This window comes from Meles meles, chromosome 8 (assembly GCF_922984935.1).
Source record: "Meles meles chromosome 8, mMelMel3.1 paternal haplotype, whole genome shotgun sequence".
Taxonomy (NCBI): domain Eukaryota; kingdom Metazoa; phylum Chordata; class Mammalia; order Carnivora; family Mustelidae; genus Meles; species Meles meles.
Window position 1 is genome coordinate 99,905,113 of NC_060073.1, and position 144,179 is coordinate 100,049,291.

At 38.7% G+C, this 144,179-nt stretch overlaps 5 protein-coding genes and 5 pseudogenes across 5 annotated transcripts; 4 read left to right on the forward strand and 6 right to left on the reverse strand.

The window, feature by feature from the left end:
• Window positions 1-1,947: 1,947 nt before the first annotated feature.
• LOC123948969 (olfactory receptor 145-like) lies at window positions 1,948-8,263 on the forward strand. The gene is made up of 2 exons (XM_046016200.1): window positions 1,948-1,962; window positions 7,328-8,263. Exons 1-2 carry the CDS (start codon window positions 1,948-1,950, stop codon window positions 8,261-8,263), a joined length of 951 nt encoding a protein of 316 aa, XP_045872156.1.
• Window positions 8,264-9,499: 1,236 nt separating this feature from the next.
• On the reverse strand, window positions 9,500-15,046 carry LOC123948827 (annotated as a pseudogene).
• Window positions 15,047-16,601: 1,555 nt separating this feature from the next.
• LOC123949721 lies at window positions 16,602-17,427 on the forward strand (annotated as a pseudogene).
• A 941-nt stretch (window positions 17,428-18,368) lies between these two features.
• Window positions 18,369-19,308, reverse strand: LOC123949349 (annotated as a pseudogene).
• Window positions 19,309-30,942: 11,634 nt separating this feature from the next.
• LOC123948828 lies at window positions 30,943-31,876 on the reverse strand (annotated as a pseudogene).
• A 14,513-nt stretch (window positions 31,877-46,389) lies between these two features.
• Window positions 46,390-47,321, forward strand: LOC123949057 (olfactory receptor 8B3-like). The gene is given in 2 exon segments (XM_046016354.1): window positions 46,390-46,798; window positions 46,801-47,321. Coding segments are annotated over 2 exon segments (930 nt in total).
• Window positions 47,322-54,335: 7,014 nt separating this feature from the next.
• Window positions 54,336-55,249, forward strand: LOC123948829 (annotated as a pseudogene).
• A 25,068-nt stretch (window positions 55,250-80,317) lies between these two features.
• Window positions 80,318-81,259, reverse strand: LOC123949010 (olfactory receptor 8B3-like). Its single transcript, XM_046016280.1, has one exon. It carries the CDS (start codon window positions 81,248-81,250, stop codon window positions 80,318-80,320), a length of 933 nt encoding a protein of 310 aa, XP_045872236.1. The 5' UTR covers window positions 81,251-81,259.
• Window positions 81,260-103,802: 22,543 nt separating this feature from the next.
• Window positions 103,803-104,736, reverse strand: LOC123949241 (olfactory receptor 145-like). The gene is given in 2 exon segments (XM_046016607.1): window positions 103,803-104,453; window positions 104,455-104,736. Coding segments are annotated over 2 exon segments (933 nt in total).
• A 26,637-nt stretch (window positions 104,737-131,373) lies between these two features.
• LOC123949021 (olfactory receptor 145-like) lies at window positions 131,374-132,306 on the reverse strand. Its single transcript, XM_046016294.1, has one exon. The coding sequence runs from the start codon at window positions 132,304-132,306 to the stop codon at window positions 131,374-131,376; it is 933 nt and encodes a 310-aa protein (XP_045872250.1).
• Window positions 132,307-144,179: the final 11,873 nt, after the last annotated feature.

Below are 144,179 nucleotides of genomic sequence, written 5' to 3' on the forward strand. Positions count from 1 at the left end.
CATTTGAGAAGCCTCAAAATTCAAATGAAATCTGCTTCAATTTCAGAAAAAAACTTTCAGAAATGATAATTTTTTTACTGCAGAAAGAATAAGCTTTTGAACTTAATTCCATTTTCTCACATTATTTGGGGGAAAATTCATTAAAATGGTTGCAAAGTTATAAAAACAGTTTATAAATGTAAGATTTACAAAGTTTTCAAAAAAAGCAACTCAGCTGACAGCTTTCTGGTTAGTGATTTAAGAATCAAGTCAGGTGTGTTATACATACAACATAGAATATCCCCTATGGTTTTTGCTTTTTTGTGTTATGTGAATGGCCATAAAAGAAGTTAGGAGAGGAAGTATGAATCTATTGAAATTGTCCCAGCTAGGAGTCAAGCAGGGAAATCATGGGATTGGTCTGTACCTGTCCTAGGACAGACTATCTCTGAATCAGTGTGAAAGCTTGGACTTTCTGGTCAATAATAATAATACAAAAAAATGATCCTCCTACTTAAGGACCAGAAGCAAAGCTGATTACATTCTGAACTTGTTTCATGTAAACTTTCTTTCTTTCTTTTTAAGATTTTTATTTATTTATTTATTTGACAGACAGAGATCACAAGTAGGCAAAGAGGCAGGCAGAGAGGGGGTGGAGGGAAGCAGGCTCCCCGCTGAGCAGAGAGCCAGATACAGGGTTCCATCCCAGGACTCTACTACCTGAGCCAAAGGCAGAGGTTTTAATCCACTGAGCTACCCAGGCGCCCTCATGTAAACTTTCTATAATTGAGCTGCTGGTGTTGCTGGTGTTGCTCAGATCAGGCTTGGAATGGGCATGATCAAGTTCACTGAGGTTCAAGTGTCATGAATAGCAGAAGAATAAGGGGTTCTGAGTTCCATGTCCTTTTAATTGCTGAACCCCTAAATTTATTGAACCTCCTTATCCACTCCTCCTGACACTGCCTCCTTCAACACGCACACACACACAATCTTTAAGTCTTTTATTTTATGAGATTACTGCCCAACTTTGATTGTATGATATGGAACCCACTCTTGAGAAGAGGAGCTGACCAGGATGTACTCACTGAATTGAGGAAAGGAAGTGGTTATTGTTGTAATCATTTGCTTGTTCAATGTAACACACATACATGTGCACAGACATATGTGTACACACACACACACACAGACACACAGCATTTTGTACCTCTGAGTACCTAGCAATGTGCGGCATTGGGGTATATGTCTCAAATATAAATAGGGCACAGTAAGAGAATGATGTAAATGTAGGTTTTCATAATACAACAGAGTAGATAGATTATAATTTCAATTCTATATGATCAAAATTACTTCTGAAATTGATTTTGTGAATTGATATCCATGTTGGGAGACACCCATGGTATTTTTCTCTGAGTCTGGCATAAGTTGGTTTTTCTTTGTGCACTGGGGCATGTCATTGTGTTATCAGCTGACCACCAGGTGAAGAAGTGGGTTTATCTGCAGAGCTCAATTGTATAAAATATGTACCTTTAAACATGAAAATCACACCCAGTGTGAAGTTTTACTTTCTGCAGGGAAGACTCTCATCTTCTTCAGTGAGTACAATGGCTGGGGGCATCAAAAAGACTGGGGAGCCTCTGTCTCTGACATAAAATTAAATGAGCCCATTCAAATATTAATATCGAGATGTGCAGGTGTTACAATTGCTCTTAATGTGTTTTAGTTTTTCTGCTCTGTCACCTCTGTCAGTTCTTATATTTTAAAGGAAAATCAAGTGAGATAAAGAGTAGAGAGAAGCTTAGTTTCATTTCCTTGTTGATGAAACTGATGCTCAGATGTTTTCATGATTTCAGATTACAACTTGTAACTGTTGGAGCTGAGACTAGGACTTGGTGTTTTGATTCTACATATACCAGCTTACTATTTTTATTATTATTGCTAATGTACTATATTTAAAAATATCCGTGAAACATGAAAATGGTTTCCGTGAATAAAAAGTCTCAGAACACAAATGAAAGCAACATGTTAATCTAAGCAAATTGTGGAGAGAGTGTCTTTCCCACTTTATATTTGGAAGCTCTGTTGCCTAATTTAGAATGTGTGAGTATATTCTTATTTTATATTGGCCTCCACAATATGTGGAAACACATCAGGGTAGACTATAATGATCATTTCCCCGTTCTCTTCATCCTTCTTCTGGCTGGACATGGAGCAATATGGGGGCCCACTTAAGAGATGAAGCTGTGAACAAAAGCTGGGGCATGATTTTGTCAGTATCGTGGTGGAGAATGGGTGGACTAGGGACACACAGAAGGCTCTGGGACCTGGAATACTCTGTTTATAGTTCTGTTAGTTCATTGTAAGCTGTTCAGTTTATGATAATGGTTTAAATGTATATTTTGTAGACTTTGATGTATTATGTATGCTAACTCCCATGATAAATTATGGCTGAAAAACTTGGATTCTACCTGGATTTAAATTAAATATTAAAGTAATCAATAGGCCAAGACTCAGAAGAAAGGCTCAGGTGAAGGAAACAGCCTTCCAAGTACAGAATGGAATGGCTCACACAGAAGAAACCGGAACTAGAGTAGTGTGGAGTAATGTAAACCAGTCTGGGGCAGAGACAGTGCTTTTACCACACTCAGTGAAGACCTTCCACCAGGTTCTGCAGGAGGAGCCAAGTCCATAGAGAACCCCATTGTATAGGTCTGTTATAGGTTGTATGTCATTATGTTTAGGTTAACGGGAAGAGGAGATGGTTCTCCTACATATTATGTAATTTCATTTTCTTAACCCCTTCTATATTCTTGATAAAATCTTGAAGAACTTCTTTACGCATAATTTTGACAATGGTGTGAAAATCATACTTTGAGAATATAGAAAAGATGGACAATTTAGCCAAAGCGAAAGTACTGTTTCAATCGCCAGTTAGTATAGATCCAGTTAGATCCAGATACCAAACGCATAATTCAAGTTGAGAGGTGAGTCAGCAGTCAGTAAATTTTTGTTGAGTCCAGAACACTGGGCTAGAGGGTTTTATATATCACCTGCCTACGTAAGCACTGTTCCTGGAAATTGGTGTAGACCTGAGTCTGAAGGTGGAAGTCAGGTTGGCTCAGTTAAGTAAACTGGAGAGTGGATAAGTGGTTGACTGTGTGCGTGTGTGTGTGTGTGTGTACTCATTATGCAATCATTCTGGGTTTTATCTTTGTATAAATTGGTCACAGTGTTGGGAAGTTGACATGATTTGGAAATTTTTCAGCCTTTTTTTTTGCGTAGTTTTTCTGGTTCTTTCTAACTCTCTTCTCCTACTGGGGTTGCCGAAAGGCAGATATTGATTCACTTGGTAGTATCCAGTAAGTCTTTCAGGATTTCTTCAGTATTTTTTATTCCTTTTCATTTCACCCTTCTGTCAGAATAATTTCCAGTGATTTTTTTTTACATTTTATAAATATACAAAATTTTTATTTAATAAGTATACATCAGTTAAGCTTGAGGAAAACAAGCATTTTAGAAGATTGTATAAGATAATGTATCAGGGTTACTTAAAACATGCTTCGTGTAAGTCATCACTGAACCATAGCTGTGGCACTTTCTGTCTTTATTTTCATCATCCAGAACATCAAGAAAGGTATCATCAAACTATTTTCACCTATACACCTGGTATTCCTAGATTTATCATGAGTATAGTTCCCAAATTAGCTGTGTACTATTTCCATCTGAATTTCACAAAGTATCCAGATTTTTAAACTTTATTTTTTCAGTGTTCCAAGACTCATTGTTTATGCATCACACCCAGTGCTCCATGCAATACGTGCCCTCCTTAATACCCACCACCAGGCTCATACAACCCCCAACCCCCTCCCCTCCAAAACCCTCAGTTTCTTTCTCAGAGTCCACAGTCTCTCATTGTTCCTCTGCTCCCCCAACTTTCCCCAGCTCCCTTCTCCTCTCCTTGTCCCAGTGTCCTCCGTGTTATTCCTTATGCTCCACAAGTGAGTGAAACCATATGATAATTGACTGTCTCTGCTTGACTTACTTCACTCAGCATAATCTCTTCCAGTCCCATCCATGTTGATACAAAAGTTGGGTATTCATCCTTTCTGATGGAGGCATAATATTCCATTGCATATGGACCATATCTTCTTTCTACAGAGATGTTTAATCAAATTCACGATCCTGTCTTTTCTTCAGTCTCTTTTGCTCTTGAGCTCCTCTGCTAAATTTTTTAGTTCAGATATTGTGTTTCTCAGCTCCATGATTTCTGTTTATTACTTTTACGTTTTCTGTCTCTGTGTTGAAATTTTCTCTTGGTTTTTATATTGTTCTGACTCCAGTCAGCATCTTAGGACAGTCATTTAAATTCTCTGTCAGGTAAATCACATATTTTCATTTCATTAGTGTCAGTTTGTGGAGATTGCCCTTATTCCTTTATGGAAAGTATTTCAACTTGTCTTCACTTTCATTGCTTCTCTACACTGGTGTCTGCACATTAGGCAAAACACCAATCTGTCCTGACATTCATGGACTGGCCTTGGACTAGAGAAGGTACTACCAAGAAGCCTGGCCAGAGACTTTGGAGGCCTCTCAATTTTCTGCAGTCTAACCCTCTTTCTTTATTATTAGTTGCAGTGCCCCCAACTTCTACCCATGCCCCCCCTCCGACCCTGTCTTCATCCATTGTGTGCTGGATTGTGTCTGTGTTCTAAAACAAATAGGATTGAAGCCAATTCCTCAGACAACTCACAGATAAGTTGTATTGCTTGCTAGATGCATAGTGCACATTTTTTTTCTCACCAGAGAGAAGCTGCAAAATAGAGCTTTTCAATCACTTCCTCTATTCTGAGCTAGGGGAAGGAGCTCTGGTGGCTTCTAGCCCACACCACCGTCTCTTTTGTCTCTCTCCCCAGGCAGCTGACATATGCTGTGTCCTATAGGACACAGACTATCTACTTTCTGACACAGACTATCTAGAAGCCAGTCTTCTAGGCACATGTTTTAAAAGTTGGGGCATTGGACAGTTGGTGCAATTCTTTCCCTCCCCAGGGAGAAGCCAGGAACTGGCTTCAAATTGTTCCAATTTGAAGGTGCTGTGCAAGTATAACTGTTAAAAAAAAGGATATCTAGAATTTCCCTAAAATGTTAGAGAATGTGTCTAGATTTGTTGTTTAACTGGGAGCAGGACTATTTAACCACTGTCTGGATTTCTTAGAACGGGAATATGTGTATGTGAAACATTTTTGAATCAGGGTGTCCATGGAGAGTAAGAAGTTCTGGAGCTTCCTCTTCTGCCATGTTGCTGACCTGGAAATGGGAATTTATTTTTGGCTCCTCTCAAGGATGTCTGATCCCTCCAGTGGAGTGTAACCTTGAGTAAAATTGTGAGCTCCACTCCATCTCCCCAGATGAACCATGAGAGACTATGGACTCTGAAAAACAACTAGAGGGTTATGAAGGGGTGGCGGGGGGGTGGGGGGGTTGGGAGGTTGAGGGACCAGGTGGTGGGTAATGAGGAGGGCACGTACTGCATGGAGCACTGGGTGTGATGCCAAAACAATGAACACTGTTATGCTGTAAATAAACAAATAAAAAAAATTAAAAAAAAAAAAGGAGAGAGACAAAGACATTTCTAGGGATGCTGAGATCCCCTGTTATTAATTGATTCTTAAAATTATGATGATGATTTAATCTTAAAGCTCTCATCTCTGATTTTATGAATGTACACAGAAGCAATTCAAATAAAAGTCTATTAAAATGTTAAAAAAAAAAATTGTGAGCTCCAAAGGAACTAGAGACACATTGTGGTCCTCTGTGAAAATACAATCCCCTCAAGACCGTATTACCCCAGAAACCATTCCCTGTGGAAGAGACTGAGCAAGCTTCTGCCCTGTTTATAACTGAGGACATTATATCATTGCCCTCACCTTAAGTCTTCTGTGATGTACCAAGTGCAAAATGATCATAATAAAGGCTGTTTATTTTGGTCTGCTGCTTAAGAGAACTCATAGTCTGAAATTTTTGTCTGTGGTTCAGAAGGATTTACAGGGCTCATCTGAAATTAAGTGTGGGTTGTGTCCTCATAGAATCGAAGGGAGCAAAGCCACAGATATTAAATCTGCCCTTTCAGGAGCACAGGGGTAATACCGGAAAGGAAGGACCAAGGTATTCTTGCCTAAGGAGGGTGAGTTCCTGAATTCCATTTATACTCATGTCTTTCGTTTTATTTTTTAAAAGATTTTATTTATTTATTTGAGAGAAGCAGTGTGTGAGAGAGCAGGAGCAGAGGGAGAGGGAGAAGCAGACTCCTTGCTGAGCAGGGTGCTGGATGTGGGCCTTCATCCCAGAACCCTGGAATCATGACCTGAGCTGAAGGCAGACGCTCAACTCACTAAGCCACCCAGGTGCCCCTATTCATGTCTTTCTTTTATGACAGAAGTTTAGGGATCAAAGGTGCCAATTTCTTTCCAGTTCTTTGCAGTCCTCAGACTCACATGAAATTGGTAGAAAGACCTGTTTAGGGGAGGGTGATGGAGCAAGGAAGATTTCGAAACATTATTAGGTTTCAAGGAGGCAATTTATTGGTCAGTTCCATTGATGGAACACTCACTCTTCTACATTCATTGTTTTTACTCTGTACATGGGGCAGGAACTTGAACTCTCCTAGACTCTGGTACTTTACTTTTGGATTAGAACAATGTTCTTCATTCCCACCACATGAAGTCTAATCCCCTCAAAAGCCAGTGCCCATTTGGTGGGGTTGCTGCCTCAATTTTACTGGATAGAGGAGGGGTCATGTCGTCAAAGAAGTGAAATTAGAGAAGGCAATTCCCTTCTGGTCCAATCTTCTCCCTAATCTTTGGTTTTGACAGCAGTCCTGTTGGCATATGGAAGCATTGGCCTTCATTTTGTAGGCCAAGTTTTTGTCTTTTTTTTTTAAGATTTTATTTATTTATTTGACACAGATAGAGAGTGATCACAAGTAGAGAGGCAGGCAAAGAGAGAGGGAGAAGCAGACTCCTCGCCGAGCAGAGAGCCCAATGTGGGCCTTGATCCCAGGACCCTGAGATCATGACCTGAGTCACAGGCAGAGGCTCAATCCGCTGGGCCAACCAGGCACCCCTGTAGGTCAAGTTTTAATGCTCTTTGTTTTATAGCTCATAGAGCATCTAATAAGGAAATGTCCATGTCACTAGATTTGTGATGATGACAAAGCAGATTCTGTGGGTCCAGTTTGGGGTAGTCTCAAAATTCCCAGTACAAACCCAACTCCTGTGAGAGGAGATATGGTGGGAAATGTTGAATTGTTCTCTGTGTAACTTTTTTCTCTTGTGTTCACAGATCCCCTTAGAGAATGCCTCCTGAAAATGCTTCCTTTGTGACTGAATTCATTCTGATGGGGCTAACAGACTTACCAGATCTCCAGCTCCCTCTGTTCTGCCTGTTTCTACTCATGTATGTGGTCACTGTGTTGGGAAATTTGGGCTTGGTAACTCTAATTCTGCTGAATTCACACCTGCACACCCCCATGTACTTTTTCCTCTTCAATTTGTCCTTCATAGACCTCTGTTATTCTTCTGTGTTTACACCCAAAATGCTGACAAACTTCACATCAAAGAAGAATATTATCTCCTACAGGGGATGCATGACCCAGCTTTACTTTTTCTGTTTTTTTGCTATTTCTGAATGTTATGTGCTGACATCAATGGCCTATGATCGCTATGTGGCCATCTGCAACCCACTCTTATATAATGTTGCCATGTCCCCCAAAGTGTGTTCCATCCTTATGCTTGGTTCATATTTGATGGCGTTTTTGGGTGCCATGGCTAACACAGGATGTGTGCTGAGACTGACCTTCTGCGATGCAGCCATTATTAACCATTATTTGTGTGACATGCTCCCTTTGTTCCAGCTCTCCTGCACCAGCACTTATATCAGTGAGCTGGTGGTTTTCATTGTGGTGGGCATAGATATCATTGTGCCCAGTGTCATCATCTTTGTCTCTTATGGTTTTATCCTGTCCAGCATCCTGCGCATCAGCTCCACTGAGGGCAGGTCCAAAGCCTTCAGCACCTGCAGTTCCCATATATTTGCTGTTTCTCTCTATTTTGGATCTGGCTCATTTGTGTATCTTAAACCATCTTCTGTTGGGTCGATGGGTGAGGGAAAAATTTCTTCTGTCTTTTATACCAATGTGGTTCCCTTGATGAACCCCTTCATTTATAGCTTGAGGAACAAAGACGTTAAACTTGCTCTGAGAAAAACCCGAAGTGGGAGAACGTTTTGATCAGAATCACTGTCCATGGGTACAGTTATAGGACTGGTATAATTGATTTCTTTTGTCAGAATAGTTTAGTGGGAGTGTTCATATCCTGTATCTTTGTTACCACCATGAAGGAGATTTGATTTTTCTGTAAGCTTGTTTCCAATATTTTTTGGTGGGTATAGTGACAAGGTAGGGCTCCCCAATTCCATCCTGTATTTCAGAGATTCTGGGATGGAAATGTGTCACGTTGTAGAAATTTGGAGTGTGTTAGGGCGTGTACTCCCCACCAGCTGAGATCCACTTTCTTCTTTTTCTGTCTAGGGCTATTGGTCCAGGAGACTCTTACTCCTTGAGAGCCATTTAGCCCATAAATTTCACCAATATCTTGCTGTAGCCAAATTCATTGCCACACTAGAATATGAACTTGACTACGTGGTCATTGAGGACAACCCCAGCCCCAGTGTCAAAGGTGAAAGATTGGGTGTCATTTTTTAAAAAATTTTTTTAAAGATTTTATTTATTTATTTGACAGAGATCACAAGCAGGCAGAGAGAGGAAGGGAAGCAGCTCCCTGCTGAGCAGAGAGCCCGATGCGGGGCTCGATCCCAGGACCCTGGGATCATGACCTGAGCCGAAGGCATAGGCTTTAACCCACTGAGCCACCCAGGTGCCCCAGATTGGGTGTCCTTTTTAAAGTTGAAGGATGAATACCGATTATTTGTAGCAACATGGACAGGACTGGAAGAGATTATGCGGAATGAAATAAGTCAAGCAGTGAGAGTCAATTATATGGTTTCGCTATTTGTGGAATAACACAGAGTACATGGGGAGATGGAAAGGATAAAGGAGTTGGGGGAAATTGGAAGGGGGGACGAACCATAAGAGACTGTGGACTTAGAGGAACTAACTGAGGGTTTTGGAGGGGGGCAGGGTGGGAGGTTGGGTGATCCTGGCGGTCCTATGCATGGAGAACTGGGTGTGGTGCATAAACAATGAATTCTGGAACACTGAAAAGAAATTTAAAAAATAAATTAAAAAAATAAAATTAAAAAAATAAATTAAAAATATAAAATTCTAGGAGACTACATGATCCTCAGTGAAGCCCAGAATTCTCTTGAGGGGGTGCTCTGATGCCTGCTTCACTGCCTTCTTGATGTTATAATACTAGGCAGCTTTGTCCAGGCAGCAGCTCAGATCCATGACTGACTTTTTGTGGAAGGGGACATGGAAACCATGCCAGTGAGCTTCCTATTCAGCTCAGGGATGACCCTGCCTCAACCTTGGTGGCATCCCTATAGAAGCAGGAATGATGTTCTGACAATCCCCTCAGCCATCACGCCACAGTTTCCCATCCGGGATGGCATGGTCTTCTTGGTGGCAGTTATGGCATGGACTATGGTCATGAGGCCCTCCATGATGTCAAAATTGTCATGAATGACCTTGGCCAGAGAAGCCAAGCAGCTGGTTCTGCAGGAGGTATTGCTGACAATCTTGAGAAAGTTTTCATACTTCTTATGGTTCACACTCATCCCAAACTTCAGGGCATCTGTAGAATGGCAGAGATGCTGATCTTCTTGGCCCCAGCTTCAAGTACGGCACTTCTGCATTGGACTCCACAGCATACTCAGCAGAAGCATCTCCCTGTTTGATGTTGGTAGGATCTCGGTCCTGGAAGAGGGAGGTTTGCTTTGCATTGATGACAAGTTACCTGTTCTTTGCCTTGACTGTGCCTTTGAGTTTGCCATGGATGGAATCATACTGGAACATGTAGGTCATGTAGTTGATGTCAATGAATTTGTCCTTGACGGCAACAGCATTCACTTTGTTACCGTTAAAAACAGTCCTGGTGACCAGGTGCCCAATACCACTAAATATACTTACGCCAACCTTTACTGTCTTGTCTTTGGGATTGCGCTGTCACTGCACCAGGAGATGTGGCTGTGTGTTAGACAGGGAGGAGCAGAGAGCCCAGTTTGTTTCCAATTTTTATTTTTTTAAATTTAATTTTATTTATCCATTTGAGAGAGAGCGATAGTGAGAGAAAGCATGAGAGGGGAGAAGGGCAGAGGGAGAAGTAGGCTCCCCATGGATCTGGGAGCCTGATGTGGGACTTGATCCCTGGAATCCAGGATCATGACCTGAGCTGAAGGCAGTTGCTTAACTAACTGAGCCACTCAGGTGCTCCTGTTTCCAATTGCTTGATAGAAGATCTTCCTTCCTCATCATTTTCACAATGTCTTCTCCTTTTTACCTCTTTAACTACTTACAAATAACATTAATGAATAAATTTATCTTTGTTTTTTACATTGTCATGGAATTTGTGGTTTTTTTCCTCTTGGAAAGGATAAACAGTTCTGTAAATGATCATGTAAAGTAACAGCTGGGTGACCTTGTACCTATGGGGGGGAGTTTCTTCCACTGTGCTATTGTAATTGGGAATCAGATAATGTGTACTTCTGCCTATACACTTCCCTGGCCTATAAATTGTCTCCTTGAAATGTCATTGTTTCACAGATACAGCAGATTCCAGAACATCCATAAAATATAATCCACTTTCCAGCTAAATGCTACATGTTAAGTGCCTCTTGACAGAGGTTTCATATTTACCATCGGACACACAAGTGATCCTCAATATATATTTATTGCATAGACTTAACACTGAAGCTGAGAAAAGTAAATGAATTATGTCATATTGCTTATTAAGGAAACATCTAGATAAAGTGTAACCTCCTGATTTTAAGTCTACTGCTCTTACAAATATACTTTTCGTGTACTTCATTTTATCATTTTTATTTTTAGCTTATTTCAATAATCCTAAAATATAAGAACATTTTTTATTTTGAAAGTTGACTGTGCTTTATTGGCTTACACATGACTATCCCTCAGGGTAATGATTGCTTAAGAAAGTAGTGTGATAGTTCTTTTCCTTGTCCAAGAGAAGTCCTGTTAGGCTAGGCTAGTTGAGAGATGATTGACTGAAACGGGGAGCTTTTTGCAAATTAACTAAAAAATATTTTAGAATGTTTTCAAGTACTAGTAATTCAGAGACGAGGGCATGGGAAAGAAAGGTACCCAGCAACAAACATTAGGCCAAGACCCAAAAACCACATGGACAACAAACAAGAAATCTCTCTGTAGGAAAAGACTATGAGGTTTAAAACTACCTTTCATTTGACTTTGTCTTCTGCTGTTCAGAGTACTGCAGTTCTGTCCCCCATCGTGTCCATACAGCTGTGATAAAACTTACAATGCATGAGGATCCTACATTAATAGTGTTTTAGAGAATGAAGGCCAAAAGGACATCTTGATCTCCACATTTATACGGAACCAGACGACAGGAGATTAAATAGTGTTTGGTATTCAAAATTCAAGTCAAGATGAAGGGATTTAGAAAGCAAATGATGGAGAAAAGACATCTCTTTTTGTGACTCTTCCTTTCTAGAAGGCTCTAGAAATATTATGGGGACCACAGGATTTCTCTGGATAGGATAAAAGCACAAGTCATATGATGTTTAAACCAGGTGATGGGTATTAAGGAGGGCCCGTGTTGTGATGAGCACTGGGTGTTATATGCAAATAATGAACCATTGAACACTGTATCAAAATCTAATGATGTACTATATGGTGGTTACATGAATACAATAAAAAAATAAACAGATAAAGTAGCAGGGCTGGAGGATCTGGAAACAGCTAAATCACTCCTGTTTTTTGACTTCTGTGTGCAACTCCTCCATGATTTTAAGTTACAAAAACCCTAAATAGCAGCTGGGAGGGCAATGACAACTTGAAAGAAACATTTGGTGGATAAGCTAAATTGTGACAGTTTCCTTTCTTCAGTAGGATGTTGGATTATTTTTCTTTTGACAAAATACAAATAGATGACTACTCTAAAAGTCCTTAATCCTAATTATATTCCTGAAACCAGTATACGCTATTTGTTAACTAACTAGAATATAAATAAAAACTTGAAACAAAGAAAAAAATTTAATCCTTAAGTTATGATTTAAATATTTTTTTATTTTTATTTTTTAATTTTCTTTTATTTTTTCAGTGTTCCAAGATTCATTAAATATTTCTAAGATGGCTTTAATAATACTTAATATTTTACCACTTTTCTGATTTCCATTCAAGAAGTAACTGTTGTGAAATTTAGCATAACTTGTTTATTGTCTTGTTTATGTTTTAGATGTTCAACTTATTATTTGTTTAATTTTATTATTATTATTATTATTTTTTCATTTTATTTATTTTTTTCACGTAACAGTATTCATTGTTTTTGCACAACACCCAGTGCTCCATGCAAAACGTGCCCTCCCTATTACCCACCACCTGTTCCCCCAACCTCCCACCCCTGACCCTTCAAAACTCTCAGGTTGTAAACAATTATTATTATTTTTTAAGATTTTATTTATTTATTTGACAGAGAGAGATCAAAAGTAAGCAGAGGCAGTCAGAGAGAGAGAAGGAAGCACTCTCCCCGCCAAGCAGAGAGCCCGATGTGGGGCTTGATCCTACGACACTGAGATCATGACCTGAGTCGAAGGCAGAGGCTCAACCCACTGAGCCACCCAGGCTCCCCATTATTTATTATTTATTTTAAAATTTAATTTTTAATTGAAGTATAGTTGACATACAATATTCTATTAGTTTTGCATGTACAACATAGTGATCTGACATTTATATGCACAACGAAATGCTCACCATGAAAAATGTAGTTACGATCTGTCATCACAGAGTTACTGACTTACTGTTTTTAAATGACCTGTCACACCACATCCCCTGACCTTCATATCAACATGTGTGATTTTCATTTGACAAGTTATGTTTATACAAAATAGTTGATTTTTGTTGTAATTTTTAATTTTGTTTTTCTTTAGTTAGTGTCTGTTTATTTTTTAACTTAATTTTATCTTTTCAGTGTTCCAAGATTCATTGTTTATACACCATGCCCAGTGGTCCATGTAATACGTGCCCTCCTTAATAATAACTCACAGGCTGTTTTCTTTTCTTCTTCTTCTTTTTTTCAAGATTTTATTTATTTATTTGACAGACAGAGATCATAAGTAGACAGAGAGGCAGGCAGAGAGAGAGGAAGGGAAGCAGGCTCCCTGCTGAGGACCCTGAGATCATGACCTGAGCCCAGGGCAGAGGCTTTAACCTACTGATCCACCCAGGTGCTCCCCTCAACCCAGGCTCTGTTTTGATGAAATTGTATTCCGTATTGAAAAAGGTGTGTCAATATGTAAATAATGTCTGTGCTACTCAGGAACCCTTATAGACATTTCAAAGGTGCATCCAGTTTGTTATTTATTTTATCACTACTTAGAGTACCTAAAAGTATATGTTAACCCTGGTCACTAATCCTTCATTTGAGAAGCCTCAAAATTCAAATACAATCTGCTTTAGTTTCAGAATTCAGAAATGATATTTCTTTTTATTGCAGAAAGAATAAGCTTCTGATTTAATTCCATTTTTTCACATTATTTGGGGAAAAGTTCACTAAAATGGTTACAAAAGTTATAAAAACAGTTAATAAAGGTAAGATTTACACAGTTTTCATAAAAGCAACTCAGCTGACAGCTTTCTGGTTACTAAAGTTATCTTAGAAATATTTAAATTATCAGTTGATTAAGGATTAGGGGTTTTTCTGTTTGTTTCAAGTTTTTATTTAAATTCTAGTTAGTGAACATAGAGTGTAATATTGGTTTCAGGTACAGATTTTAGGATTAAAAGTTTTTAAAGTAGTCAGTCATCTTTTTGTGTTTTGTCAAAAGAAAAGTAATCTAACATCCTATTCCAGAAAAGAAATAGTTACAATTTGAGTACACGTGCCCCTTCGGATCACTATGTTTGTATCTTTAGGGTAAATACCCAGTAGTGCAATTGCTGGGTCATAGGGTAGTTCTATTTTCAACATTTTGAGGAACCTCCATGCTGTTTTCCAGAGTGGTTGCACCAGCTTGCATTCCCACCAACAGTGGAGGAGGGTTCCCCTTTCTCCACATCCTCGCCAGCATCTGTCATTTCCTGACTTGTTAATTTTAGCCATTCTGACTGGTGTGAGGTGATATCTCATTGTGGTTTTGATTTGTATTTCCCTGATGCCGAGTGACATGGAGCACTTTTTCATGTGTCTGTTGGCCATCTGGATGTCTTCTTTACAGAAATGTCTGTTCATTCTTTCACCAAATGTTTCTCTCAAATTGTCATTAGTTCTCCCAGCCACAATTTCAGGGGTTTTGTAACTTAACATCCATATGAGAGTAGCACATCGAAACGAAAAAACAGGAGAGATTTAGCTGTTTCCCAGGTATTCCAGCCCTGTTAGTTTACCAACTTCAATATCAAATGACTTGTGCTTTTATCCTACTCAGAGAAATCCTGTGATCTCCACACTATATCAAGAGCCTTCCAGAAAAGATCACAGAAAGGACTGCCTTTTTCCTACCATCTGCTTTCTAAATTCCTTCATCCTGACTTGAGTTTTGAATGCCACGAACCATTTAATCTCCTGAAATTACTGTCCTTTCTGCTCTTGGTTCCTCATAAATGTCGCCCCAAAACACTATTAATGCAGGATCACTGTGCATTTTAAGTTTTATCACAGCTGTATGGACAGTGTATGTGTGTGGGAGGGGGTGAGGGGAGGCGGAATTACTGTACTCTGAAGAGGAGGAGACAAAGTCAGATGAAAGGTGGTTTTGAACCTCATTGTCCTTTCTTACAGACAGATTTCTTGTCGATTGTCCATGCGGTTTTTGGATCTTGGCATGATGTTTGTTGCTGGATTCCTTTCTCTCCCATGCCCTCGTCTCTGAATTACTAGTACTTGCAAACATTCTAGAATAAGTTTTTAAAATTAATTTCCAGGAAGAGCTCTCTGTTGCACTAATCCTCTCTCAACCATCCTAGCCTAATAGGACTTCTCTTTCACAAGAAAAAGAACTTTCAAACTATTTCCCTAACACAACCATTACCCTGAGGGATATTCATGTATAAGCCAACAAAGCACAGTCGGTGCTCAAAATAAAAAAGTTTTCTCCTATTTCAGGATTAGTGAAATAAACACAATAAAATGAAGGAAATAAAAAGTATATTTGAAAGAGCAGTAGACTGAAACCAGGAGGCTAACTGGTTATCTAGGTTTTTTTCCTTCATAAGCTATTTTGATTTAGTTCATTAACTTTTCTCAGTTTCTGTATCATGTCTATGCAATAAATAAATACTGATGCTCTATTATGTGTCCTATGGAAAAATATGATATCTCTGCCAAAAGGTGCTTAAAGTATAGTGTTTATAGCTAGAAAGCAGATTATATTTCATAGATATTATGGAACCTGCTGTATCTGTGAAACACTGGCATTTCAAGGAGACACATTACAGGCAAGTGGAAGGTGTAGACAGGAGTACAGATAATGTGACTCATGATCCCAGTGTCACAGTAGAGTCATCAGGTTAGAAACCCCCCAGTGGTACAATATCACCCTCCCGTTACTTCATGTGATCATTCATAGAAATGTTTATATATTTCCAGAAGAAATAAAATGAAATCCATAATGACAATGTAAAAAACAAATACATTTATTAGCTAATATTATTCTTAAACAGCTAAAGTGGTAAAGAGGAGAAGACATGGTGAAAATGATAGGAAGAAAAAATCTGTGTGTATAAAGTATATGTACATATATATATATATATATATACACACACATATATATATGAAAATTTACTGTATATATTCCATTGCTGTATGAATTATAATTATTATGTTAATATTATATGTATAAAGTAGAATATCATTCAGTCTTCAAAAAGAAGGAAATTCTGCTATTTGTGACAATATGATAAGCCTGGAGGACATTTTCCTAAGTAAAATAAACCAGATATGGAAAGACAGATAATATATGATCTCACTTTTATATAGAACCTGAAAAAAAAAAACCAGATCAAAACACAGAAGAAGAAGGAGGAAGAGGAGGAGAAGGAGAATTTATAGTTTCAGAAAGTAGAATGATGGTTGCTAGGGATTTGGGGGAGGAGTTCCTGGGGAGTTATGATTTAATGGATCTAGAGTTTTAGTTTTGCAAGATGAAAAGTATTTTGGAGATAGATGATGATGACCATGGTGATGACTGCACAACAATATGAATGTATTTAATACCACTGAACTGTAAATTTGAAAATGGTTAAGATACTAAATATTATGTGTATTTTATCCCAATAAAAAATGGAATAAAAAGAAAAAATTTCAAAAAGAAAAAAATTGCAAAAAATTGCAAAAAATAGGGCTCTCTGCTCCTCTGTGTCTGACACACAGCCTCATCTTCTGGTGCAGTGCCAGCTGCATCCCAAAGACAAGATGGTGAAAGTTGAAGTAAGTGGGTTTGGACATATGGGCACCTAGTCACTGGGGATGCTTTTACTTCTGGAAATGTGGATGCTGCTGCAATCATTGATCCCTTCACTGATCTCAGCTACATAGTCAACATGTTCCAGTTTGACTCCACCCATGGCAAATAACTGGTAAAGTCATGGCTGACAAAGGGAAACTTGTCATCAGTGGAAAGCCCATTTCCCTCTTCCAGAAGCAAGATCCTGCCTACATCAAATGGGGTGATGCTGGTGCTAAGTATGATGTAGAGCCCACTGGGGTCTTCGCCACCATGGAGAACACTGGGGCTTACTTGAAGGTGGGATCAAGAGGGTCATTACCTCTGCCCTTCCCCTGAAGCTTTCATATTTCTGATGGGAGTGAAACATGAGAAGTATAAAAACTCACTCAAGATTGTCAGCAATGCCTCCTGCATCACCACATGTTTGGCCTCTCTAGCCCAGGTTATCCATGATAACTTTGGCATCATGGAGGGACCCATCACCACAGTCCATGACATCATTGTCACCCACAAGAAAGCCCCTCCAGGAAGCTGACGCCTCAGGGGCTACTGAGAACATTATCCTTGCTTCTGCCAGTGTGTCAAGGCTGTAGGCAAGAGCATCCTTGGGCTGAATGTTAAGCTCACTGGCATGGCCTTCTATGTCTCCACCTCCAATGTGTCTGTCATGGATCTGAACTGCTAACTGGAAAATCTGCCTTATACAAAGACATCAAGGAGTTGAGGAAGCAGGCATCAGAAGGCCTCCTCAAGGGCAATCTGGATGCCACTGAAGACCAGGTTGTCTCCTAGTACTTTTTTTTTTCTTTTTAATTTTTATTTATTTTTTTAAATTTCTTTTCAGTGTTCCAGAATTCATTGTTTATGCACCACACCCAGTGCTCCATGCAATACGTGCCCTCCATAATACTCACCACCAGGCTCACCCAACCTCCCACCCCCCACCCCCCAAAACCCTCAGATTAACTTTCAGTGTCCACAGTCTCTCACAGTTTGTCTACTCCTCCAATTTCCCCCAACTCACTACTCCTCTCCATCTCCCCATGTTTTCTTAGGCTCCACAAATAAGCAAAACCTTATGATAATTGACTCTCTCTGCTTGACTTATCTCACTCAGCATAATCTCCTCCAGTCCCATACATATTGATACAAAACTTGGGTATTCATCCTTTCTGATGGAGGCATAATATTCCATAGTATATATGGACTATATCTTCCTTATTATCTCCTAGTACTTTAACAGTGATGCTCTTAGACCGTCCATGTTGAGAATAGCATTATCCTCAATGACCTTTGTGTGAAGATCATTTCCTTATATGAGAATGAATTTGGCTATAGAACCCAGTTGGTGGGGCATATAGTCCCCTGGCTTCCAAGAGTAAAAGCCCTCTTGAACACCAGCACCAGTGAGAACAAGAGGAAGAGAGAGGCCCTCAGCTATTGGGGAGTCCCTGCTCTAACTCATCACCCAAAACAATGAGAATCTCCCAACCTCTACATAGTTCCCTTCTCAGAACCCTGAAGCAGGGAGTGGAGTTTGGGAGCCCGACCCGTGATGTACCAACAGAGTATACTGTACCCAGCCAAAAAAATGGAAATAATTTAACAGGTGACTCAAATTTCCTTCACCATGATAACAAAGGCATAGATATGATCAATACCACCTAAACTATTTTGATGAAAGGAACAGAATATACCAGTCCTATAACTACATACAAACACATTAATCCTGATCAAATCACTCTCCTACTCTGGATTTTTCTCAGAGCAAGTTTAATGTCTTTGTTTCTCAAGCTGTAAATGAAGGGGTTCATCATGGGAACCATACTGACATAAAAGACAGAGGAGATTTTTTCCCCTCATCCATAGCCCCAGCAGAAGATGGCTGAAGATACATAAATGCACCTGATCCAAAGAAGAGAGAAACAGCAATTATGGGGGAGCTGCACGTGCTGAAGGCTTTGGACCTGCCCTCAGTGGAGCTGATGTGCAGGATGCTGGACAGGATGAAACCATAAGACACAAAGATGCTGACACTGGGCACAATGATATTGATGCCCACCACAATGAAAACCACCAGCTCATTCATGTAGGTGCTGGTGCAGGAGAGCTGGAGCAGAGGGAAGATATCACACAAATAATGGTTGATGGTGTTTGCATCACAGAAGGTCAGTCTCAGCATGCATCCTGTGTGAGCCATGGCATCCAAAAATGCCTTCAAGTATGAACTAAGAATAAGGTTGGAACACAAGATATAGGACATGGCAACATTACATAAGACTGGGTTACAGATGGCCACATAGCGATCATAGGCCATTGATGTCAGCACATAATTCGGAAAAAACAACAACAACAACAACAACAAAACCAGAAAAAGTAAAGATGGGCCAGGCAACCCCCATAGGAGATAATATTCTTTTTTGATGTGAAGTTAATCAGCATTTTGGGTGTAAACACAGAAGAATAACAGAGGTCTATGAAGGACAAATTGAAGAAGAAAAAGTACATGGGGGTGTGCAGGTGTGAATTCAGCTCGATTAGAATTATGAAGCCCAAATTTCCCAACACAGTGACCACATACATGACGAGAAACAGGCAGAGCAGGGGAAGCTGAAGATCTGATAAACCCAAAACAATGAATTCATTTACAAAAGAGGAGTTTGTAGGACTCATTCTTCTCCAAGGGTGATCTGTGAGCACAGGAAAACAGGATTAAATTAGAGAAAAGCCAGCTCTTCCCCACAATATTTTGCCCGACAAAAGGGGATATACACTGGGAGTATCTGAATCTGAGACTAACCAAATCCGGACTCAGAAAATCTGCCTTTACCTCTAAAATGACTGTGAGAAACACTAATTCCCCTTTATCAGAGGTTTATAAGCTAAACAGAGCAGAGTACCACAATTTAGCCTCTAGAGGGGGAAGTCCAGTGCTGCCACAGGCAAACAGGACTGTGGTTATGAAGGGGCGGCAGGGGGGTGGGGGTGGGTGGGAGGTTTGGAACCAGGTGGTGGGTAATAGGGAGAGCACTTACTGCATGGAGCACTGGGTGTGATGCCAAAACAATGAACACTGTTATGCTGTAAATAAACAAATAAAAAAAAAAAAAAAAACAAGGAAGAAGGGAGAAGAAGGGTGGACCAGAGCACAACTGTCCTGCTCTGGACTCACCATTTTTTCCTTCACTTCAACCGACTATCAAGTAAAATTCGATGCAAAGATCCTCTAGCCTGGTGTAGTCCTCTAAGGCACATTAGACTTAGTGTTGGAGGAATTAAGGACACTGTTTCTAATTCAAAACTAAGGGACCAGAGTCTAGGACAGATTACATTACTGCCCCATGTCACAGAATAGAAGTCATAAATCCAGAAGAGTGAGAGTTCCATCCACGGAGAGGGAACTTACTGACAGAGATATTGTACCCCTGCACCCCTGAACTCTCTTAACATCCCCTGATTTCCCCTTGATCAAATTCCTCCTCACTTGAATCTCAGAACTGCAAAAAACTAAAAAGAACATTACATAATATTGATCTCTGGATTTCCATCTCACAACAAGAGGGACATTCATAAATGAAATTCAAGAACTCATCCTCGTTAGGTCACAATATCTCAATACTTCCTGATCATTGTCTTTACCTCTGATGTCCTGGAAGGGCAATTTCAGGTTCTGAGGCTTTGGTCCCTTTGTTCTAAAAGGATGTTACATACACTTAATTTCAGGTATGCCCCAGACACCTTTCCAAAATACAAGTCATACTTTCTGATTATGTCTTTTTAGTTCTCTCAAGAAGCAGAGGAAAATAGTCTTTATCTCATTTGCCACTTGATAAAACACAGATGACTGAATGTGAGTTTAATGATACAATGCACCTGCTTATAAACAGAGTAGAAGCCTGCTCAGTCTCTTCCCCTTGGGATTATATTCTTTGTGGAGAAGCAAAATCAGAGGATTGTATTTACATTCTAGACCACACATCTGTCTTTAGTTCCTTAGGGACTCCAAATTTATTCAAGGTTTTTCATCACTCTAGGGAATGTCCATCTCCCAAGATGGAGCCAAAAATGAACTCCCATGTCCATGTCATTTTCATCTCTGAAGGGCAGTCTATTATACTGTTTATTTCTCTCTTTCTTCCCATATCCTAAATGGAAAATTTTCTGCCAGGGTTCTGCCTCCAGGATTCTTTATTTCTTTATCTGAAATTTGTCCAGAGAGAGAACATCTCATATCAATTGTCTCTTTCCTGGGATATCTCCAGTTTGCAATATCATATATTCCTTCTAAGGTTTTTACTTCTTTTTTTTTTAAGATTTTAGTTATTATTTGAGAGAGAGAAAGTGCACATGATCAGAAGGAGTGGCAGAGGGAGAAACAGCCTCCCCACTGAGCAAGGAGCACAAGAGAGGGCTCAATCCCAGGACCCTGAGGTCATGACTTGAGACAAAGTTGGACACTTAAGTGACTGATTCATTAGGCATCCCTACAGTTTTTACTTCTAAACATCTATTGGAAATTTGTACCTGACTATTCTGCTGGGACTTCTGTAACATTTCAGTAAGTGATGTCATCTATTCCTTTTCATCACACACACACACACACACACACACACACACACACACACACAAAATAAATGGGGCTCTGCAGTTAGTCAGTATGTGTACAAATCCTACCTCTAGTCTTACTAATAATATGATGGACAAATTACTTAATCTTCTTCCTTTGTGTCTTTGTAAAATGGCATGTTAAAAAAAACAAAAACGAAAGTTTTCATTAAGTTGTTATGATGATTAAGAGATAAAGCATAAGGAAAATGGCTAGAACAGTGCCTGTGCCACAGTAAATAGTCAATACCAGCTGTTCTTATATAGCTCCTCATAAATTCCAAGAGATCCTCCATCATCACACTCATCAGACATTTTTCCCTTTAATTCCTGTGCTCACCAGTAAATAATAACTCACCAGTAAATAATAAAAATGATTAACATCATTTTTGTCTTATTTGTTAACTACAGCACAGCATACCTAGTAAGAACTCAAATATTTCTAAAAATGATGTCCTCTGGTTGCAATCCCTCAGTATATTTCCACGTATTCTATGCTAAGCAATAGAGTTAGAACCACAATGACCTCCATTCCTGTCCCTCAGCCACCACACAAATTCAGGCAGTTTTTAGGTTTTAACTTAACTCTACTACTGAACTGTAGTGGCTCCTAAGGATTTTCTAGCATGTTCACATACACCCTCTTATTTAAGCATTTACATTACTGCTATAATGAGCTTTGAGAGCACAGATCTGCCATTCCCTACTTCAAGAACTTTCAGTCATTCTCTATCTAACTTGGGCAATTGAAAGTTTGTCATAAAACTATATCTTTTTTTTTTCATTTTTTAAATTTTTTTATTAACATATAATGTATTATTTGCCCCAGGGGTACAGGTCTGTGAGTCATCAGCCTTACACACTTCACAGCACTCACCATAGCACATACCCATCCCAGCGTCCATAACCCCACCACCCTCTTCCTACCCCTGCACCCCCCAGCAACACTCAGTTTGTTTCGTAAGATTGAGAGTCTCTTATGGTTTGTCTCCCTCTCTATCCCATCTTGTTTCAATTTTTCCCTCCCTACCCCCCACAGTCCCCCACCCAGCCTCTCAAATTCCTCATATCAGGGAGATCATATAATTATCTTTCTCTGATTGACTTATTTCACTCAGCATAATACCCTCTAGTTCCATCCACTTCATTGCAAATGGCAAGATTATGTTTCTTTTGATAGCTATATGGTATTCCTTTGTATATGTATACCGCATCTTCTTTTTTTTTTAATATCTTAAAACTGTGATTCAGCCTCAGTAAAACTAAAGAAGAAATTGAATAGAAGTTATTTTTTTCTTTCTACTCCATCCTTATAGGGTATAATTTAAAAATAATAATTTCATATATTTAAGATACATGACTTAGTTTTGTAAGTGTAAAGATTGTGAAACAATTGCCGTGATCAAATGAATCAAAATATCTATCACCTTATATAGTTATTTTTCTTTGTTTTTATACTGAGAACATTTAACAACCCTCTTAGCAAATTTGAAAGTATGAAATAAAGTTAACTATATTATACTCTAGTGACATGGGTGTACACTGGATCTCCAGAACTTACTCATCTTGAATAAAGGGAACCTTATACACCTTGACCAGCTCTGTAGAAGAACACCTTCCTTTTTCTCTACAAATTCACCAGTGCGTACCTATTGTGTGTGTTTTTTTTTAAAGATTTTATTTATTTATTTGGCAGAGAGAGATCACAAGTAGACAGAGAGGCAGGCAGAGAGAGAGAGAGGGAAGCAGGCTCGCTGCTGAGCAGAGAGCCCGAAGCGGAACTCGATCCCAGGACCCTGAGATCATGATCTGAGCCGAAGGCAGCGGCTTAACCCACTGAGCCACCCAGGCGCCCCTACCTACTGTCTTTTTGATAATTGCCATTTTTACAGACATGGCAAGACGATATATCATTGCGGTTTGCATTTGCATTTCCCTAATAATCAGTGATATTGAGCATCTTTACACACACGTGTTGAGCACTTCCATGTTTTCTTTGAGAAATGTGTATTCAGGTCCTTTGCCTGTTTTTAATAGAGTTATTTGTTTTGTAATGTTGTTACTACTGAGCTTCAAGTGCTCCTTACATATTTTGGAAATAAACTTTTATCAGATATATGGCTTACCAACATTTCTGCCAATTCTGTAGGTTGCTTTTTCACCTTGCTGATTGTTCCTTTCCTCAAGAGAAACTTAAAAAAAAATTTATTTCTTTATTTGAGACACAGAGAGAGAGAGAGAGAGCGCACAGAAGTACAGTGATAGGGCTCAATCCCAGGATCCTGACATCATGACCTGAGCGTAAGGCAGATGCTTAACTGACTGAACACCTAACCACCCTTACAGAAGATTTTATCTGATTTTATCCCACTTACGTATCTTTGGTGCTTGTTGCCTTTGTTTTTGGTGTCATAGCCAAGACAATCCTCCATTTTATGTAAAAACATATCTGGGTTTCTCATGTTTCCATTGGCCTTTTTGTCTCACTTTATGACAACACCACACTCTCTTGGTTACTCTACCTTTCTAGTAAGTTTTGTAACCAGGAAGTATGAATGAGTCTTCCTGCTTTACTCTTCTTCAAGATTGTTTTGGCTGTTCTCGGTCCCTTGAGTCTCCATATCAATTTTAGGACTATTTTTTGTATCCCACAATAAAAGAAGTCATTGGAATTTTGATTTGGATTCTGTTGAATATGTAGATCACTTTGGATAGCATTAACATCTTAATGATAGTAAATCTTCCAATCCATGAACATAAAGCATGTTTCCCTTTATTTATGCCTTTTGTGTTTTTTATCAGCAATATTTTTTCATTTTCATTTTAAAGCCTTTATCTTCTTGGTTAAGTATTTCATTCTATTCAATGCTGCTATAAATGGAACTGCTTTCTTAGTTCCCTTTAAGGACTGTTCATTGTTAGTGTATATAAAGACTACTAATTTCTGTATCTTGACTTTGTATCCTGTTACTATCCTAAGTTCCTTTGTGGTTTCAATTTGTGTGTGTGTGTGTGTGTGTGTGTGTGTGTGTGTGTGTAGGCTTTAGAATGCTCTACATACATGATCCTAGCATTTTCTCCTTAGTTTTTCTATTCTCTAATTTATCTCTGCTTTAGTCTTTATTTCCTTTCTCCTGCTGGTTTTGTGTTAGCTTTCTGCTTATTTTCCTACTTCTTTAAGTTGTAAAATAACTAAGGTCATTAATTTAAGATGTTTCTTGCTTTTTAATGTAAGCTTGCATAGATACAAATTTCTCCCTGGCCCCTGCTTTTGCAATATCCCATGCGTTTTGTTAAGTTTTGGCTTTGTTTTCAATCATATTAAATAGCCTCCAAATTCCCTTGTGTTTTCTTCTGATTCATTGGTTTCCTTAAGACAGCATTGTTCAATAACCACAAATTTGTGTATTATTCCGTTTTCCATCTGTTATTGATTTCCAACTTTATCCCATTGTGGTACGAGGCAATACCTTCTATGGTATTTCTCTTTTCAAATCTGGGGAGGTCCAATTTGTAGCTTAACATAGGGTCTATTTTGGAAAATATCTCATGTGCATTTGGGAAATTCTGCTTTTGTTAGGTGGATGTTTTATACATCTGGTAAATCTATTTAGTTAATTATGTAATTCAAATCTTATACTTCTTTCCTTATCTTATGTCTGGCTGTTCCAATATTGCGAATGGGAGATATGGTAGTAGGAGGTAAGAGGCAGCATGATAGGAGGACCCTATGCTGGTCTCATCCCTGAGCACACCTAGATAACTATCAAATCATTCTGAATACTCACAGAATTGACCTGGATACTGACAGGACAAACTTCACAACTAGAGGGGGACAAGAGCCCACACAGAGGAAGGTAGGAAGTGTGGAGAATTGGGTTAGGGGAAAAACTGATCATGGGTGCTGTGCAGGGGAGGAAGAACTGGGGGCAGAAAAAATCAACGAAGAGTGGAGTACCCAGGTGAAATATACAAAGAGAACACTTCCCCCACAGCCATTGGCTGGGAAAACAAGAGTGGGGCTCAAAACTGGAGATGAAAAGTTGGCAGGCTTGGCCAGAATAGAGTCCTGAGTACTGCCATACTATTGGAGAGAAAGCAGGCAAGCAACCCAGAAGCAGATAGTGGGATCTGGGGATCCCCTAAGGCAGTGGGAGAGACTGTTCCCCCTTCTTGGAGCACATCTGTGAGAGCCAGTGTTCACAGAGATGCCTCTCTGGTGACAAAAGAGCCAGTGGGCACCACCTCCCTCCCCTGCCCCTTGGCATAGACACAGAATTGTGTGCTGAGGACAGCTAACCTGAACACTTGTCACCTAGCATTTTGCTCCGAATCCCATGGCCCTGCATTCGGGCACGACTGCTTTTTCTGGTCAAAGATATACCAACCCAGCATGGTGAGACCCTCCCCCAGAAGACCAGCACAGATCCCTGCCCTGACCACATCCCTAAACCCTAGAGTTTTAAAAGTCAGCATGACTTGAGTGGAATAGAGCTCAAAGTGTGCTGTGTTGCTCCTGGCAGGCAAACAGCCCAGAGGCAGACATGGTGAAAATGGCGATGTCAAAATCACCCGTGAGGCACTGGGGAGGTTATTTACTTTTCTGAAAGTGCTTCCCTGAATGCAGCAAGCATGGAGACATCTCTGGGGACAAAGGAGCTGGCTGGTGCCATTTCCTCTCCCTGTTCCTGGGATAAACCAGCTTCAGCAAGTAGCACAACACTAACACTAGCTGCCTCACCTGCTTACACCAAGCCCCAGCCCCCTGTGCTCTCTGTTACTCCTTTTCTCCAAGTATGCCTGAGAACCAGAACAGTGGGCTCCTCCCCCAGAAGACTACCACAAACCCCCTACACACACCAAGTCTATTGACCATTGAATTTGCAAACCTTCAGCTCTCTTTTAACAAGCAGACCAGAGCACACCTAGTTAAAACTTGCCACCCTCTGGCCAAGGTCCAAACACTCCCCACTACAGGCAAGGAGAAACTCAACAGACGACTGACCTTAGAGAAAAACCAACCAACACAGAGCAGCAGAGTGCACACAACACACATCAGAGACACTTCTTGAAGTGCCAGGCCCTGCACGGTATACCATGTCTTCTTCATAAACCCACTACTCTCAGGACCATGAAATGCAACGGGCTTTGTTATCACACAGAAGAAGACAGAGACCTAGACAAAATGTCATGGTGTAGGAATGCATCCAGAAAGAACAAATAAAGGTCATGTCCAGAGATCAAATCAAAACAGATATAACTAATACACCTGATCCAGAATTTAAAACAACAATCAGGAGGACATGAGCTGGACTTCAGAAAAGCATAGAGGACACCAAGGAGTTCCTTATTCCAGAGATAAAAGATCTAAAAACGTGTCAGGCTGAAATGAAATTACAATAACAGAGATTCAAAACCGACTGGATGCAATAACCACAAGGTGGATGAAAGAGGAACCAATAAGTTATACAAAAGATAAAATTATGGAAAAAAATGATGCAGAAAAGAAGAGGGAAAGAAAAATTTGGATCACAAATGGAGACTTAGGGAACCCAATGAATCCATACAGTGTAATAACATTCATTTCAGAGGAATGACAGAAGAAGAAGACATGGTAAAGGGGGCAGAATGTTTATTTGAGGAAATTAGAGCTAAAAACATCCCGAATCTGGGGAAGGAAACAAACATCTAAATCCAGGAGGCACAGACAAATCTCATGAAAATCAACAAAAGCACAGAAACACCATGAGATTTCATAAAATTTGCAAAATATAGAGATAAAAATTCCTAAAGGTAGCAAGACCTAGAAGTCTCTACGTTACAAGGAGAACTGAATCAATAATAAAAAATCTCCCCATAAGCGAAAGTCCAGGACACAGGAAAATTCTACCAAATATTTAAAGAATACATACATATTCTTCACAAACTATTCCAGAAAGCACAAATGCAAGGAAAACTTACAAACTCATTCTATGAGGCCAGCACTACCTTGATTCCAAAACCACTAAAATGAGAAGTTTAGGCCAATATTCCTGATGAACATGGATGCAAAAATTCTCAACAACACATTAGCAAATAGAATCCAGTGGTACATGAAAAGAATCATCACCACAATCAAGTGGGATATGTTTCTGGTCTTCAGGAGTAATTCTGTATTTGCACATCAGTGAACATGATACAACACATTAATAAAAGAAAGGATAAAAACCATACAATCATCTCAAAAGTTGTAGAAAATGCGTTTGACAAAGTATAACATGCATCCATGATCAAAACCCTCAAGAAAGTAGGGATTAAGGGCTCATACCCCAATATCATAAAGGCCATATATGAAAAACCATAGATAATATCATCATCAAAGGGAACCTCAGCAATCAGAGAGCAATAAATAAATAAATAAATAAATAAATAAAATGCATCCATATCTGCAAGGGAGAAGTCAAACGTTCACTATTTGCAGATGGCTTTGAACTCTACATAGAAAACCCGACGAATCCACACACATAAAAAATTGCTAGAACTGATACAGGAATTCAGTTAAGTGACAGGATACTAACATCAATGTAGAAAAAATCTGTTGCATTTTTATTCATAAGTATTGAAGTAGCATAAAGAGAAATCAAGGAATCAATTTCATTTAGAGTTGCACTATAAGCCATAAGATACTTAGGAAAAATTTAAATGAAGAGGTAAAATATCTGTACTCAAAACCATAAAACACTTGTAATAAATTAAAGATGACCTAAGGAAATGGAAAGAGAGCTTGCACTCCCACCATCTTATGGTCAAGGTGGGGAGGGTTAAGGGGATGGGGTAGCCAGGTGACGGGTATTAAAGAGAGCACATGTTGTGATAAGCACTGGGTGTTATATGCAATGGATGAATCGTTGAACTCTACATCAAAAACCAATGATGTACTATTGAACATGATCATTAAAAAAAAAAAAAGAAATGTAAAGACATTCCATGCTCATGGATTGGAAGAAAAAATATGTTAAAACATCTGTAATACCCAAAGCAATCTACAAGCTGAATGCAATCATTCTCAAACTATGACCAGCATTTTACACAGAGCTAGAACAAACAATCCTAAAGTCTGTGTGGAACCAAAAAACATACAAATTAGCCAAATCAATCTTGAAAAAGAAAAACAAAGCTGGAGGCATCACAATTCCATACTTCAAGTTATATTACAAAGTTGTAATCATCAAGACGATATGGTGTGACACAAAAAACAGCCCATAGCTCAATGGCATAAAACAGAAAACCCAAAAATGGACCCACAATCATATGGTCAACTAATGACTGACAAAGCAGGAAAGAATATCTATGGAAAAAAAGACAGTCTCTTCAAAAATTGGTGTTGGGGGGCGCCTGGGTGGCTCAGAGGGTTAAAGCCTCTGCCTTCGGTTCAGGTCATGATCCCAGGGTCCTGGGATCGAGCCCCGCATCGGGCTCTCTCCTTGGTTGGGAGCCTGCTTCCTCCTCTCTCTCTCTGCCTGCCTCTCTGCCTACTTGTGATCTCTCTCTGTCGAATAAATAGATAAAATCTTAAAAAAAATTGGTGTTGGGAAAACTGGAGAGCTACATGCAAAAGAATGAAACAGGATCACTTGCTTATACAATACACACACACACACACACACACACACACAAAATTCCAAACAGAAGAAAGATCTAAATGAGACAGAAAACCAGCAAAATCCTAGAGGAGAAGTCAAGTAGTAATCTCATTGACATCAGCTGTAGCAACTTCTTACTAGATACGTCTCCTATTAGGAACTAATTAAGATAAAGAGCATCTGTACAGTGAAGGAAACAATCAAAAAAACTAAAAGGAAACTTTCATAATGGGAGAAGATATTCTCAAATAACATAACTGTTAGGGCTAGTATCCAAATTATATAAAGAACTTATCAACTCAAACCCATAAAACAAACTCAGGAAGAAAAAATGGGCAAAAGACATGAAAGGACATTTTTCTAAAGAAGACATACAGATGGACAGTAGACACATGAAAGATGTTAATATCACTGATCATCAGGGAAGCACAAATCAAAACTACAAAGAGATATTACCCCACATCTGTCAGAATGGATAAAATCAATCGTACAGGAAACAGCAGATATTGGCCAGGGTCAAGAGAAAAAGATACACTCTTAAACTGTTGGTGGGAATGCAAACTTGTGCAGCCATTCTGGAAAACAGTATGGAAGTTCCTCAAGAAGTTAGAAAAGACTATGTACGATCCAGCAATTGCACTACTAGGTATTTACCCAAAGCATATAAAAATACTGACTCAGAGGGATGCATACACCTCAATGTTTATAGCAACATTATCAATAGAGAAAAATTATAGAAAGAGCCCAAAGTCCATTGACTGTTAAATGGATAAAGCTGTGATTATCTATAATGGAATATTACTCTGCCATAAAAAGAATGAAATCTTGCTATTTACAATGAACTGGATGGAGATAGAGATTATTATGTTAAGTGAAAAAAGTCAGTCAAAGAAGGACAAATAATATATGATTTCATTCATATGTGGAATTTAAACAAGAAAAAAACCCAAAGGAATATAGGGGTGGGGAGAGAGAGCCAAACCATAAAACAGATTCTTGACTACACAGAACAAACCGAAGATTGCTGGAGGAGAGGTGGGCAGGTGATGGGTAAATGAGTACTGGAGATTAAGGAGGGAACTGGTTGCAATGACCACTGATATTGTATGAAAATGATAAATCAGGAAATTCTACACCTGACATTATATTACACCATATGGTCACTAACTGAAATTTAAATAAAAACTTGAAAGTGAGAAAAAACAAGAGGAGAGCAAAATAGACTACAAACAGTAGCAGACATGAATCAGAAGGTGAAGAATTTAGTCTAAATTTTTCTTTACAAGGCTGTGTAATATTAGGCAAATTTAACTATACAGAGCTCATTCTCCCATCCATACAATAAAAATAGTTTTATGATCAGTTATGTGTTGGTTTGACTGTACAAAGGTAAAAAACAAAAGTCTGAAAAAAGATTCTTGGTATATGATAGCTACAAATGAAAAAAGGATTAACCCTGATTGTCATTATGGAATCTTCAACCTCTGGCATTTAAAGGAGATATATTCTTCCTAATTACAGGATGGAAAAATGGGATTACAAACAGAGGATATGATACATATTCTACTACCAAGTGGCAGATAAGAACACCCCCAATAATACAATATAACCCTTTTGTTACCTAATTCAATACTTGAAACACAATTCATCATATTGCAGAAGTGGGGAGAAACTTGAAAATGAGGGAAAAATAGGCAACATGTTTCTTACGTAATGCTATTATTAAACAGAAGAAAAAGTGAAGATTTTGTGGTGTTGGTAAATTGGATTTGAACAACCTTTATCATATTAGGAAAAACTGCTAAGAAGATTGCCACTAAAAGTATTTAATCACAGAGAATCTCCCTTTGTGTAACAAACTACACAGATAGACACAGTTTCTGATCAAAATGTTCTCCTGCTGGGGCGCCTGGGTGGCTCAGTGGGTTAAAGCCTCTGCCTTAGGCTCAGGTCATGATCCCAGGGTCCTGGGATCGAGCCCCACATCGGGCTCTCTACTCCGCGGGGAGCCTGCTTCCTCCTCTCTCTCTTCTTGCCTCTCTGCCTAGTTGTGATTTCTCTCTGTCAAATTAATAAAATATTAAAAAAAAACCAATGTTCTCCTACTTACAGCTTTTCTCACAGCAAGTTTAATGTCCTGTTTCTTGAGCTGTAAACGAAGGGGTTCATCATGGGAACCAAACTGACATAAAAGACAGAGGAAATTTTTCCCTCATCCATAGACCAGCAGAAGATGGTGGAAGACACATAAACACACCTTATCCAAAGAAGAAAGAAACAGCAATTATGTGGGAGTTGCATGTGCTGAAGGCTTTGGACCTGCCCCCACTGGCGCTGATGCGCAGGATGCTGAAGAGTATGAAACCATAAGAGACAAACATGGTGACACTGGGCACAATCACACTGATGCTCAACACAATGAAAACCACCAGCTCATTCACATAGGTGCTGGTGCAGGAGAGCTGGAGCAGAGGGACGATACACACAAATGATGGTTGATGATATTTGCATCACAGAAGTCCAGTCTCAGCATGCATCCTGTGAGCCGTGGCATCCAAAAATGCCTTCAAGTATGAACCAAGCATAAGGATGGAACACACTTTGGGGGACATAGCAACATTATACAAAAGTGTGTTCCAGGTCGCCACATAGATCATAGGCCATTGATGTCAGCGCATAAGATTCAGAGGCACCAAAAAACCCAGAAAGGTAAAGGTGGGTCATGCATCCCATGTAGGAGATAATATCCTTCTTCGATGTGAAGTTCATCAGCATTTTGGGTGCAAACAAGGAAGAATAACAGAGGTCTGTGAAGGACAAATTGAAGAGGAAAAAGTACATGGGTTGTGGAGGTGTGAGTTCAGCACAATTAGAGTTATCAAGCACAAATTTCCCAACACAGTGACTATGTAGGTAACCAGAAACAGACAGAACAGGGGGACCTGGAGATCTGGTAGGTATGTTAGCCCCACAAGAATGAATTCAGTCACAAAGGAAGCATTTTCAGGAGGCATTCTTCTCCAAGGGAATTTGTGAACACAGGAGGAAAAGTTACACAGAAAACAACTCAATATTTCCTACCATATCTCCTCTCACAGAAATTGGGTTCACACTGGGAATATATGAAACTAGCCCACATTGGACCATAAAAATGCTTAACTATTAGCATAAATCAAAGGAGCCCTATTCCTAACCAGTAACATGGAGGCAGCAACCCCACTAAGCCAGTTTTGGCCTCTAATGGGAATTAGACTTGGTGTGGTGGGAATGAAGAACATTGTTCTAACCCCAAAATTTAAGACCAGAGTCTAGGAGAATTTGAGTTCCTGCCCCATGTCACAGAGTAAAAACTATAAATAGAAAGAATGAGAGTTCCATCCATAGAATTGATCAATTTTCTGAATCTTAAAATTCTATTGAATTCTCTTGCATTCTATTGAAATTCTATTGCATCTTGAAATCTAATGCCTCTGAACCTTCCCTCACCATGACCCTCCCTTCAAACAGTTCCTTCTATCCATTTCACATGAGTCTGAGGACTGCAAAACTGGAAAGAGAGTGGCATATCTTAGGTCCCTGGACTTTCATCACAAAAAGAAGACATGACTATAAATGGAATTCAGAAAATCATCCCCCTTCAGCAAGAATACTTTAGTGCTTCCTTATCAGTATTACCCCTGTGGTCCTGAAAGGACAGATTTAGTCTCCTTAGTTTTGCTCCCTTTGATTTGAGGAGGATATAACCCAAATGTAATTTCTGATAAGTCCCGAAAATCCTTCTGAACCACAGATAATAGTTTCTGACTATGAGTCCTCTCAAGCAGTAGACAAAAATAAACAGCGCTTATTTCTATCACTTTGGCCACTTGTTAAACACAGAAGACTTAAGGTGAGGGCAAAGATATAATGTCCTCAGTTGTAAACAGGATAGAAGCTTGCTCCATCTCTTATGCACGGAATGGTTTCTGATGTAATATGTAATAGGGCTTGAGGGGATTGTATTTACACAGCGGACCACAATGTGTATCTATTTCTTTAGGGACTCAAAATTTTACTCAAGGTTTCCCTCCACTGTAAGGATTAGGTATCTCCCGAAGAGGCACCAAAAATAAATTCTTATTTCCCTTTCAGCAACATGGCAGAAGAGGAAGATCTAGACCCTGTGACCCACATTAGCAGTGATTCTGAAATGTTTCCTATACAGATTTCCTTTGTAAAAATCCAGACACTAGTTAAGGTAATCCTGCTCCCAGTTAAAGCATGCATGTAGTCATATTGGAACTGCCAAGGATATCCTAGACGTCTTGTTGTTGTAACACTTTTCCTTTCCCAGCACCTTCAAATTGGGATGCCCCCCTCCCCAGTTTCTAGCTTCTCCTGGGGAGGAAAGAAGTACACCATGTGTCCAATGTCCCAACTTTTAGTAGGTGTGCCATGTCAGAAAACAGAGAGATAATAAGACACAGCATACTCCAGCTGTCCAGAGAGACAGACAAAAAAGATGGTGGTTTAGGCTGGAAGTCACCAGAGTTCCTCACCCAGGCTCAGGATAGAGTAAGCCATTGAAAACCCTTTTTCTACAGCTTCATTAAGGTGAGGGGAAAATGTGCACCACACATATAATAACATAACTTATCTGTGAGTTCCCTGAGGAACTGGCTCAGTCTCACTTGTTTAGAAAACAGATGCAACTCCAAATACAATGAATGCCTGGGTGTGGTGGGGGGCAACTAAGAACATTCTTGAGTCCAAGACAAGACCATGAATACTAGGACAGAGGACTGATTTGTCAAATGTGAAGACACCAATTCAGAGAGTCAGTGAAAATGGAGACAAGTTGAAATTCTTTTCAAAAAGGAACAAGAGAAATTTCCACAAACAGACACTAATGAATTGGAAGTATGTGATTTACCAGACTGAGAATTCAAAATAACTGCCATAAAGATGCTCACTGGAGTCAGAAACAATAAAAAAAAACATAGAAAAATTTCAGCACAGTGTTAGAAAACTTAAAAGACTATTAAACAGTGCACATGAGTGGCTCAGTTGGTTAAGTGTCTGCTTTCAGCTCAGATTGTGATGTCAAGGTCCTGAGATCCACCCTGCATCTGGCTCCCCACTCAGCAGAGAGTCTGATTCTCCCTCTGCTTCTCCCCACCATTTGTGTTCTCTTTCTCTTTCAAATAAATAAATAAACAGATTCTTTAAAAAAGTCTTAAATAGAAATCATGAGGCTGAGGAAAACAACAGCTGAAATGAAAACATTCAGCATGGGTTCAAGAGCAAATGAGATCAAACAAACAAAGGGATCCCTGAATTTGATTAAAGGTCACTAAAAGTATCCAGTCAGAAGGGCAAAATAATGAAGACAGTCTGAGGAACTTATTGAAAACGACCAAGGCGATCAATATATGCATTTAAGAAACCCCACTAGGAGACAGAAAAAGCCAGAAAGCATATTCAAACAAACAAACAAACAAAAAAGGCTGAAAAATTCACAAATCATGGCAACTTCCCAATACTGTGACCTATTTAAAGGAAGAAAGAACCCACAAAAAAACCGAAATGTGTGTGTGTGTAATTTTATATATATAGTCAACTACTTATCCACTCTCAATTTTTCTTAACTGATCCAAACGCACTTCTCCCTTCAGACCCCATTCCTATAATAATTTCCAGGAATTATTCTTATTTAGGCAGGTGAGATATAAAAGGCTCTAACCCTATATCCTGGAACTCAACAAAAATTTCCTGATGAATCATCTCAAAACTTAAGTAGGACTGTGATATCTGGTTCTGATTCAATCATTATGTTCCATGATACCTCTGGTGATTGAAGCAGTCTTTTCCCTATGCCTAAATATATCCATTTTTCAATATTCCCAAATTAATATGATCAAACAATTGTCAAAGTAATGCCTAAAGAAGTTCTTTAAGAAAAGATTTTATCAAACAACAACAAAAACGAAAATTATATTGCAAATGACATATCAGATAAAGGGCTAGTATCCAAAATCTATAAAGAGCTTAGCAAACTCAACACCAGAAGAACAAATAATCCAATCAAGAAATGGGCAGAGGGGCGCCTGGGTGCCTCAGTGGGTTAAGCCACTGCCTTCAGCTCAGGTCATGATCTCGGTGTCCTGGGATCGAGTCCCACATCAGGCTCTCTGCTCAGCAGGGAGCCTGCTTCCCTCTCTCTCTCTGTGCCTGCCTCTCTGTCTACCAGTGATCTCTCTGTGTTAAATAAATAAATAAATAATCTTAAAAAAAAAGAAATGGGCAGAGGACATGAACAGACATTTCTGCAAAGAAGACATACAGATGGCCAACAGACATATGAAAAAATGCACCACATCTCTTGGCATCAGGGAAATACAAATCAAAACCACAATGAGATACCACCTCACACCAGACAGAATGGTTAAAATTAATGAGTCAGGAAATGACAGATGCTGGCGAGGAGGCGGAGAAAGGGGAACCCTCCTACACTGTTGGTGGGAATGCAAGCTGGTGCAACCACTCTGGAAAACAGCATGGAGGTTCCTCAAAAAGTTGAAAATAGAGCTACCCTATGACCCAGCAATTGCACGACTGGGTATTTACCCTAAAGATACAAACGTAGTGATCCGAAGGAGCACGTGCACCCGAATGTTTATAGCAGCAATGTCCACAATAGCCAAATGATGGAAAGAACCTAGATGTCCATCAACAGATGAATGGATAAAGAAGAAGTGGTATATATATGCAGTGGAATACTATGCAGCCATCAAAAGAAATGAAATCTTGCCATTTGTGATGATGTGGATGGAACTAGAGGGTATTGCGCTTAGCGATATAAGTCAATTGGAGAATGACAACTATCATATGATAACCCTGATATGAGGAAGTGGAGATGCAAGTGGGGGGTTTGGGGGGTAGGAAAAGAATAAATGAAACAAGATGGGATTTGGAGGGAGACAAACCATAAGTGACTCTTAATCTCACAAAACATACGGAGGATTGCTAGGGGGAGGGGTGTCAGGACAGGGTGGTGTGGTTATGGACATTGGAGAGGGTATGTGCTATGGTGAGTGCTGTGAAGTGTGTGAACCTGGCAATTCACAGACCTGTACCCCTGGGGATTAAAATACATTATATGTTTATAAAAATTTTTTAAAACTTAATAAAAAAAGAGAAAAGAAAAATATAAAAGCAGCAAGACAAAAATAAGTCCCTAGTTACAAGGGAGGTCAAATAGGATTAGCAGCAGATCTGCCAAGAGAAACTTGGTAAGACAGAAAAAAGTGGCATGATACTATTCAATGTGCTCAAAGGGAAAATTCATAGGCAAGAAGATGTTATCCAGCAAGGCTGTCATTTATAATAGAAGGAGAGATAAAGAGTTTCCCAAACACACAAAAACTAAATGAGTTCACAACCACTAAACTAGCCCTGCAAGAAATAGTAAAGGAGACTCTTCAGTAAATACAGACCAAAAGTGACAAAGACAAAAAGGGAACAGAGAAAATATCCAGAAACAATGACAAACCAAGTAATAAAATGGCACTAAATTCATATCAACAATTACTCAGAATGTAAATGGACTGAATGCTCCAATCAAAACACATAGGGTATCAGAATGGATAAAATACAAGACACATCTATATGTTGCCGACAAGAGACTAATTTTACACCTAAAGACACCTGCAGATTGAAAGTGAGGGAATGGAGAAATATTTACCATGCAAATGGGTATCAAAAGTAAGCCAGAGAAGCAATACGTTTATCAGACAAACTAGATTTTAAACCAAAGACTATAACATAAGATGAAGATGGGTATGATACAATAATTAGGAGGACTATCCAACAAGAAGATCTAACAACTGTAAATATGTATACCCCCCCATGAGAGCACCAAAATATATCAAACAATTAATAACAAACATAAGGGAACTCATTGAAAATAGTAGGTGACTTTAATATCCCATTTATATCAGTAGACACATCATCTAAGCAGAAAATCAACAAGGAAACAGTTGCTTTCAATGACACACTAGACCAGATGGACTTAACCGATATATTCAGAACATTTCACTCTAAAGGATCAGAATATACATTCCTTTCAAGTGCGTATGGGTCATTCTCCAGAATAGATCACATACAGGTCACAAATCAGGCCTCAACAAGTACACTTAGATTGAGATCATACCATGCATTTTTTTTACCATGCATATTTTCTAATCACAACACTGTAAACCTTGAAATCATTCATAAGAAAAAATTTGGAAAAAAAAATTTGGGAAGACCACAAATATATAGAGATTAAACAACATGCTACAAAATAATGAATGAATCAACCATTAAATTAAAGAAGAAATTAAAATAAAAAGCATGAAACAATGAAAATGAAAACATAGTGGTCTGAAACCTTTGGGATTCAGCAAAAGAAGTCAGAAGAGGGAAATCTATAGCAATATAAACCTACCTTAAGAAGCAAGAAAAATCTAAATAAACAACATAACCTTACACTTAAAGGATCTAGAAAAAGAGCAACAAGTTCAGCCTAAATAAAGAAGAAGAAGGGAAATAATAAAGATTAGATAGAAATAAATGATATAGAAACTACAAAATAATACAACAAATCAAGAAAAGCAGGAAGTCATTGTTGAAATCAACAAAATTGATAAACGCCTACCCAAACTTATCAAAAAAGAAAAGAGAATGGGGCCAAATAAATAGAATCACAAATGAGAGAGGAGAAATAACAGCCAACACCACAGAAATACAAAGAGGTATAAGAGAACAATATGAAAACTATATGCCAACAAACTGGATAACCTGGAATAAAAGGATAAAGTCTTAAACACATATAAAATAACAACTCTGAAACAGAAAGAAATAGAGAACATGAACAGACAAATAACCAGCAAAGAAATTGAATCTGTAATCAAATACCTCCCAAGAAACAAAGTCAAGGGGCAGATAGTCTCACAGGGGAATACTACCAAATATTTAAAGAATATCTATCATTTACATCGACATGGATGGAATTGAAGGGTATTATGTTAAGTGAAATAAGTCAACCAGAGAAACACAATTATCACATGGTTTCACTCATATGTGGAACTTACAGAATAGCGCAGAGGACCATAAGGGAAGGGAGGGAACTGTATTCGAAGAAATCACAGAGGGAGACAAATCATATGAGACTTCTGACTCCAGGAAATAAACCAACGGTTCTGGAAAGGGGATAGGGAAAATGGGTGATGGGCATTAAAGAGAGCATGTGTTGTGATGAGCACTGGGTGCTGTACTCAACTGATGAATCATTGAACATTATATTAAAAACTAATCCTGTACCATAACTTGCTTGATTGAACTGAAAGAGGAAAGGAAAAAGAAGAAAGAAAGAGAAGAGTTAATACCTGTTTTCCTCAAGCTATTCCACAAATAAAAATGGAAGAAAAACTTCTAAATTTATTCTACGAGATCAGCATTACCCTGATACCAAAATCACAAAGACCCCACTAAAATAAAGAACTACAGGCCTATATTCTTGATGAACACAGATGAAAAAATCTCAGTTAAATACCAGCAAATTGAATCCAACACTACATTAAAAGAATCATTCACCATAATAAAGTGTGATTTACTCCTGGGATGCAAGGTGGCTGCATATTCACAAATCAATCAATGGGATATACCACACTAATAAATTAAAGGATGAAAACCATATGATCCTATCATTATAGGCAGAAAAAGCATTTCACAGAGTACAACATCCATTCATGATAAAATCCTCAACCAATCAGCGGTAGAGGAAACATTCCTCAACATAGTAAAAGCCATATATGAAAACCCACAGGTAATATCATCCTCAACTATATCCTCAGTTGTAGGGGCGGGCCAGGCCAGCTAGAGGAGATGGCCAATCTTTGGGGCATGCATAAATTTACTGAGGTGAGTTGCAATTCCACTGGCCACTTGTGTGTGTGCCAGGATCAACCACCTCTATAAAGGCTGGTCTGTGAGGCTGCAAAGGGGGGGGGATAGTAGCAGGAGGAGTTAGGGTAGCCGGTAGTAGGAGCCATTGGGAGCCCTTAGGGTAGTGGAAGTGAGGGGTTGTGGAGAGTGACAGCGCCGTTTTCATCATCAGGAGCGGCATTGCTGGGAGCCTTGGCGCCCCAAGCAGCGATGCTATCACTAGGCGCCCCGGGGAGCAGCCTCCTCAGGAGCAGCCACACCCCAGGCGCGGCCTCATCTGCAGCAGCCTCGTCTGGGGGAGCGGCCCCCACCGGAGCGGCCTCATCACCAGCGGCCTCATCGCCAGTGGCCACGTCCTGGGGAGCAGCCTCATCTACAGCAGCCTCGCTGGCCTGGAGCAGCAGCGCCACCACGAGTGGCCTCTCCGCCCGCGCTGCGGCGCTGTCACTAGACAGTTGGGAGTGGCCTCGTCAGGAGCAGCCTTGCACCCGGGAGCAGCTTGTGGTACAGTGAGGATGAGGCAGGGAGCCTCCAGGAGGGACCCCAGGGCAAGGAGGCAGTGGCCCCCAGCAAGACTCAGGCACCTACCGGTCAGTTTGATTTCTAATGCATGGGACTCAGGCACCTACTGGTCAGTTTGATTTCTAATGCACAGGGCTTGGGCACCTACCGGTCAGATTTGTTTCTGTTGCATGGCGCAAAATAAAGCTTTGCTTGATTTTCGCTTTGTGTCAGTCTCGTTCCTTTGATCACGGACCCTAACATAGTCAGTAACAAGGGAGCAATGGCCACTCTCATCATTAATATTTAACATAATACCGGAAGTGATAGCCTCAGTAATTGGACAACAAAGGAAATAAAAAGCATCCAAATTTGCAAGGAAGAAGGTAAACACTATTTGCACATGACATGACACTATATAGAAAGCCCAAGAGACTCCACTAGCAAATTGCAAGAAGGGATAGAAAATTCAAGTAAAGTTGCAGGATACAAAATCAATGTAGAGAAATCTATTACATTTCTATACACCAATAATGAAGCAACAGAAACAGAAATCAAGGAACTGATCCCACTTACAATAGCACCAAACACTATAAGATACCTACGAATAAACCTAACCAAAGAGGTAAAAGAAAACTATAGAACACTTATGAAAGAAATTCAAAACAACATAAAGAAATGGAAAGACAGGGACGCCTGGGTGGCTCAGTTGGTTAAGCGGCTGCCTTCAGCTCAGGTCATGATCCCAGCATCCTGGGATCGAGTCCCACATCAGGCTCCTTGCTCTGCAGGGAGCCTGCTTCTCCCCCTGCCTCTGCCTGCCACTCTGTCTGCCTGTGCTCCCTCACTCTCTCTTCCCCTTTCTCTCTGACAAATAAATGAATAATATCTTTTTAAAATCTTGGGAGCAAATCTCTCTGCCTCTAGTACATGAACGTTGTTTCCATTCGTGAGATTGGGAAAATTTTCATAGACAACTTCTTCCACTATATCTTCTAGACTTCTTTCTTTTTCCTCCTCTTCAGGGATTCCAATAATTCTGACGTTGGAACGTTTCATGGCATTTTATTTCCCTGATTCTGTTTTCGTGGCTTCTGAGCTGTTTGTTCCAGGCTTCCTCCTGATCCTTTCTCTCTATCTGTTTGTCCTCCAGATCACTAATTCTATCTTCTGTCTCAGTTACCCTACCTTTTAGAGAATTTAGATTAGATTGGAACTCATTGAGAGCATTTTGAACCTCATCCCTGGTGGCTTTCAGTTTTGCCCTAACATTGTGAACATCATCCCTGGTGGCTTTCAGTTCTGCCCTAATCAGTTCTGTTTGGTCATCCATGGCTTTCTCCAACCTAGCTATTGCCTGGATAATTGTTAGTCTGAATTCCTTTTCTGACATATTTTCTACGTCGATAGCCATTAGCTCTGTTGCAGAAGGTCCATTCTCTGTACTTTTCTTCTGTTGGGTATTCCTCCTCCTAGTCATTTTGGTAAGAGATGACTAAACAGATGCAGCTGGACTTATCGATTGTGGTGCAGTCAATGTGCACCCTGGAACGCTTCTGTGCAATCAGGGTTCCCCACCCAAATGAGAGAAAACAGAAAAGAAAAAGAAATAGAGAAGAAGAAAGAAAAAAAAGGGGGGGGAAAGAAAAAAGGAAAAAAAAACGAGAGAGAGAGAGAATTGAAAAGAAGGGAAGATAAAAAAGTGCTATCGTGAGTGCTGTGAAGTGTGTAAACCTGGCGATTCACAGACCTGTACCCCTTGGGATAAAAATACATTATATGTTTATTAAAAAAAAAAATTTGGAAGGGGAGGCGAACCATAAGAGACTATGGACTCTGAAAAACAACCTGAGGGTTTTGAAGGGTCAGGGGTGGGAGGTTGGGGGAACAGGTGGTGGGTAATGGGGAGGGCACGTTTTGCATGGAGCACTGGGTGTTGTGCAAAAAGAATGAATACTGTTACGCTGAAAAAATAAATAAAATGGAAAAAAAAAAGAAAAAAAAAAAAAAAAAAGAGAAGGCTCACCCCAAATGGGCCCCAAGGTAAGATTTGTGAAGTATATAAACAAAAACAGACAAACAAAAAGACTGATAAAAGTATATGACAAGAGAAAAAAATATATATATAAGCAAAAAAAGGGAAGAACCTCATCAGAAAGAACCCCAAGTATAAGATTTATATATTATCAGGACAATCACAAATTCACAGAAACACTGGCAGAAGGAACAATTGGGAGAGTGGTTATAAATTCTCAGTATGGGTGAGGAAGGTTATTTTGATTCTTCCTGAAGGTATCTTGATGTTTTTTTTAAGGGACTCAACTTTCCTAAGTTACAGGGGGATTAGAAACTGGTTTGCCTATAGGGGTAGCATTGATTGTGGAAAGGGGATTACCTTGAAGTTTAACTCTATATGTATAGTGGAAAATAAAAATTAAAAAAGAATAAACTAGACTAAACTAAGTTAAAATTAAAAAAAGAATTTAAAAAATAGAAAAGCAAAAGAAAAACACGGGTGTATGTATCCAAAAGTTCAGGTTAGAATGTTATTAAAGAATTTTATGTACTGGACATCTCAGTGTGATGGTAAATAGGTTAAAAAATTATCTGTATGTATTAAAAAAAGAAGAACCAGAATATTGGTAAAGAGTTAAAAATAAAATTTGTATTTATGAAGTAGTGGTGGTTGTTCTCTTGTAGTCTTTTTTTTTTTCTTCCTTCCTGGTTGGTTTTCTGGGGGAGGGGCCTGCCACGTGGGTTTTCAGACAATGATGTTCCCTGAGTTAGGTCCTCCCGCTCCCCTCAAGGGGGTGGGCTCTGAGGAAACTGTTTTTTTTCAGCCTTTTGTTCTCTGGGGGTTTTTATGTTCTTTCATCTGTTTTCTCTCGCCTTGACAGCTTGTGATGGTTTTTGGAGTTTTAGAGGAGAGCAAATTGCACCCCGACCTCCCTCGCAGAGAGAAGCCTCAGAATGTTCTGCAGAGCTGCTGGCAGAGTCAATTCTGAATCAAGGTCCCTGGGGATGCAGGAGCTCCTCGTTGTACCCAATACCAGGGCACAGGCGGCTGTCTAGGCAGCTCCAGACTGCCAGAGAGGTTCCAAGCAGAGATTTCACACTGAGATTTTCCCCCTGTCCTGGGCTGGGAATGTCTGGTTTTTCCCGATGCCAGAGCTCCAGGCTAGCACCTTTGAGCACCTCTCCCAAGGGAGGGTGTGGGACGTGCTTCTTTCAGGATTGCTGTCTGGCCAGGCTCCCAGCCCCTCACAGGAGCCTGACCCCACTTGTTCTCGGGCGCGCTGGCAGCTCTGGTGCACTGGCCGCTCAGGGACGGAGACCTGATTTCTCCGCCGCACTCTCTGGCTCAGCACCAGGGGAGGCTGTCCTGGGTCCGGGGACTTAGGTCCCTGTCCCTAACCGCCCAGATTCCCACTATTCCTCCCCCCACCCGCCCCGCGATCCTTTGCTCTTTGTTTTTTGAGTGCTTTCAACCAGACTCCAAGTTACTGCTGGTCCCCAGATGCAGAGCACTCTCGTGTTGGGGTGTTACTTTCCAATCGGTCACCTCTGGTGGCTCCCTCCCCCTTTTGTTTATCTTCCGATATCAGTCTGATGCTCCCAGTCAGCTTTACCTGCCACTGGCTTCTTCTGCTCCTGTAGAGATCCAGACATGTGTAATTCTGATCTCAGGCTGATTTCATGGGTGGTCGGAGTTCTTTGGTAGGTAATCAGCTCACTTTAGGGTACAGGTCAAAATGGTGCCTCCTCCTACTTCCCCGCCATCTTGACTCCCCCTTATAGCTACTTTTAATACTTTTATCTTTTAACTTTCATATCAAAATTAAAAGAAATTTACCCACCACTTTTATAATGCAACATTCTGTACTGTTATATGTGTTTACCTTTATGAATTTATTTTAGACTTTCTTAAGGTAACATGATATTATTTAGTGTCCTTTCTTTTCAACAGTTCTTATGAGGCAGGGATAGTGGCGATGAACTTCTCCAGCTTTTTTTTTCATGTGAGAAAAAAATGTTCTCTCTTCTCCTTTTGGTATTTATAGTATTCTTAGTGGACCCCCCTTTTTTTTGTTGTTCAGTATCTTGAATAGATCATCCCACTCTCTTCTGATCTGCAAGATTTCTGTTGAAATCCATTAAATTCTGCTGAAAAATCCAGTGATGTTCTTATAGGGGTTTCATTGTATGGGATAAATTGCATGTTTCTTGCTCCTTGAAAGTTCCCTTTGTCTTTACTTTGCTTTCCAGTAATTTGATCATAATGTGTCTTTGTGTGGATTTCTTTGAAGTTTTTTTTTTTTTTTCTTTTGCGGGGGTGGGGGTGGGGATTGTTTTTGCTTCCTGATCTGAATGTTCATTTCCTTCTACAGATTTGGGGATTTTTAAGCCATTTTTCCTTTGAGAAATCTTTCAGGTCATTTCCCATCTCTTCTTTGGGGATCCCTATAATGTATACATTGGTCCACCTGACATTGTCCAATAATTCTCTTATTTTCTTTACTATTTTTCATTCTTCCTTTTGCTACTTTGATGAGTAATTTCAAATGAAGTTTTAAAAAATTCTATGGTCCTTTCTTTGGAGTCATCTACTCTGCTGTTTAAACACTCTGGTAATTTTTCCAGTTTGGTTATTCTGTTCTTCAGCCACATGCCTTCTGCTTGGTATTCTTTAGAGGTTTCTGTCTCTTGTTTGATATTCTCAATTTTTTCTATGCATTATTCTCTGACTGCAGTGAACCTTATTATAACAGCTATTTTGAATTCTATGTCAGGTAAATGATATATTTCCTTTCATTAGGGACAGTTTGTGGAGATTTATATTGTCCATTTGGGGAAATATTGAGACTCCCTGGGCTGTGTCTGGACATTAGACAAAATGTCTACCTGTCCTAATCTTCATGGACTAGACTTGCACTAGAGAAGACCCACAAGTAAACCTGGCAGATGGTGGGAGCCTCTTAATTTTCTTGTCATTCCATCCGACTTTCCTTTATCCTTTTTGCTTCATTTCTTCTGGAGTATGTCAGGTTCCATCAGCACCCTAAAACAAAACAAGCAATACTGAAGCCAATTCCTCAGGCAGCTCTGTAATAAGTTGGGTCATTAGATACATGATTGGAGGAGAAGAGTTTTCTACTGATAGCTGTGTGCTGAGTCAGTGGGATGTGTGTGTGGTGGGCAGGTAACTATTATGATTTCCAACCCAAACTGCACTCTCTGTTCTCTCTCACCTTGTGCGGCTAAACTATGCCACGTTCCATGTCCCCTCACCTTTCTGAGACATACAGTCTTATGGGTAGCTTCTAAACAAGAGGCTTTGGATGTATGGTACACCTCTTTCCTTTTCCAGGGAGTAGCTAGGAACTGGGGGATTTGTGTCCCAATCACATGTGCTATGCCAACATAGGTACTATGACAAGAGGCTATCTTGAATTTTCCTAAGAGCTTCCACATGTCTGGTTTCATGCATGCACGGGTGCCCCAACATCTTAGCCAGTTTCTAGATTTCTTATAAGGGGAATCAGTATACAAATTGTTTTTGAATTAGTGTGTCATGTAGAAAAATAGAGATTAATGCTTCCGCTTCCACTGTTTTGCAGAGTGGGAAATGGGTCTTGGCTATTCCTTGAGGTGAGGTATGATGCCTCCAGGGAAGGGAAAAGTTGATCAAATTGTTGACTCCCTAAGGAACTGAAGACAGATTATGGTCCAGGGTGTTTACAGAATCCCCACAGTTTCTGATTACACTTAGAAATTTCCCTTGGGGAAGACATGGAGCAAGATTCTGCCTTGTTTACAACCAAGTACATTATATAATCACACTCACATTAAATCTTCTGTAACTTACAAGAGGCAAAAATGATAATAGTAAAGACTGATTTTGTCTACTGTTTGAGGGAACTCAAAGTCCTAATCAGAAATTAGATTACAATTAGAACTCTACAGTTCTAAAAGATTTTCTAGCCTGTATCAGCAATTAAGTGTTGGCTGCATTTTCTTTGAGTTAAAGGAACCAAATCTCACAGTCTGAAATTGCCCTTCCATGACAATGGGAGTAATAACAATGATAAGGAAGCACCAAAGTTTTCTGGCTTAGGTTGGGTGAACTTGTAAATTTCATTGTTATTCATGTGCTCCTTTTTAGCGATGGAAGTCTGAGGATCAAAGGTATGTCACTTTCCCCAGTTTTGCAGTCCTGAGTCTGAAGTGAAATTGAGAAAAATCTGTCAGGAGCCAGGAGTGTTTAGAGATATTTTAGGCAATGGTCAAAGAATGCATTCTGTTGGTCATTAAGTTCCTCTCGTGGGAAAACTCTTGCTACTCCAGATTTGTGACTTTGATTCTGTGACATGGAACAATAACTTCCTGTAGACTGGTCCCTTAGTTTTGGATTTGAAACAATCTACTTGGGACGCCTGGGTGGCTCAGTGGGCTAAAGCCTCTGCCTTCGGCTCAGGTCATGATTCCAGGGTCCTGGGATGGAGCCCCACATCGGGCTCTCTGCTCAGCAGGAAGCCTGCTTTCTCCTCTCTCTCTCTGCTTGCCTCTCTGCCTACTTGTGATCTGTCTGTCAAATAAATAAATAAAATCTTAAAAAAAAAAAAGAAACAATCTACTTGGTTTCCACCACACCAAGTCCAATCTGCATTAGAAGCCAGCTCCAGGTCTCAGCTTGTAGTTTTATTGCTGAAGAGAGGGCTCAAATGAATGAAAATGATTGAGGAGAGAAAAATAGTTCTGTCCTGGTGCAAACTTCTGCCTTATTTATTTATTTTTTCCCCAACAGTTGTTTACATTTGGCAGTATTTCCCTTTACTCTGTAGGCTGTTTTGAAGTTCTTTGTTACTTCACTTACAGAGTCCAATAAGGGGAAGTCTGAGTCACTCAATATTATGATAATGGAAAAGAAGTTTGTGCATCCAGATTGGGCTAATGTTTTATCTTCCCTGTGCATACACCACACCTGGGAGAAAAGATATGGTGGAAAAATCTGGGTTTTTCTAACTTTATCCTTCTATGCTCACAGATCCCCTAGAGAAGAATGGCTCCTGAAAATGCTTCCTTTGTGACTGAATTCATTCTGGCAGGGCTCAGAGACCTTCCAGATCTCCAGCTCCCCCTCTTCTGTCTGTTTCTAGTCATGTACGTGGTCACTGTGTTGGGAAATTTGGGCTTGATAATTCTAATAGGGCTCAGTTCTCACCTGCACACCCCCATGTACTTTTTCCTCTTCAATTTGTCCTTCATAGACCTCTGTTATTCTTCTGTGTTTACACCCAAAATGCTGATTAACTTCACATCAAAGAAGAATATTATCTCCTACAGGGGATGCATGACCCAGCTTTACTTTTTCAGTTTTTTTGTTGTTTCTGAATGTTATGTGCTGACATCAATGGCCTATGATCGCTTTGTGGCCATCTGTAACCCACTCTTATATAATATTGCCATGTCCCTAAAGTATGTTCCATCCTTATGCTTGGTTCATATTTGATGGCATTTTCGGGTGCCATGGCTCACACAGGATGCATGCTGAGACTGACCTTCTGTGATGCAAACACCATCAACCATTATTTGTGTGACATTCTCCCTCTGCTCCAGCTCTCCTGCACCAGCACCTATGTGAATGAGCTGGAGGTTTTCATTGTGGTGGGCATCAATGTGATTGTGCCCAGTGTCACCATTTTTGTCTCTTATGGTTTCATCCTGTCCAGCATCGTGCGCATGAGCTCCACTGAGGGCAGGTCCAAAGCCTTTAGCACATGTAGCTACCACATAATTGCTATTTCTCTCTTCTTTGGCTCCTGTGACTTTATGTATCTTAAACCATCTTCTGCTGGGTTTATGGATGAGAGGAAAATTTCTTCTATCTTTTACACTAACACAGTTCCCTTGATGAACCCCTTCATTTACAGCTTGAGAAAGAAAGATATTAAACTTGCCCTTAGGAAAATTCTGAGTAGGAGACAGTTTTAATAGGAAAGAATGTCTCTCAGCTGTAGCGAGGTTTTTTGTTTGTTCGATTGATTTTTGGTTTTTGGTTTTGGTTTTTTTTTTTTTTTTCAGCAGGGAAATTTTATGTGTTTCAAGAAAATATTTTCAGGGGTAGCCTTCTTTTGCCTATTTTTTTCTGAACATGGTCAAAGATATTTTAGTCTCCTCTCTGTAATTTACTGTCTTTTTTCTTTTCATCATTTGCACGATACCTTTACTTTTTTCCTGTTTATCAACAGGAATGTATTATCTGAGTTTAAAATTTTTTTCATTTTGAACTTCTTTTTCCAATGGAAAAAGAAGTTTAAAATTTTTTTCATTTTGAACTTCTTTTTCCACTGGAAAAAGATGAATAGTCTCTAAATTATTGAACTGAGCAACAACAGAGTTGACACTGTAGCATTGGGCTTGTTCTTATCTGACACTTGCTCTTAGAAGCACAAATCAGATAGTGTGATAGTATGTGTCTACTCCTGTTTCTTTGCTCTGATTGGCAAGAATATATCTGTTTGTTTTCTTTTTTAATTTATTTACTTTACAAGGAGCACGGAAGAGAGAGAGGAGAGAATTCCAAGCAGACTCTGTGCTGAGCATGGAGACCAATCTCATGACTCAGATGAGGACCCTGAGATCACAATCTGAGCCAAAACCAAGATTCGACACTTAATCACCTGCGCCACCTAGGTGCCCCAAGAATATATCATTTTTTAAGTGGTAGAAATAGAAGTTTTAGTAAAGACTATTATTTTTAATCTATTTTGCATCTGCAATCATTTTGTAGGAGGCTTCTTTTGGCAAAGAGTTGGTTTTATTTTTAGACAGTCAAAGTAGCTCATAGCCGATTCACAAAACGTATTTACTTTATGGATGGGAAAGTGAAGATCAGAATAGTTAATGATTCACCCAAAGTCACACAGCTGCACAAAGGTCTAGAGTATCCTCTTAGTCTTCTGGTTTCATGTCTATAGCTCTTTATGATATGCTTTGCTTCTACTTTATTATTTTGTTTCAATAAACAAGGACTATGTGAAAACATTTCTAGTTTGAAGATTGTTTCTACATTGTTCCAGGATGACGGGTGAATTTCCCTCATGCTGGGTATTACATTTTTTTGTTTGTTTGTTTAGGGAAACAAAAATGTTGTTCCTTCTTTTTTAGTACTGAGATACGGAGAGTTATTTATTATTTCTTCATTTATTTATATTTTTTATTTAAACTCAATTAGCCAACATATAGTACATCATTAGTTTCAAATGTAGTGTTCAATAATTTATCACTTGCATGCTATACCCGGTCCTCATACAATCACATGCCTTCCTTAATGATTCATGAGATTAAAAGGAGTTTTCTCCTTATTCAGAATATATGACTTTATTCAAACAGATAAGCAGTAGTAAACATTTAGCAGCTATACAATGAAAAAATTGAAAACATGGCTTTTGTATTTGGTTTTACTTAAACACCACTAAATTTAACTATATTCGTTTTTTTTTGTTAATAAACCGAGTTTCCATATTTAGGTCATTGCTTCATTTCACTCTTTTCCTCTACTTAATTTTGACTTAGACCTGTTGTCAAAACATTAGTTGAGAACTCTAAGGCTTGATCTGTGTCTACATTTAGAATTCTTTTTTTTTAAATTAATTTCCTGAGGTAGAATAGGCTACAAATACTTCATCAAAGTGAATGGAAAATTGAACAGGGAATGAAAAGAAAATTAATAGTGAAGTGCCAGCCTCCCTTAGTAGGAAATGAAGAAGGTGATGTGTTGTGTTCCTCCAGGAACCCAACCGGTTTTATGACCATAAATTTACTCTCATTTTAAAATAAAAATGTTTAAATAGTTCTTAAGTAGATACTTCAAATAGAATATTTTAGAGTTAGTCAAATTAAACTTGCATTTTAAGAGATTTCCTCATAGTAGCCACATCCCAGCTACCTGGCATGTAAGAAGGAGCAATCCAAAGAGGAGAAAACTCCTATGTGAAGGAATGTGTTAAATATTGAGAATGCAGGAGCACCTGGGTGGCTCAGTGGGTTGAACCTCTGTCTTTGGCTTGGGTTCCGGTTTCAGGGTCCTGATATCGAGTCTCACATCTGGCTCTCTGCTTGGCAAGGAGCCTGCCTCCTCCACCCTCCTCTGCCTGCCTCTCTGCCTACTTGTGATCTCTCTATCAAATAAATAAATAAAATCTTTCAAGAAAATATTGAGAATGCAAAGGTAAATTGGACATGGGTCCTAAGTCATTGAGAAGATGATGTTTAAGGTGAGTATTTAGAAAAAATCTTTTTAGTCTCTGGCAGAGACAGAGCGCATACAGGAGTACTAGTGCGGGAGGGGGAAGGGCAGAAGGAATATATTATACAATATATTGGGAAGATTCTAAATAAGAGATGGAAAACTAAGAAGACACTTCAAGGAAACCTACAATTAAAATTTCAAAAGGTATAATCTTAATTTTGATCCATCAGATACTTAGTGCCTGGCAATCTGTTCCATCTCTCTTTTAGGAGTTGCCATGAAAAAGTAGTTACACACAAACACACACACATAGACACACACACATATGATAGCATGAGTTCTTGTTTTCTGCTTGGAGACACTATTTTATGCAGTTTGAAACATGCAGTGTCTGATGCTTTTTTACTAATAGGACCCTCGCATGTTACAGAATGATGTTCCTCCTCTCTTCACCACATATATATAAGTAGGGTATGTGTAAATATATACTTATATGAGTTTACTTATCGGCACACAAACACAACTATACACAAATACATTTACAACATGATTTGACTACCTTGAGTCAATTGGGTTGATTTAAAGCTTAAAACAGTGAATTTACTTTTAAAAGAACAATTATATTCTATATTTAAACTGAAAAATACAATCCTAGCCCCTGGGTGGCTCAGTGGGTTAAAGCCTCTGCCTCCGGCTCGGGTAATGATCCTGGGGTCCTGGGACGGAGCCCAACATCGGGCTCTCTGCTCAGCAGGGAGCCTGCTTCTTCCTCTCTCTCTGCCTGCCTCTCTGCCAACTTGTGATCTCTATCTGTTAAATGAATAAATAAAATCTTAAAAACAAACAAACAAACAAGCACAATCCCTGTTCTAAATACCTTTTACAAACTCTTCATAGATGGCAGATTGTGTGGATGCTCTATCCAATAGGTATTACTCCTCCAAATATTCTTTTTTTTTTAAGATTTATTTTATTTTATTTTATTTTTCATTTTTTTTTCCATTTTATTTATTTTTTCAGCGTAACAGTATTCATTCTTTTTGCACAACACCCAGTGCTCCATGCAAAACGTGCCCTCCCCATTACCCACCACCTGTTCCCCCAACCTCCCACCCCTGACCCTTCAAAACCCTCTTATATTTTATTTTATTTATTTGACAGAGAGAGAGATCACAAGTAGGCAGAGAGGCAGGCAGAGAGAGGAGGAATCAGGCTACCTGCAGAGCAGAGAGCCCGACGCGGGGCTCGATCTCAGGACCCTGAGATCATGACCTGAGCCGAAGGCAGCGGCTTAATCCACTGAGCCACCCAGGCGCCCCTCCTCCAAATATTCTTAATGACAGAAACTTCCTTTTCTTTGATAGAGGCTGAAAATGGGAGATTCTCATTTTTGTCAGTTTTCCTTGCAGCTGTGTGGGCCATGTGGCACAGCCATGTGACTGCAAAGCCATTAAGGACATAGTCTATTGGCATCTGGAGATGATTTATTTCATACTACAAGGAGATATGTGAAAAAATTCTTTTGCCTTGTTCCTTGCTTTCTTCTTTAGATATATTGGTGTTTAGATGTCATTCCTGGAGCTATAATGACTGTTCCGTGACCATGAGGTACCAAGCCTGAGAAGGAAGGCCAACAAATGAGGATGGGGAAATGGAAGAGACTGAATTCTTGATGAGAATGATTAGTTGCTGAACCAAACCTAGGATAATCTAGTTTTAAGCTAGGTAAGAGAAACAAGCTCCTGTTTAAAACGGGTTTTTAATTGAGCGTTTTGTAACTTGAAGCTAGAAACTTTCTAACTAGTAACACAGGTTGAAGGTTCCCTTCCCAGGATATTAAATAAAAAATATGTTACTTAAATAAATGACCATTGTCATGAAATTCTTATTCCCTTTTGGAAAACACTGAGGAGAGAAACTGTAATTTATCATGAGGAGATAGTAAGTTTGTGCAGATTTAAACTTAAATTTTAAGTATTATCTTTGGTTCCCATGGACTATAATCTTTGTTCACTATACCCTATGGTCTTAGAAATAAAAACATTCTCCAATATTTTTTCTTTTATTTGTGAAAATGCCAGAAGTTTGTATAACACTTAATGTGTGTACAATACGTTATCAAAATAGTTCTTTCAAGTCTTCCTACTAAGTAGAACTCTGACGCAATTTCTTCTTTAATTTTATCCAAGAATTAATCATAATTTTGAGACTTACACTTTTATTACAAAATATGGATTGCCAAATGGGTAATGGAAAACCACTGAAAGTTCTTAAACTGAGGAGGGACAGAGTTTTGCTTTCAAAGATTATTCTAGCAGCAGTGCACATGGCTGAATAAGAGGGACTATGTGGGAAAGTGCTAGAGTTTAGCAGTACAGTTCAGTTAAACTCAAAGAGCCTGTGTGGTGGCTGAGGGACAAGGACAGAAATCACTATGGTCATAGGCATTGTTTCTTGGAAGGTGAGGAATGTGGAATATTTTCTGAAGATTTGCATCCAAATAACAACAAGATTTTCAGAAATATTTATTGAAATTCTTCTATATGCTCTGCACTGATCTTAACCACAGGAGAAAATTACTAAGCACGACAGAGGAGATGATTGTCCTTATAGAACTTACAGTTTATAGGAGAACATAGGAATTAAGGGAGAAAAAAAGTCTGATGAGTATTATGATGTATTCATAAGGGTATAAATAATGACCACTGACATTTATTGACTCTCATTATATGCCAGGCAGTGTTCTAATGATATTATTAAAGAGAGAGAGAGATAAAGAGAGAGAAAGAGACAAATCAAGAAACAGACTTTTAACTATAGAGAACAAACTGATGGTTCCTAGAGGGGAGGTGGGTGGAAAGATGGGTGCATTAGGTGATAGGGATGAAGGAGTGCACCTGGCATGTTGAACACCAGGTGTTGTATGGAAGTGTTGAATCCTTATATTGTAAACCTGAAACTAATATTACACTGTAGTTTAACTAAGTGGAATTTAAATAAAAACTTTAAAAACATAAGACAAAGATTTAATTAACAGAACAAACCAATGAAAGAGATGCTATTTTTATCATCCTTATTATACAAAAATGAACCAGAGACACAGAAGTTAACTAAGTTGTCCAAGGTATTATTGGGAGTGACCATGGAAGTAGGAAGATGGGCTCATACACATAACCTCCACCTCCATTGCACCTAATCTTTTCTATGATGAAAAGAAATTGATAACCCCAGTTACTGAAGTGTTGCATAAAATGCTAATAAGCCTGTCAGGTAGAAATTTCCAGTAGGTGATTAAAAGTATAAACGTGAGAAGGAACATACAGAACTGCAAATTATTTTAGAGATATTCCAGGAGAGAGAACAACTGAGTTATTGCAATCTTTAAAAAATTGAGACTAAGAAATAAGGAGTCCTTATTTCTTAGAGGCAGAACCCTTACAGAAAAAAAGCCCATTTAGGATACGTGAACAAAGAAGGAATGAAACAACACTGTAGGTTTCCATTCAGAGATGAAGGCAAGGGGAAGAAGGGACTTTACTTTGAATCTAGGGATGTATAATCCCTAGAGTGAAATGAAGATGAGTGAACTAGACATGTCATGGCCCAGGGTACACAATCTCTTTATTTGTTTACACATAAAATCTGTTCCCTGAGGGAAAGGCTGAGCAAGCTTCTACCCTGTTTATAACCAAGTGCATTATATCCTTAAACGCATTTTAAATCTATGTCCAATCAAGTAGTAAATGTGGTAATAACAAAGACTTAATTTTTCTCTGCTTCTCAAGAGGACTCAAAGTCATAATCAGAAAGTACGATCAGAAGGATTTCAAGGTTATATCTGAATTTCAGTCAGGCTGAATCCTCTTAGAATCAAAGCCTCTGAGCCCAAAATTGCCTTTCCAGGACAGGGGTAAAGGTAAATTACCCCAGGAGAGGGATAAATAGCAAGGATAAGAGAACTCTGAGGCTTTCTGACCTAAGGAGGCTGAGTGAGTATCTGAATTCCATTTATAATAATACATTCTTGCTTCTGAGATGGAAGTTCAGAGGTCTGAGCTATGCCACTTTCTTTCCCATTTTGTGCGGTATTGACATTCAAGTGAAGCTGGCAAGAGAATGTGTTTGGGGAGAAAAGAAAATGTTCAGAGATTAGGTGCACAGGAGAGGCAGTATCTCCATCAGTAAGCTCCCTCTCTCTGGATGGAATTCTCACTCTTTTGGATTTATGGCTTTTACTCTGCGACATGGGGCAGTAACTCAACCCCTAGACCCTGGTCCCTCATTTAGGTAACAAAGGGTATTCTTAATTCTCACTCCATCAAGCCTAATCTGCATTGGAGGCTAGCATGGGGTTACTAAGGATTCTACCTCTAATTTTCCTGGTAAGGAGAGGGTCAAGTGAATGAAGAAATGGTGAGAAGGGTGATTCTGTTCTGGTCCCAGCTTCTCCCTTCTCCCTTGATTTTTTCAGGAGTCATGTTTCCAGAGACCAATTTCAATGAACTTGCCTCTCCAGGCTAAATTTGTGATGTGCTTTGATAAATTTAGCTCATAAGGACTTTAATAAAGGGAGAATTAATTAGTGTGCCTCAGGGTCATGATAGTGGTAAAGACAGATTCTATGTGTCTAGGTTGGGTGAGTCTCAGGCACTTCCAGTGTGTATACTCTCCTTAGTACAAGATCGTGCAAGGACAGCTGAGTTGTGTCCTTATGTAACCCTATTTTTCTGTGCTCACAGATCCCCTTAGAGAGAATGGCTTGTGGAAAAGCTTCCTTGGCGGGGCTCATAGAACTTCCCGATCTCCAGCTCCCCCTCTTCTGTCTGTTTCTAGTCATGTACATGGTCACTATGTTGGGAAATTTGGGCTTGATAATTCTAATAGGGCTCAGTTCACACTTGCACACCCCCATGTACTTTTTCCTCTTCAATTTGTCCTTCATAGACCTCTGTTATTCTTCTGTGTTTACACCCAAAATGCTGATTAACTTCACATCAAAGAAGAATATTATCTCCTACAGGGGATGCATGATCCAGCTTTACTTTTTCAGTTTTTTTGTTGTTTCTGAATGTTATGTGCTGACATCAATGGCCTATGATCGCTATGTGGCCATCTGTGACCCACTCTTATATAGTATTGCCATGTCCCTAAAGTATGCTCCATCCTTATGCTTGGTTCATATTTGATGGCATTTTCGGGTGCCATGGCTCACACAGGATGCATGCTGAGACTGACCTTCTGTGATGCAAACACCATCAACCATTATTTTTGTGACATCCTCCCTCTGCTGCAGCTCTCGTGTACAAACACCTATGTGAATGAGCTGGTTGTCTTGATTGTGGCAGGCATCAATGTGATTGTGCCCAGTGTCACAATCTTTGTCTCTTATGGTTTCATCCTGTCCAGCATCCTGCGCATGAGCTCCACTGAGGGCAGGTCCAAAGCCTTCAGCACGTGAAGCCCCCACATAATCGCTGTTTCTCTCTTCTTTGGATCTGGTGCATTTATGTATCTTAAACCATCATCTGCTTGGTCTATGGATGAGGGGAAAATCTCCTCTGTCTTTTATACCAATGTGGTTCCCTTGATGAACCCTTTCATTTACAGCTTGAGAAACAAAGACATTAAATGTGCTGTGAGAAAAACTTTCAGTAAGAGACAGTTTTGATCAACAGTGTCTGTCTCTGTAGTTTGTTACACATGGGGGGGATTCTGTGTTCTTAAATAAAATACTTTTAGTGGCAGTCTTCTTAGTAATTTTTCCTGATATGTTAAAGGCCATTTGAGTCTCACAATTTATTTTATTTTTTTAAATATTTAATTTGTGTATTTGACAGGCAGAGATCACAAGTAGGCAGAAAGGCAGGCAGAGAGAGGAGGGGAAGCAGGTTCCCTGCTGAGCAGAGAGCCCAATGTGGGGCTCGATCCCAGGACTCTGGGATCATGACCTGAGCTGAAGGCAGAGGTTTAACCCACTGAGCCAGGCACCCTCACAATTTATTTTAATTCTCTATATAATAGGTCTTTTTGTTTTCCTCACTAATAGCAGAATATCTTCACCTTTTTGTTCTCTTTATTTTTTATTGTGTTATGTTAGCCACCATACAGTACATCATCAGTGTTTGATAATGCATTCCAAGAGTCATTGTTTGCGTATAACACCCAGTGCTCCTTGCAATACATGCCCTCTTTAATGCCCACAACAAGGCTGCTCCATCCCCCAACCCCCCTCCCCTCTAAAACTCTCAGTTTGTTTCTCAGAGTCCATAGTCTCTCATGGTTCATCTCCCCCTTGGATTCCCCCCCCACACACACACTATTCATTTCCTTCTCCTAATTTAATAGTAGCATTACATAATAAACATGTTGTTTCCTTTTTCCCATTTTCATTTTGAAATTATTTTTTCCACTACAACATGATGAATGATCATCATTTTGGCAGAGTTTTCTCTTTTACCTTTGTACACTCAAACCAACACGTCACTGATCATTAAAAAATATTTTTATTGTATGGCCGGGTAAGTAAAACTCAGAGTAGTTAGATTTACCTAAAGTCACACAGCTTTATAAAGAGTTTGGTCTAAATTCTTAGCCTTCTGATATCACATCAACTACTGTTTGTAGTCTGTTTTGCTCTAATTTATTTATTTATGTATTTTTAGTTTCAAGTTTTTATGTAGATTCCTGGTAATTAACATGCAGTGTCATATTAGTTTCAGGTGTAGAATTTCATGATTTATCGCAGACATCCAACACCCAGTGCTCATCGCAGCCAGTTCCCTCCTTAATCTCCATCTCTCAGTTAACCTATCCGCCTGCCCACCTCCCCTCCAGCATCCTGTTTGTTGTCTTTAGTCAAGAATCTGTTTTATTTATTCTTCTCCTCCGATTGACTTATTTCACTAAGCATGATACGCTCTAGTTCCATCCATAAATGACTCTTAATCTCACAAAACAAACTGGGGGTTGCTGGGGGGAGGTGGGATTGGGAGAGGGGGAGCGGGCTATGGACATTGGGGAGGGGAGGCGAACCATAAGAGACTATGGACTCTGAAAAAGAACCTGAGGGTTTTGAAGGGTCAGGGGTGGGAGGTTGGGGGAACAGGTGGTGGGTAATGGGGAGGGCACGTTTTGCATGGAGCACTGGGTGTTGTGCAAAAAGAATGAATACTGTTACGCTGAAAAAATAAATAAAATGGGAAAAAAAATGTTGATAAGATTGAATGAAAAAAAAAAAGAATCTGTTTTATATTGCATGGAGCACTTGGTGTAGTGCATAAACAATGAATCTTGGAACACTGAAAAAATAAAATACATAAATTTGAGAATTTAAAAAAAAGAATCTGTTTTATGGTTTGCCTCTCTTTTTGCCTCCCACATTCGTTTGTTTTGTTTTTTAAATTCCATATATGTGTGAAATCATATGCTATTTGTCTTTCTCTGACTGACTTATGTCACTTAGCATAGTACTCTCTAGCTCTGTGCACATCTTTGCTAATGGGATGATTTCATTCTTTTTTATAGCTAACATTCCTATATATGTATACATGTGTATATGTATAGAGATATATATACTACATCTTCTTTTATCATTTCATCATTCAGTGGATATCTTGGCTCTTTCCATAATTTGGCTGTTGTTGATAATGCTTCTGTAAACATCGATATGCATGTATACCTTGAATCAGTATTTTTGTGTCCTAGGTAAATATCTAGTAGTGCAATTGCTGGATAATGGGTTAGTTCTACTTTTATCCTTTTGGGGAACCTCCATACTGTTTTCCACAGCAGCTGCACCAGTTTGCATTCTCACCAACAGTGTCAGAGGGTTTTTCTCTATCCTCATCCTCACCAACATCCGGTGTTTCCTGTGTTGTTGATTTTGTCCATTCTGACAGGTGTGAGGTGATAGCTCATTGTAGTTTGGATTTGTATTTCCCTAATGATGAGTGATGTTGAGCATCTTTTCCTGTGTCTGTTAGTCATCTGTATGTCTTCTTTGGAAAAATGGATGCTGTTTAACTGAACTTTATAGAACACCAGTCACGTTATTTAATTGGCTAATGAAACCCAATTGTGACAAGTTCTTTTCTGGTATAGGATGTTGGATTATTTTTATTTTGAGGAAACACAAACAGATGACTACTTCATAAATCCTTAGTCCTTAATCAGGTGGTAATTTAAATATTTCTAAGATAACTTTAATAATATTTATTATTTTACCTGTTTTCTAATTTCCACTCAAGATTTAGGTATTGTTCAATTTAGCATAACTGGTGTGTTGGCTTGTTTTTGCTTTAGATGTTTGGTATCCCTAAAACCCTGACTATGGTTTATTTATTCATTTTTTAAAAATAATTATTTAAATTGAAGTGTAGTTGACATACAATATTCTGTTAGCTTCATGCATAAACGTAGTGATCTGACATTTACATACATTCTCAAATCCTTACCATGAAGTGTAGTTGTTGTCTGTCACTATACAGTCACTGACTTATGGTTTTAAATGATAGACATTAAGGAAGGCTTGTGATCTGATGAGCACTGGGTATTATATGCAACTAGTGAATCACTGAACACTACATCAAAACTAATGATGTTTGCTACCTGAACTCAGTTGAGTTGTTGGCTGAATATGTTGGCTAACTGAACTCAGTTTAAAAAAATGACCTCTGACACCACATGCCCTAATCTCTGTATCGACATGCTTTCTTTTCATTTAACAAGTTCCATTTATATAAATAGTTGGTTTTGGTGGTAGTTTTTGTTTGTTTCCTTTTACTTACTCTCTCTTTTGATGAAATTGTTTTGCCTATTGAAACACGTGTGTCAATATTTAAATGTTTTATATTGATATTCAGGAACTGTTACAGACAGTACAAAGATGCATCCATTTTGTTCATATTTTATCACTATTTGAGGTACCTAAAAGTATATGTTAACACTGGTCACTAACCTTCATTTAAGAAGCCTCAAAATTCAAATGCAATCTGCTTCAATTTCAGAAAGACTTTCAGAAATGGCAATTTTTTATTTTAGAAAGGATAAACTACCTTTTGAACTAAATTCCACTTTTCAACTTATTTGGGGGGAAGTTCATTAAAATTGTTATAAAAGTGATAAACACAGTTTATTAAAGTTAAGATTTGCAAAGATTTTGTAAAAGCAACTTAGGTGACAGCTTTCTGATTAGTAGTTTAAACACTATGCACGTATAGGGACTTTTTTTTAAAAAAGCCAGAGAACCAAGTCAGGTGGGTCACACACACAACATAGAATATCCCTTATGGTTTTTGCTTTTTTGAGTTATGTGAATGGCCATAAAAGAAGGTATGAGAGGGAGTATGAGTCTATTGAAATTTTCACAGCTAGGAATCAAGCAGGGAAGTCATGGGATTTATCTATACCTATGTTCTAGGACAGAACAGTCTCTGAATCAGTGTGAAGGCTTGGCTTTCTTAGGAATAACAAAAGATGATCCTCCTACTTTAGAACTGGAAGCAAAGTTCATTACATTCTGAATTTGTTTCATGTAAACTTTCTATACATGAGCTGCTGGTGTTGCTCAGACCAGGCTTAGAGTAGCCATGATCAGGTTCACTGTGGTTCAGGTGTCATGAAAAGCAGAAGTACAGGGACTTTTGAGTTCCATGTCCTTTTAATTGCTGAATCCCTAAATTTATTGAACCTCATTCTCTACGCCTCCTGACACTGCCTCCTTAAACACACATACACACGCACACACACACACACACACACACACACACCTACACACAATGTTCTAGTTATATTTTATGAGACATTGATTGTATGATATGGAACCCACTTTCAGGTAGATGGTTCCTGGTTCCAGCTCCTGAGAGGAAGAGGGCTGAGCAGGAAGTACTTGCTGAATCTAGGAAAAGGAAATAGTTATAGCTTTTAACATTTGCTTGGAAACACACATAGACACATGCAAGCACATATATACTGAACACACACATGCACATTCACTTGCAGACACACACACACACACACACACACACACACACACAGTGTTTTGTACCTCTGAGTACCTAGCAACGTGTGGCACTGGGGTGTATGTCACAAATATAAATAAGGCATAGAAAGAGAAAGATATCAAACTGATCTTAATGCAAGAGAGTAGATAGATTCTAAAATCAGTCTTGTGATCAAAATTTCTTCTTAAAATTGATTTTGTTGAACTGATGTCCATGCTGGAAGACAGATATGGTATTTTCCCCTGAGTCTGGCATACCTGGCTTTTGTCTCATGCACTGGGACATTCCACTGTCTTATTAGCTGACCAGCAGGTGAAATAGTTGGTTTATCTGCAGGGCTTATTGTCCAAAACATGAACATTTAAACATGAAAATCATACTCAGTGTGAAGTTTTACTTTCAGAGGAAGAGACTCTCAGCTTCTTCACTGAGTAGGATGGCTGGTGGTATCAAAGGAAGGGGCTGTTGAAAATCTCTGACATGAAGTTAAACTAACCCATTCAAATATTAATATACTATACTTTTAAATAACTGTTAATCATGAAAATGGTTTCAGTGACTAAAAAGTCAGAATACAAATAAAAGCAACATGCTAAACTAAGCAAAATGGTGAGGAAAGTATCTTTCCCACTACATTTGGAAGCTCTATTGTCTAATTTAGAATGTGTGACTATATTCATATTTTATATGGTCTTCACAATATATGAAAACACATAAGGATAGACTATAATAATCATTTCCATGCTCTTTTCATCCTTCTTCTAGCTGGACATGGAACACCATGAGGGCCCGCTTAAGTGACGAAGCTGTGAACAAAAGCTGGGGCATAATTGTGTCAGTATCGTGGTACAGAATGGGAGGACTAGGAGCACGGAGAGGGCCCTGGGACACAGAATAATCTGTTCTTAGGTCTGCGTGGTCATTGTAAGCTCTTCAGTTATAATAATGGTTGAAGTGTATACTTTGTAGACTTCTATATATGTAGTGTATGCTAACTTTCACAATAAACCAAGGATTTATTTACTTGGATCCTGCCTGGATTTAAATGAAATATTAATGAAATAAAAAAGCCAAGACTCAGAATAAAGGCTCAGGTAAAGGGAACAGTCTTCCAGGTACTGAATGTCTCACACAGAAGAAGAAAGCAGAAGTAATGTATGGAGTAATCTGAACCGGTTTGGGGCTGAAATAGAGCTTTTATTACTCAATGCAGAATTTCCACCAGTGTCTGTGTGAGGAGCACGTTTATAGTGAACACTATTGTGTAAGTCTGTAGTAGGTTATAAGTCGTATATTTAGGTTAATATAAAGAGGAGATAGTTCTCATAACATATTAGATAATTTCATTTTCTTAACCCTTTTAGATTCTTGTTAAAGTCTTTTTTTTTCTTTCCACATTTGCGTTTAAGTTCCAGTTAGTTAAAATACAGTGTAATATTAGTTTCAGGTATAGGATTTAATAATTTATCACTTACGGGTGCTTGGGTGGCTCAGTGGGCTAAGGCCTCTACCTTCTGCTCAAGTCATGGTCTAAGAGTTCTGGGATCGAGCGCCGCATCGGGCTCTCTGCTCAGTGTGGAGCCTGCTTCCTCTCATCTCTCTCTCTGCCTGCTTCTCTGCCTACTTGTGATCTGTCTGTCAAATAAATAAATAAAATCTTAAAAAATAATTTATCACTTACATACAACACCCGATATTTATCACAGCATGTGCCCTCCTTAATCCCCATCACCTTTTTAATCCATCCCCCGCTCACTTCCCCATCGGTTTGTCCTGTAGTCAGAATCTCTCCTGCTTTGCCTCTTTTCTCCCCCTTATCTTCATTTATTTCATCTCTTATATTCCACACATGAGTGAAATCTTCTCTGACAGACTTATTTTACTTCACGTAATAGATTCTAGTTCCATCAATGCCATTGCAAATAGCAAGATTTCATTCTTTTATAAGTTCTTTTTTTATTCCATTGTATAAATACATCTTTATCCATTATCAGTCAATGGACACTTGGGCTTTTTCCATAATTTGTCTATTCTTAATAATGTTGCTGTAAACATTGGGGTGTATGTATCCCTCTCATCCAGTCTTTTTGTAGACATTGGGTAAATACCTTGTGCAATTGCTGGATGCTAGTTCTATTTTTGTTCTATTTTAACTTTCTGAGGCACTTCCATACTGTTTTCCAGAGTGGCTGCACCGGTTTGCATTCCCACAAACAGTGTAAGAGTTCCCCTTTCTCATGTTCGCCAACAGGTCGTTTCCTTTGTTGTAATTGTGACTTGTCTGAGGTGATATCTCGTAGTTTTGATTTGTATTTCCCTGATGATGAGTGATGTTCAGCATCTTTTCATGTGTGTTTTGGCCATTGCTTTTTTTTTTTTTTTGGAGAAATGTCTTTTCACGTCTTCTGTCAATTTTTTTTAACTGCATTATTTGTTTTTTGGGTGTTAAGTTTTATAAGTTTATATATTCCGAATACTATCCTTTTATCAGACATGTCATTTTCAAATATCTTCTCCCATTCTGAAGGTTGCCTTTTAGTTTTTTTTTATTGTTTCCTTCACTGTGCAGAAGTGTTTTATTTTGATGAAGTCCCAATAGTTTATTTTTTGCTTTTGTTATCTTGCCTCAGAGACATATCTACTGAGCGCTTGTTATAACCAATGTTGAAGAGGTTACTCTCTGTGTTCTCCTCTAGGATTTTTTTGGTTTCTTATCACACATTTAGATCTTTTATCCAATTTGAATATATTTTTGTGTATGGTGTAAGCAAGTGGTCCCGTTTCATTCTACTGCATGTCACTGTCCAGTTTTCCCAGCACCATTTGTTGAAGAGACTGTTTTCTTTCCATTGGATATTCTACTTGCTTTGTCAAAGATTAGTTGACCATATAGTTGAGGGTCCATTTCTGGGTTTTCCACTGGGTTCCACTGATCTGTGTGCTTGTTTTTGTGCCTGTACATACTATCTTGATCACTACAGCTTTGTAATGCAACTTGAAGTCCAGAATTGTGATGCTTCTAGCTTTGGTTTTCTTTTTCAAAATTGCTTGGGTTATTCTGCATGTTTTGTGGTTCCATACAGATTTTGGGTTTGTTTGTTCTAATCTGTGAAAACTGTTGGAACTGTGAAAACTGTTTGGAATTTTGATAGAGATTCTATTAGTTGTATTAGTTGTATAGATTGTACAGATTGATTTGTGTAGTATAGACATTTTAACAATATTTGTTCTTCCAATACAGCAGCATGAATGTCTTTCCATTTCTTTTTGTTTTTATAGATTCTTGAAAGTCCTCATGACACCTTATAGTTAAAATGAGGAATTATGTTTCAAGACAGACCCCCCTAAAAGCATCTAGGACAAAGAAGCTCCTTAAATACAGAGGAAAGCCCATTAGAATAACATCAGACCTTTCCACAGAGACCTGGCAAGCCAGGAAGGGCTGGCAAAATATATTCAGAGTACTAAATGAGAAGAACATGCAATCAAGAATACTCTATCCAGCAAGACTGACATTTAAAATGGATGGAGAGATAAAGAGTTTCCAGGACCGGCAATTCTTAAAAGACTATGCAACCACCAAGCCGACACTGCAGGAAATATTAAGGGGTGTCCTATAAAAGAGAAAAAAATCCTAAGAATATCATTGAACAGAAATATAAAAACAATCTACAGACAGAAAGACTTCAAAGGTAACACGATGTCAATAAAAACCTATCTCTCAACAATCACTCTCAATGCAAATGGCCTAAATGCGCCCATAAAATGACACAGGGTTGCAGATTGGATAAAACGACAGGATCCATCCATATGTTGTCTACAAGAGACCCATTTTGAACCTAAGGATACCCCCAGACTGAAAGTGAAGGGATGGAGAAGCATCTTTCATGCCAATGGGCCTCAAAAGAAGGCCGGGGTAGCGATTCTCATACCAGATAAATTAGATTTTAAACTAAAGACTGTAGTCAGAGATACAGAAGGACACTACATCATTCTTAAAGGGACTATCCACCAAGAAGATGCAACAATTGTGAATATCTATGCCCCCAATATGGGAGCACCCAATTACATAAGAAAACTATTAATCAAGATAAAGAGTCATATTGATATGAATACAATAATAGTAAGAGATCTTACTACACCTCTCTCAGAAATAGACAGATCATTGAAGCAGGAAATTAATAAAGAAATAAGAGCATTGAATGAAACATTGGACCAGATGGACCTCATAGGCATATACAGAACATTCCACCCTAAAACAACAGAATACTCATTCTTCTGAAGTGCACATGTAACCTTCTCCAGAATAGACCACATACTGGGTCACAAAGTAGGACTCAACCGATACCAAAAGACTGACATTATTCCCTGCATATTCTCAGATCACAATGCTTTGAAACTGGAACTCAATCACAAGAAAAAGTTCAGAAGGAACTCAAACACCTGGAAGCTAAAGACCACCTTGCTTAAGAATGCTTGGATCAACCAGGAGATCAAAGATGAACTTAAACAATTCATGGAAACCAATGAGAATGAAGACACTTCAGTCCAAAACCTATGGGATACAGCAAAGGCGGTTCTAAGGGGGAAATACATAGCCATCCAAGCCTCCCTCAAAAAAATTGATAAATCCAGTATCTTTTACACCAGCTGTCTCTACACCTTAAAGAACTGGAGAATCAACAACAAATCAAACCAACTCCACATGCAAGAAGGGAAATAATTAAGATTAGAGCAGAGATCAATGAGGTAGAAACCAGAGATACAGTAGAACGTATGAATGAAACTAGAAGCTGGTTCTTTGAAAGAATCAATAAGCTCGATAAACCATTGGCCACACTAATCCAAAAGAAAAGAGGGAAAGCCCAAATTAATAAAATTATGAATGAAAAGGGAGAGATCACAATGAACACCAAGTAAATAGAAACAATCATCAGAAGTTATTACCAACAGTTTTATGCCAATAAGCTAAGCAACCTAGATGAAATGGATGCATTCCTGGAAAACTACAAACTCCCAAAATTGAACCAGGAAGAAATTGACAACCTGAATAGACTGACATCTAGTAACGAGATTGAAGCAGTGATCAAAAACCTCCCCAAAAACAAGAGCCCAGGACCTGACGGATTCGCTGGGGAATTCTATCAAACTTTCAAAGAAGAAATAACCCCAATTCTCCTGAAGCTGTTCCAAAAAATTGAGGCAGAAGAACAACTTCCAGACTCCTTTTATGAAGCCAGCATTACCCTGATCCCCAAACCAGGCAAAGACCACACCAAAAAGGAGAATTTCAGACCAATATCACTGATGAATATGGATGCAAAGATTCTTAACAAGATCCTAGCAAACAGGATCCAGCAGCACATTACAAAGATTATCCACCATGACCAGGTGGGATTCATCCCTGGGTTGCAAGGTTGGTTCAACATTCACAAATCAATCAATGTGATTGGACAAATCAATAAGAGAAGAGAGAAGAACCACATGGTCCTCTCAATTGATGCAGAAAAAGCATTTGACAAAATCCAGCATCTGTTCCTGATGAAAACGCTTCAAAGTATAGGGATAGAGGGAACATTCCTGAACTTCATAAAATCTATGTATGAAAGACCCACAGCAAATATCATCCTCAATGGGAAAAAGCTTGCAGCCTTCCCGTTGAGATCAGGAACACGACAAGGATGCCCACTCTTACCACTCTTCTTCAACATAGTATTAAAAGTCCTAGCAACAGCAATCAGACAACAAAGAGAAATAAAAGGTATCCAAAATGGCAAGGAAGAAGTCAAACTCTCTCTCTTCGCAGATGACATGATTCTTTATATGGAAAACCCAAAACACTCCACCCCCAAACTACTAGATCTCATACAGCAATTCAGTAACGTGGCAGGATACAAAGTCAATGTACAGAAATCAGTGACTTTCTTATACACTAACAATGAAAATACAGAAAGGCAAATTAGAGAATCGATTCCATTTACTATGGCACCAAGAACCATAAGATACCTGGGAATAAACCTAATCAAAGAGGTAAAGGACTGTACTTGAGGAACTACAGAACACTCATGAAAGAAACTGAAGATGACACAAAAAGATGGAAGACCGTTCCATGCTCTTGGATTGGAAGAATAAACATTGTTAAAATGTCTATACTGCCTAGAGCAATCTATACTTTTAATGCCATTCCGATCAAAATTCCACCGGTCTTTTTCAATGAGTTGGAGCAAATAATCCCAAAATTTGTATGGAATCAGAAGAGACCCCGAATTGCTAAGGAAATGTTGAAAAACAAAACTGGTGGCATCACGCTACCCGATTTCAAGCTTTACTACAAAGCTGTGATCACCAAGACAGCGTGGTACTGGCATAAAAACAGACACATAGACCAGTGGAACAGAGTGGAGAGTCCAGAGTTGGACCCACAACTTTATGGTCAAATAATCTTCGACAAAACAGGTAAAAATATTCAATGGAAAAAAGACAGTCTCTTCAATAATTGGTGCTGGGAAAACTGGACAGCGATATGTAGAAGAATGAAACTCGACCATTCTCTTACACCGTACACAAAGATAAACTCGAAATGGATAAAAGACCTCAACGTGAGACTGGAATATATCAGAATCCTAGAGAACATAGGCAGTAACCTCTTCGATATCAGCCACAGCAACTTCTTTCAAGATATGTCTCCAAAGGCCAAGGAAACAAAAGCAAAAATAAACTTTGGGGACTTCATCAAGATCAAAAGCTTCTGCACAGCAAAGGAAACAGTCAACAAAACAAAAAGGCAACCCACGGAATGTGAGAAGATATTTGCAAATGACAGTACAGACAAAAGGTTGATATCCAGGATCTATATAGAACTTCTCAAACTGAACACACACAAAACAGATAATCATATCAAAAAAATGGGCAGAAGACATGAACAGACACTTCTCCAATGAAGACATACAAATGGCTATCAGACACATGAAAAAATGTTCATCATCACTAGCCATCTGGGAGATTCAAATTAAATCCACATTGAGATACCACCTGACACCAGTCAGAATGGCCAAAATTAGCAAGACAGGAAACAACGTGTGTTGGAGAGGATGTGGAGAAAGGGGAACCCTCTTACACTGTTGGTGGGAATGCAAGTTGGTGCAGCACTTTGGAGAACAGTGTGGAGATTCCTCAAGAAATTAAGAATAGAGCTTCCCTATGACCCTGCAAATGCACTGCTGGGTATTTACCCCAAAGATACAGATGTAGTGAAAGAAGTGCCATCTGTACCCCAATGTTTATTGTAGCAATGGCCACGGTCGCCAAACTCTGGAAAGAACCAAGATGCCCTTCAACAGATGAATGGATAAGGAAGATGTGGTACATATACACAATGAAGTATTATGCCTCTATCAGAAAGGATGAATACCCAACTTTTGTAGCAACATGGACGGGACTGGAAGAGATTATGCTGAGCGAAATAAGTCAAGCAGAGAGAATCAAGTATCATATGATCTCACTTATTTGTGGAGTATAACAAAGAACACGGTGGACATGGGGAGATGGAGAGGAGAGGGAGTTCAGGGAAAGTGGAAGGGGAGATGAACCATGAGAGACTATGGACTCTGAAAAACAACCAGAGGGTTTTGAAGGACAGGGGCGGGGGGCGGGTGGGAGATTGAGGAACCAGGTGGTGGGTAATAGGGAGGGCACATACTGTATGGAGCACTGGGTGTGGTGCCAAAACAATGAACACTGTTATGCTGAAAATAAAAACAAACAAACAAACAAACAAAAAAAACCAAAAGTGACAAAGACAAAAAGGGAACAGAGAAAATATCCAGAAACAATGACAAACCAAGTAATAAAATGGCACTAAATTCATATCAACAATTACTCAGAATGTAAATGGACTGAATGCTCCAATCAAAACACATAGGGTATCAGAATGGATAAAATACAAGACAGATCTATATGTTGCCTACAAGAGACTAATTTTAGACCTAAAGATACTGCAGATTGAAAGTGAGAGAATGGAGAAATATTTACCATGCAAATGGGTATCAAAAGTAAGTAAGAGAAGCAATACTTTTATCAGACAAACTAGATTTTAAACCAAAGACTGTAACAAGAGATGAAGATGTGTACAATATAATAAATAGGACTGTCCAACAAGAAGATCTAACTATTGTAAATATGTATACCCCCCACATGGGAGCACCAAAATATATCAATTAATAACAAACACAAAGGAACTCATTGAAAATAGTAGGTGACTTTAACATCCAACTCACATCAATAGACACATCATCTAAGCAGAAAATCAGCAAGGAACAAATTGCTTTCAATGACACACTAGACCAGTTGTACTTAACCGATATATTCAGAACACTTCATCCTAAATGATCAGAATATACATTCCTTTCAAGGGCATATGGGTCATTCTCCAGAATAGATCACATACAGGTCACAAATCAGGCCTCAACAACTACAGAAAGATTGACATCATACCATGCATATTTTTTTTTAACCATGCATATTTTCTAATCACAACACGGTAAACCTTGAAATCAACCATAAGAAAAAATTTGGGAAGACAACAAATATATAGAGATTAAACAACATGCTTCAAAATAATGAATGTATCAACCATTAAATTAAAGAAGAAATTAAAATAAAAAACACAAAACAATTAAAATGAAAACATAGTGGTCTGAAACCTTTGGGATTCAGCAAAAGAAGTCAGAAGAGGGAAATCTATAGCAATACAGGCCTACCTTAAGAAGCAAGAAAAATCTAAATAAACAACATAAATGTACACTTAAAGGAGCTAGAAAAAGAGCAAGAAGGGAAGCCTAAATCAAGAAAAAGGGAAATAATAAAGATTAGATAGAAATAAATGATATAGAAACTAACATATAATAGAAAAAATTAAGGAAATCAGGAAGACATTGTTGAAATCAACAAAATTGATAAATGCCTACCCAAACTTATCAAAAAAGAAAAGAGAAAAGACCCTAATAAATAGTATCACAAATGAGAGGAGAAATAACAGCTAACACCGCAGATATACAAACAATTATAAGAGAACTTTATGAAAACTATATGCCAACAAGGATAACCTGGAATAAAGGGATAAATTCTTACACACATACAAAATAACAACTCTGAAACAGAAAGAAATAGAGAACATGAACAGACAAATAACCAGCAAAGAAATTGAATCTTTAATCAAATACCTCCCAACAAACAAAGTCCAGGGGCAGATAGCCTCAAAAGGGAATACTACCAAATATTTAAAAAATATCTATCATTTACATCAACATGGATGGAATTGAAGGGTATTATGCTAAGTGAAATAAGTCAACCAGAGAAACACAATTAACACATGGTTTCATTCATTTGTGGAACATATGGAAAATAGTGCAGAGGACCATAGGGGAAGGGAGAGAACTGTATGGGAAGAAATCAGAGAGGGAGACAAATCATATGAGACTTCTGACTCCAGGAAACAAACCAACGGTTCTGGAAAGGGGATAGGGAAAATGGGTGATGGGCATTAAAGAGAGCCTGTGTTGTGATGAGCACTGGGTGTTGTACTCAACTGATGAATTATTGAACATTATATAAAAAACTAATCATGCACTATAACTAGGTTGATTGAACTGAAAAAAGAAAGATAAAAGAAGAAAGAAAGAAAGGAAGGAAGAAAGAAAGAAAATAAAGAAGAGTTAATACCTATTTTCCTCAAGCTATTCCACAAATAAAAATGGAAGAAAAACTTCTAAATTTATTCTGTGAGGTCTGCATTACCCTGATACCAAAACCAAAGACTACACTAAAATAAAAACTACAGACCAATATTCCTGATGAACACAGATGAAAAAAACTCAATTAAATACTAGCAAATTGAATCCAGCACTACATTAAAAGAATCGTCACTATAATAAAGTGTACTCCTGGGACACAAGGTGGATCAATATTCACAAATCAATCAATGGGACATACCACATTAATAAATTAAAGGAAAAAACCATAAGATCCTCTCAATATAGGCAGAAAAAGCATTTCACAGAGTAAAACATCTATTCATGATAAGAACCCTCAACCAATTAGTGGTAGAGGAAACATTCCTCAACATAGTGAAAGCCATATATGAAAACCCACAGGTAATATCATCCTCAGTGTGGGGAAAACAGAGTTTTTCCTTATAGTCAGGAACAAGACAGCAATGGCCACTCTCACCATTAATATTTAACATAATACTGGAAGTGCTAGCCTCAGTAATTGGACAATAAAGGAAATAAAAGGCATCCAAATTTGCAAAGAAGAAGTCAAAAATTCACTATTCGCACACGACATGACACTCTTCCATATAAAGACTCCACCAGCAAATTTCAAGAATGGATAGAAAATTTAGGTGAAGTTACAGGATACAAAATCCATGTAGAGAAATCTATTACATTTCTATATATCAATAATGAACCAACAGAAACAGAAATCAAGGAATTGTACCCACTTACAATAGCACCAAACACTATAAGATACCTAGGAATAAACCTAACCAAAGAGGTAAAAGAAAACTATAGAACACTTATGAAAGAAATTCAAAACAACATAAAGAAATGGAAAGACATTCCATGCTGCTGTATTTGAAAAACAAATATTATTAAAATGTCTATACCACCCAATCTATACAATCAATCTATACAATCTGTACAACTAATAAAATCTCTATCAAGATTCCAACAACAGTTTTCACAGATTAGAAAAAACAAACCTAAAATCTCTATGGAACCACAAAACATGCTGAATAGCCAAAGCAATTTTGAAAAAGGAAGCCAAAGCTACAAGCAGCACAATTCTGGACTTCAAGTTGCATTATAAAGCTGTAGTGATCAAGACAGTATGGTACAGGTACAAAAACAGGCACATAGATCAATGGAACCCAATAGAAAACCCAGAAATGGACCCTCAACTTTATGTTCAACTAATCTTTGACAAAACAAGTAGAATATCCAATGGAAAGAAGACAGTCTCTTCAACAAATGGTGTTGGGAAAACTGGACAGTGACATGCAGTAGAATGAAACTGGACCACTTACTTACACCATACACAAAAATATATTCAAACTGGATAAAAGGTCTAAATGTGTGATAGAAACCAACAAAATCCTAGAGGAGAACACAGGCAGTAACCTCTTTGACATTGGTTATAACAAGCTCTCAGTAGATATGTCTCCTGAGGCAAGAAAACAAAGGCAAAAAATAAACTCTTGGGACTTCATCAAAATAAAACACTTCTGCACAGTGAAGGAAACAATAAAAAAACTAAAAGGCCACCTTCAGAACAGGAGAAAGTATTTGAATATGACATATCTGATAAAAGGTTAGTATCCAGAATATATAAAGATCTTATAAAATTTAACACACAAAAAACAAAATAATGCAGTTTTAAAAAAACTACAGAAGACATGAATAGACATTTCTTCAAAAAAATGCAATGGCTAAAACACACATGAAAAAATGCTGAACATCGCTCATCATCAGGAATATACAAATAAAAATTACAGAAAAACACAGGAAATGACATACTGGCGAGGATGAGAAAGGGGAACTCTTACACTGTTTGTGGGAATGCAAACTGGTGCAGCCACTCTAGAAAACAGTACAGAAGTGTCTCAGAAAGTTAAAATAGAACAAAATAGAACGTAGGATCCAACAATTGCATAAGGTATTTACCCAATGCCTACAAAAAGACTGGATGAGAGGGATACACACACTCCAATTTTTACAGCAACATTATTAAGAATAGGCAAATTATGGAAAGAGCCCAAATGTCCATTGACTGATAATGGATAAAGATGTATTTATATAGTACTAGAAATCTTAGCCTCAGCAATCAGACAACGAAAAGAAATTAAAGGCATCCAAATTGGCAAAGAAGAAGTCAAATTATCACTCTTTGCAGATGATATGATACTATATGTGCAAAACCCAAAAGGCTCCACTCCAAAATTGCTAGAACTTGTACAGGAATTCAGTAAAGTGTCAGGATATAAAATCAATGCACCAAAATCAGTTGCATTTCTTTACACCAACAACGAGACAGAAGTAAGAGAAATTAAAGAGTCAATCCAATTTACAACTGCACCCAAAACCGTAAGATACGTAGAAATCAACCTAACCAAAGAGGCAAAGAATCTGTACTCAGAAAACTATAAAGTACTCATGAAAGAAATTGAGGAAGACACAAAGAAATGGAAAAATGTTCCCTGCTCCTGGATTGGAAGAATAAATATTGTGAAAATGTCTCTGCTACCTAAAGCAATCTACACGTTTAATGCAATCCCTATCAAAATCCCATCCATTTTTTTCAAAGAAATGGAACAAATCCTCCTAAAATTTATATAGAACTGGAAAAGACCTCGAATAGCCAAAGGAATATTGAAAAAGAAAGCCAAAGTTGGTGGCATCACAATTCCAGACTTCAAGCTCTATTACAAAGCTGTCATCATCAAGACAGTATGGTACTGGCACAAAAACAGACACATAGATCAATGGAACAGAATAGAGAGCCCAGAAATAGACCCTCAACTCTATGGTCAACTACTATTCGACAAATGGTGTTGGGAATATTGGACAGCCACATGCATAAAAACGAAATTGGACCATTTCCTTACAACACACATGAAAATAGACTCAAAATGGATAATGGACCTCAAGGTGAGACAGGAATTCATCAAAATCCTTGAGGAGAACACAGGCAGCAACCTCTTCGACCTCAGCCACAGCAAATTCTTCCTAGGAACATCACCAAAGGCACGGAAAGCAAGGGCAAAAATGAACTATTAGGATTTCATCAAGATCAGAAGTTTTTGCACAGCAAAGGAAACAGTTAACAAAACCAAAAGACAACTGACAGAATGGGAGAAGGTATTTGCAAATGACATATCAAATAAAGGGTTAGTATCCAAAATCTATAAAGAGCTTAGCAAACACAACACCCAAAGAACAAACAATCCAATCAAGAAATGGGCAGAGGACATGAACAGACATTTCTGCAAAGAAGACATCCAGATGGCCAACAGACACATGAAAAAGTGCTCCACATCACTCCGCACCAGGGAAATACAAATCAAAACCACAATGAGATACCACCTCACACCAGTCAGAATGGCTAAAATTAACAAGTCAGGAAATGACAGATGCTGGCGAGGAGGTGGAGAAAGGGGAACCCTCCTACATTGTTGGTGGGAAGGCAAGCTGTTGCAACCACTCTGGAAAACAGCATGGAGGTTCCTCAAAAAGTTGAAAATAGAGCTACCCTATGACCCAGCAATTGCACTACTGGGTATTTACCCTAAAGATACAAACGTAGTGATCCGAAGGGGCACGTGTACCTGAATGTTTATAGCAACAATGTCTACAATAGCCAAACTATGGAAAGAACTTAGATGTCCATCAACAGATGAATGGATAAAGAAGAAGTGGTATATATATAATGGAATACTATGCAGCCATCAAAAGAAATGAAATCTTGCCATTTACAACGATGTGTATGGAACTATAGGGTATTATGCTTAGCGAAATAAGTAGTCGGAGAAAGACAACTATCATATGATCTCCCTAATATGAAGAAGTGGAGATGCAATGTGGGGCCTTGGGGGTATGAAAAGAATAAATGAAACAAGATGGGATTAGGAGGAAGACAAACCTTAAGTGACTCTTAATCTCACAAAACAAACTGAGGGTTGCGGGGGGTGGCGGGGGAGGGAGGGAGGAAGAGGGTGGGGTTATGGACATTGGGGAGGGTATGTGTTATGGTGAGTGCTATGAAGTGTGTAAACCTAGCGATTCACAGACCTGTACCCCTGGGAATAAAAATACATCATATGTTTATTAAAAAAATAAAAATTTTTAATAAAAAGATGTATTTATACAATGGACTATTAGCAGACTTAAAAAGAATGAAATCTTGCCATTTGCAATGGCATCGATGGAACTAGAAACTATTATGCTAAGTGAAATAAGTTAGTCAGAGAAAAACAAATACGATATGATTTCACTCATGTGTGGAATGTAAGAAATGAAATAAATGAAGGTAAGGGGGAGAAAAAAAAGAGAGGCAAAGCAGGAGAGAGTCTGACTAGAGGACAAAGCGAGGGGGAAGTGAGCGGGGATGGATTAAAAAGGTGATGGAGAGTAAGGAGGGCACATGCTGTGATAAATATCAGGTGTTGTATGTAAGTGATAAATTTTTTTAAGATTTTATTTACTTATTTGACAGGCAGATCACAAGTAGGCAGAGAGGCAGGCAGAGAGAGAGATAGGAGGAAGCAGCTCCCCACTGAGCAAGAGAGTCTGATGCGGGGCTCCATCCCAGGACCCTGGTACCATGACCTGAGCGGAAGGCAGAGGCTTAACCCACTGAGCAACACATGTGCCACATAAGTGATACATCATTAAATTCTATACCTGAAACTAATGTAATGTAATGTAAATGGGGAGAGGAAAAAAAAAGACTTTGTCAAGAATCTAAAAGGGTTAAGAAAATGAAGTTATCTAATATGTTATGAGAACTATCTCCTCTTTACATTAACCTGAATATACAACTTATAACCGACTACAACTTATACAATGAGGTTCACTGTAAATGTGCTCCTCCAATAGACACTGGTGGAAGTTCTGCATTGAATAGTAAAAGCTCTATCCCAGCCCCAAACTGGTTCAGATTACTCCATACATCACTTCTGCTGGCTTCTTCTGTGTGAGCCATTCTGCACCTGGAAGGCTGTTGCTTTTATCTGAGCCTTTATTCTGAGTCTTGGCTTTTTGATTACATTACTATTTAATTTAACTCCAGGTAGTATCCAAGTAAATAAATCCTTAGTTTATTGTGAAAGTTAGCATACACTACATATATAGAAGTCTACAAAGCATACACTTCAACCATTATTATAACTGAAGAGCTTACAATGACCACGCAGACCTAAGAACAGATTAATCTGTGTCCCAGAGCCCTCTGTGTGCCCCAAGTCCTCCCATCCTCTACCATGATACTGACACAATCAGGCTCCAGCTTTTGTTCTGAGCTTCGTCACTTAAGTGGGCCCTCATGGTGTTCCATGTCCAGCCAGAAGAAGGATGAAGAGAATGTGGAAATGATTATTATAGTCTATCATGTGTTTCCATGATTGTGGAAGGCCAGTGTAAAATAAGAATATACTCAAACATTCTAAATTAGACAATAGAGCTTCCAAATGTAAAGTGGGAAAGATACTTTCCTCACAATTTTGCTTAGTTTAGCATGTTGCTTTTTTTTTTTTTTGCCACGTTTCATTTTACTTATTTTTTCAGCGTAACAGTATTCATTCTTTTTGCACAACACCCAGTGCTCCATGCAAAACGTGCCCTCCCCATGACCCACCACCTGTTCCCCCAACCTCCCACCCCTGACCCTTCAAAACCCTCAGGTTGTTTTTCAGAGTCCATAGTCTCTTATGGTTCGCCTCCCCTTCCAAATTTTTTTTTTTTTAATAAACATATAATGTATTTTTATCCCCAGGGGTACAGGTCTGTGAATCGCCAGGTTTACACACTTCACAGCACTCATGATAGCACTTGCCCTCCCCAATGTCCATAGCCCCCTCCCCCTCTCCCAATCCCACCTCCCCCCAGCAACCCTCAGTTTGTTTTGTGAGATTAAGAGTCATTTATGGTTTGTCTCCCTCCCAATCCCATCTTGTTTCATTTATTCTTCTCCTATCCCCCTACCCCCCCCATGTTGCTTCTCCATGTCCTCATATCAGGGAGATCATATGATAGTTGTCTTTCTCCGATTGACTTATTTCACTAAGCATGATACGCTCTAGTTCCATCCACGTCGTCGCAAATGGCATGATTTCATTTCTTTTGATGGCTGCATAGTATTCCATTGTGTATATATACCATATCTTCTTTATCCATTCATCTGTTGATGGACATCTAGGTTCTTTCCATAGTTTGGCTATTGTAGACATTGCTGCTATAAACATTCGGGTACACGTGCCCCTTCGGATCACTACGTTTGTATCTTTAGGGTAAATACCCAGTAGTGCAATTGCTGGGTCATAGGGTAGTTCTATTTTCAACATTTTGAGGAACCTCCATGCTGTTTTCCAGAGTGGTTGCACCAGCTTGCATTCCCACCAACAGTGGAGGAGGGTTCCCCTTTCTCCACATAGCATGTTGCTTTTATTTGTATTCTGACTTTTTAGTCACTGAAGCCATTTTCATGATGTGCAAATATTTAGAAGTATAGTATATTAATATTTGAATGGGTTAGTTTAACTTCATGTCAGAGATTTTCAACAGCCCCTTCCTTTGATACCACCAGCCATCCTACTCAGTAAAGAAGATGAGAGTCTCTCCCTCAGAAAATAAAACTTCACACTGAGCATGATTTTCATGTTTAAGTGTACATGTTTTGGACAACTAAGCCCTGCAGATAAACCAACTATTTCACCTGCTGGTCAGCTTATAAGACAGTGGAATGTTCCAGTGCATGAGACAAAAGCCAGGTATGCCAGACTCAGGGGAAAATACCATATCTGTCTTCCAGCATGGACATCAGTTCAACAAAATCAATTTTAAGAAGAAATTTTGATCACATAAGACTGATTTTACAATCTATCTACTCTGTTGAATTAAGAAGATCTGCATTGATATCTTTCCCTTCCTATGCCTTATTTATATTTGTGACATATACCCCAATGCCACACGTTGCTAGGTACTCAGAGATACAAAACACTATGTGAGTGTGTGTGTGTGTGCACGCACGCACGCCTGGAAGTGAATGTACATGTGTGTGTCTCAGTATATATGTGCATGCATATGTGTATGTGTGTTTCCAAGCAAATGTTAAAAGCGATAACTAGTTCCTTTTCCTAGATTCAGCAAGTACTTCCTGCTCAGCCCCCTTCCTCTCAGGAGCTGGAACCAGGAACCATCTACCTGAAAGTGGGTTCCATATCATACAATCAATGTCTCATATAATATAACTAGAACCTTGTGTGTAGGTGTTTGTGTGTGTGTGTGTGTGTGTGTGTGTGTTTAAGGAGGCAGTGTCAGGAGGAGTAGAGAATGAGGTTCAATAAATTTAGGGGTTCAGCAATTAAAAGGACATGGAACTCAAAAGTCCCTGTACTTCTGCTTTTCATGACACCTGAACCACAGTGAACCTGATCATGCCTATTCCAAGCCTGGTCTGAGCAATATCAGCAGCTCATGTATAGAAAGTTTACATGAAACAAATTCAGAATGTAATCAACTTTGCTTCCAGTTCTGAAGTAGGAGGATCATTTTTTGTTATTGCTCAGAAAGTCCAAACTTTCACACTAATTCAGAGACCGCCCTGTCCTAGGAAATAGGTATAGACAAATCTCATGACTTCCTTGCTTGACTCCTATCTGAGACAATTTCACTAGACTCATACTTCCTCTCATACCTTATTTATGGCCATTCACATAATTCAAAAAAGCAAAAACCATAAGGGATATTCTATGTTGTGTGTGTGACCCACCTGACCTTGTTCTCTACCTTTTTTCAAAAAAAGTCCCTATATGTGCATAGTGTTTAAACTACTAATCAGAAAGCTTTCACCTAAGTTGCTTTTACAAAATCATTGCAAATCTTAACTTTAATAAACTGTGTTTATTACTTTTATAACAATTTTAATGAACTTCCCCCCAAATAAGTTGAAAAGTGGAATTTAGTTCAAAAGGTAGTTTATCCTTTCTGAAATAAAAAATTGTCATTTCTGGAAGTCTTTTTCTGAAATTGAAGCAGATTGCATTTGAATTTTGAGGCTTCTTTAAAGAAGATTAGTGACCAGTGTTAACATGTACTTTTAGGTGCCTCAAATAGTGATAAAATATGAACAAAATGGATTCATCTTTGTACTGTCTGTAACAGTTCCTGAATATCAATATAGATCATTTACATATTGACACACATGTTTCAATAGGCAAAACAATTTCATCAAAAGAGAGAGTAAGTAAAAGGAAACAAACAAATAAAAACTACAACCAAAACCAACTATTTATATAAATGAAATTATATAAATGAAAATATATAAATGAAAATAAAGCATGTAGATATAGAGATTAGGGGATGTGGTGTCAGAGGTTATTTTTTTTTAACTGAGTTCAGTTAGCCAACATATAGTACATCATTAGTTTTTGATGTAGTGTTCAGTGATTCACTAATTGCATATAATACCCAGTGCTCATCAGATCACAAGCCTTCCTTAATGTCTATCATTTAAAACCATAAGTCAGGGGCACCAGAGTGGCTCTGTGGGTTGAGCCGCTGCCTTCGGCTCTGGTCATGATCTCAGGGTCCTGGGATCGAGCCCTGCATCATGTTCTCTGCTCAGCAAGAAGACTGCTTCCTCCTCTCTCTCTCTGCCTGCCTCTCTGCCTACTTGTGATCTCTCTCTGTGTGTCAAATAAATAAATAAAATCTTTAAAAAAACCCATAAGTCAGTAATTGTATGGTGACAGATGGCAACTACACATTATGGTAAAGATTTGATAATGTATATGAATGTCAGATCACTATGTTTCATGCATGAAGCTAACAGAATATTGTGTATCAACTATACTTCAATTTAAAAAATTATTTTTAAAAAATGAATAAATAAACCATAGTCAAGGTTTTAGGGATACCAAACATCTAAAGCAAAAACAAGCCAACACACCAGTTATGCTAAATTGAACAATACCTAAGTCTCGAGTGGAAATTAGAAAACAGGTAAAATAATAAATATTATTAAAGTTATCTTAGAAATATTTAAATTACCACCTGATTAAGGACTAAGGATTTATGAAGCAGTCATCTGTTTGTGTTTCCTCAAAATAAAAACAATCCAACATCCTATACCAGAAAAGAACTTGTCACAATTGGGTTTCATTAGCCAATTAAATAACTTGACTGGTGTTCTATAAAGTTCAGTTAAACAGCATCCATTTTTCCAAAGAAGACATACAGATGACTAACAGACACAGGAAAAGATGCTCAACATTACTCACCATCAGGGAAACACAAATCAAAACTACAATGAGCATCACCTCACACCTGTCAGAATGGACAAAATCAACAACACAGGAAACAACACATGTTGGTGAGGATGAGGATAGAAGAAAACCCTCTGACACTGTTGGTGAGAATGCAAATTGTGGAAACAGTTAGCCAACATATTCAGCCAACAACTGAACTGTGGAAAACAGTATGGAGGTTCCCCAAAAGGATAAAAGTAGAACAACCCATTATCCAGCAATTGCACTACTAGATATTTACCTAGGACACAAAAATATTGATTCAAATTATACATGCACACTGATGTTTACAGCAGGATTATCAACAACAGCCAAATTATGGAAAGAGCCAAGATATCCACTGAATGATGAAATGATAAAAGAAGATGTAGTATATATATCTCTATACATATACACATGTATACATATAATGGAATGTTAGCTATAAAAAAGAATGAGATCATCCCATTAGCAACGATGTGCACAGAGCTAGAGAGTACTATGCTAAGTGACATAAGTCAGTCAGAGAAAGACAAATAGCATATGATTTCACACATATATGGAATTTAAAAAACAAAACAAATGAATGTGGGAGGCAAAAAGAGAGGCAAACCATAAAACAGATTCTTTTTTTTAATTCTAAAATTTATGTATTTTATTTTTTCAGTGTTCCAAGATTCATTGTTTATGCACTACACCCAGTGCTCCATGCAATGTAAAACAGATTCTTGACAAAAGACAACAAACAGGATGCTGGAGGGGAGGTGGGCAGGTGGATAGGTTAACTGAGAGATGGAGATTAAGGAGGGAACTGGCTGTGATGAGCACTGGGTGTTGGATGTGTGCAATAAATCATGAAATTCTACACCTGAAACTAATATGACACTGCATGTTTACTACCAGGAATTTACATAAAAATTGAAACTAAAAATAAATAAATAAATTAGAGCAAAACAGACTACAAACAGCAGTAGAAATGATATCAGAAGGGTAAGAATTTAGACTAAACTCTTTATAAAGTTGTGTGACTTTAGGTAAATCTAACTACTCTGAGTTTCACTTACCCAGCCATACAATAAAAGTATTTTTTTTAATGATCAGTTATATGATCAAAGGTAAAAGAGAAGCCTGACAAAATGATGACCATTCTTCAGGTTGTAGAGGAAAAAATAATTTCAAAATGAAAATGGGAAAAAGGAAACAACGTATATATTACTTAATATTAAAATTAGGAGAAGGAAATGAAAAGTGTGTGGGGGCAGACAAAAGGGGAGATGAACCATGAAAGACTATGGACTCTGAGAAACAAACTGAGGGTTTTAGAGGGGAGGGCGGTTGGGGAATGGGGGAGCCTGGTTGTGGGCAGTAAAGAGAGCACATATTGCAAGGAGCACTGGGTATTATATGCAAACAATGAATCTTGGAATGCTACATCAAGAACTGATGATGTACTGTTTGGTGGCTAACATAACACAATAAAAAAATAAACAGAACAAAAAGGTGGAGAAGATATTCTGCTATTGGTGAGGAAAACAAAAAGACCTATTATATAAAGAATAAAAATAAATTGTGAGACTCAAATATCAAAAAACTAAGAAGACTGCCACTAAAGTATTTTATTTAAGCACACAGAATCCCCCCGTGTGTAACAAACTACAAAGAGAGACACTGTTGATCAAAACTGTCTCTTACTGAAAGTTTTTCTCACAGCACATTTAATGTCTTTGTTTCTCAAGCTGTAAATGAAAGGGTTCATCAAGGGAACCACATTGGTATAAAAGACAGAGGAGATTTTTCCCTCATCCATAGACCCAGCAGAAGATGGTTGAAGATACATAAACGCACCTGATCCAAAGAAGAGAGAAACAGCAATTATGTGGGAGCTGCACGTGCTGAAGGCTTTGGACCTGCCCTCAGTGGAGCTGATGCGCAGAATGCTGGATAGGATGAAACCATAAGAGACAAAGATGGTGACACTGGGCACAATGGTATTGATACCCTCTAAAATGAAAACCACCAGCTCATTCACATAGGTGCTAGTGCATGAGAGCTGGAGCAGAGGGAAGATATCACACAAATAATGGTTGATGGTGTTTGCATCACAGAAGGTCAGTCTCAGCATGCATCCTGTGTGAGCCGTTGCATCCAAAAATGCCATCAAATATGAACCAAGCATAAGAATAGAACACACTTTGGGGGACATGGCAACATTATATAAGAGTGGGTTACAAATGGCCATATAGCGATCATAAGCCATTGATGTCAGCACATAAGCTTCTGAAATAGCAAAAAAACATAAAAAGTAAAGCTGTGTCATGCATCCCCTGTAGGAGATAATATTCTTCTTCGATGTGAAGTTAATCAGCATTTTGGGTGTAAACACAGAAGAATAACAGAGGTCTATGAAGGACAAATTGAAGAGGAAAAAGTACATGGGGGTGTGCAGATGTGAATTCAGCTTGATTAGGGTCACCAAACCCAAATTTCCCAACACAGTGACCATGTAAGTGACTAGAAACAGGCAGAACAGAGGGAGCTGGAGCTCTGGTAGGTCTGTTAGCCCCACAAGAATGAATTCAGTCACAAAAGAAGCATTTCCAGAAGCCATTCTTCTCAAAGGGATCTGTGACCACAGGAGAAAACTGTTACAAAGAAAATAATTCAACATTTCCCACTATATCTCCTCTCACAGGAATTGGGTTTGTACTGGAAATGTCTGAGACTAGCCCAACCTGGACCCACAGAATTTGCTTTGTCATCATCATGAATCTAGTGACATGGACATTCCTTTATTAGAGCCTTGATAAGCTGAATAAGCAAAGACATTCAAAACTTGGCCTACACTATGAAGGTCAGTGCTTCCATATGCCAACAAGAGTGCTGTGAAAATCAAAGGCAAAGGGAAAAGATTGGACCAGGAGAGAATCACCTTCTCTCATGTCACTTCCTTGACCATGTATGTGATCCCTTCCCAAAGCAGTAAAATGGAGGCAGCAACCCCACTAACCCGGTGCTGGCCTTGAATGGGGTTTGGATTTGGTGCGGTGGGAATGAAGAATTTTGTTTCTTATTTTGAACTAAAGATTCAGAGTCTAGAAGAGTTTAAATTCCTGCCCCACAATATAAAGTAAAACCGTCAATGAAACTGACCAGTAAATTGCATCCTTGAAACCTAATAATGTCTCTGAACCTTCCCTGCACCACCACCCTCCCCTAAACAGGTCCTTCTACCAATTTCATCTGAGTCTGAGGACTACAAAAACTGGAAAGAAATCTTGAAAAACTACATCAAAAATTAATGATGTACTGTATGGTGACTAACATAACATAAATAAAGGAAAAAACAAACAAACAAATAGAAATTGGCATATCTTAGATCCCTGGGCTTCCATCACAAAAGGAAGACATGAATATAAATGAAATTCAGAAACTCACCTCCTTAGGCAAAAACACTTTGGTCCTTCCTTACCAGTATTATCCCTGTGGTCCTAAAAGGGCAGATTTAGTCTCTGTGGCTTTTCTTCCTTTGACTCTATGAGGACACAGTCCATGCTTATTTTAGAAATCCTTCTGAACCACAGACAACAATTTCTGATTATGAGTCCTCTTAAGTGGTAGGCAAAAATAAATAGCCTTTATTGTTATCATTTTTGCCACGTGGTAAATCAGAGAAGACTTAAGGTGAGGGTAATGATATAATGTCCTCAGTTATAAACAGGACAGAAGTTTGTCAGCCTCTTCCACAGGGAATGGTTTCTGGGGTAATAGGGTATTGAGGGGATGTATTTACACAAAGGACCAAAATGTCTCTCTAATTCTTTAGGGACTCAAAATTTTATTCAAGGTTTCCTTCCACTGTAGGGAATAACATCTCCCAAAGAGGAGCCAAAAATAAATTCCCAATTCCAGGTAGGTAACATGGTTACCTTCATGAACACAGTGATTCAGAAATGTTTCAGATACATATTCCCTTTATAAGAAATCCAGGTAATAGCTAAGGTAGTCCTCTTCCCTGTAAAAGAATGTATCTATCACATTGGAACTTTTAGGGAAATCATCTTCTTGCAACACTTTCCCTGCACAGCACCTCCAAATTGGGATAAAACCCTCCAGTTCCTCCAGAGGAGTCAAGATGGCAGAGAAGTGGCAGGCTGAGACTACATCAGGTAGCAGGAGATCAGCTTATCTAAACTTAGATAGCTTATCTAAACATTGCAAACACCTACAAATCCAATGGGAGATCCAAGAGAAGAAGAATAGCAATTCTAGAAACAGAAAATCAACCACTTTCTGAAAAGTAGGACTGGTGGAGAAGTGAATCTAAAACGATGGGAAGATAGACCGCGGGGGAAGGGCCGGCTCCCGGCAAGCAGCGGAGCAATGGAGCACAAAATCAGGACTTTTAAAAATATGTTTGACTGAGGGACATTGCTCCAGAGGCTAAACTGGGGTGAAGCCCACGTGGGGTCAGCGTGGCCCCAGGTCCTGCAGGGTCACAGAAGGATCGGGGATGTCGGAGTGTTGCAGAGCTCTCAGGTATTAGAACAGAGAAGCCAGCTACAGAGACAGAGCCGAGGACTGAACTGTCAGCTGAGGGTTACCTTGAACTGGTCGCGGGCTGGGTGAGCTCAGAGCGAGGCTAGAGGCTGGGGATAGGGGAGTGATTGGGTGCTGTCCTCTGGGGGCACACTGAGGAGTGGGGCCCCGGGCTCTCGGCTCCTCTGAGCCGGAGACTGGGAGGCCACCATTTTCATTCCCGTCCTCCGGAACTCTACGGAAAGCGTTCAGGGAACAGAAACTCCCAAAAGCGACCTGAGCGGATTACTTAGTCCAGCCCCCGGTAAGGGCAGAGCAATTCTGCCTCGGGCAAAAACACTTGAGAGTCACTACAACAGGCCCCTTCCCCAGAAGATCAACAAAATATCCAGCCAGGACGAAGTTCATCTATCTAGGAAAGCAGGTTCAATTCCTAAGAGAGCAGCGGAATTCCAGAGGAGGAGAAAGCAAACCACGGAACTCATGGCTTTCTCCCCATGATTCTTTAGTCTTGCGGTTAATTCAATTTTTTTTTCTTTTTTCAATTTTTTTTCTTTCTTTTTTCTTCTTCTGCTAAATTTTTTAAAACTTTTACCCTTTTCTTTTTTACTGTTTTTTGACTAGTTTATCTAAATATATATATTTTTTCTTCCTTTTTTATATTTTTTCTTTATTTGTTTTATTTTTTAAATTTTATTCTTTTTTTTTCTGAACCTCTTTTTTTCCCCTTTCTCCCCCCCCTCACAATTTGAGGTCTCTCCTGATTTGGTTACAGCGCATTTTTCTGGGGTCTTTGTCACCCTTTTAGTATTTTTTTAAAATTTTATTTATTTTTTTATTTATTTGTGTATTTACAGCATAACAGTGTTCATTGTTTTGGCATCACACACAGTGCTCCATGCAGTACGTGCCCTCCCTATTACCCACCACCTGGTTCCTCAACCTCCCACCCCCCGGCCCCTTCAAAACCCTCTGGTTGTTTTTCAGAGTCCATAGTCTCTCATGGTTCATCTCCACTTCCACTTTCCCTGAACTCCCTCTCCTCTCCATCTCCCCATGTCCTCCATGTTATTTGTTATGCTCCACAAATAAGTGAGACCATATGATACTTGACTCTCTCTGCTTGACTTATTTCGCTCAGCATAATCTCTTCCAGTCCCGTCCATGTTGCTACAAAAGTTGGGTATTCATCCTTTCTGATGGAGGCATAATACTCCATTGTGTATATGTACCACATCTTCCTTATCCATTCATCTGTTGGTTCTTTCCACAGTTTGGCGACCATAGCCATTGCTGCAATAAACATTGGGGTACAGATGGCTGTTCTTTTCACTACATCTGTATCTTTGGGGTAAATACCCAGCAGTGCATTTGCAGGGTCATAGGGAAGCTCTATTCTTAATTTCTTGAGGAATCTCCACACTGTTCTCCAAAGTGGCTGCACCAACTTGCATTCCCACCAACAGTGTAAGAGGGTTCCCCTTTCTCCACATCCTCTCCAACACACGTTGTTTCCTGTCTTGCTAATTTTGGCCATTCTAACTGGTGTCAGGTGGTATCTCAATGTGGTTTTAATTTGAATCTCCCTGATGGCTAGTGATGATGAACATTTTTTCATGTGTCTGATGGCCATTTGTATGTCTTCATTGGAGAAGTGTCTGTTCATATCTTCTGCCCATTTTTTTGATATGATTATCTGTTTTGTGTGTGTTGAGTTTGAGAAGTTCTTTATAGATCCTGGATATCAACCTTTTGTCTGTACTGTCATTTGCAAATATCTTCTCCCATTCCGTGGGTTGCCTTTTTGTTTTGTTGACTGTTTCCTTTTGCTGTGCAGAAGCTTTTGATCTTGATGAAGTCCCCAAAGTTCATTTTTGCTTTTGTTTCCTTGGCCTTTGGAGACATATCTTGAAAGAAGTTGCTGTGGCTGATATCGAAGAGGTTACTGCCTATGTTCTTTAGGATTCTGATGGATTCCTGTCTCACGTTGAGGTCTTTTATCCATTTCGAGTTTATCTTTGTGTACGGTGTAAGAGAATGGTCGAGTTTCATTCTTCTACATATCGCTGTCCAGTTTTCCCAGCACCAATTATTGAAGAGACTGTCTTTTTTCCATTGAATATTTTTTCCTGTTTTGTCGAAGATTATTTGACCATAGAGTTGAAGGTCCATATCTGGGCTCTCCACTCTGTTCCACTGGTCTATGTGTCTGTTTTTATGCCAGTACCACGCTGTCTTGGTGATCACAGCTTTGTAGTAAAGCTTAAAATCGGGGTAACATGATGCCGCCAGTTTTGTTTTCAACATTTTCTTAGCAATTCGGGGTCTCTTCTGATTCCATACAAATTTTAGGATTATTTGCTCCAACTCATTGAAAAAGACCGGTGGAATTTTGATCGGAATGGCATTAAAAGTATAGATTGCTCTAGGCAGTATAGACAATTTAACAATGTTTATTCTTCCAATCCAAGAGCATGGAACGGTCTTCCATCTTTTTGTGTCATCTTCAGTTTCTTTCATGAGTGTTCTGTAGTTCCTCAAGTACAGTCCTTTACCTCTTTGATTAGGTTTATTCCCAGGTATCTTATGGTTCTTGGTGCCATAGTAAATGGAATCGATTCTCTAATTTGCCTTTCTGTATTTTCATTGTTAGTGTATAAGAAAGTCACTGATTTCTGTACATTGACTTTGTATCCTGCCAAGTTACTGAATTGCTGTATGAGTTCTAGTAGTTTGGGGGTGGAGTCTTTGGGGTTTTCCATATAAAGAATCATGTCATCTGCGAAGAGAGAGAGTTTGACTTCTTCCTTGCCAATTTGGATACCTTTTATTTCTCTTTGTTGTCTGATTGCCGTTGCTAGGACTTCTAATACTATGTTGAAGAAGAGTGGTAAGAGTGGGCATCCTTGTCGTGTTCCTGATCTCAACGGGAAGGCTGCAAGCTTTTTCCCATTGAGGATGATATTTGCTGTGGGTCTTTCATAGATAGATTTTATGAAGTTCAGGAATGTTCCCTCTATCCCTATACTTTGAAGCGTTTTCATCAGGAACAGATGCTGGATTTTGTCAAATGCTTTTTCTGCATCAATTGAGAGGACCATGTGGTTCTTCTCTCTTCTCTTATTGATTTGTCCAATCACATTGATTGATTTGCGAATGTTGAACCAACCTTGCAACCCAGGGATGAATCCCACATGGTCATGGTGGATAATCTTTGTAATGTGCTGCTGGATCCTGTTTGCTAGGATCTTGTTAAGAATCTTTGCATCCATATTCATCAGTGATATTGGTCTGAAATTCTCCTTTTTGGTGTGGTCTTTGCCTAGTTTGGGGATCAGGGTAATGCTGGCTTCATAAAAGGAGTCTGGAAGTTGTCCTTCTGCTTCAATTTTTTGGAACAGCTTCAGGAGAATTGGGGTTATTTCTTCTTTGAAAGTTTGATAGAATTCCCCAGCAAATCCGTCAGGTCCTGGGCTCTTGTTTTTGGGGAGGTTTTTGATCACTGCTTCAATCTCGTTACTAGATATCGGTCTATTCAGGTTGTCAATTTCTTCCTGGTTCAATTTTGGGAGTTTGTAGTTTTCCAGGAATGCATCCATTTCATCTAGGTTGCTTAGCTTATTGGCATAAAACTGTTGGTAATAACTTCTGATGATTGTTTCTATTTACTTGGTGTTCATTGTGATCTCTCCCTTTTCATTCATAATTTTATTAATTTGGGCTTTCCCTCTTTTCTTTTGGATTAGTGTGGCCAATGGTTTATCGAGCTTATTGATTCTTTCAAAGAACCAGCTTCTAGTTTCATTCATACGTTCTACTGTATCTCTGGTTTCTACCTCATTGATCTCTGCTCTAATCTTGATTATTTCCCTTCTTGCATGTGGAGTTGGTTTGATTTGTTGTTGATTCTCCAGTTCTTTAAGGTGTAGAGACAGCTGGTGTAAAAGATACTGGATTTATCAATTTTTTTGAGGGAGGCTTGGATGGCTATGTATTTCCCCCTTAGAACCGCCTTTGCTGTATCCCATAGGTTTTGGACTGAAGTCTTCATTCTCATTCATTTGGAATGAAGTCTTCATTCTCATTGGTTTCCATGAATTGTTTAAGTTCATCTTTGATCTCCTGGTTGATCCAAGCATTCTTAAGCAAGGTGGTCTTTAGCTTCCAGGTGTTTGAGTTCCTTCTGAACTTTTTCTTGTGATTGAGTTCCAGTTTCAAAGCATTGTGATCTGAGAATATGCAGGGAATAATGTCAGTCTTTTGGTATCGGTTGAGTCCTGCTTTGTGACCCAGTATGTGGTCTATTCTGGAGAAGGTTCCATGTGCACTTGAGAAGAATGAGTATTCTGTTGTTTTAGGGTGGAATGTTCTGTATATGCCTATGAGGTCCATCTGGTCCAATGTTTCATTCAATGCTCTTATTTCTTTATTAATTTCCTGCTTCAATGATCTGTCTATTTCTGAGAGAGGTGTAGTAAGATCTCTTACTATTATTGTATTCATATCAATATGACTCTTTATCTTGATTAATAGTTTTCTTATGTAATTGGGTGCTCCCATATTGGGGGCATAGATATTCACAATTGTTGCATCTTCTTGGCGGATAGTCCCTTTAAGAATGATGTAGTGTCCTTCTGTATCTCTGACTACAGTCTTTAGTTTAAAATCTAATTTATCTGGTATGAGAATCACTACCCCGGCCTTCTTTTGAGGCCCATTGGCATGAAAGATGCTTCTCCATCCCTTCACTTTCAGTCTGGGGGTATCCTTAGGTTCAAAATGGGTCTCTTGTAGACAACATATGGATGGGTCCTGTCGTTTTATCCAATCTGCAACCCTGTGTCATTTTATGGGCGCATTTAGGCCATTTGCATTGAGAGTGATTGTTGAGAGATAGGTTTTTATTGACATCGTGTTACCTTTGAAGTCTTTCTGTCTGTAGATTGTTTTTATATTTCTGTTCAATGATATTCTTAGGATTTTTTTCTCTTTTATAGGACACCCCTTAATATTTCCTGCAGTGTCGGCTTGGTGGTTGCATAGTCTTTTAAGAATTGCCGGTCCTGGAAACTCTTTATCTCTCCATCCATTTTAAATGTCAGTCTTGCTGGATAGAGTATTCTTGATTGCATGTTCTTCTCATTTAGTACTCTGAATATATTTTGCCAGCCCTTCCTGGCTTGCCAGGTCTCTGTGGAAAGGTCTGACGTTATTCTAATGGGCTTTCCTCTGTATTTAAGGAGCTTCTTTGTCCTAGATGCTTTTAGGGGGGTCTGTCTTGAAACATAATTCCTCATTTTAACTATAAGGTGTCATGAGGACTTTCAAGAATCTAAAATCTTGGGAGCAAATCTCTCTGCCTCTAGTACATGAACGTTGTTTCCATTCGTGAGATTGGGAAAATTTTCATAGACAACTTCTTCCACTATATCTTCTAGACTTCTTTCTTTCTCCTCCTCTTCAGGGATTCCAATAATTCTGACGTTGGAACGTTTCATGGCATCGTTTATTTCCCTGATTCTGTTTTCGTGGCTTCTGAGCTGTTTGTTCCAGGCTTCCTCCTGATCCTTTCTCTCTATCTGTTTGTCCTCCAGATCACTAATTCTATCTTCTGTCTCAGTTACCCTAGCTTTTAGAGAATTTAGATTAGATTGGAACTCATTGAGAGCATTTTGAACCTCATCCCTGTTGGCTTTCAGTTCTGCCCTAACATTGTGAACATCATCCCTGGTGGCTTTCAGTTCTGCCCTAATCAGTTTTGTTTGGTCATCCATGGCTTTCTCCAACCTAGCTATTGCCTGGATAATTGTTAGTCTGAATTCCTTTTCTGACATATTGTCTACATCGATAACCATTAGCTCTGTTGCAGAAGGTCCATCCTCTGTATTTTTCTTTGGTTGGGTATTCCTCCTCCTAGTCATTTTGGTAAGAGATGACTGAACAGATGCAGCTGGACGTATCGATTGTGGTGCAGTCAATGTGCATCCTGGAACGCTTCTGTGCAATCAGGATTCCCCACCCAAATGATAGAAAAAAAGAAAAGAAAAAGAAATAGAGAAGAAGAAAGAAAAAAAAAAGGGGAAAGAAAAAAGGGAAAAAAAAGAGAAAGAGAGAGAGATAGCAAAAAAAGGGAAGATAAGAGAGATGGTTCAGCCCAAATGGGCCCCAAGGTAAGATTTGTGAAGTATACAAACAAAAACAGACAAACAAAAAGACTGATGAAAATATACGACAAAAGAAAAAAACATATATATATAAGCAAAAAAAAAAAAAAAAGGGGGGGGAAGAAACTCATCAGAAAGAACCCCAAAGATAAGATTTATATATTATCAGGACAAACACAAATTCACAGAAACACTGACAGAAGGAAAAATTGGGAGAGTGGTTATAAATACTCAGTGTGGGCGAGGAAGGTTATTTTGATTCTTCCTGAAGGTATCTTGATGTTTTTCTTAAGGGACTCAACTTTCCTAAGTTACAGGGGGATTAGAAACTGGTTTGCCTATAGGGGTAGCATTGATTGTGGAAAGGGGATTCCCTTGAAGTTTAACTCTATATGTATAGTGGAAAATAAAAATTAAAAAAGAATAAACTAGACTAAACTAAGTTAAAATTAAAAAAAGAATTTAAAAAATAGAAAAGCAAAAGAAAAACACGGGTGTATGTATCCAAAAGTTCAGGTTAGAATGTTATTAAAGAATTTTATGTACTGGACATCTCAGTGTGATGGTAAATAGGTTAAAAAATTATCTGTATGTATTAAAAAAAGAAGAACCAGAATATTGGTAAAGAGTTAAAAATAAAATTTGTATTTATGAAGTAGTGGTGGTTGTTCTCTTGTAGTCTTTTTTTTCTTTTCTTTTTTTTTTTCTTCCTTCCTGGTTGTTTTTCTGGGGGAGGGGCCTGCCACGTGAGTTTTTAGACAATGATGATCCCTGAGTTAGGTCCTCCTGCTCCCCTCAAGGGGGTGGGCTCTGAGGAAACTGTTTTTTTCAGGCTTTTGTTCTCTGGGGGTTTTTATGTTCTTTCATCTGTTTTCTCTCGCCTTGACAGCTTGTGATGTTTTTTGGAGTTTTAGAGGAGAGCAAACTGCACCCAGACCTCCATCTCAGAGAGAAGCCTCAGAATGTTCTGCAAGATCTGCTGGCAGAGTTGGTTCTGAGTCACTGTCCCTGGGGATGCAGGAGCTCCTCGTTGTACCCAAAACCAGGGCAGCAGTGGCTGTCTAGGCAGCTCCAGACCGCCAGAGAGGTTCCAAGCAGAGTTCGCACACTGAGATTTTCCCGCTGTGCCGGGCTAGGAATTTCTGGTTTTTCCGGATGCCAGAGCTCCAGGCTAGCGCCTATGAGCACCTCTCCCAAGGGAGGGTGTGGGACGCGCTTGTTTCAGGATTGCCGTCTGGCCAGGTTCCCAGCCCCTCACGGGAGCCAGACCTCACTTGTTCTTGGGCTCGCCGACGGGTCAGGTGCACTGGCGGCTCAGGGATGGAGACCTGATTTCTCCTCTGAACTCTCTCTGGCTCAGCACCAGGGGAGGCTGTCCTGGGTCCGGGGACTCAGGTCCCGGACCCTAACCGCCCAGGTTCCCACTATTTCCCCACGCAAACCTTTGCTCTTTGTTTTTTGAGTGCTTTCAACCAGACTCCAAATTAATGCTGGTCCCCAGACACAGGGCACTCTCATATTGGGGTATTACTTTCCAATCGGTCACCTCTGGTGGCTCCCTCCCCCTTTTGTTTATCTTCCGATATCAGTCTGATGCTCCCAGTCAGCTTTACCTGCCACTGGCATCTTCTGCTCCTGTAGAGATCCAGAGCTTGTGTAATTCTGATCTCAGGCTGATTTCATGGGTGGTTGGAGTTCTTTGGTAGGTAATCAGCTCACTTTAGGGTACAGGTTGAAACGGTGCCTCCTCCTACTTCCTTGCCATCTTGACTCCCCACCACAGTTTTAGTATTTTATTTGATCCTTCATATCCTCTTATCTGGACAAAATGACAACGCGGTAAAAATCACCACAAACAAAAGAACAAGAGGCAGTTCCGAAGGCTAGGGACTTAATCAACACAGACATTGGTAATATATCAGATCAAGAGTTCAGAATGACGATTCTGAAGGTTCTAGCCGGGCTCAAAAAAGGCATGGAAGATATTAGGGAAACCTTCTCTGGAGATATAAATGCCCTTTCTGGAGAAATTAAAGAACTAAAATCGAACCAAGTAGAAATCAAAAAAGCTATTAATGAGGTGCAATCAAAAATGGAGGCTCTCACCGCTAGGATCAATGAGGCAGAAGAAAGAATTAGTGATATAGAAGACCAAATGACAGAGAATAAAGAAGCCGAGCAAAAGAGGGACAAACAGCTATTGGACCACGAAGGGAGAATTCGAGAGATAAGTGACACCTTAAGACAAAACAACATTAGAATAATTGGGATTCCAGAAGAAGAAGAAAGAGAGAGGGTAGCAGAAGGTCTATTGGAGAGAATTATTGGAGAGAATTTCCCTAATATGGCAAAGGGAACAAGCATCAAAATCCAGGAGATGCAGAGAACCCCCTTCAAAGTCAACAAGAATAGGTCCACAACCCATCACCTAATAGTAAAATTTACAAGTCTTACAGACAAAGAGAAAATCCTGAACGCAGCCCGGGAAAAGAAGTCTATAACATACAATGGTAAAAATATTAGATTGGCAGCAGACTTATCCACAGAGACCTGACAGGCCAGAAAGAACTGACATGATATATTCAGAGCACTCAATGAGAAAAACAGGCAGCCAAGAATACTCTATCCAGCTAGGCTATCATTGAAAATAGAAGGAGAGATAAAAAGCTTCCAGGACAAACAAAAACTGAAAGAATTTGCAAACACCAAACCAGCTCTACAGGAAATATTGAAAGGGGTCCTCTAAGCAAAGAGAGAGGCTAAAAGTAGTAGATTAGAAAGGCACAGAGACAATATACAGTAACAGTCACCTTACAGGCAATAGAATGGCACTAAATTCATATCTCTCAATAGTTACCCTGAATGTGAATGGACTAAATGCTCCACTCAAAAGACACAGGGTATCAGAATGGATAAAAAAACAAAACCCATCAATATGTTGCCTACAAGAAACTCATTTTAGACGCGAAGACACCTGCAGATTTAAAGTGAGGGGGTGAAAAACAATTTACCATGCTAAAGGGCATCGGAAGAAAGCTAGGATGGCAATCCTTCTATCAGATCAATTAGATTTTAAGCGAAAGAGTATAATAAGAGATGAGGAAGGACACTATATCCTGCTCAAAGGGTCTGTCCAACAAGAAGATCTAACCATTTTAAATATCTATGCCCCTAATGTGGGAGCAGCCAACTATATCAACCAATTAATAACAAAATCAAAGAAACACATCAATAATAATACAATAATACTCGGAGACTTTAACACTCCCCTCACTTAAATGGACAGATCATCCAAGCAAAAGATCAACAAGGAAATAAAGGCCTTAAATGACACACTGGACCAGATGGACCTCACAGATATATTCAGAACATTTCATCCCAAAGCAACAGAATACACAGTCTTCTCTAGTGCACATGGAACCTTCTCCAGAATAGATCACATCCTGGGTCACAAATCAGGTCTCAACCGGTATCAAAAGATTATGATCATTCCCTGCATATTTTCAGACCATAATGCTCTGAAGCTAGAACTCAGTCACAAGAGGAAAGCTGGAAAGAACCCAAATACATGGAGACTAAACAGCATCCTTCTAAAGAATGAATGGGTCAACCAGGAAATTAAAGAAGAATTGAAAAAAATCATGAAAACAAATGATAATGAAAACACAACGGTTCAGAATCTGTGGGACACAGCAAAGGCAGTCCTGAGAGGAAAATATATAGCGGTACAAGCCTTTCTCAATAAACAAGAAAGGTCTCAAGTACACAACCTAACCCTACACCTAAAGGATCTGGAGAAAGAACAAGAAAGAAACCCTAAACCCAGCAGGAGAAGAGAAAACATAAAGATCAGAGCAGAAATCAATGAAATAGAAACAAACAAAAAAAAAAACAAACAAACAAAAAACAAAAACAAAAACAAAAACAAAAACAAACAATAGAAAAAAATCAATGAAACTAGGAGCTGGTTCTTTGAAAGAATCAATAAGATTGATAAGTCCCTGGCCAGACTTATCCAAAAGAAAAGAGAAAGGACCCAAATAAATAAAATCATGAATGAAAGAGGAGAGATCACAACTAACACCAAAGAAATACAGACAATTATAAGAACATACTATGAGCAAATCTATGCCAACAAATTTGACAATCAGGAAGAAATTGATGCATTCCTGGAGACATATAAACTACCACAACTGAACCAGGAAGAAATAGAAAACCTGAGAAGACCCATAACCAGTAAGGAGATTGAAACAGTCATCAAAAATCTCCAAGCAAACAAAAGCCCAGGGCCAGATGGCTTCCCAGGGGAATTCTACCCAACATTTAAAGAAGAACTAATTCCTATTCTCCTGAAACTGTTCTAAAAAATAGAAATGGAAGGAAAACTTCCAAACTCATTTTATGAGGCCAGCATCACCTTGATCCCAAAACCAGACAAGGATCCCACCAAAAAAGAAAACTACAGACCAATATCCTTGATGAACCCAGATGCAAAAATTCTCACCAAAATACTAGCCAATAGGATTCAACAGTACATTAAAAGGATTATTCACCACGACCAAGTGGGATTTATTCCAGGGCTGCAGGGTTGGTTCAACATCCGCAAATCAATCAATGTGATAGAACACATTAATAAAGGAAAGAACAAGAACCATATGATACTCTCAATAGATGCTGAAAAAGCATTTGACAAAGTACAGCATCCCTTCCTGATCAAAACTCTTCAAAGTGTAGGGATAGAGGGCACATACCTAAATATTATCAAAGCCATCTATGAAAAACCCACCGCAAATATCATTCTCAATGGAGAAAAACTGAAAACTTTTCCGCTAAGGTCAGCAACACGGCAGGGATGTCCACTATCCCCACTGCTATTCAACATAGTACTAGAAGTTCTAGCCTCAGCAATCAGACAACAGAAAGAAATTAAGGGGATCAAAATTGGCAAAGAAGAAGTCAAACTATCACTCTTCGCAGATGATATGATAGTATATGTGGAAAACCCAAAAGACTCCACTCCAAAACTGCTAGAACTTGTACAGGAATTCAGTAAAGTGTCGGGATATAAAATCAATGTGCAGAAATCAGTTGCATTTCTGTACACCAACAGCAAGACAGAAGAAAGAGAAATTAAGGAATCAATCCTTACAATTGCACCCAAAAGTATAAGATACCTAGGAATAAACCTAACCAAAGTGGCTAAGAATCTATATGCAGAAAACTATAAAGTACTCATGAAAGAAATTGAGGAAGACACAAAGAAATGGAAAAATGTTCCATGCTCCTGGATTGGAAGAATAAATATTATGAAAATGTCTATGCTACCTAAAGCAATCTACACATTTAATGCAATCCCTATCAAAATACCATCCATTTTTCTCAAAGAACTGGAACAAATAATCCTAAAGTTTATATGGAACCAGAAAAGACCTCGAATAGCCAAAGGAATATTGAAAAAGAAAGTCAAAGTTGGTGGCATCACAATTCCGGACTTCAAGCTCTATTACAAAGCTGTCATCATCAAGACAGCATGGTACTTGCACAAAAACAGAGACATAGATCAGTGGAACAGAATAGAGAGCCCAGAAATAGACCCTCAACTCTATGGTCAACTAATCTTCGACAAAGCAGGAAAGGATGTCCAATGGAAAAAAGACAGCCTCTTCAATAAATGGTGCTGGGAAAATTGGACAGCCACATGCAGAAAAATGAAATTGAACCATTTCCTTACACCACACATGAAAATAGACTCCAAATGGATGAAGGACCTCAATGTGAGAAAGGAATCCATCAAAATCGTTGAGGAGAATGCAGGCAGCAACCTCTTCGACCTCAGCCACAGCAACATCTTCCTAGGAACATCGCCAAAGGCAAGGGAAGCAAGGGCAAAAAGGAACTATTGGGATTTCATCAAGATCAAAAGCTTTTGCACAGCAAAGGAAACAGTTAACAAAACCAAAAGACAACTGACAGAATGGGAGAAGATATTTGCAAACGACACATCAGACAAAGGGCTAGTATCCAAAATCTATAAGGAACTTAGCAAACTCAACACCCAAAGAACAAACAATCCAATCAAGAAATGGGCAGAGGACATGAACAGACATTTCTGCAAAGAAGACATCCAGATGGCCAACAGACACTTGAAAAAGTGCTCCACGTCACTCGGCATCAGGGAAATACAAATCAAAACTACAATGAGATATCACCTCACACCAGTCACAATGGCTAAAATTAACAAGTCAGGAAATGACAGATGCTGGCGAGGATGTGGAGAAAGGGAAACCCTCCTCCACTGTTGGTGGGAATGCAAGCTGGTGCAACCACTTTGGAAAACAGCATGGGGGTTCCTCAAAATGTTGAAAATAGAACTACCCTATGACCCAGCAACTGCACTACTGGGTATTTACCCTAAAGATACAAACATAGTTATCCGAAGGGGCACGGGTACCCGAATGTTTATAGCAGCAATGTCTACAATAGTCAAACTATGGAAAGAACCTAGATGTCCATCAACAGATGAATAGATAAAGAAGAGGTGGTATATATACACAATGGAATACTATGCAGCCATCAAAAGAAATGAAATCTTGCCATTTGCGACGACGTGGTTCGAAATAGAGGGTATCATGCTTAGTGAAATAAGTCAATCGGAGAAAGACAACTATCATGTGATCTCCCTGATATGAGGACATGGAGATGCAACATCGGGGGTTAGGGGGATAGGAAAAGAATAAATGAAACAAGATGGGATTGAAAGGGAGACAAACCATAAATGACTCTTAATCTCACAAAACAAACTGGGGGTTGCTGGGGGGAGGTGGGGTTGGGAGAGCGGGAGAGGGTTATGGTCATTGGGGAGGTTATGTGCTATCGTGAGTGCTGTGAAGTTTGTAAACCTGGCGATTCAGAGACCTGTAGCCCTGGGGATAAAAATACATTATATGTTTATTAAAAAAAAATTGGAAGGATAGGTGAACCATAAGAGACTATGGGCTCTGATAAACAACCTGAGGGTTTGAAGGGGCGGGTGTGGGAGGTTGGGGGAACCAGGTGGTGGATAATGGGGGGGCACGTATTGCATGGAGCACTGGGTGTTTTGCAAAAACAATGAATACTGTTACACTTAAAAATATAAATAAATTAGAATCTTAAAAAAAAAAAAGCCTCCAGTTTCTGGTTTCTTCATGGGGAGGGAAAGAATTGCACCATATGTCCAATGTCCCAACTTTTATTAGGTGTGTCCAGAAGACTGGCTTCTAGATAGTCTGTGTTAGAAAGCAAATACTGCATGTACAGGACCCAACATGCTTTACTGGCCCATGGAAAAAGACAAAAATGTTGGTGGTATAGACTGGAAGTCACCAGAGCTCCTTCCCCTGTCTCAGCATAGAGCAAGTAATTTAAAAGCCCTTCCTTACAGCCTCTCTCTGCTGAGGGAAATCTGTGCATTATGTGTGCAATAATATAACTTATCTGTGAGCTATCTGAGTAATTGCTTCAGTCTTGCTTGTTTCAGAACCCAGACGGAACCAGGCACAATGGATGCATGGAGGTGTGGGGGAGAGGGAGAAGGGGTATAACTAAGAACAAACAAAGGGGTTTAAACGACACAAAGTTGAGAGGCCTCCAAAGGCTCTAACCAGACTTATTGGTGGTACCTTCTCCAATCTAAGGCCATTCCATGAATGTTGGGATAGATGGTGTTTTGTCTAGTGTACAGACCCCAATGTAGAGAGTCAATGAAAATGAAGGCAAGTTGAAATATTTCCCAAAAAGGAATAAGAGAAATCTCCACAAACTGGTTCTAATATGTGATTTATCTGTCAGAGAATTCAAAATAACTGGTCATAAAGATGTTCACTGGAGACAGAGAGCAATACAAAAACCAAGAGAAAATTTCAACATAGAGCCAGAAATCTTAAAAGTATTAAACAGAAATCATGGTGCTCAAGTATACAATATCTGAACTAAAAAAAAAAAAAAAAAAAATCCCAGCACAGGGATTCAAGAGCAAATGATATCAATAGAAGAAAGGATCATTGAATTTAATTAAAGGTCGCTGAAAATTATTCAGTCAGCAGGGCCAAATGAAAAAAAGAAAAGGAATTAAAAATAGTGGAGAAAGCCTGAGGGACTTATTGGATGCTACCAAGTGGATCAATATATGCATTTCAGAAAAAAATATATGCATTTCAGAAACCCTAGTAGGAGAGTGAAAAAGAACCAGAAAGCATAATTGGGGGTGGGGGATGGGGGTGGAAGCTGAAAAAATTCCCAAATCATAGAAACTTCCCAATACTGTGACCTATTTATAGAGGTAAAACCCAGAAGAATTGCATAATGCATATATCTAAGATATATATGTATCAAGGATCAACTTCTTATCCACTCCCCAGTTTACTTAACTGAGCTAACCTGACATCTACCTTTAGATTCAGGTATATACTATGTTCATGTTTATCTAGGCAGATGATATGTACGATGCTCTAAATCTATATTCAGGGACTCAACACAAATTTACTGACTGCTGAATCATCTCAAAACTTGAATTATGATTGTGATATCTGGCTCTGAATCAACCATTAAACTTTATAATACCTCTGGTGAGTGAAGCAGTCTTGTCTCTATGCCTAAATATATCCATTTTTCAATATTACCAAATTATTATCATCATACTGTTGTCAAAAAATAATGCCTAAAGAAGTTCTTTAAAACAAGACTTTATTGGCATGCCTGGGGTGGCACAGAGGGTTAAGCCTCTGCCTTCAGCTCAGGTCCTGGTCTCAGAGTCCTGGGATCAAGCTCTGCATCAGGCTTTTTGCTCAGCAGAAATTCTGCTTCCCTCCCCCGCCTCTGCCTGCCTCTCTGCCTACTTGTGATCTCTCTCTGTCAGATAAATAAATAAAATCTTAAAGACTTTATCAAAAAAATTCAGAATGCAGCAACACAAAAGAAGCCCCTAACTCACAAGGAACACACATAAGGATAACTGCGGATCTCTCAAGAGAAACTTCGAAAGCCAGAAGGGAGTGGCATGATATATTCTCCACACTGAATGGGAAAAATTGCAGGCAAGAAGAGTCTATACAGGAATGCTATCATTCAGAATAGAAGGAGAGTAAAGAGTTTCCCAGACAAACAAAATCTAAAGGAGTTCATGACCACTAAACCAGGACTGCAAGAAATATTACAGGGGACTCTGACTGGGAATGAAAGACCAAAAGTGACAAAGACTAGAAAGGAACTGAGAAAATCTCCAGAAATTATGACAAACAAGTAATAAAATAGCACTAAATTCATATCTATCAATAATAACTCTGAAAGTAAATGGACTAAATGCTCTAATCAAAGCACATAATAAGGTGTCATAAATAATTAAAAAATTGAGAACCATCTGTATGCTGCCTCATTGTAGAGACTCATTTTAGACCTAAGACACCTGCAGATTGAAAGTGAAGGAATGGAGAAATATTTGCCAGGCAAAGGGAGATCAAAAGAAAGCGAGAGGGTGTGCCTGGGTGGCTCAGTGGCTTGAGGCCTCTGCCTTCTGCTCAGATTGTGGTCCTGGGGTCCTGGGATTGAGCCCCATGTCAGGCTCTCTGTTTGGCAGGGAGCCTGCTTCCCCCTCTCTCTCTGCCTGCCTCTCTGCCTACTTGTGATCTCTGTTTGTCAGATAAATAAATAAAATCTTAAAAAAAAGCCAGAGAACAATACTTTTATCAGCAAACTAGATTTTAAACAAAAAGATTGTAACATGAGAAAAGGGCACTATACAATAATCAAGGACTCTATCAAACAATGATCTTACAGTTCTAAAGATTTATGCCCCAACATTGGAGCACTCAAATATATCAATCAATTGATAACAAACATAAGGAAACTCAATGATAGTAATAAATAATAGTAGGGAACTGTAACACTCCACTTACAGTTAAGTAAGTGGACAGATCACTAAGCAGAAAATCAATAAGAAAATAATAGCTTTGAAAAACACTCTGGACCAATGGACTTAACTGATACATTCAGAATATTTCACCCTAACACAGAATACAAATTCTTTACAAGTGCACATGGGACTTTCTCCAGAGTAGATCACACACTAGGTCACAAATCAGGTGCCCACAAGTAGAAATAGGCTGAGATCACACCACGCATATTTTCTGACCACAGTTATATGAAACATGAAATCAACCACAAAAAAAAAAAATTTGGAAAGGCCACAAATACATGGAGGTTAAAAAATATGCTTCTGAACAATGAATGGGTCAACCTGAAAATAAAAAATGTATCAAAAAAATATGGAAACAAATGAAAATGAAAACATGACAGTCTAAAACCTTTGAGATGCAGCAAAAGTGGTCATAAAAAGGAATTATATAGCAATACAGGCCTACATCAAGAAGCAAGAAAAATCTTAAAAAAACAACCAAACCTTATACCTAAAGAAGCTAGAAAAAGAAGAACAAGTGAAGACAAAAGCTAGCAGAAGAAGAGATATAATAAAGATTAGATAGAAATAAATGATATAGAAACTACAAATATAAAAAACTAATGATGTATTATACACTGGCTAATTGAATTTAAGTAATAAATAAATAAATAATTTGTGGGGGAAAAGAAACTGCAAAACAATAGAACAAATCAATGAAACCAAGAGCTAGTTTTTTGAAAATATTAACAAAATTGTAAAACCCCTAGCCAGATTTGTCTAAAAGAAAAGAAAAAAGAACCAAGTAAGTAAAATCCTAAAAGATAAAGAAAAAATAACAAATAACACTACAGAAATATAAACTGTTATAAGAGAACATTATGAAAAATTATATGCCAATAACTTGAACAAACTACAAGAAAGGAATATATTCCTAGAAAGGTATAAACTACCCAAACTGAGACAGGAAAAATAGAAAACTTGAATAGACTGACAGCAAGCAAAGAAATTCAGTCAATAATCAAAAATTTCCAGAAAAGCAAAAGTCCAGAGGAATTCTGCCAAACATTTAAAGAAGAGTTAATACCTATGCTTCTCAAACTATTCCAAAATATGGACATGGACGGAAAATTTCTAAATTCATTCTATGAGGCCAGCATTACCCTGATAGAAATAAAGAGAGACAAAGTCTCCACTAAAAAAGAGAACTACAGACCAATATCCCTGATGAACATGGATGCAAAAATTCTCAACAAAATACTATCAGATTGAATCCAGCAGTACATGAAAAAAATCATTACCACAATCAAGTGGGATGTATTCCTGGGCTGCAGGGGTAGTTTAATATTTGAAAAATCAATGAATATGACACAGCACATTGATAAAAGAAAGGATAAAAACCATACGATTATCTCTATAGTTGCAGAAAATGCATTTGACATGCATCCATGATCAAAACCCTCAAGGAAGCAGGCTTAGAGGAAACATACCCCAATATCAGAAAGGCCATCTATGAAAAACCCACAATTAATATCATCCTCAAAGGGAGTCTCAGCAATCAGACAACAAAAAGAAATAAAAGGCATCCAAATCTACATGGAAGAAGTCAAACTTTCGCTATTTGCAGATGACATAGGACTCTACATAAAAAATCCGAAGACTCTACTAAAAAATTCCTAGAACTGATACAGGAACTCAGTTAAAGTAACAGGAAACAAAAATCAATGTAGAAAAATCTGTTGCATTTTTATACACCAATAATGAAGCAGCATAAAGAGAAACCAAGGGATCAATCCCATTTACAATTGTCCCATAAACCTCAAGATGACTATGAAAAATCCAGCCAAAAGGGTAAAATATCTGCACTCTGAAAACTATAAAACACTGAAAAAAGAAGTTAAAGATGACCTAAAGAAATGGAAAGGCATTTCATGCTCATGGGTTGGAAGAACAAATATGTTAAAATGTCTAAAATACCCAAAGAAATCTACCCATTAATTGCAATACCTTTCAAATTACCACCAGCAATTTACACAGAGTTAGAACATACAATCCTAAAAATCTGTATGGAACCAAAAAAAAAAAAATCCTGATTAGCCAAACCAATCTTAAAAAAGAAGAGCAAAGCCGGATGCATCACAATTCCATTCTTCAAGTTATATTACAAAGTTATAATGATCAAGATAGTATGGCACCAAAACAGACACATAGACCAATAGAATAAATAGAAAACCCAAAAATGGACTCACGACCATATAGTCATCTAAACACTAACAAATTAGAAAAGACTATCCATGGGAAAAAAGAAAATCTCTTCAACAAATGATATTGGGAAAACTGGAGAGCTACATGCAAAAGAATGAAACAGGACCACCTGCTTACATAATATACAAAAATAAATTCAAAATGGATGAAAGATCTAAATGAGAAACATAAACCCATCAAAATCCTAGAGGAGAACACACAGGTAGTAACCTTTTTGACATCAGCTGTAGCAACTTCTTACTAGATATGTCTCCTGAGGCAAGGGAAAGAAAAGCAAAAATGAACTTTTGGAACTTCATCAAGATAGAATGCTTCTGCACAGAGAAAGAAAAAATCCACAAAACTAAAAGCAACCTTCATAATGGGAGATGATATTTTCAAGTAACATAACTGATAGGGTTAATACACAAAATGTATAAAGAACTTACCAAAGTTAAACACATAAAACATAACCCAATTTAAAAAATGGGCAGAAGACATGAAAAGATATTTTTCTGAAGAAGGCATACAGATGGCCAATAGACACATGAAAAGATGTTAATATCACTCATCATCAGGGAAACACAAAACAAAACTACAATGAGCTATCACCCCACATCTGTCAGAATGGATAAAATCAGTCACACAGGAAACAGCAGATGTTGGCCAGGATGAGAAGGAAAAAGAACACTCTTAAACTCTTGGTGGGAATGCAATCTTGTGCAGCCACTCTGGAAAACAGTATGGCTGTTCCTCAAAAGGCTAAAAAAAGACTATGTATAATCCAACAATTGCACTAGTAGGTATTTACCCAAAGGATACAAAAATACTGATTCAAAGGGATACAGACACCCCAATGTTTATAGCATCATTAACAATATAGAAAAATTATGGAAATATATGATATATATTTGATATATGGATAAAGATGTGATAGAGATGTAGAATGGAATATTACTCAGACATTAAAAAAGAATGAAATCTTGGCATTTGCCTTGACCTGGATGGAGATAGAGATTATTATGCTAAGAAAATAAGCCTATCAGTCAAAGGGGATAAGCATGATGCAATTTCTGTTATATGTAGAATTTTTAAAAAAGAATATGGGGGAGGAGGCAAACCATTAAACAAATTCTTGACTTCAAAGAACGAACTGAAGGTTGCTGGAGAAGACGTGGGCATGTAATGGGTAAATGAGCATTGGGGATTAAGGAGGGAATTGGATGTGATGAGCACTGGGTGTTTTATGTAAGGGATAAATCATGAAATTCTATACCAGAAATTAATATTATACTGTATGTTAACTAACTGTAATTTAAATAAAAAACTTGAAACTAAAAAAGAGTAGTAGACCTAGTCCTAAGGCGAGCTCAGGGAGGACAGAAACCTCCCATGGAGTAGAAGGGCAAAAGCTCGCTTGATCTTGATTTTCAGTATGAATACAGACCATGAAAGCGGGGCCTCACAATCCTTCTGACCTTTTGGGTTTTAAGCAGGAGGTGTCAGAAAAGTTACCACAGGGATAACTGGCTTGTGGCGTTTTATAATTTTTTATAAAAAAAAAAAAAGAAGAGTAGTAGACCTAAATCAGAAGGCTAACAATTTAGTCTTAATATTTTCATTACAAAGCTGTGTGACATTAGGTAAATCTATTTACACTGAGCTTCACTTTCCCATGCATATAATAAAAATATTTTTATGAAAAATTATGTGTTGGTTAGACTGTACAAAAGTAAAACAGAGAATTCTGCAAAGACTCTTGGTACATGATATCGAAAAATGAAAAATGGATTAATCTTGATTGTCATTATGGAAACTTCAACTTCTGGCATTTAAAGAAGATACATTCCTCCAAACTGGAAGATAGAAAAATGAGAATATGAACAGAGCAGATGATATATATCCTAATACCAATTGGAGATGAGAACATGACCAGAAATACAATGTCACCCTTCTATTACCTAATTCAATACTGTAAAAAGCATTCATCATGTTCCGGGGGTGGGGGGGGGGGACATGTTGAACATCAAAATGGGGAGAAAAAGAAACAATATATTTCTTACTCAATGCTATTACTAAACAGAACAAAAAAGTGGAGAAGATATTGTGGTATTGGTGAGGAAAAGAAGAAGACCTAATGTATAAAGACTAAAAATAAATTGTGAGACTCAAACATCCTTTACCTCATTAAAAAAAATGCTGAGAAAATTTCCACTAAGAATATTTTATTTAAACACACAGAATCCCCATATGTCACAGATTATGCAGACAGATGCTGTTTCTGATCAAAAAACTCTCCTACTTACAGCTTTTCTCACAGCAAGTTTAATGTCCTTGTTTCTCAAGCTATAAATGAAGGGGTTCACCATTGGAACTGCAATGGTATAAAAGACAGAGGAGATTTTCCCCTCATCCATAGACCCAGCAGAAGATGGTTGAAGATACATAAATGCACCTGATCCAAAAAAGAAAGAAACAGCAATTATGTGGGAACTGCATGTGCTGAAGGCTTTGGACCTGCCCTCAGTGGAGCTGATGTGCAGAATGCTGGACAGGATGAAACCATAGGAGACAAAGATGGTGACACTGGGCACAATCACACTGATGCTCAATGAAATGAAAACCACCAGCTCATTCACATAGGTGCTGGTGCAGGAGAGCTGGAGCAGAGGGAGGATGTCACACAAATAATGGTTGATGGTGTTTGCATCACAGAAGGTCAGCCTCAGCATGCATCCAGTGTGAGCCATCGCATCCAAAAATGCCTTCAAGTATGAACCAAGCATAAGGATGGAACACCCTCTGGGGGACATGGCAACATTATATAAGAGTGGGTTACAAATGGCCACATAACGATCATAGGCCATTGATGTCTGAGCATAAGCTTCAGAGGCACCAAAAAAACAGAAAAGGTAAAGCTGGGTCATGCATTCCCCTGTAGGAGATAATATTCTTCTTCGATGTGAAGTTAATCAGCATTTTGGGTGTAAACACAGAAGAATAACAGAGGTCTATGAAGGACAAATTGAAGAGGAAAAAGTACGTGGGGGTGTGCAGGTGTGCATTCATCTTGATTAGAGTCACCAAACCCAAATTTCCCAACACAGTGACCATGTAGGTGACTAGAAACAGGCAGAACAGGGGGAGCTGGAGATCTGGTAAGTCTGTTAGCTCCATCAGGATAAATTCAGTCACAAAGGAAGCATTTACAGGAGTCATTCTTCTCCAAGGAAATCTGTAAACACAGGAGGAAAAAGTAACACAGAACAATTCGACATTTCCCACCATATCTCCCCTCACAGGATTTGGGTTTGTACTGGAAATGTCTGAGACTAGCACACCAGGGACCCACAGAAAATGATTAACTATTAGCATAAATCTAGTTAGTTGGGACATTCCCTCATTAGAAACTTAATAAGCTGTAAAAGCAAAGAGCTATAAAACTTGGCCTACAGTATGAAGGCCAGTACTTCCATACACCAACAGGACTGCTATGAAAAACAAAAGTTAAGGGAGAAGATTGGATGAGGAGAGAATCACCTTCTCTCATTTCATTTCTTTGACCATGTGACCCCTCCCCTAACCAGTAAAATTGGAGGCAGCAACCCCACCAATCGTGGTGTGGTGGGAATGTAGAATGTTTCTTATCCAAAAATAAAGGACCAGAGTCTAGGAGAGTTTAAGTTCCTTCCCCATGTCACAAAGTAAAAAGTATAAATGTACAAGAGTGAGAGTTCTGCCCATGAACTGACAAATAAATTGCATCCTTGGAACATAATAATCTCTGAACCATCCCTGCACGACCACCCTCCCCTCAATCCCTTCTATCCTCCCTTCTATCAATTTCACATGAGTCTGAGGACTGCAAAAACTGGAAAGAGATTGGCATATCTTAGATCCCTGGACTTCCATCACAAAAGGAAGACATGAATATAACTGGAATTCAGAAATTCAACCTCCTTAGGCAAGAACACCTTGGTCCTTCCTTACCAGTATTACCTCTGTGGTCCTGAAAGGGCAGATTTAGTCTCTGTGACTTTTTTCCCTTTGATTCTATGAGGACACAACCCACACTTAATTTCTGATGAGCCCTGGAAATCCTCCTGAATCTAAGATAATAATTTCTGATTATGAGTCTTTTTAAGGAGCAGACAAAAATAAACAGCCTTTATTATTATCATTTTGGCCCTTGGTATATCACAGAAGACTTAAGGTGAGAGCAATGATATAATGTCCTCAGTTATAAACAGGGCAGAAGCTTGCTCAGTCTCTTCCACAGGGGATGGTTTCCAGGGCAATGGGGTCTTGAGGGGTTGTATTTTCACAAAGAACCACAATGGGTCTCTAATTCCTTATGGACTCAAAATTTTACTCAAGGTTTCCCTCCACTGTAGGGATTAGACATCTCTTAAAGAGGTGCCAAAAATAAATTCTCATTTCCCATTCAGTAATATGGCAGAAGAGGACACTCTAGACCCTGCAACCCTCCATGAACACAGTGGTTCAGAAATATTTCCTGTACAGATTCCCTTTGCAAGAAATCTGGATACCAGTTAGGGTAGTCCTGTTCCCAGTTAAAGCATGAATCTAGTAATATTGGATCTGCCAGGAAAATTCTAGATATCCTGTTGTTGTAACACTTTTCCCTGCACAGTACCTCCAAATTCAGACAAACCCCTTCAGTTTCTGGCATCTCCTGGGGAGGAAAAGAAGTACATCTTGTATCCAATGCACCAGTGTTTATTACGTGTGTCCAGAAGACTGAATTCTAGATAGTCTGTGTCAGAAAGCAGAGGAGATACAAGACACAGCAGACTTCAGCTGCCCATGGAAAGAGACAAAAAAAGATGGTGGTTTGGGCTGGAAGTCACCAGAGTTCCTTCCCCTACCTCAGTATAGAGCCAGAAAATGAAAACCATTTCTTACAGCTTCTCCCTGGTGAGAATAAAATGTGCGCTCTGTGGACGCATGAGTGGCTCAGTCGGTTAAGCTGCTGCCTTCAGCTCAGGTCATGATCCCAGGTTCCTCGGATCGAGTCCTGCATCAGGCTCCTTACTTAGCAGGGAAGCCTGGTTCTCTCTCTGCTTCTGCCTGCCACTCTGCCTGCTTGTGCTCTCCCTCTCTCTCTGACAAATAAATAAATTTTTTTAAATATGCACTATGTGTCTAGTAACACAACTTATCTCTGAGCTCCCTGAGGAAATGACTTCAGTGTCACTTGTTTTCGAACACAGACCCAACACAGCATAGTATGGATGCAAGAGGCATAGAAATGCAGGGCGTCCTGCAACTAAGAACAAAGAAAGATGTTGTTAGTACCTTCTCCAGTCCAAGGCCAGTACATGAATGTTAGGATAGATGGGTATTACGTCTAATGTGCAGACACCAATGTATAGAGTCAGTGAAAACGAGGACAGGTTGAAATACATTCAAAAGGCAGTAAGAGAAATCTCTAAACTGACACTAATGAAATGAAAACATCTGATTTACCTGACAGGGAATTAAAATAACTGTCCCAAGATGCTCACTGGAGTCAAAAAACAATACACAAACCAAAGAAAATTTCAACGCAGAGACAGAAAACTTAAAACTATTAAACAGGGTACATGGGTTGTTCAGTGGGTTATGAATCTGCCTTCAGCTCAGGTCCTGATCTCAGGGTCCTGGAATCCAATCCCCTGTCAGGCACCCTGCTAAGCAGGGAATATGATTCTCCCTCTATTCCTCCCCACCATTTGTGTCCTATCTCTTGTTCTCTCTCTCTCATAAATAAATAAATAAATAAATAAATAAATAAATAAATAAAATTCTTTTTTACAAAACATTAAATATAAATAATGGAGCTGAAGAATACAATATCTGAACTGAAAAATTCACTATGGATATAAAAGCAAATGAGATCAAACAAAAGAAAGGATCGCTGAATTTGATTAAAGGTCAATGTAAATTATTCATTCGGAAGGGCAAAATAAAAAATGAACAATAAATAGTGAAGAAAGCCTGAGGGACTTATTGGATGCTACCAAGTGGATCAATATATGCATTTCAGAAACCCTAGGAGAGTAATAAAGAACCAGAAAACATATTCAAAGAAAATGAAGACAGAAAAATTCCCAAATCATGGCAACTTCCCAATAATGTGACCTCTTTATAGAAAGATAAAACTTACTAATGATATTGAACATTTTTTCATGCGTCTGTTAGCCATTTGTCTCTCTTCCTTGGAGAAGTGTCTGTTCATGTTTTCTGCCCATTTTTAGACTTGATTATTTATTTTGCATGTGTTGAGTTTGGGAAGTTATTTACAGATCTTGGATACAAGCCCTTTACCAATAATTCATTTCCAAATATCTTCTCCCATTCTGTGGGATGTGCCTTAGTTTTGTTGACTGTTCCCTTTGCTGTGCAGAAGCTTTTTTTTTTTAAATACTGTTTTATTAGATTTATTCATACTTAAATTCCTGTCTCACATTACTTACGGGCTGGGCTTTCCATCCTTTCATTCCTCCCCACCCCCACATTCTTGGCCTCCACGTGCTGCATACAGTTTTTTTTTTAATTTATTTTTTCAGCATAACAGTATTCATTGTTTTTGCACAACACCCAGTGCTCCATGCAAAATGTGCCCTCCCTATTACCCACCACCTGTTCCCCCAACCTCCCACCCCTGACCCTTCAAAACCCTCAGGTTGTTTTTCAGAGTCTATAGTCTCTTATGGTTCGCCTCCCCTTCCAATTTTTTTTTTTATAAACATATAAAGTATTTTTATCCCCAGGGGCAAAGGTCTGTGAATCGCCAGGTTTACACACTTCACAGCACTCACAATAGCACATACCCTCCCCAATGTAAATAACCCCCTCCCCCTCTCCCAACCCCACCTCCCCCCAGCAACCCCCAGTTTCTTTTGTGAGATTAAGAGTCATTTATGGTTTGTCTCCCTCCCAATCCCATCTTGTTTCATTAATTCTTCTCCTATCCCGCTAACCACCCATGTTGCTTCTCCATGTCCTCATATCAGGGAGATTATATGATAGTTGTCTTTCTCCGATTGACTTATTTCACTAAGCATGATACGCTCTAGTTCCATCCACGTCGTCGCAAATGGCAAGATTTCATTTCTTTTGATGGCTGCATAGTATTCCATTGTGTATATATACCACCTCTTCTTTATCCATTCATCTGTTGATGGACATCTAGGTTCTTTCCATAGTTTGACTATTGTAGACATTGCTGCTATAAACATTCGGGTACATGTGCCCCTTCGGATCACTATGTTTGTATCTTTAGGGTAAATACCCAGTAGTGCAGTTGCTGGGTCATAGGGTAGTTCTATTTTCAACATTTTGAGGAACCTCCATGCTGTTTTCCAGAGTGGTTGCACCAGCTTGCATTCCCACCAACAGTGGAGGAGGGTTCCCCTTTCTCCACATCCTCGCCAGCATCTGTCATTTCCTGACTTGTTAACTTTAGCCATTTTGACTGGTGTGAGGTGATATCTCATTGTGGTTTTGATTTGTATTTCCCTGATGCCGAGTGACGTGGAGCACTTTTTCATGTGTCTGCTAGCCATCTGGATGTCTTCTTTGCAGAACTGTCTGTTCATGTCCTCTGCCCATTTCTTAAATGGATTGTTTGTTCTTTGGGTGTTGAGTTTGCTAAGTTCCTTATAGATTTTGGATACTAGCCCTTTGTCTGATGTGTCATTTGCAAATATCTTCTCCCATTCTGTCAGTTGTCTTTTGGTTTTGTTAACTGTTTCCTTTGCTGTGCAAAAGCTTTTGATCTTGATGAAATCCCAATAGTTCCTTTTTGCCCTTGCTTCCCTTGCCTTTGGCGATGTTCCTAGGAAGATGTTGCTGTGGCTGAGGTCAAAGAGGTTGCTGCCTGCATTCTCCTCAACGATTTTGATGGATTCCTTTCTCACATTGAGGTCCTTCATCCATTTTGAGTCTATTTTCATGTGTGGTGTAAGGAAATGGTCCAATTTCATTTTTCTGCATGTGGCTGTCCAATTTTCCCAGCACCATTTATTGAAGAGGCTGTCTTTTTTCCATTGGACATCCTTTCCTGCTTTGTCGAAGATTAGTTGACCATAGAGTTGAGGGGCTATTTCTGGGCTCTCTATTCTGTTCCACTGATCTATGTGTCTGTTTTTGTGCCAGTACCATGCTGTCTTGATGATGACAGCTTTGTAAAGAGCTTGAAGTCCGGAATTGTGATGCTACCAACTTTGACTTTCTTTTTCAATATTCCTTTGGCTATTCGAGGTCTTTTCTGGTTCCATATAAACTTTAGGATTATTTGTTCCATTTCTTTGAAAAAAATGGATGGTATTTTGATAGGGATTGCATTAATGTGTAGATTGCTTTAGGTAGCATAGACATTTTCACAATATTTATTCTTCCAATCCAGGAGCATGGAACATTTTTCCATTTCTTTGTGTCTTCCTCAATTTCTTTCATGAGTACTTTATAATTTTCTGCGTATAGATTCCTAGCCTCTTTGGTTAGGTTTATTCCTAGGTATCTTATCGTTTTGGGTGCAGTTTTAAATAGGATTGACTCCTTAATTTCTCTGTCCTCTGTCTTGTTGTTGGTGTAAAGAAATGCAACTGATTTCTGTGCATTGATTTTATATCCTGACACTTTACTGAATTCCTGTACAAGTTCTAGCAGTTTTGGAGTGGAGTCTTTTGGGTTTTCCGCATATAGTATCATATCATCTGCGAAGAGTGATAGTTTGACTTCTTCTTTGCCAATTTGGATGCCTTTAATTTCTTTTTGTTGTCTGATTGCTGAGGCTAGGACTTCTAGTACTATGTTGAATAGCAGTGATGATAATGGACATCCCTGCTGTATTCCTGACCTTAGCGGAAAAGTTTTCAGTTTTTCTCCATTGAGAATGATATTTGCAGTGGGTTTTTCATAGATGGCTTTGATAATATTTAGGTATGTGCCCTCTATCCCTACACTTTGAACAGTTTTGATCAGGAAGGGATGCTGTACTTTGTCAAATGCTATTTCAGCATCTATTGAGAGTATCATATGGTTCTTGTTCTTTCTTTTATTAATGTGTTCTATCACATTGATTGATTTGTGGATGTTGAACCAACACTGCAGCCCTGGAATAAATCCCACTTGATCGTGGTGAATAATCCTTTTAATGTACTGTTGAATCCTATTGGCTATTATTTTGGCGAGAATTTTTGCATCTGGGTTCATCAAGGATATTGGTCTGTAGTTCTCTTTTTTGGTGGGATCCTTGTCTGGTTTTGGGATCAAGGTGATGCTGGCCTCATAAAATGAGTTTGGAAGTTTTCCTTCCATTTCTATTTTTTGGAACAGTTTCAGGAGAATAGGAATTAGTTCTTCTTTAAATGTTGGGTAGAATTCCCCTGGAAGCCGTCTGGCCCTGGGCTTTTGTTTGTTTAGAGATTTTTGATGACTGTTTAATCTGCTTACTGGTTATAGGCCTGTTCAGATTTTCTATTTCTTCCTGGTTCAGTTGTGGTAGTTTATATGTCTCTAGGAATGCATCCATTTCTTCCAGATTGTCAAATTTGTTGGCGTAGAGTTGCTCATAGTATGTTCTTATAATTGTCTGTATGTCTTTGGTGTTAGTTGTGATCTCTCCTCTTTCATTCATGATTTTATTGATTTGGGTCCTTTCTCTTTTCTTTTGGATAAGTCTGGCCAGGGTTTTATCAATCTTATTGATTCTTTCAAAGAACCAGCTCCTAGTTTCATTGATTTTTTTCTATTTTTTTTTTTTTTTTTTGGTTTCTATTTCATTGATTTCTGCTCTGATCTTTATGATTTCTCTTCTCCTGCTGGGTTTAGGGTTTCTTTCTTGTTCTTTCTCCAGCTCCTTTACGTGTAGGGTTAGGTTGTGTACTTGAGACCTTTCTTGTTTCTTGAGAAAGGCTTGTACCACTATATATTTTCCTCTCAGGACTGCCTTTGCTGTGTCCCACAGATTTTGAACCGTTGTGTTTTCATTATCATTTGTTTCCATGATTTTTTTCAATTCTTCTTTAATTTCCTGGTTGACCCATTCATTCTTTAGAAGGATGCTGTTTAGTCTCCATGTATTTGGGTTCTTTCCAGCTTTCCTCTTGTGACTGAGTTCTAGCTTCAGAGCATTATGGTCTGAAAATATGCAGGGAATGATCCTAATCTTTTGATACCGGTTGAGACCTGATTTGTGACCCAGGATGTGATCTATTCTGGAGAAGGTTCCATGTGCACTAGAGAAGACTGTGTATTCTGTTGCTTTGGGATGAAATGTTCTGAATATATCTGTGAGGTCCACCTGGTCCAGTGTGTCATTTAAGGCCTTTATTTCCTTGTTGATCTTTTGCTTGGATGATCTGTCCATTCAGTGAGGGGAGTGTTAAAGTCCCCTACTATTATTGTATTATTATTGATGTGTTTCTTTGATTTTGTTATTAATTGGTTGATATAGTTGGCTGCTCCCACGTTAGGGGCATAGATATTTAAAATTGTTAGATCTTCTTGTTGGACAGATCCTTTGAGTAGGATATAGTGTCCTTCCTCATCTCTTATTATAGTCTTTGTCTTAAAATCTAATTGATCTGATAGAGGGATAGCCACCCCAGGTTTCTTCCGATGCCCATTAGCATGGTAAATTATTTTCCACCCCCTCACTTTAAATCTGGAGGTATCTTCGCGTCTAAAATGAGTTTCCTGTAGGCAACATACTGATGGGTTTTGTTTCTTTATCCATTCTGATACCCTGTGTCTTTTGATTGGGGCATTTAGCCCATTAACATTCAGGGTAACTATTGAGAGATATGAATTTAGTGCCATTATTAGCCTGTAAGATAACTGTTACTGTATATTGTCTCTGTACCTTTCTGATCTACTACTCTTAGGCTCTCTCTTTGCTTAGAGGACCCTTTCAATATTTCCTGTAGAGCTGGTTTGGTGTTTGCAAATTTTTTCAGTTTTTGTTTGTCCTGGAAGCTTTTTATCTCTCCTTCTATTTTCAATGATAGCCTCGCTTGATAGACTATTCTTGGCTGCATGTTTTTCTCGTTTAGTGCTCTGAATATATCATGCCAGCTCTTTCTGGCCTGCCTGGTCTCTGTGGATAAGTCTGCCACCAATCTAATATTTTTACCATTGTATGTTATAGACTTCTTTTCCCAGGCTGCTTTCAGGATTTTCTCTTTGTCACTAAGACTTGTAAATTTTACTATTAGGTGATGGGGTGTGGACCTATTCTTGTTGATTTTGAGGGGGGTTCTCTGCATCTCCTGGATTTTGATGCTTGTTCCCTTTGCCATATTAGGGAAATTCTCTCCAATAATTCTCTCCAATAGACCTTCTGCTCCCCTCTCTATTTCTTCTTCTTCTGGAATCCCAATTATTCTAATGTTGTTTCGTCTTATGGTGTCACTTATCTCTCGAATTCTCCCCTCATGGTCCAAAAGCTGTTTGTCCCTCTTTTGCCTGGCTTCTTTATTTTCTGTCATTTGCTCTTCTATATCACTAATTCTTTCTTCTGCCTCATTGATCCTAGCAGTGAGAGCCTCCATTTTTGATTGCACCTCATTAATAGCTTTTTTGATTTCAACTTGGTTAGATTTTAGTTCTTTAAATTCTCCAGAAAGGGCTTTTATATCTCCAGAGAAGGTTTCTCTAATATCTTCAATGCCTTTTTCGAGCCCGGCTAGAACGTTCAGAATCGTCATTCTGAACTCTTGATCTGACATATTACCAATGTCTGTGTTGATTAGGTCCCTAGCCTTCGGTACTGTCTCTTGTTCTTTTGTTTGTGATGATTTTTACCGCGTTGTCATTTTGTCCAGATAAGAGGATATGAAGGATCAAATAAAATACTAAAAGGGTGGCAAAGACCATAGAAAAATCCGCTGTAACCAAATCAGAAGAGACCCCAAATTGTGGGGCTGAGAAAGGGGATAAAAAGAGGTTCAGAAAAAAAGAGAAAAATTAAAAAAAAACAAATAAAGAAAAGATATTAAAAAGAAAGAAAAAAATATATATTTAGATAAAGTAGTCAAAAGACGTTAAAAAAGAAAATGGTAAAAGTTTTAAAAAATTTAGCAGAAGAAGAAAAAAGAAAAAAAGAAAAAATTTCAAAAAAAAAATTGAATTAGCCACAAGAGTAAAAAATCATGGGGAGAAAGCCATGAGTTCCGTGCTTTGCTTTCTCCTCCTCTGGAATTGCGCTGCTCTCTTAGGAATTGAACCTGCTTTCCTTGATAGATGAACTTTGTCCTGGCTGGATATTTTGTTGATCTTCTGGGGGAGGGGCCTGTTGTAGTGACTCTCAAGTGTCTTTGCCCGAGGCAGAATTGCTCTGCCCTTACCAGGGGCTGGACTAAGTAATCCGCTCAGGTCGCTTTTGGGAGTTTCTGTTTCCTGAACGCTTTCCGTAGAGTTCCGGAGGATGGGAATGAAAATGGTGGCCTCCTAGTCTCCGGTCCAGAGGAGCCGAGAGCCTAGGGCCCCACTCCTCAGTGTGCCCCCAGAGGACAGCACCCAATCACTCCCGTATCCCCAGTCTCTAGCCTCACTCCGAGCTCACCCAGCCCGCGACCAGTTCAAGGTAACCCCGAGCTGAGAGTTCAGTCCTCGGCTCTGTCTCTGTAGCCGGCTTCTCTATTCTAATACCTGAATACCTAGAATCTAATTCTAATACCTTAAAATCCTGATTTTCTGCTCTGTTGCTCCGCCACTTGCCGGGAGCTGACCCCTCCCCCTGCGGTCTATATTACCGTCATTTTAGATTCACTTCTCCACCAGTCCTATCTTTCAGAAAGTGGTTGATTTTCTGTTTCTAGAATTGCTGTTCTTCTTCTCTTCGATCTCCCATTCGATTTGTAGGTGTTTTCAATGTTTAGATAAGCTATTGAGCTGATCTCCTGCTACCTGATGTAGTCTCAGCCTGCTACATCTCCGCCATCTTGACTCCTCCTCTGAAGAAGCTTTTTTATCTTGATGAGGTCCCAAAAGTTCAACTTTGCTTTTGTTTCCCTTGCCTTTGGAGTCATGCTTTGAAAGAAGTTGCTGTGGCTGATGTTGAAGAGGTTACTGCCTATGTTCTCCTCCAGGATTTTGATGGATTCCTGTCTCACACTGAGGTCTTTCATCCATTTAGAGTTCATCTTTATGTATGGGGTGAGAAAACGGTCGCATTTCATTCTTCTTTATATAGCTGTCCAATTTTCCCAGCACCATTTATTGAAGAGACTTTTTTCCATTGGATATTTTTTCCTGATTTGTCAAAGATTAGTTGGCCATAGAGTTGAGGATCCATTTTTGGGCTCTCTATTCTGTTCCATTGATCTATATGTCTGTTTTTGTGCAGTACCATGCTGTCTGGATGATCACAGCTTTGTAATATAGCTTGAAGTCAGGCATTGTATGCCCCCACTTTGGCTTTCTTTTTCAACATTCCCCTCATGATTCAGGGTCTTACACTGCACATAAAGATAAACTCAAAATGGAGGAAAGACTTTCATGTGAGACAGAAATCCATCAAAACTCTAGAGGAGAAAACAGGCAGTAACCACTTCAACATCAGCCACAGCAACTTCTTTCAAGACATGACTCCAAAGTCAAGGGAAACAAAAGCAAAAATGAACTTTTGGGACCTCATCAAGATAAAATCTTCTGCACAGCAAAGGGAACAGTCAACAAAACTAAGACTCAACCCACGGAATGGGAGAAGATATTTGCAAATGAATTATTGATAAAGTGTTTGTATCCAAGATCTGTAAATAACTTCCCAAACTCAACACACACAAAATAAATAATCAAGTCAAAAATGGGCAGAAAACATGAACAGACACTTCTCCAAAGAAGATAGACAAATGGCCAACCAACCCCTGAAAAAAATGCTCCACATCACTTGGCAACAGGGAAATATATATCAAAACCACAATGAGATACCACCTCATACCACTTAGAATGCCTAAAATTAACAAGAGAGGAAACAACAAGAGTTGGCAAGGATGTGGAGAAAGAGGAACCCTCTTACAATGTTGGTGAGAATGCAAGCTCGTAAAGCCACTCTGGAAAACAGTATCAAGGTTCCTCAAGACTTAAAAAATAGAGCTACCCTATGACCCAGCAATTGCACTAATGGATATTTACCCCAAAGATACAGATGTAGTGAACAGAAGGGGTACATGCACCCCAATGTTCATAGCAGCAATTTCTACAATAGCCAAACTGGGGAAGGAGCTGAGATGCCCTTCAGCAGAAGAATGGATAAAGAAGATGTGGCCCATATATACAGTGGAATATTACTCAGCCATCAGAAAGGAGGAAAACCACCATTTGCATCGACATGGATGGAACTGGAGGAGATTATGCTAAGTTAAATAAATCAAGCAGAGAAAGATTATTATCTTATGGTTCCACTCATAAGTGGAACATAAGAAATAGTGTGGAGGACCACAGGGGAAAGGAGAAACACTGAATGAGATGAAATCAGAGGGAGAGACAAACCATGACAGACTCTTGATTCTGAGAAACAAACAGGGTTGTGGAAAGGGCAGTGTTTGGGGGATTGGGGTAACTGGGTGATGACATTAAGGAGGATACATGAGGTGATGAGCACGGGGTGTTAAACACAACTGATGAATCACTGAACACTATATCTGAAAGTAATGATGTACTATATGTTGGCTAATTTAGATTTAAAAAAGAAAATAAACACAAGATCGCTTACTCAATATATGACCTTGAAAAAAAAAAAAAAACAGACACATAGACCAATGGAACAGAATAGAAAACCCAGAAATAGACCCAAATTATATAGTCAACTCATCTTTGACAAAGCAAGTAGAATATCCAATGGAAAAAGACAGTCTCTTCAAAAAATGGTTTGGGAAAACTGGACAGTGATATGCAGTAGAATGAAACTGAACCACTTGTTTAAACCATACACAAAAATAAATTCAAATTGGATGAAATTTGTGACAGGAAGCCAACAAAATCCTACAGGAGAACAGGGGCAGTAACCTCCTTGACATTGGCTGTAGCAAAATCTTACTAGATATGTGTCCTGAGGCAAAGGAATCAAAACCAAAAATAAACTATTGCTGACTTCATCAAAATAAAATACTTCTGCAGAGGAAAGGAAACAATCAACAAAACTAAAAAGCAATCTTCAGAATGAGAGAAGACATGAGGAGAAGGAAGGGAAACATCAAGGTTGGGGGATGAGAGGGGGAGACAACCGTGAGAGGCTGTGTACTCTGGTAAATAATCTGAGGGTTTTAGAGGGGATGCGGGGTAGGGGGATGGCTTAGCCCAGTGATAGGTATTAAGGAGTGCACGTATTGCCTGGAGCACTGAGTGTTATATGCAAACAATGAATGATGGAGTACTATCTCAAAAACTAATGATGTACTCCATGGTGACTAACATATTTTTTTTTAAAAGAAGGTATCTGTAAATTACATATTTGATAAAAGGTCAGTATCCAGAATTTTATATATTCTTTTAAACTTTTATATATATATATATATATATATATATATATATATATATATATATAACTTTTAAACTCAACAGCCAAAAACCAAATAATGCAGTTAAAAAATCAGCAGAAGACATGAACAGACATTTCTCAAAAAAACGTACAATGATTGGAAGGGGAGGTGAACCATAAGAGACTATGGACTCTGAAAAACAACCTGAGGGTTTTGAAGGGTCAGGGGTGGGAGGTTGGGGGAACAGGTGGTGGGTAATGGGGAGGGCACGTTTTGCATGGAGCACTGGGTGTTGTGCAAAAAGAACGAATACTGTTACGCTGAAAAAATAAATAAAATGGAAAAAAAACAAACAAAAAACGTACAATGAACAACACACACAAAAACAACATCACTCATCATCAGGATAACACAAATAAAAATTATGAGATATCACCTCACACAAATCACAACTGCTAAAATTAACACCACAGGAACCAACAAATGTTGGCAAGCATGAGGATAGAGGGGATCCATCTTACACTGTTGGTGGGCATGTGAACTGGTACAGCAACTCTTGAAAACAGTATGGAAGTACTTCAGAAAGATAAAATAGAGGAGGGAGGCAAGATGGCGGGAAAGTAGGAGGAGGCGTCGTTTCAACCTGTACCCTAAAGTGAGCTGATTACCTACCAAAGAACTCCAATTACCCATGAAATCATCCTGAGATCAGAATTATACACGTCTGGATGTCTACAGGGGCAGAAGGAGCCAGTGGGCAGGTAAAGCAGAGTGGGAATGTCGGACTGATATCGGAAGATAAACAAAAGTGGGAGGGAGACACCAGAGGCGACTGACTGGAAAGTAATACCCCAATACGAGAGTGCCCTGCATCTGGGGACCAGCATTAACTTGGAGTCTGGTTGAATGCACTCAAAAAGAGCAAAGGATCGCGGGGGGAAATTGTGGGAATCGGGGCCATTAGAGACAGGGGCTTAAGTCCCTGGACCCAGGACAACCTCCCCTGGTGCTGAGCCAGAGAGAGTGTGGCAGAGAAACAAGGTCTTGGTCCCTGAGCCCCCAGAGCACCCGAGAACGCCTGGGGTCCAGCCCCCATGAGGGGCTGGGAGCCTCGCCAGATGGTAGAACACCACGCCGTGCTATCAGAGCCTGAGACACGTAGGCCCTACACCCTCCCCAGGAGAGGTACGCACAGGTGCCAGCCCGGTGCTCTCAGACCCGGAAAGATCAGGGACTCCCAGCCCAGGCCAGCAGGAAAATCTCAGTGTGTGATCGCTGCTTGGAACCTCTCTGATGGTCTGGAGCTGCCCAGACAGCGCTGCTGCCGTGGTTTTGGGTACAAGCAGGAGATCCTGCATCCCGAGGGACCGCGGCTGAGACCCTGCTCTGCCAGCAGCTCTGCAGCACCCACAGGGGAGCAGACCGAGGCTTCTTTCTGAGAGGGAGGTTGGGGTGCAGTTTGCTTTCCTCTAAACCTCCAAAAATGAAAAAACAAACATAAAAAACTCCAGAGAACAAAAGCCTGAAAAACCGGTTTCCTCAGAGCCCAGCCCCTTCAGGGAGGCAGGAGGACTTAACTCAGGGAACATCATTGACTGAAAACTCACGTGGCAGGCCCCTCCCCCAGAAAATCAACCAGGAAAGAAGAAAAATATAAAAGAGATGACAAGAGAACAACCACCACTACATCATAGATACAACTTTTATTTTTAACTCATTCCCACTATTCTGGTTCATTTTTTTTATAGATAGATAATTTTTTTAACCTATTTACCATCACAGTGAGATGTCCAATACATCAAATTCCATAATAACCTTCTAACTGGAACATTTTGATACATACACCCATGTTTTTCTTTTGCTTTTCTATTTTTTTAATTTTTTAAAAAATTTTAGTTAGTTTCATCTATTCTTTTTTTATTTTTATTTTCTAATATTCATATAGAGTTAAACTTCAAGGTAACCCCCTTTCCCCAATCAATGCTACCCCTATAGGTAAACCAATTTTTAATACCCCTTTATCTAGGGAAGTAAAGTACTTTAACAAAGATATCAAGATACATCCAGGAAGAATCAAAATAACCTTCCTTGCCCACATTGAGAATTTATAACCACTCTCCCATCTTTTTCTTCTGCTAGTACTTCTGTGTATTTGTGTTTGTCCTGATAGTATATAAATCTTAAACTTGGGGTTCTTTTTGACAAGGTTCTTCTTTTTTTTTGCTTTTATATATATATTTTTTTCTCTTGTCATATACTTTTATTAGTCTTTTTGTTTGTCTGTTTTTGTTTGTATACTTCATAAATCTTACCTTCGGGTCCATTTGGGCTGAGCCTTCTCTTTTATCTTCCCTTTTTAACCCTGTCTCTCTCTCTCTCTCTCTCTCTTTTTATCATTTTCTTTTCTTTTTTCTCTCCTTTGGGTGGGGAATCCTGATTGCTCAGAAGCATTCCAGTTTGCACCTTGACTACACCACAGTCGATACATCCAGCTACATCCATTCAGTCATCTCTTACCAAAATTACTAGGAGGAGGAATGCTCAGAAGAAGAAAAACACAGAGGATGCACCTTCTGCAACAGAGGTAATGGCTATCGACATAGACAATATGTTGGAAACGGAATTCAGGCTAACAATTATCCAGGCAATAGCTAGGTTGGAGAAAGCCATGGATGACAAACGAAATTGATTAGGGCAGAACTGAAATCACCAGGGGTGATGCTCACAATGTTAGGGCAGAACTGAAAGCCACCAGGGATGATGTTCAAAATGCTCTCAATGAGTTCCAATCTAATCTAAATTCTCTAAAAGCTAGGGTAACTGAGACAGGAGATAGAATTAGTGATCTGGAGGACAAACAGATAGAGAGAAAGGATCAGGAGGAAGCCTGGAACAAACCACTTAGAAGCCATGAAAACAGAATCAGGGAAATAAATGATGCCATGAAACATTCCAACATCAGAATTATTGGAATCCCTGAAGGGGAGGAGAAAGAAAGAAGTCTAGAAGATATAGTAGAATAAGTTGTCCATGAAAATCTTCCCAATCTCACGAATGGAACCAGCGTTCATGTACTAGAGGCAGAACGGTTTCCTCCCAAGATTATAGATTCTCGAAAGTCCCCGAGACACCTAATAGTAAGAATGAAGAATTATAATTGTAGGCAGACCCTCTTGAAAGCAGCCAGGACAAAGAAGCTCCTTACATACAAAGGAAAGCCCATCAGAATAACGTCAGACCTGTCCACAGAGACCCGGCAAGCCAGAAAGGGCTGGCAAGATATATTCAGGGCACTAAATGAGAAGAACATGCAGCCAAGAATACTTTATCCAGCAAGACTGACATTCAAAATGGATGGAGAGATAAAGAGTTTCCAAGACTGGCAAGGCTTAAAAGACTATGCAACCACTAAGCCAACACTGCAGAAAATATTAAGGGAGGTCCTATAAAAGAGAAAAAAAATCCTAAAAATATCATTGAACAGAAATACAGAGACAATCTACAGAAAGAAATACTTCAAAGGTAACACGATGTCAATAAAAACGTATCTATCAATAATCACTCTCAATGCGAATGGCCTAAATGTGCCCATAAAATGACACAGGGTTGCAGATTGGATAAAACGACAGGACCCATCCATATGTTGTCAACAAGAGACCCATTTTGAACCTAAAGATACACCCAGACTGAAAGTGAAGGGATGGAGAAGCATCTTTCATGCCAATGGGTCTCAAAAGAAGGGCAGGGTAGCGATTCTTATATCAGATAAATTAGATTTTAAACTAAAGACTGTAGTCAGAGATACAGAAGGACACTACATAATTTTTATAGGGACTATCCACCAAGATGATCTAACAATTGTAAATATCTACGACCCCAATATAGGAGCAGCCAATTACATAAGAAAACTATTAATCAAGATAAAGAGTCATATTGATATGAATACATTAATAGGAGGAGATCTTAACATGCCTCTCTCAGTAATAGACAGATCATCCAAGCAGAAAATCAATAAGGAAACAAGAGCCTTGAATGATACATTGGACCAGATGGACCTCATAGATATATACAAAACATTCCACCCTAAAACAACAGAATATTCATTCTTCTCAAGTGCACATGGAACCTTCTCCAGAATAGACCACACACTGGTCACAAATCAGGACTCAACAAATACCAAAAGACTGACATTATTCCCTGCATATTCTCAGATCACAATGCTTTCAAACTGGAGCTCAATCACAAGGAAAAGTTTGGAAGGAACTCAAACACCTGGGAGCTAAAGACCACCTTGCTTAAGAATGCTTGGTTCAACCAGGAGATCAAAGAAGAACTTAAACAATTCATGGAAACAACAAGAATGAAGACACTTCGGTCCAAAACCTATGGGATACAGCAAAGGCGGTTCTAAGGGGAAATACATAGCCATCCAAGCCTCCCTCAAAAAAATAGAAAAATCCAGAATATACCAGCTGTCTCTACACCTTAAAGAACTGGAGATTCAACAACAAATCAAACCAACTCCACACGCAAGAAGGGAAATAATCAAGATTAGAGCAGAGATCAATGAGGTAGAAACCAGAGATACAGTAGAACGTATCAAGGAAACTTGAAGCTGGTTTTTTGAAAGAATCAATAAGATCGATAAACCATTGGCCACACTAATCCAAAAGAAAAAAGGGAAAGCCCAAATTAATAAAATTATGAATGAAAAGGGAGAGATCACAACTAACACCAAGGAAGTAGAAACAATCATCAGAAGTTATTACCAACAGTTATATGCCAATAAGCTAAGCAACCTAGATGAAATGGATGCATTCCTGGAAAGCTACAAACTCCCAAAATTGAACCAGGAAGAAATTGACAACCTGAATAGACCGATATCTAGTAATGAGATTGAAGCAGTGATCAAAAACCTCCCAAAAAACAAGAGCCCAGGACCTGACGATTCCCTGGGGAATTCTATCAAACTTTCAAAGAAGAAATAACATCTATTCTCCTGAAGCTGTTTCAAAAAATTGAAGCAGAAGGGAAACTTCCAGACTCTTTTTATGAAGCCAGCATTACCCTGATCCCCAATCCAGGCAAAGATCACACCAAAAAGGAGAATTTCAGACCAATATCACTGATGAATATGGATGCAAAGATTCTCAGCAAGATCCTAGCAAACATTAAAAAGATTATCCACCATGACCAGGTGGGATTCATCCCTGGGTTACAAGGTTGGTTCAACATTCACAAAACAATCTGTGTTGTAGAACAAATCAATAAGAGAAGAGAGAAGAACCACATGGTCCTCTCAATTGATGCAGAAAAAGCATTTGACAAAATCCAGCATCCGTTCCTGATGAAAACGCTTCAAAGTATAGGGATAGAGGGAACATTCCTGAACTTCATAAAATCTATCTATGAAAGACCCACAGCAAATATCATCCTCAATGGGAAAAAGCTTGCAGCCTTCCCGCTGAGATCAGGAACACGACAAGGATGCCCACTTTCACCACTCTTGTTCAACATAGTATTAGAAGTCCTAGCAACGGCAATCAGACAACAAAGAGAAATAAAAGGTATCCAAATTGGCAAGGAAGAAGTCAAACTCTCTCTCTTCCCAGATGACATGATTTTTTCTATGGAAAACCCCAAAGACTCCACCCCCAAACTACTAGAACTCATACAGCAATTCAGTAACATGGCAGGATACAAAGTCAATGTACAGAAATCAGTGGCTTTCTTATACACTAACAATGAAAATACAGAAAGGGAAATTAGAGAATCGATTCCATTTACTATAGCACCAAGAACCATAAGATACCTGGGAATAAACCTAACTGAAGAGGTAAAGGACCTGTACTCGAGGAACTACAGAACACTCATGAGAGAAATTGAAGAAGACACAAAAAGATGGTAGACTGTTCCATGCTCTTGGATCAGAAGAATAAACTCTTAAAATGTCTATACTGCCTAGAGCAATCTATACTTTTAATGTCATTGCGATCAAAACTCCACTGGTATTTTTCAAAGAGCTGGAGCAAATAATCCTAAAATTTGTATGGAATCAGAAGAGATCCCAAATTGCTAAGGAAATGTTGAAAAACAAAAATAAAGCTGTTGGCATCACATTACCTGATTTCAAGCTTTACTACAAAGCTGGGATCACCAAGACAGCATGGTAGCAGCATAAAAACAGACATGTAGACCCCTGAAACAGAGTGGAGAGCCCAGATATGGACCCTCAACTCTATGGTCAAATAGTCTTCGACAAAACAGGAAAAATATACAGTGGAAAATAGGCAGTCTCTTCAATAAATGCTGCTGGGAATACTGGAAAGCTATATGTAGAAGAATGAAACTTGACCATTCTCTTACACCGTACACACACACACAAAAAAACTTGAAATGGATAAAAGACCTCAACGTGAGACAGGAATCCATCAGAATCCTAGACAACATAGGCAGTAACCTCTTTGATATCAGCCACAGCAATTTCTTTCAAGATATGTCTCCAAAGGCAAAGGAAACGAGAGCGAAAATGAACTTTTGGGACTTCACCAAGATCAAAAGCTTCTGCACAGCAAAGGAAACAGTCAGCAAAACAAAGAGGCAACCCACGAAGTGGGTGAAGATATTTGAAAATGACAGTACAGACAAAAGGTTGATATCCAGAATGTATAAAGAACTCCTCAAATTCAACACACACAAAACAGATAATCATATCAAAAAATGGGCAGAAGATATGAACAGACATTTCTCCAATGAAGACATACAAATGGCTATCAGACACATGAAAAAATGTTCATCATCACTAGCCATCAGGGAGATTCAAATTAAAACTACATTTAGATACCACCTTACACCAGTTAGAATTGCCAAAATTAGCAAGACAGGAAACAACATGTGTTGGAGAGGATGTGAAGATAGGGGAACACTCTCACACTGTTGGTGGGAATGCAAGCTGGTGCAGCCACTTTGGAGAACATTGTGGAGATTCCTCAAGAAATTAAGAATAGAGCTTCCCTATGACCCTGCAATTGCACTACTGGGTATTTTCCCTAAAGATACTGATGTCGTGAAAAGAAGGGCCATCAGTACACCAATGTTTATAGCAGCAATGGCCACGGTCGCCAAACTGTGGAAAGAACCAAGATGCCCTTCAACGGACAAATGGATAAGGAAGATATGGTCCATATACACTATGGAGTATTATGCCTCCATCAGAAAGAATGAATACTCATCCTTGTAGCAACATAGACGGGACTGGAAGAGATTATGCTGAGTAAAATAAGTGAAGCAGAGAGTCAATTACCATATGGTTTCACTTAATTGTGGAGCATGACAAATAACATGGAGGACATGGGGAGATGGAGAGGAGAAGGGAGTTGAGGGAAATTGGAAGGGGAGGTGAACCATGAGAGACTATGGACTGTGAAAAACAATCTGAGGATTTTGAAGGGGGGGGGTTAGGGGAACAAGGTGATGGGTATTAGGGAGGGCACGTTTTGCCTGGGGCACTGGGTGTGGTGCAAAAACAATGAACACTGTTACACTGAAAAGAAATAAAAAGAAAAGAAAGATAAACCAGAACAACCCTACAATTCAGCAATTCAGCAATTGTACTACTAGGTATTTACTCAAAGGACACAAAAATACTGAATCGAAGAGATGCATACACCTCATTTATAGCAGCATTATCAACATTAGAGAAATTATGGAAAGAGTCCAAATATCCATTGAATGATGAAATGATAAAGAAGTGTGGTGCAGATATACAATAGAATATTAGTCACCAAAAAGAATGAAATCTTGCCATTTGCAATGACATGGATGGAGCTACAGACTATTATGCTAAGTGAAATATGTCACTCAAAGACAAATGCGAGATAATTTCACTCACACGTAGAATTTAAGAATTGAAATAAATGAACATAAGGGGAAAACAAAAGAGAGAGAGAGAGAGAGGCAAACCAAGAGACAGATTCTAACTACAGAGGACATACTGATGGTGACCAGAGGGGAGGTAAATGGGGTGGGGGTGGGATGGATTAAGTAGTGATGGGGATTAAGGAGGGCACTTACTGTGATGAGCACAGGGTATTGTATGTAAGGGATAAATCATTAAATTTTACACCTGAAACTAATATTACACTGTATTTTAACTAAGAGTTTTACAACAAAATGTGGAGAGGAAAAGAAGACTATCATGAATGTAGAAGGGTTAAGAAAATGAAATTATATATATGTTATGAGAACTGTCTCTTCTTTACATTAACCTAAGCATACTGACTGATAAGCTACTACAGACCTATGCAATGGGGTTCGCTATGGACGTGCTCCTTCCATAGAACCTGGTAGAAATTCCTAAGACTATTTCGCATTACTCAATACATTACTTCCCCTCGTTTCTTCTGTGTGAGCCATTCTGTAGTTGGAAGGTTGTTCCCTTCCCTGAGCCTTTATTCTCAGTCTTGGCTTTTTGATTACATTAATATTTAACTTAAATCCAGGTAGAATCCAAGGTTTTCAACCAAAATTTATTGTGAAAGTTAGCATACATACATATATAAAACCCTACAAAATACACTTCAACCATTATTATAACTGAGCAGCTTACAATGAACATGCAGACTTAAGAACAGAGTATTCTGGGTCCCAGAGCCCTCTGAGTGCCCCTAGTCCTCCCATTCTCCACCACGATACTGACACAATCATTCTCCAGCTTTTGTTCACAGCTTCATCACTTAAGTTGGCCCTCATGGTGTTCCATATTCTGCCAGAAGAAGGATGATGAGTATGTGGAAATGATTATTATAGTGTACCCTTATGTGTTTCCATATATTGCGAAGGCCAGTATAAAATAAGAATATAGTCACACATTCAAAATGAGGCAACAGAGCTTCCAAATATAAAGTGGGAATGATATTTTCCTCACATTTTTCTTAGTTTAGCGTGTTGCTTTTATTTGTATTCTCAGACTTTTTATTCACTGAAACCATTTTCATGATTCACAGATATATAACAGTATAGTACATTAATAACAATAATATACTGATATATTTAGAATCAAACCCCAGTCCTAGTCTCAGCTCTACCACTCACAAGTTGTAATTTGAGACAAACCATGAATACATCTGAGCATCAGTTTCGCCATCTATGAAATGAAAACTAAGCTTCCCTCTCCTCTTTATCTCACATCATTTCCCCTGAAATACATAAACTGACAGAGGTGACAGAGCAGAAAAACTAAAACAGATTAAGAGCAAGTGTGACACCCTGCGCATCTCGACATTAATATTTGAGTGGGTTGTTTTAACTTCCTGTCAGAGAGAGCCTTCAACAACCCCTTCCTGTGATGCCACCAGCCATCCTACTCCTTGAGGAAGATGAGAGTCTCTCCCTCAGAAAGTAAAACTTCACACTGAGTGTGATTTTCAAGTTTAAATCTACATCTTTTATACAACTAAGCCCTGCAGATAAACCAGCTACTTCACCTGCTGGTCAGCTGATAAGACAGTGGAATGTCCCAGTGCATGAGACAAAAGCCAAGTATGCCAGACTCAGGGAAAAATACCACGTCTGTGCCCCAGCATGGACAATTCAACAAAATCAATTTTAAGAAGAAATTTTGACTACATAAGGTTTATCTTAGAATCTATGTACTCTGCTGTGTACTCTGTTGCATTAAGAAAATCTACTTCTAGGGGTGCCTGGGTGGCTCAGTGGGTTAAAGCCTCTGCCTTCAGCTCAGGTCATGATCTCAGGGTCCTGGGATCGAGCCCCACATCGGGCTCTCTGCTCCGCAGGGAGCCTGCTCCCTCCTCTCTCTCTGCCTGCCTCTCTGCCTAGTTGTGATTTCTCTTTGTCAAATAAATAAAATATTTAAAAAAAAGAAAATCTACTTTTATCTCTTTCCCTTTCTATGCCTTATTTATATTTGTGGCATATACTCCTATGCCACAGATTGCTAGGTACTCAGAGGTACAAAATGCTGTGTGTGCATGAAAGTAAATGCGCATGTATGTGGTAGTATGTATGTGTGTGCATGTGCCTGTGTGTTTCCACAAACAAGCAACTGATTAAAGCAATAACTACTTCCTTTTCCTAGATTCAGCAAGTACTTCCTGCTCGGCCCTTCCGCTGGAGCTGGAACCATCTACCTGAAAGTGGGTTGCATATTTTCCAATCAATGTTAGGCAGTGATTTCATAAAATATCTCATACAATATAACTTGAAAACTGTGTGTAAGGGTGTGTGCGTGTCTGTATGTGTGAGTTTAAGGAGGGAGTGTCAGGAAAAGTGGAGAATGAGGCTCAATAAATTTAGGAGTTCAGGAATTAAAAGGACATGGAACTCAGAACCCCTTGTACTTCTGTTTTTCATGACTCCTGAACCTCAGTGAACCCTGATCATGCGCATTCCAAACCTGGTTTGAGCAACACTATTAGCTCACTTACACAAAGTTTACACAAAACAAATTCAGAATATAATTCAACTTTGCTTCTGGTCCTGAAGTAGGAGAATCGTTTTCTGTTATTTCCCAGAAAGTCCAAGCTTTCATACTGATTCAGACAGCTCTGTCCTAGGACATAGGCACAGACAAATCACATGACTTCCCTGCTTGACTCCTAGCTGTGACAATTTCAATAGACTCATACTTCTCAAAACTTCTTTTTTGGCCATTCACATAGCACAAAAAAAGGATAACTATGCTGTGCTTGTAAACCACCTGACTTGGTTCTCCTTTTTTTAAAGAAGTCCCAATACATGCATAGTGCTTAAACTACTCATCAGAAAGCTGTCAGCTAAGTTGCCTATTTTTTAAAGATTTTTTTATTTATTTGGCAGAGGAACACAGAGAGCACAAACAAGGGAAGTGGCAGGGAGAAGGAAAAGCGGTCTCCCTGCTGAGCAGAGAGCCTGATGCGGGGCTCAATCCCAGGAGCAGGATCATAACCTGAGCTGAAGGCAGAGGCTTAACCCACTGAGCCACTCAGGTGCCCCAGCTAAGTTGCTTTTACAAAAACTTTGCAAATCTTAACTTTAATAAACTATCTTTATAACTTTTATAACAATTTTAATGAACTTTTCCTCCAAATAGTCTGAAAAATGGAATTTAGTGCAAAAGGTAGATTATCCTTTCTGCAATAAAAAATAATCATTTCTAAAAGTCTTTTTTTTTGAAAATTAAGAAGATTGACTCCATATTTTGAGGCTTCTCAAATGAAAGATGAGTGACCAGGGTTAACATATACTACTAGGTCGCGCAAATAGTGATAAAATATATAACAAAATGGATGCATCTTTGCAATGTCTATAGCGGTTCCTAAATATCAGCATATATAGTTTACTTATTGGCACACTTTTTTCAATAAGCAAAACAATTTCATCAAAGCAGACAGCAATCCCAGTGTTCACCGCAGCAATCTCCACAATACCCAAACTGTAGAAAGAGCCAAGATGCTCTTCAACAGATGAATGGATAAAGACGATGTGGTCCACATATATGGTGGAATATTACTCAGCCATCAGAAAAGATGAATACCACCATTTGCATCTATGTGGATGGGACTAGAGGAAATTATGCTAAGTAACATAAGCCAAACAGAGAAAGATAATTATCATATGGCTTCACTTATTTGTGGAACATGAGAAATAGCATGGAGGACATTAGGAGGAGGGGAAAAATGAAGGGGGAGGGAATCAGAGGGGGAGATGAACCATGACAGAGTATGGACTCTGGGGAAAAAACTGAGGGGTTTGGTGGGGGATGGGTGAGCCTGGTAATGGGTATTAAGGAGGGAACATATTGCATGGAGCACTGGGTATTATATGCAAACAATGAATCTTAGAACACTACATCAAAAATTAATGATGTACTGTATAGTGCCTAACATGATGTAATAAAAAAAAAAAAAACAGACAGCAAGTAAAATAAACAAACAAAAACTACAACCAAAACCAACTATTTTATATAAATGGAACTTGTTAGAGGAAAATCAAGCATGTTGATATGGAGGCCAGGGGAAGTGCTGTGAGAGGTCATTTAAAACTATAAGTTGGTGACTGCATGGTGACAGATGGCAACTAAATTTATCATGGAAAGCATTCGATAGTGCATATAAATGTCAGATCACTATGTTCTATGCATGAAACTAATAGAATATTATATATCAATTATATGTCAATTAAAAATAAATTGTTTTTAAACATAAATATTAAATCATAGTCAAGGTTTTAGTGATATCAAGCATCTAATACAAAAACAAGCCAACAAAACAGTTATGCTAAATTTAACAATACCTAAATCTTGAGTGGTAATTAGAAAACAGATAAAGTAGTAAATATTATTAAAGTTAGAAATATTTAAATTGTCACCTGATTAAGGACTAAGGATTTTTTTTATTTCTTTTCAGTGTAACAGAATTCATTGTTTATGCACCACACCCAGTGTTCCATGCAATATGTGCCCTCCATAATCCCCACCACCTGGCTCCCCCAACCTCCCACTCCCCGCCCCTTCAAAACTCTCAGGTTGTTTTTCAGAGTCCATAGTCTCTCATGGTTCATCTCCCCTTCCAATTTCCCTCAACTCCCTTCTCCTCTCCATCTCCCCATGTCCTCCATGTTATTTGTTATGCTCCACAAATAAGTGAAACCATATGATAATTGACTCTCTCTGCTTCACTTATTTCACTCAGCATAATCTCTTCTAGTCCCATCCATATTGATACAAAAATTGGGGATTCATCCTTTCTGATGGAGGCATAATAAGGGACTAAGGATTTTTGAAGTAGTCATCTGTTTGTGTTTTCTCAAAATAAAAATAGTCCAGTATCCTATACCAGAAAAGAAATTGTCAAAATTGGGTTTCTTTAGCCTATTAAATTCCTTGACTGGTGTTCTAGAAAGTTCAGTTAAACAGTATCCATTTTTCCAAAGAAGACATACAGATGACTAGCAGACACGGGAAAAAATGTTCAACATCACTCATCATCAGGGGAATACAAATCAAAACTATAATGAGTTATCACCTCACACCTGTCAGAATGGATAAGATAAACGACAGAGGAAACAACAGATGTTGGTGAGGATGACGATAGAGAGGAAGCCATGTGTGTATGTGTGTGTGTGTGTGTGTGTAGATATATATACACACATATATATGAATATACATACATACATATATATTTGAATATATATATGTTCATATGTATGAATGAATGAATATTCATATATATATATGAATATTAGCCATAAAAAGAATGAAATCTTGACATTTTCCAAGACATGCATGGAGCTAGAGAGTATTATCCTTAGTGACATATGACAATGAGAGAAAGACAAATACCATATGATTTCACTTATAAGTGAATTTGAAAAAGCAAATGAATGTGGTGGAGGGAAGAGAGGCAAACCATAAAACAGATTCTTGACTAAATACAGCAAACAGATTGCTAGAGGGCAGGTAGGCAGGGAAATAATTTAAATGGGAGATGTTGATTAAGGAGGGAACTGCTTGTGATGAGCACTGGGTGTTTGATGTGTGTGATAAATCCTGAAATTCTATACCTGAAACTAACACAACACTGTATGCTAACTAACTGGAATTTAAATAAAAACTTGAAACTAAAAGAAAAAATAATAATAAAGAAGAGCAAAATAGACTACAAAGAGTAGAAGACATGAAGTTAGAGGCTAATCATTTAGTCTAAATTCTTACTTGATAAACCTGTGTGACTTTAGGTAAATCTAATTACTCTGAGCTTCACTTACCCAGCCATACAATAAATTTTTTTTCTGATCAGTTATGTGTTGGTTTGACTGTACAAAGGTAAAAAGAAAAATCTGCCAACAAAACTATTGTTACCTGATGTGTGCATATGCAAAATGGGTTAAATTTGATTGCCCTTATGGAATCTTCAACATCTAGCATTAAAGTGGACATATTCTTCCCAATTGGAGGATGGAAAATGGGAGTATAGAGTATCTGACACATATTGTAATACCAAGTGGCAGATAAGAACACCCCAATAATATAATTTCACATAGTAGTGTTACCTATTTTAATCCTTTAAAAATAATTCGTCATGTTCCAGAGGAAAAAACAAGTTCAAAATGAAAATGGGAAAGAGAGACAACATGTTTCTTACTTAGTGCTATTAGTAAACAGAACAAAAACATGGAGAAGATATTGTGGCATTGGTGAGGTAGAGAAGACCTACTTCATAAAGACTAAGAATAAATTGTGAGACTCAAACTTCTTTTACCATGTTAGTAAAAAAGGTCAGGAAGATTCCCACTAAAATTACTTTATTTAAACACACAGAATCGCCCACGTGTAATGAACTACATGGACAGGCAATGTTTCTGGTCAAAACTGTATCTGATTCAGAGTTTTCTTCACAGCATGTTTAATGTCTTTGTTTCTCAAGCTGTAAATGAAAGGGTTCATCATGGGAACCACATTGGTATAAAAGACAGAGGAGATTTTTCCCTCATCCATAGATCCAGCAGAAGACGGTTGAAGATACATAAATGCACCAGATCCAAAGAAGAGAGAAACAGCAATTATGTGGGAGCTGCACGTGCTGAAAGCTTTGGACCTGCCCTCAGTGGAGCTGATGCGCAGGATGCTGGACAGGATGAAACCATAGGAGACAAAGATGGTGACACTGGGCACAGTCACATTGATGCCCTCCACAATGAAAACCACCAGCTCATTCACATAGGTGCTGGTGCAGGAGAGCTGGAGCAGAGGGAGAATGTCACACAAATAATGGTTAATGGTGTTTGCATCACAGAAGGTCAGTCTCAGCATGCATCCTGTGTGAGCCATGGCACCTGAAAATGACACCAAGTACGAACCAAGCATAAGGATGGAACACACTTTGGGGGACATGGCAACATTATATAAGAGTGGGTTACAGATGGCCACATAGCGATCATAGGCCATTGATGTCAGCACATAAGCTTCAGAAATACCAAAACCACAGAAAAAGTAAAGCTGGGTCATGCATCCCCTGTAGGAGATAATATTTTTCTTAGATATGAAGTTAATCAGCATTTTGGGTGTATACACAGAAGAATAACAGAGGTCTATGAAGGACAAATTGAAGAGGAAAAAGTACATGGGGGTGTGCAGGTGTGCATTCAACAAGATTAGAGTTATCAAGCATAAATTTCCCAACACAGTGACCACATACATGAGTAGAAACAGGCAGAACAGTGGGAACTGGAGATCTGGTAATTCTGTTAGCCCCACAAGAATGAATTCAGTCACAAAGGAAGCATTTTCAGGAGGCATTTTTCTCTAAGGGGATCTGTGAACATAGGAGAAAAGTTACACAGAGAACAATTCAACATTTCCTACCATATCTCCTCTTACAGAAGTTGGGTTTGTACTGGGAATATTTGAGACTACCCGAAACTGGATCCACAGAATCTGCTTTGTCATTATCGTGAATCTAATGACATAGACATTCTTTTATTAGAGTCTTTATAAACTGTAGAAGCAAGCACATTCAAAATCCGGCCTACAGTATGTAGGCCAGTGCTTCCGTATGCCAATTAGACTGCTGTGAAAACAAAAGGTTAAGGGAGAAGATTGGACCAGAAGAGAATCACCTCCTCTTATTTCATTTCTTTGACCACATGATTCCTCCCCTAACCAGTAAAATGGAGTCAGCCACCCTACCAACCTTGTGCTGGTCTATAATGGAGTTTTGATGTGGTGTGGTAGGAATGAAGAATGTTGTTTCTTATCCAAAAATAAAGGACCAGGGAGTCTAGGAGAGTTTAAGTTCCTGCCCCATGTCACAGAATAAAAACTAAAAATATACAGAAGTGAACATTCTGTGCATGGAACTGCCAATAAATTGCACCTTTGAAACCTAATAATGTCTCTGAAACTTCCCTGCACGACCATCCTCCCCTAAACAGGTGCTTCTACCAATTTCACATGAGTCTGAGAACTGCAAATACTAGAAAGAAACTGGCATATCTTAAATCTCTGGACTTCCATCACAAAAGGAATACATGAGTATAAATAGAATTCGGAAACTCACCCTCCAAAGGCAAGAACACCTTGGTCTTTCCTTGCTAGTATTACCCCTGTGTTCCTGAAAGGGCAATTTAGTCTCCAAACTTTTGCTTCTTTTGAGTCTGTGAGCAAGCAGCCCACAATTAATTTCTGATGTGTCTTGGAAATCCTTCTGAACTATACATAATAATTTCTGATTATGAGTCCTCTTAAGCAGCAGACCAAAATAAACAGCCTTTAGTATTGTCATTTGGCAGAAAACTTCAGGTGAGTGAAATGGTATAATGCACTCAATTATAAACAGGTCAGAAGCTTACTAGGTCTCTTCCACAGGGAATGGTTTCTGATGTAATAGGGTATTGAGGAGATGTATTTACACAAAGGACAACAAGGTGTCTCGAATTCTTTAGAGATTCAAAATTTTACTCAAGGTTTCCCTCCAGTGTAGGTAATGGACATCCCCCAAGGGGACCCAAAAATAAATTCCAATTTCTTGTTCAGCAAGATGGCAGAAGAGATAGCCCTATTCCCTCCAATCCTCCATGAACACACTGATTCGGAAACATTCCATGTACATATTCTCTATATAAGAAATCTGAACAGTGGTTAAAGTAGTCCTGTTCCCAGTTAAAGCATGAATCTAGTCATATTGGAACTGCCAGGAAAATTCTAACTTTCCTCTTGTTGTAACACTTTTTCTTGCACATCACCTTCAAATTGGGACAAAACGTCCCAGTTGCTATATTGTCCCTGGGGAGGGAAAGAATTGCATCATGTATCCAATGCCCCAACATTTACTTGGTGTATCCAGAAGACTGGATTCTAGATAGTCTGTGTCAGAAAGCAGAGGGGATACAAGACACCAGTTGTCCATGGAAAGATACAAAAAAAGATGATAGTTTGGGCTGGAAATCACCAGAGCTCCTTCCCCTGTCTCAGTATAGAACAAGCAAATGAAAACCCTTTCTTACAGCTTCTCCCTGGTGAGAATAAAATGTGCACTATGCATCTAGTAACACAACTTATCTCTGAGCTCCCTAAGGAAATTACTTCAGTGTTGCTTGTTTTAGAACACAGATCCAACACAGCACAGTATGGATGGATGCAGGGGGCATAGGAATGCAGGGGTCCTGCAACTCAGAACAAAGAAACAGGTTTAGATGGCACCAAATTGAGAGGCCTCCAAAGTCTCTGACCAGGCTTGGTGGTGCTACCTTATCTAATCCCAGGCCAGTCCATGAATGTTAGGACAGATGGGTGTTCTCTATAATGTGCAGACACCTATGCAGAGAGCCAATGAAAATGGATGCAAATTGAAATACATTCAAAAAGCAATAAAAGAAATCTCCAAACTAATATTGATGAAATGAAAATATGTGATTTACCTGACAGAGAATTAAAATGAGTGTCATAAGATGCTCACTGGAGTCAGAGAACAATACACAAACCAAGAGAAAAATTTCAAAGAGAGACAGACAATTTTAAAATTACTAAACAGCAATCATGGAGCTGAAGAATACATATCTAAACTAAAAAATTCAGCAGAGGGGTTCAAGAGCAGATGAGATAGAACAAAAGAGAGGATCACATGAATTTGATTAAAGATCACTATAAATTATTCAGTCAGAAGGGCAAAATGAAAAAGAACAGAAAATACTGAAGAAAGGCTGAGGGACTTATTGGATGCTACCAAGTGGATGAATATATGCATTTCAGCAACCCCAGCAGGAGAAGAGAGGAAGAATCAGAAAACATATTCAAAGAAAAAAAAGGCTGAAAAATTACCAAATCATGGCAACTTCCCAATACTGTGACCAGTTTATACAAAGATCAAACCCATAAAAACTGGATAATGAATACATACATACAAAGACCAAGGGTCAACTACTTATCCATGCTCTAGTTTACTGAACTGAAATTCTGAAAGCATCAACACAAAAGAAGCCCCTGCCTTATAAAGGAACACACATAAGGATAGCTGCAGATCTCTCAAGAGAAACTTGGAAAGCCAGAAGGGAGTGGCATGATATATTCTCCATGATGAATGGGAAAAACTGAAGACAAGAAGAGTCTGTACAAGAAAGCTATCATTCAGATTAGAAGGAGAGGAAAGAGTTTCCCAGACAAACAAAACCTAAGGAGTTCATGACCACTAAACCAGGACTGCAAGAAATATTACAGGAGACTCTGACTGGGAAAGAAAGACCAAAAGTGACAAAGACTAGAAAGGAACAGAGAAAATCTCCAGAAATGATGACAAACAAGTAATAAAATAACACTAAGTTCATATCTATCAATAATAACTCTGAAAGTAAACGGACTAAATGTTCTAATCAAAGCATGTAATAAGGTGTCATCATGGATTAAAAAAATAAGATCCATCTATATGCTGCCTCCTTGTAGAGACTCATTTAAGACCTAAGATACCTACAGATTGAAACTGAGAGGATAGAAAATATTTACTATGCAAATGGATCTCAAAGAAACCCACAGAACAATAATTTTATCAGACAAACTAGATTTTTTTTTCCAAAAAAATTTTTTTAATAAACATATAATGTATTTTTATCCCCAGGGATACAGGTCTGTGAATCGCCAGGTTTACAAACTTCACAGCATTCACAATAGCACATACCCTCCCCAATGTCCATAGCCCCCTCCCCCTCTCCCAATCCCACCTCCCCCCAGCAACCCCCAGTTTGTTTTGTGAGATTAAGAGTCATTTATGGTTTGTCTCCCTCCCAATCCCATCTTGTTTCATTTATTCTTCTATCCCCCTAACCCGCCATGTTGCTTCTCCATGTCCTCATATCAGGGAGATCATATGATAGTTGTCTTTCTCCGATTGACTTATTTCACTAAGCATGATACGCTCTAGTTCCATCCACATCGTCGCAAATGGCAAGATTTCATTTCTTTTGATGGCTGCATAGTATTCCATTGTGTATATATACCACCTCTTCTTTATCCATTCATCTGTTGATGGACATCTAGGTTCTTTCCATAGTTTGGCTATTGTAGACATTGCTGCTATAAACATTCGGGTACACGTGCCCCTTCGGATCACTATGTTTGTATCTTTAGGGTAAATACCCAGTAGTGCAATTGCTGGGTCATAGGGTAGTTCTATTTTCAACATTTTGAGGAACCTCCATGCTGTTTTCCAGAGTGGTTGGACCAGCTTGCATTCCCACCAACAGTGGAGGAGGGTTCCCCTTTCTCCACATCCTTTCCAGCATCTGTCATTTCCTGACTTGTTAATTTTAGCCATTCTGACTGGTGTGAGGTGATATCTCATTGTGGTTTTGATTTGTATTTCCCTGATGCCGAGTGACGTGGAGCACTTTTTCATGTGTCTGCTAGCCATCTGGATGTCTTCTTTGCAGAACTGTCTGTTCATGTCCTCCGCCCATTTCTTGATTGGATTGTTTGTTCTTTGAGTGTTGAGTTTGCTAAGTTCCTTATAGATTTTGGATACTAGCCCTTTATCTGATATGTCGTTTGCAAATATCTTCTCCCATTCTGTCAGTTGTCTTTTGGTTTTGTTAACTGTTTCCTTTGCTGTGCAAAAGCTTGTGATCTTGATGAAATCCCAATAGTTCCTTTTTGCCCTTGCTTCCCTTGCCTTTGCCGTTGTTCCTAGGAAGATGTTGCTACGGCTGAGGTCGAAGAGGTTGCTGCCTGCATTCTCCTCAAGGATTTTGATGGATTCCTTTCTCACATTGAGGTCCTTCATCCATTTGGAGTCTATTTTCGTGTGTGGTGTAAGGAAGTGGTCCAATTTCATTTTTCTGCATGTGGCTGTCCAATTTTCCCAGCACCATTTATTGAAGAGGCTGTCTTTTTTCCATTGGACATTCTTTTCTGCTGACAAACTAGATTTTAAACCAAAGACTATAACACAGGATGAAGAAGGGCACTATACTATAATAAAGGGGTCTATCCAACAATGATCTTACAATTGTACAGATTTATGCCCAAACATCTGAACACCCACATACATTGAATAATAACGAACATAAAGGAACTCCTTGATGATAATACAATAATAGTAGGGGACTTTAACACCCCACTTACATCAATGGACAGATCATTTTAGGAAAAAATCAACAAGGGAATAATGAAATTGAAGAACACTCTGGACCAGATTAACTTAGCTGATATATTCAGAATATTTCACCCTAAAGTGGCAGAATACACATTCTTTTCAAGTGCACCTGGGACATTCTCCAGAACATATCACATACTAGGTCACAAATCAGGCCTCAACAAGTACAAAAAAATTGATTTCACACCATGCATATTTTCTGACCAGAATGTTATGAAACATGAAATCAACCAAAAGAAAAAATTCAGAAAGACCACAAATATGTTGAAGTTAAAAAGCATGCTACTTAATGACAAATGGATCAACCTGGAAATCAAAATGAATTAAAAAGTATATGATAACAAATGAAAATGAAAGCACAATTGTCCAAAACCTCTGGGATGTAGCAAAAGTGGTCATAAGAGGGAAGTATATAGCAGTACAGGCCTACATCAAGAAGCAAGAAAAATCTCAAATAAACAACCAAACCTTATACCTAAAGGATCTAGAAAAAAACAATAAATGAAGCCAAAAGCTAGCAGAAGAGATATTATAAGGATTAGATAGAAATAAATGATATAGAAACTACAAATATCAAAAACTAATGATGTACTATATGTTTGGCTAATTGAATTTAAATGATAAATAAGTAAATAAATACATAAATAATTATTTAAAAAAAACATAAAACAACAGAACAGATCAATGAAACCAAGAGCTGACTCTTTGAAAAAATTAATAAAATTGTAAACCCCTTGCCAGATGTAATGAAAAAAAGGGGCATATGCACCCCAATGTTCATACAAGCAATTTCCACACTACCCTAACTGAGGAAGGAGCTGAGATGCCCTTCAATAGATTAATGGATAAAGAAGATGTGGTCCATATATACAATGGAATATTACTCAGCCATTAGAAAGATTAATGGATAAAGAAGATGTGGTCCATATATACAATGGAATATTACTCAGCTATTAGAAAGGATGAATACCCACCATTTGTATCGACATGAATGAAACTGGAGGGTATTATGATAAGTTAAATAAGTTAAACAGAGAAAGACTACTATCATATGGTCTCACTTATTTGTGGAACATAGGAATACAGTGGAGGACCATAGGGGAAGGGAGGGAAAACTGAATGGAAGAATTCAGAGAGAAAGACAAACCATTACAGACTCTTGACTCTGAGAAACAAACTGAGGGTTACAAAATGAAGGGGGGTGAGGGTGGGATAAACAGGTGATGGCTTTAAGGAGGGCACATGTGATGAGCACTGGGTGCTTTACACAATTAATGAATCATTGAACACTACATCATAAGTTTATGATGTACTATATACTGACTAACGAGAACATAACAAAAAAGAAAAAAAAAGAAGGGAAGTGAGTAAATAAAATCTTAGAGAGGAGAAATAACAACACCACAGAAACACAAACTATTGTAAGAGAACATTATGAAAAATTATATGTCAACAACTTGGACAACCTAGAAAAAGACATAATTCCTAGAAACATATAAACTACCAAAATTGAGCCAGGAAAAAATAGAAAACTTGAATAGACTGATAGCCAGCATGGAAATTCAATCAGTAATCAAAAATTTCCCAACAAACAAAAGTCCAGAGGAATTCTGTTAAACATTTAAAGAAGAGTTAATACCTATACTTCTCAAAGTATTCCAAAATATAGAAATGGAAGGAAAAGTTCCAAATTCATTCTATGAGGCCAGCATGGCCCTGATATGAAAACCAGACAAAGTCTCCACTAAAAAACAGAATTATGGACCAATATATCTGATAAGCATGGATGCAAAAATTCTCAACAAAATACTAGCAAATCTAATCCTACAGTATTTTAAACATTTATTTACTTATTTGAAAGAGAAAGAGAAAGAAGGAGCTCAAGTGCTGGGAGGGGCAGAGGAAGAGGAAGAATTTCTATTGGACTATCAGTCCAGCATAGAGCCTGACTCAGGTCTTGATCTCATGACCCTGAGATGATGACCAGAGCAGAAATCAGGAGACAGATGTTTAACCAACTGAGCCACCCTGGCACCCCTAATTGAAAAAGTACTTTAAAACAATCATTAAAAACAACAACAAAAGCAAAAACAAAAAATTCACCATAATCAAGTAGGATTTATTCCTGGTTTGTAAGGGTGGTTCAATATTTCCAAATCAATGAACATGATATACCACATTAATAAAAGAAAGGATAAAATCCTTTCAACTGATGCAGAAAAAGCATTTAACAAAATATAACCATTCATGATAAAAACCCTCAAGAAAGTAGAGGTAGAGTTCATTTACCTCAGAATAATAAAGGCCATGTATGAAAAATCCACAGCTAATATAATCCTCAGTGGGGGGGAAATTGAGAGCTTTTCCTCTATGGTCAGGACAACACAGGGTTATTTACTCTCACCATATTTAACATACTACTGCAAGTCGTAGCCTCACCAATCAGACAACAAAAGGAAATAAAAGGCATCTAAAACCTGTAAGGAAGAAGTCAAAATTAACTATGTGCACATGACATGATACTCTACATAGAAAACCCAAAAGGCTCCACCAAAAAATTTGTAGCACTGTACACAGATTCAGTTAAAAGAGCAGATATAAAAATCAATGTAGAGAAATTTGTTGCATTTCTGTACACAAATAATGAGCTGCAGAAAGAGAAATCAAGGTATCAATCCCACTTAAAATTGCACCAAAGCCTAAGATACCTAGGAAAAAACTTCCAAAGAGGTACAGGATCAGTACACTGAAAACTATAGAACACTATACAGTGTGAGAGGTCATTTAAAACCATAAGTCAGTGACTACATGGTGACATATGGTAACTACATGTGTCCTGGTGAACATTTCATAATATATATTAATGTCAGATTGCAATGTCATATGAATGAAATTAATATATTTATGTTAACCATACTTCAATTAAAATAAATTAATTTTTCTTTGTGAACACATTGGCCTGAAAGAAAAAATGAATAAATTATTTTTGAAAATAAATAAATAAACCATTAAGTCAAGGTTTTAATGATGCCAAACAACTATTTGATGACTAGGTGTCTTGAGATTAGAACCAAGTCATGTTTAAGAGTGTTTTTATGTTTCTTGTGCCCTGAAATGTCAAAATTGTGGCAGCCCTTGGGTGCCAATTCTCTGAAATAAACCTTTTCAATCTTCAAAAAACAAACAACGACAAAAACAAAAACAAAAACAAACCTAAAAAAAAAAAAGCAAATAAGCCAACAAGTCAGCTGCATTAAATTTCACAATACCTACATCTTGAGTGAAAATTTGAAAACTGGTAGAATATTAACTATTATTGAAGTTTTCTTAGAAATATTTAAATCATAACTTGATTAAGGATTAAGGGTTTTTAAAATTGGTTTCAAGTTTTTATTTAAATTCTATTGGTTATCTTCAATTTCTTTCATGAGTGTTCTGTAGTTCTTCAAGTACAGATCTGTTACTTCTTTGGTTAGGTTTATTCCCAGGTATCTTATGGTTCTTGGTGCTATAGTAAATGGAATCGATTCTCTAATTTCCCTTTCTGTATTTTCATTGTTAGTGTATAAGAAAGCCACTGATTTCTGTACATTGACTTTGTATCCTGCCACATTATTGAATTGCTGTATGAGTTCTAGTAGTTTGGGGGTGGAGTCTTATGGGTTTTCCATAGAAAGAATCATGTCATCTGAGAAGAGAGAGAGTTTGCCTTCTTCATTGCCAATTTGGATACCTTTTATTTCTCTTTGTTGTCTGATTGCCGTTGCTAGGACTTCTAATTCTATGTTGAACTAGAGTGGTGAGAGTGGGCATCCTTGTCGTGCTCCTGATCTCAACGGGAAGGCTGCAAACTTTTTCCCATTGAGGATGATATTTGCTGTGGGTCTTTTGTAGATTTTATGAAGTTCAGGAATGTTCCCTCTATCCCTATACTTTGAAGCATTTTCATCAGGAACAGATGCTGGATTTTGTCAAATGCTTTTTCTGCATCAACTGAGAGGACCATGTGGTTCTTCTCTCTTCTCTTATTGATTTGTTCTCTCACATTGATTAATTTGTGAATGTTGAACCATCCTTGTAACCCAGGGATGAATCCCACCTGGTCATGGTGGATAATCTTTTGAATGTGCTGTTGGATCCTGTTTGCTAGGATCTTGTTGAGAATCTTAGCGTCCATATTCATCAGTGATATTGGTCTGAAATTCTCCTTTTTGTTGTGGTCTTTGCCTGATTTGGGGATCAGGGTAATGCTGGCTTCATAAAAAGAGCCTGGAAGTTTTCTTTCTGCTTCAATTTTTTGGAACACCTTCAGGTAGCAACATGGATGGGACTAGAAGAATTATGCTGAGTGAAATAAGTCAAGCAGAGAGAGTCAATTATCATATGGTTTCACTTATTTGTGCAGCATAACAAATAACATGGAGGACATGGGGAGATGGAGAGAAGAAGGGAGTTGAGGGAAATTGGAAGGGGAGATGAACCATGAGCGACTATGGACTCTGAAAAACAACCTGAGGGTTTTAAAGGGGCAGGGGGTGGGAGGTTGGGGGAGCCAGGTGGTGGGCATTAAGGAGGGCACGTATTGTATGGAGCACTGGGTGTGCTGCAAAAACAATGAATACTGTTACGCTGAAAAGAAAAAAAATTGTAAAAAAAAATCAATAAATAAAAAGAGAAAAAATTCTATTGGCTAATATATGCTGTAATACTGGATTCAGGTGCAAAATTTAGGATTAAGGGTTTTTAAAGTAGCCAGTAATTTTTTCCTCAAAAAAAAAAAAAAATCCGACATCCTATTCCAGAAAAGAAATTGATACAATTTGGTTCATCCACCAAATGCTTCTTTCAAGTTGTCCTTGCTCTCTCAGGTCCTATTTCACGGTTTTTGTAACTTAAAATCCATATGGAAGCAGCACATGGAAGCCAACGAACACAGGACAGATTTAGCTGTTTCCAGGTCCTCTAGCCTTGCTACTTTATCTGTTTTTTATTATATTCGGTTAGCCACCATATAGTACATCATTAGATTTTGATGTAGTGTTCAATGATTCATTAATTGTGTATTATACCTAGTGCTCATCACAACATGTGCCCTCCCATCACCTGGTTTAAATATCAAATGACTTGTGCTTTTATCCTACCCAGAGAAATCCTGTGGTCCCCATAATATTTCTAGAGCCTTCGAGAAAGGAAGAGTCACAAAAAGAGATGTCTTTTCTCCATCATTTCCTTTCTAAATCCTTCATCTTGATTCAAATTTTGAATACCAAACACTATTTAAGCTCCTGTCCTCTGTGTTCCTGGTTCCTCATAAATATGGAGACCAATCTGGCCTTTTGGCCTTCATTCCCTAAAACACTATTAATGTAGGATCATTGTGCATTGTAAGTTTTATCACAGCTGTATGGACATGGGGTGGGGGGCGGAGTTGCTGTACTCCAAAGAGCAGGAAACAAAGTCAGATGAAACCTCATAGTCCTTTCCTACAGAGAGATTTCTTCTTTATTGTTCATGTGGTTTTGGGGTCCTGGTCTAATGTTTGGTGCTAGGTTCCTTTCTCTCCCATGCCCTTGTCTCTGAATTACTAGATTCAGACATTCTAAAATATTTTTTTAAATTAATTTGCAAAAAGCTTCCTGTTTCAATCAATCAACTCTCAACTAGTCTAGCCTAATAGGACTCCTCTTTAACAAGAAAAAGAACTATCACACTATTTTCCTAAAGCAACCATTACCCTGAGGGATATTCATGTGTAAGCCAACAAAGCACAGTCAACTTTCAAAATAAAAAATGTTCTCATATTTTAGGGTTATTGAAATAAACTAAAAATAAAAATAATAAAATGAAGTTGACAAAAAGTATATTTGAAAGAGCAGTAGACTTAAAATTAGGAGGCTACACTTTATCTAGATGTTTTCTTAATAAGCTGTATGATGTAATTCATTAACTTTTCTCAGCTTCAGTATCATGTCTATGCAATAAATGTATATTGAGAATCACTTGTGTTTCCTATGGTAAATATTAAACCTCTGTCAAGAGATGCTTAACACATAGCATTTAGCTGGAAAGTGGATTATATTTTATGGATGTTCTGAAAACTGCCATATCTGTGAAACAGTGACATTTCAAGGAGACACATTATAGGCAAAGGAAGTGTACAGACAGGAGTACAAATTTTCTGATTCCTGAATCCAATAGCACAGTATAAGAAAACCCCCATAGGTACAAGATTACTATACTGTTACTTTACATGATCATTTATATAACTGTTTATCCTTTCCAAGAGAACAAAACAAGTTCCATAATGACAATGTGAAAAACAAGGATAAATTTATTGATTAATCTCATTTCTCAATGGTTAAAGTGGTAAAAAGCAGAAGACATCATGAAAATTATGAGGAAAATCTATCATTAAGAAATTGGACTTTCCTCCTCCCTGTCTGACACATAGCCACATCTTCTGGTGCAGTTACAGCACTATCCCCAAACTCAATGATGAAGGTTGGAATAAGTGGATTTGGCCATATTGGGCACCTGGACACCAGGGCTGCTCTTAACTTGACAAAGTGGACACTGTCATCATTAAAGACCCCTTCTTTTGACCTAAAGTACATAATCTACACATTCCAGTATGATTCCAACCATGACAACTCAAAGATACAGTCATGGTTGAGAACAGGAATCCTGGCATCAAAGCAAAGCCCATCTCGATCTTCCAGGAGTGAGAGCCCACCAACATCAAATGGGGTGATGCTGATGCTAAGTATGCTGTGCAGTCCACTAGGGTCTCTGCCATCATGGAGAATACTGGAGCTTAAGTGAAGGTGGGTTTAAGAGGGTCATCTCTGCCCCTTCTGCTGATGCCCCTATGTTTGTGATGGGTGCAAACCATGAGAAGTATGACAATTCCTTCAAGATTGTCAACAATGCCTCCTATACCACCAACTCCTTGGCCTCTCTGGCCAAGGTCATCCATGAGAACAATGGCATTGTGGAAGGACTCATGACTATAGTCCCTGCCATCCTGCCA

Coding starts and splice junctions, on each gene's coding strand:
- LOC123949010 (XM_046016280.1), bottom strand. CDS start 81,250: ATGGCTTCTGGAAATGCTTCTTTTGTGACTGAATTCATTCTTGTGGGG.
- LOC123949021 (XM_046016294.1), bottom strand. CDS start 132,306: ATGCCTCCTGAAAATGCTTCCTTTGTGACTGAATTCATTCTTGTGGGG.